Source organism: Bos mutus, chromosome 11 (genome assembly GCF_027580195.1).
Source record: "Bos mutus isolate GX-2022 chromosome 11, NWIPB_WYAK_1.1, whole genome shotgun sequence".
Taxonomy (NCBI): Eukaryota; Metazoa; Chordata; class Mammalia; order Artiodactyla; family Bovidae; genus Bos; species Bos mutus.
Genome location: NC_091627.1, coordinates 62,528,828 through 62,673,006, shown reverse-complemented (window position 1 = coordinate 62,673,006; position 144,179 = coordinate 62,528,828). Strand labels below are relative to the sequence as shown.

Sequence of the window (144,179 nt, the reverse complement as noted above, 5' to 3'; positions counted from 1 at the left end):
TAAGCAATCTGTTGCATGCAAGACAGAGTCAGACTCACAAAGACAGTCTCTGTCACAGCCCTGTGCACTCCACCCTGAGACGTATGTCTGCCAGTGTGAATGGGGATTGGGTGCTGGAACCTGGGGTTTGGAGAGCAAACCTGGGAAGGGCTGTGAGGAGACAGCCTGAGGAAGTGGGAGTGAGGAAGTTTGCAACTAGGAATGTTTCTGGAGAAAACTTGGACTGCCATAGAAGCAAAAAGTGAAGTGTTAGTAACTCAGTCATGTCTGACTCTGCGTCCTCATGGACTGTAGCCTGCCAGGCTCCTTTGTCCATAGAATTCTCCAGGCCTTTATCAGGACATCACAGGTCCACGCCCTGGGCCAGCATTTCAATGTCCCATGGCCAGAAGTGAATAGGCTCTGGGAGAACAGATCACATCAACCAAGTTCTCAAGAAAATACATCAACTAACACTCTTATTAATTGACAACTGCAGAGCCACTTGGCACAAGATCTAGATCAGATTATCTTCTAAATAAGTTGACCTGGGGATTATCTTGTCTAGGGTAGAATTATGACTGTGTGTGCTGTGTGCTATTGCTCAGTTGTATCCGTTTCTTTGCAACCCCATGGACTGTAGCCTGCCAGGCTCCTCTGTCCATAGAATTCTCCAGGCAAGAATACTGTGTGGATGGCCAGTACCACTGTTAAGAGATGCATGAGGGGCAGGGTCGCCATAGCAGCCTCTCTCCCCACATGGTAGCCCTGCCTCACGGGCACTGGCAGGGTCCCCTCCCAGGTCTCGTTCTCTCAGGCCCACAATCTCTGGCTCCCTCACATGACTTGTTGTCACTGGGGCCAGCCCTCTCAAGCCTGTGGCTCCTGGCTTCCCTGTACACCTCAAAACACCAGGGCCGGCTCTTTTGCACCAATGATTGGGCACTAGGAAAGACCCCTGCTGGGGCTGAATTTCTCTCAACCATAGCTGCTGACCTCCCTACAGGCCTTGTCAGCACTAGGGCCAGCTCTCTTGTGCCCATGGTCAAGCACTGGGAAGGACCCCACGGGGGCTGATCTTGCACCTGGGGCCACCAGCTCCCATATGTGCCTGTCATTGCCTGGGCTCTCATGACCCCATCCACAGAACCACCTCCACACTCCCTCCTTGAATGGGTGGACTTGTGTGCTCCAGGGAGACCACAGAAGCAGACCTGCTGTGGGTGGTCCACACACAGAGGTGGGGCTAAAACCACTGAACTCGAGACAGCCATGCAACTAAAGAAGGAAAGCTCAAATCTCTCTTTGCAACTGCATAAATGCTGAATTTACAGTCTTGTGACTGACTTTGTAAGCTCAGTACCTATAGATCATCTATATGGACAAGTGCTCCTATAGCCAAGATGAGTCTGGCTTTAGTAGCTGTATACTTTGTAGGTATATATACACATGGGGGGTTGGACCCGGGTAGAATCTAAGCTGCCTCAGTAGCACCCACAGTGGGTCTAAATCTGTTATTACTGCAATCCTGAGACCTGAATTCAGTGAATCTATGCTGGTGGCCTGGTGAAAACAATGTCTGAGACACTAGGGCCAGTGCTGTCATACCCACAGTTAAGTTGGTGCCAAGAGCAGTGCCAACAACAGTGTAATCTGAGAGCTCACACAGAGGGTGAAAGGTGACACAATAGAATACACCACATGTGAACAATTCCAGAGGAGGAATACTCAGTCACTTCCATCCCAGTGAGAGTGCTCCAATACCACCTATCTTGCATTACGGATCAGAAACACAGTGAAGAAACAGACCTGGGGGCCTCTACTCCAACAAATAGGGAGCAGACTCCACCTCTGACAAGACAGTGCCAAACACAGAGCAAAGGGGAGGCCCTGCTCAATATGTAAGGCAGCCTCTGGTTATGACACTAGTCAAACCCCCTATCAAGAGGATAATGGCACAAGCCTCTGGACCAATGTCATCCACCAGTGGGCAGACACCAGAAGCAAGAGGAACTACGATCCTGCAACCTGTAGAAAGCTGACCGCAAACACAGTAAGCTAGACAAAATGAAATAAAGAAATATATTGCAGATGAAGGAGCAAGAAAAAAACCTATAAGAGCACCTAAATGAAGAGGAGAAGATACACAACCTATCTAGAAAAGAATTCAGAGTAATGATGGTGAAGATGATCCAAGATTTTGGAAAAAGAATGGAGGCACACAATGAGAAGATACAAGAAATGTTTAACAAAGACCTAGAAGAAAAGCAATTATCCCCAACTAAAAATAAAATTTTAAAAAGACCTAGGAGAACTGAAGAACTAAAGAACAAACACATACAATAACTGAAATGAAAAATAAACTAAAAGGAATCAATAGCAGAATAACTGAGGCAGAAGAATGAATAAGTGAGCTAGAAGACAGAATGGTGGAATTTACTACCATGGAACAGAATAAGAAAAAAGAATGAAAATAAATTTCAGAGTATCTGGGAAAACATTAAACACACCAACATTGAATTATAGGGGTCTCAGAAGAGGTAGATAAAGAGAAAGAGTCTGAGAAAATATTTGAAGAAATTGTAGTTGAAAATGTCCCAAATATGGGAAAGGAATTAGCCACCCAAATCCAGAAAGTGTGGAGAGTCCTGTACAGGATAAACCTAAGGAGGATCATGCCCAGGCACATATTAATCAAACTGTTAAAACTGAATACAAAGAAAAATATTAAAAGCAAAAAGGGAAAAGCACCAAACAACATACAAGGGACTCCCCATTAGGTTGTCAGCTGAGTTTTCAGCAGGAAGTCTGTGGGTCAGAAGAGGGTGACATAATATGTTTAACTTGTCGAAAGGGATAAAATTACAGTCAATAATGCTCTATCAGCAAAGATTTGACAAAGAAATCAAAAGCTTTACAGAAAAGCAAAACCTAGAATTCAGCACCATCAAACCCACAAGAGAGGAGATGGTGGGTAAAGATGGTCATCAAACCACAGAAAGGAGAACAAAGAGGAAGGAAAGAAGAAAAGACCTACAAAAACAAACCAAAAATAATTAAGAAAATGGCAGTAGAGATACACATATCAAAAATTACTTTTAATGTAAATAGATTAACTGCTCTACCCAAAAGACATAGATTGGCTGAATGGATATAAAAACAGACTGAAAGTTGGAAAAGGATTACAAAAAATGCTACAGGAACTTCTCTAGGCAGAGGAAGAAAAATAGATCACAACTAGAAACAAGAAAATCATAAATGAGAAACCTCACTGGTAAAACAAAACCTAAAGTAAAAGCAGGAAATCATCCATACACAAACATGACATCAAAACTAGCAACCATAAGAAGAGGAAAGCACAAATGCAGGAAATGGGAAATAGAGAGGCCAGCAATTTAAACTTGCATATATAGTGGTTTCCCCGGTGGCTTAGTGGCAAAGAATCTGCCTACCAATGCAGAAGATGCAGCTTCAATCCCTGAGTCAGGAAGGTCCCCTGGAGAAGGAAATGGCAACCTCATCCAGTATTCTTGCCTGGGAAATCCTACGGAAAGAAGAGCCTGGTGGGCTATAGTCCATGGGTCACAAAGAATCGGACATGACTTAGTGACTAAACAACAACAATGACACCATATATGTGTGTGTGTGTGTGTGTGTGTATATATATATATATATATATAGAGAGAGAGAGAGAGAGAGAGAGAAAGAAAGAGAGACTGCTATATCAAAATCTCAGGGGAGATACAAATTAAAAGCTATGATAGATACACACAAAAATAAGAAAGCAACCCAACCACAACACTAAAGATGGTCATCAAACCACAAGAGAGGAGAACAAAAGAGGAAGGAAAGAAGAAAAGACCAACAAAAACAAACCAAAAATAATTAAGAAAATGGCAAAAGAAATACACATATCAAAAATTACTTTAAATGTAAACGGATTTAACTGCTCCACCCAAAAGACATAGATTGGCTGAATGGATACAAAAACAGACTGAAAGTTGGAAAAGGATATTTCATGCAAATGGAAATCAAAAGAAAACTGAAATAGCAATAGTCGTATCAGAAAATAGACTTTAAATCAAGACTGCTACAGGAGACAAGGAAAGACACTACCTAATAATCAAGGGTTCAATCCAAGAAGAAGACATACCTTTGTAAATATATATCCACCCAACAAAGGAGCACCTCAATATACAAGGCACATGCAAACAACCATATAAGGGGAAATCAATAGTAACACCCTAATAGTAGGTGGAAACAGTGTCAGACTTTATTTTTTGGGGCTCCAAAATCACTGCAGATGGTGATTGCAGCCATGAAATTAAAAGATGCTTGCTCCTTGGAAGGAAAGTTATGACCAACCTAGATAGCATATTCAAAAGCAGAGACATTACTTTGCCAACAAAGGTCCGTCTAGTCGAGGCTATGCTTTTTCCAGTGGTCATGTATGGATGTGAGAGTTGGACTGGAAGAAGGCTGAGTGCTGAAGAATTGATGCTTTTGAACTGTGGTGTTGGAGAAGACTCTTGAGAGTCCCTTGGACTGCAAGGAGATCCAACCAGTCCATTCTGAAGGAGATCAGCCCTGGGCTTTCTTTGGAAGGAATGATGCTAAAGCTGAAACTCTAGTACTTTGGCCACCTCATGGGAAGAGTTGACTCATTGGAAAAGACTCTGATGCTGGGAGGGATTGGGGGCAGGAGGAGAAGGGGACAACAGAGGATGAGATGGCTGGATGGCATCACCGACTTGATGGACGTGAGTCTGAGTGAATTCTGGGAGTTGGTGATGGACAGGGAGGCCTGGCGTGCTGCGATTCATGGGGTCGCAAAGAGTCGGACACAACTGAGTGACTGAACTGAACTGAATAGTAGGTGACTTTAACACCCCATTTAATCAATGGACACTTAATCCAGTCTGAAAATAAATAAGAAAACACTAGCCTTAAATGACACATTAAACCAGATAGACTTAATTGATGTTTATTGGAGCATTCCATCCAAAAGCAGCAGAATACACTGTCTTCCCAGATGTACATGAAACTATCTCCAAGACAGATCACATCTTGGGTCACAAATCAAGCCCTGGTAAACTTAGGAAAATTGAAAACACATCATGCATCTATTTCAACCACCATGATATGAAATTAGAAATCAATTAGAGGGGAAAACTGTTAAAAAAAAAACCACCACATTCACATGGAGGCTAAACAATATGTTCTAAATAACCAATGGGTCACTAAGGAAATCAAAGAGGAAATTTAAAAATACCTAGAGACAAATGACAATAGAAAATTACCCAAAACCTATGGGATAGAGCAAAAGCAGTTCTAAGAGGGAAGTTTATAGCAATACAATCTTACCTCAAGAAACAAGAAAAATCTCAAATAGACAACCTAACCTTATACCTAAAGCAACCAGAGAAAGAACAAACAAAACCCCAAGTTAATAGAGGGAAAGAAATCATAAAAATCAAGGCAGAAAAAAATGAAATATAGACAAAGAAAACAATAGTAAAGATCAATGAAAATAAAAGGTGGTTCTTTGAGAAAATAAACAAAAGTGATAAATCTTTATCAAGTCTCATCAAGGAAAAAAGGCAAAAGATGCAGATAAATAAAATTAGAAATAAAAAAGGAGAAATTGCAAAAGACACTACAGAAATACAAAGGATCATAAGAGATTATCTCAAGCAACTATATGCTAAAAATAGACAACCTAGGAGATTGAACACTTAGAAAAGTATGATTTTCTAAGACTGAACCAGGATTAAATACAAAATATGAGCAGACAACCACAAGTACTGAAATTGAAACTGTGATTAAAAAACAAAAACTCAGGGCCAGATGTCTTCAAAAACAAATTCTATCAAACATTTAGATAAGAGTTAACACCTATCTTTCTGAAAATATTCCAAAATATTGCAGATGAAGGAACACTTTGATGCTCATTCTATGAGATGACCATCACTTGGATACCAAAGCCAGAGAAAAATATCACAAAGAATAAAATTACAGGCCAATATCACTGATGAACATAGACACAAAAATCCTCAACAAATTATTAGCAAACTGAAACCAGCAACACATTAAAAGGATCATAGTCCATAGTGAAAGTGAAAGTCACTCAGTCGTGTCCGACTCTTTGTGACCCCATGAACTATACAGTCCATGGAATTCTCCAGGCCAGAATACTGGAGTGGGTAGCCTTTCCCTTCTCCAGGGGGTCCTCCCAAGCCAGGGATCGAACCCAGGTCTCCCACATTGCAGGCAGATTCTTTACCAGCTGAGCCACAAGGGAAGCCCATAGTCCTAGTCCATAGTCAAGTGTGATTTACCCCAGAGATGCAAGGATTCTTAAGTATGTGTAAATCAATCAATGTGATACACCACATTAACAACCTATAGGATAAATTCCACAAGATCATTTCAGTAAATGCAGAAAAAGCTTTTGACAAAATTCAACACTCATTTATGATATAAAAAAAAATTACTCTCCAGAAAGCGGGCACAGAGGGAACTTACCTCAATATAATAAAGGCAATATGAAAAACCCACAGCAAACATCATTCTCAATGGTGAAAAACAGAAAGCATCTCCTCTAAGACTAGACAAGGATGTCCACTCTCACCACTTTATTCAACATTGTTTTGGAAGTCCTAGCCATAGCAATCAGAGAAGAAAAAGAAATGAAAGTAATCTAAATTGGAAAAGAAGTAAAATTGTCACTGTTTGCAGATGACATGATACTATACAAAGAAAATCCTAAAAATGCTGTCAGAAAACTACTAGAGCTCATCAATGAATTTGGTAAAGTTGCCAGATGCAAAATCTATTCACAGAACTCTCTTGCACACCTATACACTAACAACAAAAGATCAAAAAGAGAAATTAAGAAAACAATCCCATTTACCATAACAGGAAAAACAATAAATTACCTAGGAATAAACCTACCTCAGGAGGCAAAAGACTTGTACTCAGAAAATTATCAGATACCAATGAAAGAAGGCAATGGCACCCCACTCCAGTACTTTTGCCTAGAAAATCCCATGGACGGAGGAGCCTGGTGGGCTGCAGTCCATGGAGTCGCTAAGAGTCGGACACAACTGAGCAACTTCACTTTCACTTTTCACTTTCATGCATTGGAGAAGGAAATGGCAACCCACTCCAGTGTTCTTGCCTGGAGAATCCCAGGGATGGGGAAGCCTGGTAGGCTGCCGTCTATGGGGTCGCACAGAGTCGGACACAACTGAAGCGACTTAGCAGCAGCAGCAGCAATGAAAGAAGTCAAAGATGATGTCCATCAATGGAGGAATGGATAAAGAAGATGCGGCACATGTATACCATGGAATATACTCAGCCACAAAAAAAAAAGAAGAAAATAATACCATTTTCAGAAACATGGATGGACATAGAGACTGCTATACTGAGTGAAGTAAGTCAGACAAAGACAAACATATGATATCAATTATATGTGGAATCTTAAAAATGGTACAAATGAACCTATTTACAAAACAGAAATTGAGTCATAGATGTAGAAAACAAACTTATGATTACCAAGGGGGTAAGGGGGGGTGGTGAAGGGATAAATTGGAATATAAGGATTGACATATACATACTACTCTACATAAAAGACAACTAATAATAACCTACTGTATAGCACAGGGAATTCTATCTGGTACTCTGTAAGATGATGCTGTGAAAGTGCTGCCCTCAATATGTTAGTAAATTTGGAAAACTCAACAGTGGCCACAGGACTGGAAAAGGTCAGTTTTCATTCCAATCCCAAAGAAGCAATGCCAAAGAATGCTCAAACTATCGCACAATTGCACTCATCTCACACGCTAGTAAAGTAATGCTCAAAATTCTCCAAGCCAGGCTTCAGCAATACATGAACCGTGAACTTCCAGATGTTCAAGCTGGTTTTAGAAAAGGCAGAAGAACCAGAGATCAAATTGCCAACATCCGCTGGCTCATGGAAAAAGCAAGAGAGTTCCAGAAAAACATCTATTTCTGCTTTATTGACCATGTTAAAGCCTTTGCCTATGTGGATCACAATAACCTGTGGAAAATTCTGAAAGAGATGGGAATACCAGACCACCTGACCTGCCTCTTGAGAAACCTATATGCAGGTCAGAAAGCAACAGTTAGAACTGGACATGGAACAACATACTGGTTCCAAATAGGAAAAGGAGTACATCAAGGCTGTATATTGTCACCCTGCTTATTTAACTTATATGCAGAGTACATCATGAGAAACACTGGGCTGGAAGAAGCACAAGCTGGAATCAAGATTGCTGGGAGAAATATCAATAACCTCAGATATGCAGCTGACATTACCCTTATGGCAGAAAGTGAAGAGGAACTAAAAAGCCTCTTGATGAAAGTGAAAGAGGAGAGTGAAAAAGTTGGCTTAAAGCTCAATTCAGGAAACTAAGATCATGGCATCTGGTCCCATCACTTCATGGGAAATAGATGGGGAAACAGTAGAAACAGTGTCAGAGTACATTTTTTTGGGCTCCAAAATCACTGCAGATGGTGATTGTAGCCATGAAATTAAAAGACGCTTACTCCTTGGAAGGAAAGTTATGACCAACCTAGATAGCCCAATAAAAAGCAGAGATATTACTTTGTCAACAAAGGTCCGTCTAGTCAAGGTTTATGGTTTTTCCAGTGGTCATGTATGGATGTGAGAGTTGGACTGTGAAGAAAGCCGAGTGCCGAAGAATTGATGCTTTTTTTGTTTGTTTGTTTATAGCAGCTTTATTCATAATTGCCAAAACTTGGAAGTAACCAAGGTGGCCTTCAAGATATGAATGGATATACTATGGTACATCCAGACAAAGGAGTATCCAGCATGAAGTCAAAAACTGCTGAAAAATGTATTAACTAAAACAAAACCAAATTACATTCTATCAATACATAGCTAGTAACAGTCACTTTCAGGTAAACCTTAAGTACAGAATACAGACATTCCCATCTGTACTTAAGGCATCAGGCCACACTGAGGATGGTGAGAACAGAGTATAGCAGTCATTGGGATGTGAATCACTTTAACTGTGGGCTCTCCACCATTTATCCTTTTTCCCCTGATTACTAGTAAGGAGATTGAATTAATAATCAAAAACTTCTCATCAAGCAAAAGTCCAAGACCAGATGACTTCAGTGGTGAATTCTAACTTTTTAAAAATTGAGGTAAAACCATATAAAACATTATGTTACAAATGTACAGGGCTTCCCAGATGGCACAGTGGTAAAGAATCCTCCTGACAATGCAGGAGATGCAGGTTTGATCCCTGGGTCAGGAAGTTTCCCCTGGAGAAGGAAATGGCAAGTCCTCCACCAGTATTCTTGCCTGGAAAATTCCATGGACAGCAAAGCCCGGCAGACTGAAGTCCATGAGTTCCCAAAGAATCGAGCACAACTGAATGGCTGAGTAATTGAGCACACCCACGCACATACCCACTACAGATATACAACATAGTTATTCGATATTTGATACTACAAAAATCTAGTTACCATGATTACCATAAAATTACCCTCTTCACCCATTTCTCCACCTCCCATTCCTTCCCTGCTGGTAATCACTTATTCTTTTTTAAAACGTGGTCCATTTGAAAGCAATGATGTTGATGTATCCAAACCAGGTTTCTTCCTCCTCCCCATTGTGATTAATCTTTTCATAATCTTCTTATTCCTCTTAGCGCATTCAGGGCATAACAGGTTGTCTTCCAGGTCTGGGGGTGCAAAAGTGCAGGCAGGTAACATGAAGAGGGAGGTCATCCTCCTGGGGGTGTCAGGCACCCAGGTCTGACCTGCTTGGAACTGCAGGCGAACCCAACCTTCTGTGTCTGCCAAGAGTGGTCTGCCATGGACCACACACCACCGAACACCTGAGGCTTGTGGCAGAAAGGATTCAGAGGCACGAAGGGCACGTGAATTCACAGCCTTTGGTTGAACAGCCCTTGACGCAATTCTTGACCATGCTGCCAGCATGGCTATCTGAGGTGAAGTTACCACCTCAACCATTTTAGTCCTTTCCTCACTCTCACTCATCTTCCTTTTCTGTACACTTCCCCTCTTGGTCACCATGCTGTGCTTCCTTGAACATGAGTGCATTCGGGCCTCCCGTGGTGATTTAGGAATATACTGACCTTTTTCAGGAAAAGCATGTTCTTGGAGTCTCCGATAAACTTCTATTTTCTGGCCATCAGTACTCAGCTTAAGTTGTTGACACCAGTTCCGCAAAGTGTCCCGACTCACATCGTTAATCGGAGGCAATGTGGTCAGCAAGGGACAAAATGATCTTCTAAAGCTAGAACTTGGACAATCTTCCTCAAGCTCATTTGTTTGAGGAAGAGGAACTTGATTATTTGTATTCAGTGTCTCCTCTTTGACTTCTGAAGTTGAGGAAACACCTGGTTCCACTTGATGGTCTTCAATAATTTCCTCATTAACTGGATACAATGTAAGAATCACATTTTCTTCATCTAAAGGCCCTTCAAAGAAATTCTTTCCATAATTTGAGTATGCCATTTCAAGGAATGCTCAGACAAAGGCAGAGCCACAATGCTCAATCTCTGCAGTTTAATCCTCTGAACCTGAGGGTTTCTAGTCCAGTTTCTCCTTCCTTTTGTAAGCAAATGTCCCCTACTTCCAGTATTGATGCTTTTGAACTGTGGTGTTGGAGAAGACTCTTGAGAGTCCCTTGGACTGCAAAGAGATCCAACCAGTCCATCCTAAAGGAGACCAGTCCTGGGTGTTCATTGGAAGGACTGATGCTGAGGCTGAAACTCCAGTACTTTGGCCACCTCATGTGAAGAGTTGACTCCTTGGAAAAGACCTTGGTGCTGGGAGGGATTGGGGGCAGGAGGAGAAGGTGACAACAGAGGATGAGATGGCTTAATGGCATCACCGACTCGATGGGCATGAGTTTGAGTGAACTTCAGGAGTTGGTGATGGACAGGGAGGCCTGGCATGCTGCAGTCCATGGGGTTGCAAAGAGTCAGACACGACTGAGTGACTGAACTGAACAGTCCCTTATAGAAAGAGTGGTGGAAGCCAAGGCCACAGAGTAAATGTGACCACTTCACTTCCTTGGTAGTGGGTGGGCTTCTTGTTAATTTGACATCCTCTTTCATGTCTCTGTAGTGTTACCTCTGCTGCTTCCCTCTTTGGAGTTACATTCAACCCCTACTCTGCTCCCCTTGGAGAAAGTCTGACCATCTCCTCTGCGCAAGAAGGCCTTTCCTGATGGGTCCTCTAATATGCAGGTGGAGTTAGGCACTCTCTCATCTGTGTCCCCATTGTTCTTGTGCAGGCCCTAGAACAGCATGCATTATTCAAAGCACAATCATTGTTTAGGCCTGAGGCTGAATGCGATGGCAGGGGAGTTATTTTTTACACAAGACAATAGCAGATGCCAGGAATGTTCAGAGCCCCAATCATTCAAGAACAGGGATCTGAAGGGAGTCTACATGGCCCAAAGGCAGTTATGTTAGGGGATGAAGCTGGAGCCATGAACCTGGAACCTGGAGAGGATTAGAGAAGCAAGCACTAGCAAGTCAAGCTGGAAGATGCAGTATCTAGTGAGGGCCCTGTCTGTAGATGGCTGGTCCTCAGTAAGCAGGTGGTAAATTGGAGAGGAACTAATAAAGTATGATGAACAGCCTTTCTTAAGTCAAACCTGAGGCTGTATTTGTCACAGGCAGCTGCTAAAGTGAAACTGGAGTCATAATTCTCCCAAGAACCCATCATATTCTTGAAACTTCCCCCTGTGTTTCCCGAATGACTTCCCCACAGGTTTGACCAAAGATCTGGACCATTTGAATTGATAAGTCCCACCAACCATCCTGGCCAGCCACACTCTGAGAAACACTTCCCTCTCTAGGTGCCTGCATGCACAGCTGGAAATAGCCGAACCAAAATGACAGTTCAGTATAACTTAGCTGCCTCATTTGGGAGCCAGCCCTTACTCCTGGTCATAAATCTAATTGTGCCCAACACCCCCTTTGTTTTTTTGGAAGTTGGGATTCCTTTGGTTAGGCCTCCAGGTCTTCCCTATTTCTGCATTTAATGAATTTATTTATTTTTCAGTTAGCAGGTTTTAGGGCTGGTTAATGAGTGGTAGAAGGCAATGGCAACCCACTCCAGTACTCTTGCCTGGCAAATCCCATGGACGGAGGAGGAGCCTGGTGGGCTGCAGTCCATGGGGTCGCTAGGAGTTGGACACGACTGAGCGACTTCACTTTTACTTTTCACTTTCATGCATTGGAGAAGGCAATGGCAACCCACTCCAGTGTTCTTGCCTGGAGAATCCCAGGGATGGGGGAGCCTGGTGGGCTGCTGTCTCTGGGGTTGCACAGAGTCGGACACGACTGAAGCGACTTAGCAATGAGTGGTAGGGTTCTCTTGAACTGTCCAAGTGGGCCAAACTCGGACACTTTTCTTGTTATTTCCAGCTTTCAAGTCCCCAGTGTCTCTTTCAGCCTCTCCTCAACTCTGGAAATTGCCTTCCTTAGTACAGTTCCAATCTGTGGAAATTTCTGCAGTACAATGACATATAGGCCTCAGGTTTGGTTTTGTTTATTCACCTACCTTTCCTTGGACAGTTGTTTCAAGATGAACTTATTCTTTTTAAAAGGAAATCTGTGTTGAAGTGTCAGGGAGAGAGATTTGCTTTTAAACATAGTTTCTTCTCTGGAATTTGTCTGAAACTTTTGGTAGATTTTCGGGTGGGGGTTGGTTATGGATCCCAGAGAGATTTATCAGAGGCTGTTTCAAAGTCCTTCGGGTGAAGCTGTTATAAAGAGCTGCCAGGAGGGAACACTAATGAAAGGGAACTTAGAAACCTCGCTTGGTGATTGGCACCTGGGAAATTTTCAGCCTAGAGTGAATGAGTGTAGGATCTGTGTGGCAAGAACAGGAATCTACAGTGACTCAATGGCTGACTCCGTTCCCAGTAGCTCCTAGTGGTAATGACATCCCAGCTGCTTTATGGAATCATGAACCACAGAAAGTTTAACCCAAAAGATCTCTGTATCGTTGATCCTGTTTGTGAAGCCAACTGTCTTGCTATTCACACTGTCTGCACTGTTTGCTGAACCCACGGTGGGCAAGGTGCGAGCTAAGAGGCTGGAAGGAGACTTGAGGAGCTGAACTGCAGACACATTTATTCTCTTCTGGCTGACACAGCAGCCATAGCAGTATTCACAATAGTCTCTCCTTTCATGGCTGACCACACAGACACAGCCCTGATGCAGCAGTAATGCCGACACTTTTTAGGTGGATCTCACATGTACATACAGCACACAACCCGTGACCAAGCCAGAACCTCATAACACGCATGTGCAGTGCTATAAGTGATCTCAGCTGTTACATAAACCTCATGATGTGCATGCACAGTGCTATACATGGGCTCAGCTGTTATATGGTCATTATTTACAAAACGTAGGGCGAGAGAGCCTGAACACACCATCTTGGCTAATTTGCTCTCTCTCCACAATCTCCTTATGTGTTTGCCCACCAACCTTTGATCTTCCATCCATTGATCTTCTAGCTATCCATCTATCTATCCATCCAATAAATGAAGGCTCACCACTTACTGTGAAGCAGACACTGGACTAGGTACTAGGGTTGCAGGAGGAACGATTAGACACAGCACCAGTGAATAACTACAGGTCATCTTTGCACATTTCACAGTAAGGATTCTTGTGTGGTAGAGGCCAAAAGACAGTGGGGAGGCGATAGAGAATAATTCACAGAAACCTCAGCATGCCATGCTTCAGTAGTTCACAGAGTGGTTGTTAACTGCCTTTCCCCTGCTGAATCTCTAAAGCCTAGGCACAACACTCTGCCTCCTCAACCTCTGCTCCCTCCTATGAAGTCACAGCTTTCAACCTGCTTCTGCATGGAGTCTAGGCAGTGGGTAGCATTAGGGAGTCTGAGGTGCTTCCATCCCAGGTGAGATTAGAGAGACAAGCTCAGGTGGGGAGGCAGTCTGCCTTCATCTGTGTGCCGTTGCTGGGCTTCCCAGGTGGCTCAGTGGTAAAGAATTCACCTGCCAAGGCAGGAGACCAGGGTTTGATCCCTGGGTCAGGAAGATCCCCTGGAGGAGGAAATGGCAACCCATTTCAGTATCATTGCCTGGAAAAATCCCATGGACAGAGGAGCCTGGCAGGCTATAATCCATGGGGTTGTAAAGAGCTTGACACACTGAGGACATTAGTTTGCTAGGGCTGCTGTAACAGAGCACCACAACCTGGATGGCTTAAACAGTACAAATGTATTGTCTCACAGTTCTGGAGGCTAGAAATCCAAGATGAAAGTGTCAGTAGAATTCGTTCCTTCTGAGGATTGTGAGAGAGAATCTGTTCCAGATTCATATGAAATCTGTTCCATTTTTCCTCTGGTTTCTGGTGGTTAGCTGATAATCTTTGGCTGCTCTTGGCTTTTAGACAGGCTTCCCTGGTGGCTCAGATGGTAAAAAATCTGCCTGCAATGCAGGAGACCCAGGTTCAATCTCTGGGTTGAGAAGATCCCCTGGAGAAGGGCATGGCAACCCACTCCAATATTCTTGCCTAGAGAATTCCATGGACAGAGGAACCTGGCAGGCTACAGTGTGTGGGGTTACAAAGAGTCAGACATGACTAAGCGAATTCATTTTCACATGACATTCTCCCTGTATGTGTGTGTCTCTGAGTCTAAATTTTCCCTTTTAATAAGGGTACCAGTCATATTGAATAGACTTTAATGACTTAACTAATTATATCTACAGTGACCCTATTTCCAAATAAGGTCACATTCTAAGGTACTGGGGTTAGACTTTAGTACATAAATTTTAGGGAGACACAGTTCTACACATAACACCTTGTTTCTGACTTTATCCTCTTCTTCTTGCCATCAGCAGTGCCTGTGAAAAGGAGGCCAGAGTGATTTGTGCTGGAGAGCAGTATGGCTTGTAGAAGTCTCATGGGCAGCTGCAGAAGCAAGAACAGCAGTTAGTGGGTGCCTGGGATTTGGTCCTCTATGCATTTGTGCTCAGAAATAGCAGGAACTGTAGGGAAAGAAAACCCAAGCACGCAGCCCTTTAGCCTGGGATAGAGTTACCAGAGGAACTCTGGGTGCAGGTTGCTCCTAGGAGTCAGATGAGGCAATCCCTGAGACCTGAGGGGAGAATAGGGATCAAGGCCCGGAGTTCTGTGAATGACTTGGTGTTCATGCATGCCACCATCCAGGATTTGCTGAGATTCTCTTAATCACCTCTTTGAAATATAGGTGCATTTAATTAAAAAGCATAATAATAGTGGAGTATCGCAACAGAGTACTTGTAGAGTTTGACAGATAATTTGTAAAAAGAAAAAAGGGGACATTTGCCTTACCAAATACTAGAATTTAAGATAAAATTGTCATCACAATAATATGTTTTGGCATATGAATGAATTTCTCAATGGAATAGACTTGATTTCAGGAATGGACACAGAATGTTTACATACTTAAAATTTGATAAAGGTGATATTTCAGTTCAGAGGGAAGATTATGATTCATTCAAGAAATTATGTTGACCTAATTGGTTCTCCATCTGAGGGGAAGAAGTGAGGGAGATACCATCTCATGCTGTATCCAGCAATAAATCCAGATGGGTTTGGGTTCAAGAGCTAACTGTAAGTAAACAGATAAACACATATATTAAATATTTTAAGAAAATTTAGTGGAAAATTCATTTTCCAAATTTGTATAACTTTGCAGTATTTTAAAAATATTTTAATTAATTTTAATAATAATTTTATTAATAAAATAAAGGGATTAAAAAAATAATTTTGAAATCTGAAAAACTATGAAGGGAGAAAGAAAAGGATACATGGTCTTACATTTTTTTTTGAAACTTTAAGGAAAAAGCCACCATAAAGTCAAAGGACAAACTGTAGGCTCAGATGAACATCTGCAGCACTTCTGAAAGATTATGACCCCTAATTCACCCAAAACTCATATAAATTGGTAATAAAATGTCAAAAGACAATAGGAATATGGGGAAAAATACGAACAGGCAGCTCACAGAAAAGGAAATAAAGTTTTAAATGGCACTAAGAAGTATTAACCAGAGACAGTCTAATTTAATTATTTAGAGAGTTCCTTGGTGGTCTAATGGTTAAGGTTTGGATCTTTCGCAGCTGTGGCTCAGGTTTGTTCCCTGGATGAGGAGCTAAGGTTCCACAAGCCACACAATGTGGCCAAAACAAAAAGAGTTAATCATTTATTCATCACACTGGCAACAATTAAAAAGACCAGTGCCATCTTGTGCTAGAGGGAATGCAGGGAAATGAGCACTTATTATACCTTGCTGGTAGGACTGTGAACTGTTGAAACCTCCAGGGAAAACTAATCTGGTAATGTTTATTAAAGTCCACAGAGTCAGCAACCCTGTTTTTTGCTTTAATCATTTAATACCATTAAATCCATTATGTAACTTTTATTTGTTTATTGAAGTATAGTTGATTTACAATGCTGTATTAGTTTCAGGTGTACAGGAAAGTGATTCAGTTTTGTACATATATACATATATATGTATTATTTTTCAGATTCTTTTCCCTTATGCTGCTGCTAAGTCACTTCAGTCGTGTCCGACTCTGTGTGACCCCATAGACAGCAGCCAACCAGGCTCCCCCGCCCCTGGGATTCTCCAGGCAAGAACACTGGAGTGGGTTGCCATTTCCTTCTTCAATGCATGAAAGTGAAAAAGTGAAAGTCAAGTCGCTCAGTCGTATCCGACTCTTCACGACCCCATGGACTGCAGCCTACCAGGTTCCTCCATCCATGGGACTTTCCAGGCAAGAGTACTGGAGTGGGGTGCCATTGCCTTCTCCATTTTCCCTTATAGGTTGTTGCAAAATATTGAACATAGTTCTCTATGCTATACAGTAAGCCTTGGTTGGTTATTTATTTTATACCTAGTAGTATGTTGGAGAAGGAAATGGCAACCCACTCTAACATTCTTGCCTGGGAAATCCCTTGGATAGAGGAGCCTGGTGGGCTACAGTCCTTGGGGTCGCAAAGAGTCGGACACAACCCAGTGACTAACACTGATGGAGAAGAAGGGGCTTCCCTGGTGGCCAAGATAGTAAAGAATCCACCAGCAATGTGGGTGACCTGGTTTCTATCCCTAGGTTGGGAAGACCCTCTGGAGGAGAGAATGACAACCCACTCCAGTATTCTTGCCTGGAGAATCCCCATAGACAGAGGAGCCTGGTAGGCTACAGTCCATGGGTTTGCAAAGAGTTGGACATGATTGAGCAACTAAACACACACACATAGGAGTGTGTATATGTTAATACTGAACTTCTAACTTATCCCTCCCCCTACTTTCCCCTTTGGTAACCATAAGTTTGTTTCCTATGTCTGTGAATCTATTTCTGTTCTGTTATATAAATTTATTTGCATAATTTTTCCACACACAAGTAATATCATACATTTGTCTTTCTCTGTTGGACTTACTTCACTTAGTATGATAATCTCTAGGTTGATCCATGTTGCTACAAATATCGTTATTTCATTTTTATGGCTGAATAATATTCCATTGTGTGTGTGTGTATGTGTGTGTGTGTGTATGATATCTTCTTTATCCACTCATCTGTCAATGGACTTTTAGGTTGCTTCCATGTCTTGGTCATTATAAATAGTACTTCAGTGAACATTGGGGTGCAATTTCAAATTATTATGGTTTCCTCTGGATACATGCCAAGGAGTGGGATTGCAGGATCACATGGTAGTCTGTTTTTAGATTTTTAAGGAACCTCCATACTGTTCTTCATAGTGACTGAACCAATTTACATTCCTACCAACAGTGTAAGAGGATTTCTTTTTCTTCACACCCTCTCTAGCATTTATTATTGTAGACTTTTTGATGATAGCTATTCTGACCTGTGTGAGGTGATAACTTATTGTAGTTTTGATTTGCACTTCTCTAGTAATTAGCAATGTTGAGCATCTTTTCATAACCTGCTATTTATCTGTAAGTCTTCTTTGAAGAAAGTCTGTTTAGATCTGCCCATTTTTTGATTGGGTTGTTGGTCTTTTTTATATTGAGCTGTATGAGCTGTTTATATTTTGAAAGTTAATCCCTTGTTGGTCACATGGTTTCAGCAACCCTACTTTAAGCTGTTCTTCCAGTGAGATATAAAAGTACTTAAGAATGTATGTCATACATACCTAAGAATGTATGACAGGGGTACTTATGGAAGCACTGTTTGCTGTGGCAAAATACTGGACAATGCACCAGAATCTGTCAATGATAAAATGGCCAAATAAACACCGTGCCTCCATGCTGTAGGATGTTATGTGACTATCACAAAGAAGTAAATTAGATTTACCAACATATTCACATGGAAAAATGTTACTGTATTAAGTGCAAAAGCAAGTTGTTTTCAAATGTACATACCATAATTGCATTTTTGTAGAAAAGTTGATAAGCAAATAAAACTCACGCCTATTCTGTGTTTATATTTACAACATCTTGGAGAAGCATGGCTTAACAGCATAAATTGCCTCAGGGAATAGGAATAATGGAGTGATTTTTAATTTATCGTTTCTGTACCTTGAGTTGTTTTGCTTTTTAGAAGAATCATGTTTTTGCTTTTTTAATTAAAAGCAATTGGTTAAAGGCAATTTTCAAGGGGAAAAAAAAGACAAAGTGCTTAAAACATTTTTGTGACTTACTGGGCTCTCAGGTTAAAGTCTTTTAATGGACTCACAAGGCCCGTGGGATCTGATGTCTGCATACAATAACAGCCTTTCCCCCCTTTATTTTGCTGTTTCTCCTCTGTTCCCCAACTGTGCAGGACCAGGAGCCTTCTTAGCAGTATTCTTCCCTCTCTGCATACATGGCTCTCACTTCCTATGGGAATCCCTGAGACTGGCTTAAGTACCCACCTAACTATTCCTATGGAGAAGGCAATGGCAACCCACTCCAGTACTCTTGCCTGGAAAATCCCATAGACGGAGGAGCCTGGTAGGCTGCAGTCCATGGGGTCTCAAAGAGTTGGACACAACTGAGCGACTTGACTTTCACTTTTCACTTTCATGCATTGGAGAAGGAAATGGCAACCCACTCCAGTATTCTTGCCTGGAGAATCCCAGGGTCTGGGGTTGCACAGAGTCGGACACGACTAAAGCGACTTAGCAGCAGCAGCAGCAGCAACTGTTCCTACAGCTCCTTGTGCCTATGTCCCTAATGGGATTGCTGTAATTGTCTGTTGGTTTAGTTTTATTCCCACTGGATGATAGGTACCATAAAGGGAGAAATAGCTTTTTTCACGGTGCCCTCTGTGCCTTGTCCAGCTCATTGTAGGTAATAAATACAACAAAAGTTTCCTGAATGAATAAAGGAAAGAAGAGCAAGATTAATGAATGAATGTCAAGCATTAGAGATGCTTGACAAAGAAGAAAACATAGTCTGTGCCCTCAAAATTGCATGGTGGAGAGATAGGTATGTAAACAGCACAGTTATAATAGAAAAGAATGATTATTGTTATAGGACAGAAGGACCATAAGTTACCTAAATTTGCCCAGAGAAAATCTGGAAGATTTCACCAGTGAGGAAACATTAAATTACAGATCTAAAGTGTAAATAGACATTTAGGAAAATAAGAGGATGGTGTGATTTTCCTGGCACAAGGACAAGCTCCGGCAAGGACATAAAAGAGCATAACATATTCTGAAAAACCTCAATAGGTTTAGCATTGCTTGAGTGTAAAGTTCAAGGTAGGGAAAAGAAGTATATGAAAGGTCATAAATGGAGGCAGTTTTATTGGAACCAAGTCATTAATGAAGGTCCCTGCTTGGCCATGACCATGACTTTAGAGATTACATGGGGAACTACTGAGGAAGACTTTAAGAAGGGGTATGATATGAGAGGAGAAGGCAATGGCACCCCACTTCAGTACTCTTGCCCGGAAAATCCCATGGATGGAGGAACCTGGTAGGCTGCAGTCCATGGGGTTGCTAAGAGTCAGACTCGACTGAGCGACTTCACTTTCACTTTTCACTTTCATGCATTGGAGGAGGAAATGGCAACCCATGCCAGTGTTCTTGCCTGGAGAATCCCAGGGACGGGGGAGCCTGGTGGGCTGCCGTGTATGGGGTTGCACAGAGTCGGACACGACTGAAGCAACTTAGCAGCAGCAGCATGATATGAGAAGTTTTAGATCATACTGATAAGATTTGAAGTTTGGAGCAGGAGATGATTATCAGATAAAGGGAGACTGGCCAAGAATGCAACAGAAAGGAGGTTATTACAACCTTCTGAAAGTGAAAGTCACTCAGTTATGTCCAACTCTTTGAGACCCCATGGACTATACCAGTCCATGGAATTCTCCAGGCCAGAATACTGGAGTGGATAGCCTTTCCCTTCCCCAGGGGATCTTCCCAACCCAGGGATCAAACCCAGGCCTCCCATATTGCAGGTGGATTCTTTACCAGCTGAACCACAAGGGAAGCCCAAGAATACTGGAGTGGGTAGCCTATCCCTTCTCCAGCGGATTTTTCAACCTAGGAATTGAACCGAGGCCTCCTGCATTGCAGGCAGATTCTTTACCAACTGAGCTATGAGAGAAGCCCACTACAACCTTCTACTAGAGAAGTAATCTGGGCTGAACCATAGCCAAGACTAGGCTTCAAATAGGGAGGATTGGTGAAGTACTCCCACTACAACCTTCTACTAGAGAAGTAATCTGGGCTGAACCATAGCCAAGACTAGGCTTCAAATAGGGAGGATTGGTGAAGTACTAAGGAGGTCAAGTGCTTGATGGGCTAGAGTAGCCAAAAGTCCAAATGATGCCTCAAATTTCTGATTTGGCAACTTCAGAAGTATTACAATAAGAAACATCAGAGTAGATGCAAATGTAAGAAAGGTAGAAAACAAATTCAGTCTGCCCCGCATGGAGAGTATTCATCTCCTAGGGCTTAAGTTCTAAAAACTGCATGGCTCAAATCAATAGGAATTTATTTTCTTACAGTTCTGGAGGCTGGAAGGCCAAAATCAAGATGTCAGCAAGGCCATGCTCCCTCTGAAGGCTGTAGCAGAGAATTTTTCTTTTCTTGCCTCTTCCTAGCTTCCTGGTGGTTTCTCTCAATCTTCACTGTTACTGGGCTTTGAGCTCCAGTCTCTGCCTCTGCCATCCATGAACTTCTCCCTGTGTGTCTCTATTTCCATACAGCACTTTCCTTTTATTGTAAAGATTGGCCATATTGATTAGGATCCACCCTGCCAGCCTTGTATTAACTTGATTATACCTGCAAAGACCCTATTTCCAAATAAGGTCACATAGAGATATGGGGAGTTAGGATTTCAATATATATTTGGGGGAGATGACATTCAACCCATTACACTGAGTTTAAAGGGTGGTGGGACTTTTGGTGGCAGTATCCAGAGGCCTCTAGATAGATGGTTTAGGGCAGAGGCCTGGGTTACATATCTTTAATTAGAATCTGGTGGTTCAGATGGTAAGGACTCTGCCCACAGTGTGGGAGACCTGAGTGCGATCCCTGGGTTGGGAAGACCCCTGGAGGAGGGCATGGCAACCCACTCCAGTATTCTTGCCTGGAGAATTACATGGACAGCGAAGCCTGGTGGGATACAGTCCATACAGTCACAAAGAGTTGGACATAACTGAGCAACTAAGCACACACACCAGCAAACTGACTACAGGAGTGATCACAGCAAATACATAAGTGGCCTGGGAAAGGGAATCCTGGGGAAGGTTATGGAGCTGCAAGGGCCAGAGGATCCCATGCAAGACATGAATGAGAGGGGCCACAGGATGGACATCTTCAGGGACTCCTGTGGATATGGCTGTGACAGGGCAGGCATGTGTCCATCCTTTGCTAATTGTCACCCACCAGAGCACTGGACTATTTCCTGTAGCCTGGCTCTTTCATGCTCGATCTCTTCCCCCTGCTTGACATAGCTTTTCTCTCTTATTTAGGAAGCATTTGAGCCCTGCAGCCACCTTCCAAAAGTGTCAGTGGTGATGTTTTCAGGTCAACTGCCTTGCTAAACTCAGCACCATAGTACAGCATTGGTAAAATAAACAAGGGCAGCTTGTTTGTGTTTTGCATTCCTTCAGAAATAAGCTGAACGTTTTATAATAAAACTGAGGAATTACACTTTACTGTATCACCAAAATATTCCCATATGGCCATAAAAGGATTGTCAGAGTGTATCTAGCCTTTCCCTTTCAAATCATGAGCCTCTATTCCTGCTGCTGCTACTGCTGCTAAGTCACTTGGCTGCAAAGCCAGATTTCAGTTATCAGAGAAAGTTGCCAATTCTAGAAAGTAGGACTGAAGGTCAGAGAGGACCAGAATAACTCAGCCAAAGGCATTTGAAAAGCATTCCTTTCAAATGTGGTAGTATGTGCTTTCTGTTAGGGCAGAGTCCTTGACTGTTCACTGCTATAGCTAGCACCTGGTAGGCTCATGGGAGATACTTGAGACACTCAAGAAATACCTCCAGGCTCTGGGCGGCCCAGGATGTGAGATGACTGTCAACACTGGGATCAGTAAATGGCGGCCCAGCAGTGTTCAGCTAAAGTGGAATTCCCACCTCCATACTGAGTGAGATGCTTGTAGCACTCTTCTTTTCCTTTCTGGGGAGGCCAGTTAACAGTGCTCAGGCTAACTGCGGGTTGGCAGTTCTTAGCCAAATCTTCCTTGCTCCAGCAAGATTCATTTTCTCTACTCTGAAAACCATTGCATTTTGACAATAAAAATAATGACTAGTATTTATTGAGTGCCTGCTATAGATCAGGCTCTGCACTATGTGCTTTATATGTATTGTCTCAAGTAACCCTTGCAACACTCTATGCGGTAGTGGAGTAGGTGCTTTTTTGTTTGTTTGTTTGAAGAAAAGTAAGCTTTTATTTTGTTGTTTCACAAATAAAGTGGGATGAGCTTGTTGCTTTCTTGGTGATCATTCAAAGAAACCAAGTGCAAGTGTTATTATATCACCATTTGAAAACAAAAATGAAATTTAAATTATGAAGTCACTTTATTCAAGTTCTCACACCTAGAATGTGGTGTTAGGCATGTCTGAATCCAGACTCTCTGGAAATATCATCCCATTCTTGAAGCCCTTCATCATACACATAAGTTTTATCAATCTCTTATTGATATTTCTTGTATACTCATAGCAAGTTTAGCCCAAGAGATGTGGCAAGAATGATGTGGACAGTTAGGAAGCCTTCAGGGAGGCTCCTGTCAAATTCTAGGAATTAGAATACAACTTTAGCTTTGGGGAGAAAAATAGCGGTGAATTTAATAAGAAATGCAAAGAACATAGAAAACCCTAAAGACTCCACCAGAAAATTACTAGAACTAATCAATGAATATAGTAAAGTTGCAGGATATAAAATCAACACACAGAAATCCCTTGCATTCCTATACACTAATAATGAGAAAACAGAAAGAGAAATTAAGGAAACAATTCCATTCACCATTGCAACAAAAAGAATAAAATACTTAGGAACATATCTACCTAAAGAAACTAAAGACCTATTTATAGAAAACTATAAAACACTGGTGAAAGAAATCAAAGAGGACACTAATAGATGGAGAAATATACCATGTTCATGGATTGGAAGAATCAATATAGTGAAAATGAGTATACTACCCAAAGCAATTTATAGATTCAATGCAATCCCTATCAAGCTACCAACGGTATTCTTCACAGAGCTACAACAAATAATTTCACAATTTGTATGGAAATACAAAAAAACCTTGAATAGCCAAAGCAATCTTGAGAAAGAAAAATGGAACTGGAGGAATCAACCTGCCTGACTTCAGGCTCTACTACAAAGCCACAGTCATCAAGACAATATGGTACGGGCACAAAGACAGAAATATAGATCAATGGAACAAAACAGAAAGCTCAGAGATAAATCCACGCACATATGGACACCTTATCTTTGACAAAGGAGGCAAGAATATACAATGGATTAAAGACAATCTCTTTAACAAGTGGTGCTGGGAAAACTGGTCAAACACTTGTAAAAGAATGAAACTAGAACATTTTCTAACACCATACACAAAAATAAACTCAAAATGTATTAAAGATCTAAACGTAAGACCAGAAACTATAAAACTCCTAGAGGAGAACATGGGCAAAACACTCTCCGACATACATCACAGCAGGATCCTCTATGACTCACCTCCAAGAATATTGGAAATAAAAACGAAAATAAATGGGACCTAATTAAAGTTAAAAGCTTCTGCACAACAAAGGAAACTATAAGCAAGGTGAAAAGACAGCCTTCAGAATGGGAGAAAATAATAGCAAATGAAGCAACTGACAAACAACTAATCTCAAAGATATACAAGCAACTCCTACAGCTCAATTCCAGAAAAATAAACGACCCAATCAAAAAATGGGTCAAAGAACTAAATAGACATTTCTCCAAAGAAGACATCCAGATGGCTAACAAACACATGAAAAGATGCTCAACATCACTCATCATCAGAGAAATGCAAATCAAAACCACTATGAGGTACCATTTCACGCCAGTCAGAATGGCTGCAATCCAAAAGTCTACAAGCAATAAATGCTGGAGAGGGTGTGGAGAAATGGGAACCCTCTTACACTGTTGGTGGGAATGCAAACTAGTACAGCTACTATGGAGAACAGTGTGGAGATTCCTTAAAAAACTGGAATAGAACCGCCATATGACCCAGCAATCCCACTGCTGGGCATACACACTGAGGAAACCAGAATTGAAAGAGACACGTGTACCCCAATGTTCATCGCAGCACTGTTTATAATAGCCAGGACATGGAAGCAACCTAGATGTCCATCAGCAAATGAATGGACAAGAAAGCAGTGGTACATATACACAATGGAGTATTACTCAGCCATTAAAAAGAATACAGTTGAATCAGTTCTAATGAGGTGGATGAAACTGGAGCCTATTATACAGGGTGAAGTAAGCCAGAAAGCAAAACACCAATACAGTATACTGATGCATATATATGGAATTTAGAAAGATGGTAACAATAACCCTGTATACGAGACAGCAAAAGAGACACAGATGTATAGAACAGTCTTTTGGACTCTGTGGGAGAGGGAGAGGGTGGATTAATTTGGGAGAATGGCATTGAAACATGTATAATATCATATATGAAACGAGTCGCCAGTCCAGGTTTGATGCACAATACTGGATTCTTGGGGCTGGTGCACTGGGACGACCCAGAGGGATGGTATGGGGAGGGAGGAGGGAGGAGGGTTCAGGATGGGGAACACATGTATACCTGTGGTGGATTCATTTTGGTATATGGCAAAACCAATACAATACTGTAAAGTTAAAAAAATAAAATAAAATAAGAAATGCAAAGGAGCCTAGGTGCCAAGAGTCATAACTGCCTTGTAAGTTCTACATGTCTTTTGGGCTGAGTTCAGCTGTACAGGCCTACAAAGGGCATGGACTCACAGTCTGAGCTCCTTTTGTCAATTAGTGAATTAAGCATTAGAAGCAGTGATTCATAGCCTCTGGGGATTGACAGGGCCCCCAAAGATAATCCAATTTGACTCTTCGATTTCACAGGTGAGAAACCTGAGGTTCAAAATGCAGAGCAAGGACTGTGGAAGTGACTTCTTTACCACTGGCACCACCGAGGAAGCCCCATGGCAGATTTAAGATGGCTACAAATTCTTTGACACTTTTCCTACTGTGAGTGAGAACTATGTTCCTCCCCATGAATCTAGAGAGTCTCTATGACTGCCTAGCTGATAGAAAGCTGCCTAAGTGACACTGTGCCAGTTTCTGGACCTAGGCCTTAAGAGACTAGCAGCTTCCACTTCCTGCTATGTGAACATGGATTCTTCAAATACAAATGCCATGCTGTAAAGAGGCCTAAATAGCCCCATAGAGAAACATATAAAGAGGAATTGAGGTCCCTGAAGTCAACAGTCCTTGATGACAGCGAGGATGTTGTGGCTAATTTGGAAATGTAGCCTCTAGCTCGAGTCAAGTGCCTCCTGCTGAAAACTCATGGAACAAGAACAGCCATTTCTGTGAAGCCCTTCCCCAAATGCCAATTTATAAGCAAATTAAGTGCTATTTAAGGCACTGAGTTTTGGAATGGTTTGCTGTGCAGCAATAGATAATCAGAATAAGGTGTTCTGACCCTCAATCAGTGTTTATTTCACTCTAGTGCACTAATGCTTTGGGTCTCCCTTTGGGTCATGCAGCCCACTCACCAGTCTCAGTGGTCTGTGAAGCTGGAAAAACTGGTTTATTACCCTGTATGAGGACTGCTGAATGAGTGCAGGTCTTCAGCAAAAGTCACCAAACCTAAGGATCATAAGAATCCCTGGGGTCTGGGGCTTAAGTATACAGATTATTGAGGCTCATCCCAGTCATATATTGAATCATAATCCTTAAATGTGTGACATTTCTATTTTTTAAAGCTTCCCCAAGTGATTCTGATGATCAGTCAGCTTTGGGAACCACCAATTAAGATTTGTTGTTGTTCAGTCACTAAGTCATGTCTGACTATTGGTGACCCCAAGGCATGCCAGGCACCTCTGTCCTCCACTATCACCCAGAGTTTGCTCAAATTCATGTCACTGAGTCGCTAATGCTATCTAACCATCACATCTTCTGCCACCCTCTTCTCTTTTTGCCTTCAAATTTCCCAGCATTGGGATCTTTTCCAATGAGTCAACTCTTTGCATCAGGTGGTCAGCATCAGTCCCTCCAATGAATTTTCAGGACTGATTTCCTTTAGGATTGACTGGTTTGATCTCCTTGCAGTCCAAGGGACTCAGAAGAATCTTCTCCAATACCAGAGTTCAAAAGCATCAATTCTTTAGTACTCAGCTTTCTTTATGGTCCAACTTTAACATCCATATATGACTACTGGAAAAACTGCAGTTTGACTATACGGATCCTGGTCAGCAAAGTGATGTCTCTGCTTATAATATGCTCTCTATGTTTGTTATCGCTTTCCTTCCAAGACGACTTACGTTGTGGCTCAGCTTGTAAAGAATCCACCTGCAATGCAGGAGACCTGTGTTCGATCCCTGGGTTGGGAAGATCCTTTGGAGAATGAAAAGGCTACCCTCTCCAGCATTCAGGTCTGGAGAACTCCATGGACTATATAGTCCATGGGGTCCCAAAGAGTCACATGACTGAGCGACTTTCACTTTACTTCACTTCCTTCCAAGGAGCAGACTTCTTTTAATTGCATGGCTACAGTCACCATCTGCAGTGATTTTGGAGCCCAAGATATAAAATTGTCACTGCTTCTACTTTTTCTCCATTTGCCATGAAGTGATGGGACCAGATGCCATGGTCTTAGTTTTATGAATGTTTTAAATTACCTTTTTCTCTCTCCACTTTCACCCTCATCAAGAGGCTCTTTAGTTCTTCTTCACTTTCTACCATTAGAGTGGTATCATCTGCATATCTGAGGCAGTTGATATTTCTTCTGCAGTCTTTATTCCAGTTTCATCCAGCCCAGAATTTCGCATGATGTACTCTGCATATAAGTTATATAAGCAGGGTGACAGTATACAGTCTTGACGTACTCTTTTCCCAGTTTTGAACCTGTCAGTTGTTCTATATATGGTTCTAACTGTTCTTTGACCCACATACAGGTTTCTCAGAAGACAGATAAGGTGGTCTGGTATTCTCATCTCTTTAAGAATTTTCCACACTTTGTTGTGATTCATAGAATTAAAGGCTTTCACGTAGTCAGTGATGCAGACATGGACATTTTTCTTGAATTCCCTTGCTTTCTCTATGAGGCAAGATGCTGGCAATTTGATCTCTGGTTCCTCTACCTTTTCAAAATCCATCTTGTACATCTGGAAATTCTGGATTCACATACTGTTGAAGTCTGGCTTGGAGAATTTTCAGCATAACCTTACTGGCATGAAAAATGAACACAATTGTACAATAGTTTGAAAATTCTTTGGCACTGCCCATATTTGAGATTGGAATGAAAACTGACCTTTTCCATTGCTGAGGCTGCTGCTGAGTTTTTCAAATTTGCTGGTATATTGAGTACAGTATTTTAACAGCATCATCTTTCAGGAGTTGAAATAGCTCATCTGGAATTCCATTACCTCCACTAGCTTTGTTTTGGTTATGCTTCTTATTGCCTGCTTGATTTCACACTCCACTCACTAAATGAATGACCACCCCATCATGGTTATCTGGGTCATTAAGACCTTTTCTGTATGGTTCTTCTGTGTATTCTTGCAACCTCTTCTTAATCTCTTCTGCTTCTGTTAGAGCCTTACCATTTCTAGCCTTTATTGTGTCCATCATTGCATGAAATGTTACCTTGATAGCTCTAATTTTCCTGAAGAGAGATCTCTGTCTTTCCCATTCTATTGTTTTCCTCTACTTCTTTGCATTGTTCATTGAAGAAGGCCTTATTTCTCCTTGCTGTTCTCTGGATCTCTGCATTCAGTTGGATATATCTTTCACTTTCTCCCTCGCATTTTACTTCTCTTCTTTCCTCAGCTTTTTGTAAATCCTCCTCAGACAACCACTTTACCTTCTTGCATTTCTTTTTCTTTGGGATGGTTTTAGTCTCTGCCTCCTGTGCAATGTTAGAACCTCTGTCTACAGTTCTTCAGGCACTCTGTCTATCAGATCTAATTCCTTGAATCTGTTTGTCACCTCCACTGTATAATCATAAGAGATTTGATTTAGGACAGACCTGAATGACCTAGTGGTCTTCCCTGCTTTCTTCGATTTAAGCCTGAATTTGGCAATAAGGAGCTGATGACATGAGCAATAGTCAGCTCCAAGTCTCACTTTTGCTGACTGTAGAGAGCTTCTCCATCTTTGTCTGCAAAGACTATAATCAGTCTGGTTTCTGTATTACCATATGATGATGATCATGTGTAGAATCATCTCTTGTGTTAGTGGAAAAGGGTGTTTGCTCTTGACAAAACTCTGTTAGCCTTTGCCCTGCTTCATTTTGTACTCAAGGCCAAACTTGCTTGTTACTCCAGGTATCTCTTGACTTCCTACTTTGGCATTCCAATCCCCTATGATGAAAAGGATATCTTTTTTTGTTGTTAGTTCTGGAGGGTCTTATAGGTCTTCATGGAACTGTTCAACTTTGGCTTCTTCAGCATCAGTGGTTGAGGCATAGACTTGGATTACTGTGGTATTGAATGGTTTGCCTTGGAAACGAACCAATGTTATTCAGTCGTTTTTGAGATTGCACCCAAGTACTGCATTTCAGACCCTTTTGTTGACTACAAGAGCTACTCCATTTCTTCTAAGGGATTCTTGCCATAGTAAATATAATGGTCACCTGAATTAAATTCTCCCATTCCCGTCCATTTTAGTTTACTGATTCCTAAGATGTTGATATTCACTCTTACCATCTCCTGGTTGACCAGGTCCAATTTATCCTGATTCATGGACCTAAGATGTCAGATTCCTATGCAATATTGTTCTTTAGCATTGGACTTCACTTTTATCACCAGACACATTCACAATTGTGTGTCATTTCCACTTTGGCCTAGTCACTTCATTCTTTGTGGAGCTATTAGTAACTGCCCTCCAGTCTTCCCCAGTGGCATATTGGACACCTTCCAACCTGAGGGGCTCATCTTCTGGTGTCATATCTTTTTGCCTTTTCATACTGTTCATGGGATTCTCGGGGCAAGAATACCGGAGTGGTTTGCCATTCCCTCCTTCAGTAGACCACATTTTGTCAGAACTCTCCGCTATGACCCATTGTTTTGGGTGGCCTTGCATGGCATGGCTCATAGCTTAATTGAGTTACACAAGTCCCTTTACATGACAATGCTGTGATCCATGAAGCAGAAAGTAAAAGTTACTTATTCTCTTAAAAGCTAGGCCCAGAACTGGCATGGCATTATTTCTGCTACGTTCTATTTGTTAATCAGGCACAGTACCAGTCCAGACTCAAAATTAGGAGTAGAAAAATCTACCTCTAGATAGGGTAATTGACAAAGAATTTGCCATCACTTTTAAGCCACCACTTTCCCCAATTTCCATTTCAAATATCTCCCAAATCACTCAAGAAGATCCTATGAAGCAAAATAAGTCTATTAGCATTTCCAAAATATGTCTGGTTCTTTCTCACCTCTCTGTCTAGAGCAAACCTATCCCTCTTTGTAAATTTTGCCGTCAGATACCTCTACCCTCTGGGGTATTCTAGACAGTCAGAATTGGCCATTGATCAGTGTCTCCTGTGAAGTTTCATGACAATACAGTCATCCATTGATATCTGCCAGTGATTGGTTTCAGGACACCTCACAGATATCAAAATATTCAGATATATGTCCCTTGTATAAAAAGGTGTAGTATTTGCATGTGATCATTGCATAGTCTCCTGTGTACTTTATCTCTGCTACTGCCAAGTCACTTCAGTCATGTCTGACTCTGTGCGACCCCATAGACGTCAGCCCACCAGGCTCCCCCACCCCTGGGATTCTCCAGGCAAGAACACTGGAGTGGGTTGCCATTTCCTTCTCCAATGCATGAAAGTGGAAAGTGAAAAATGAAAGTGAAGTCGCTCAGTCGTGTCCAACTCTTAGTGACCCCATGGACTGCAGCCTACCAGGCTCTTCCATCCATGGGATTTTCCAGGCAAGAGTACTGGAGTGGGGTGCCATCGCCTTCTCCGACTTTATCTCTAGATTGCCTATAATACCTAATACAATAAAAATGCTAAGTAAATGGTTGCTGGAATGTGCAGCAAATTCAAGTTTTGTTTTTTTGAACTTTCTGAATTTTTTTAATAGTATTTTCAACCTGTAGTTAGTTGAATCCACAGATGTAGAACCTGTGGATAGGGAATGCTGAGTGTACATTTACCTGTTACTTGATACTTTCCAGATCTGAATACTCATTTTATATGTAGTGTCTCATTGAATGGGCTTCCCCTGTGGCTCAGGTGGTAAAGAATCCACCTGCAATGTGGGAGACCTGGGTTCGATCCCTGGATTGGGAAGATCCTCTGGAGAAGGGAATGGCTACCCATTCCAGTGTTCTGGCCTGGAGAATTCCATGGACTCTATAGTCCATGGGGTCGCAAAAAGTCAGACATGATTGAACAACTTTCACTTACTTCTCATTGAATGGGATTTATATGTGATGGCTTTCAGCATTGATCAGTGTTTAGTAAGTATTTTCTAATTTGAGTGCTATATTGTGGGACCTTCTCTGGTGGCTCAGATGGTAAGAATTCACCTGCCAATGCAAGAAACCTGGGTTCATTCCCTTGGTTGGAAAGATCCCCTGCAGAATGGCATGGCAACCCACTCCAGTATCCATGGACAGAGGAGCCTGGTGGGCTACAGACTATGAGGTCACAAAGAGTTGGACACGACTGAGTGACTAACACACATTGTGGGGAGGCAATGGTGGGAGGGACTTGATGTTTGTTAAACACAGAGCCAAGCACAATGCTATGTTTATACATATCATTTCATATGTTCTTGATGGCCATTCTATAAAATGACCATTTTTATTCCCCTCTGACAAGGAAATCAGTACTTAATTCATTTTATTTCACAACTGGCAAGCGGGAAAAACAGAACTGAATGTAAATCTGTTTGAGGCCAAGGTCTTTATCTTTCACTGGTATCATCCTGCCTACAACTCCCTTGAAATAAAGGTGTATGGAAAAATAGGGGGAAATTACGTAACTAGGGACTGTGGTTTCTAGAGCATTTGAACCATGAACTTATGGTGAGGGCATACTCTAGTCAGCTTATCTGCCTGCAGACATTTACTAGTGCTAAAGCTAAACATTAACCCACTCGAGATCTGCTTTTTCTTTTTGTTTTCAAACTCCCATGACTCTCAGTGGACTTGGTCATAGACCCTTTCCATTATTGCTCCCTTTTAAACAGCTTCTGGGCCTCGTGACAGCACTTTTGGAAACACTGGGGCACATCTGTAGTGAAGTCACTAATATGTTTGACTCCTAGTCTTCCTCAGGCCTCATGACTCCAGCATTGCTGGGGAGCCCCTACTTATGTCTCCATTTGAAGAATCTCAAGAGAGTGCTTGTGGCTCCTTCTCTCCAGCCTCAGAGGGGAGAAAAATTGCTGGGTAGGCATTTCCAGAGGGCTTCAGGGGGATCAAAGAGAGAAAAGCAAACACTGAGGAAAAAAAATCAAGAAAAATAAACACTGTTTATTCTTGGAACACAGTTACATTGGCAGCTTTCTCCTCTCCAGTAATACTTGTTTTCCTGAAAGGATTATGCATGAATTTGCTTAGTCCCAGAGGACTGAGATACCACTCAGCTGTGACCTGCAACTTCTATCTCCCACACCCTCTCAATTATGCTTTCAGTTTTCTCACTGGCTGGGCAAAATTTAAAGAGATTAAAATCAACCAAGAGAGAAAGTGGGTTAACGCAGCTGCTGCAAATGCCAATGTCAGCAATCCAAGTCAGCAGCTTTAATTAACTCAACCATGGGGGCGGTATCCCTGTGCCGTAGATGAGAAGATCCCAGAGATTTTAGGGCTCCATCCTCAGGGAAGGAATGAGGAAGTTTAGGCTAAGTGAGGAGGGCTGCTAAGTGGAAATATCTTTCTTTGGGAGAGCAATTTTGGGTTTCTGAGCATACACATCCAGACTGGAGGTAAAGGAATTCCCCAAAAAGGAAAGAGAGAACAAGATTTCTGAGTGTGTTCATGAAATGTAAATGCCTGGATCCTGCTCTCCTACAGCACCCATCGCAAGGACTGCTGAAGGGCAGGAGGGGAAAGAGATAGAGTAACAATAAGCAAATATTACAGGCTGTGGCCTTGAGAACCACGGGCCTCAGAAGTTACATATAGATTTAGAAAATAAGCTTGGATATAGTAATGAATGTAGACAGGAGGGCCCTCCTTACATGCTCTGTATGGTACAAATCATCAGGGACCTACCCCTGACCTTGGGAAGAATCTAATAATGACTGAGATTAAATTCCCTCTGGAGGGAGTAAAGAGCTCAAAGTGAATTAAATTCACTTTAGAGAAATAAAAGAAGTGTGATGGCTCTTGCATCTCACTCATGTGGTAGCACCTACTAGGTGCTAGGCACTGTGCAAACTCTGGATACAAAGAGATGAACAAGCACTTATTGCCCTCACAGGTGAGGAAACAAATTGTAGAGTTCACAGTGAAGACATCACAGATGCCAGGGATCCAAGAGGGAGTGCTCCCTCTATTTGAGGGCAGGGAAGCCTTTCCAGAATTCCCCACCTTCTTCCTGAGTCTCAAAAGATGAGTTGGAATTCCTCAGTGGAGGATGGGGGTGGAATAAAGGACATTTTTTACAAAGGTATAGAAGTGTGAAATAGCATGACATATTTGGGAGATGAAAAGAGATTCACCTGGGTTCCCAGGTGGTACTAGTGGTAAAGAACATGCCTGCCAATGTAGGAGACTCAGGAGGCATGGGTTCAACCCCTGGGTTGGGAAGATGCCCTAGAGGAGGGCATGGTGAACCACTCCAGTATTCTTGCCTGGAGAATCCCCATGGACAGAGGAGCCTGGTAGGCTACAATCCATGGGGTCACAAAGAGTCAGACACACCTGAAGCGACCGAGCCCACATGCAGCACAAAGAGGTTCATATAGCTGAAGCATTGCAGGTTGTTACAGGCTGCGTAGGGGCTGACCCTGAAAAGCTTTGAATTCCATGCTAGGAAGTCCAGACCTTATTCTGTATGAGGTGGACAACCCCCAAAGGATTTTGGTAACATGAACAGATGTATTTATCATGAATCAAAGCCAGTTAAGGAAGGTCACAAAGGAGGTATGACCACAAAGGTAGGAAGGAATCTAAGAGATGGGAAAGTGCAGAAGTGAAGGAGTATAGTTTGGGAAGAAGAAAATGGCCAACTGTGGACAATACTGCAGAGAGGTACCAACATAAGCTCAGGGACAACCAATGGATTTTGAAATTTGGGGGCTATTATTGACTTTAATGAGGGCAATTCCAGTGGTATGTTGGGGCCAGAAAACAGGCAACAGTGAGCTGATGACTGAATGAAGTTTGAGAAAGTGATAGTAAATACACCCATTTGTCTGAGAAATTTGGAGAAGAAATAAAGATATGGAAAAATATACATAAGTGGGTAATTTATGTGTTTCAATTGATGAGGAGGACTCAGGCATGTTCAAGATTTAGGAAGGAGGCAATGAGAGGATCAAAGATAAGAAAAGGAAAAAAGTATTAGAAAGCAAGGTCTGGCAAGCATGGGCTTAAAGCATGAAGAAGATTCCGCTGACCAACCAAACTTCCCATATGCCCAAGAGGGTAGAGATTACACGCTAATTTAAAGGGTTCCAAGTATGGATCTTGTGTTGAGGCAAATGAATCTGTTTTTCATTTATTATCTCTTCTTCTGTTTGGACCATAATCTTAGACTCTTTTCAACCTAAAGTAGATCCCCAACTCCGTTAGCTCTGTTCACATGATAGGAGGCTGTTTGCTAGATGCAGACATCAATTTAGAAATGGAAATCACTCCAGTTTGGGCACTGGCGAAATGAACAGAGTGCTATCCATTTGGTTTGATTAGATTTGGCACACCTGTCCATAAGGACACCATGTTCCAGAACTTGCTACTATAAAATTTATGAATCAGAGAACTGATTAATGAATGCACTGTAGGGTTTTGAGAAGTTTAGGGTCACCTCAACCATCTGTTCTGGTTAGTGCACACTCTTCAAAGAAATGAATAATTTGGTATGTTCTGTCATATGTTCTGGGTTTGCCTATTTATCTTTCAGACCAAATCACTCAATTTCTCAATCTCACACCTCTCACAGAGCTGCAGGATGCAAGTCTTTGAGGAATTTGGAAGAGTTGCAGACTGTCTTGTAAAGCAGTACTGAAATAGAACTCAGAGTTTAGTTCAGTTATATTATTATGTTGAGCTACTGTAATTAAACTTTTATATTTTATTTTGAACTCTACTGTTTCTTAGTCCTCTAAAAGTGACTTTCAGTAGTTTGCTACATATGAAGTGCATTTTTTAAAACAGATTGTGGGACTAAAATTAAGTGTAGCAGAATGTCTCAAAATTGAAATGTCAATGACATTTTTAATATAAGAAAGACATTTATCTTATAGACAACATTTAGGGTCATATATGTTGTGGATAGAGGTATAACTCGCACTTTCTTAAAGCACAACTATTAGAAATTTTACTAGGCATGTTTCCTGTTTCCATTGTCTCATTCCTTATAATTAAAACCTCTCAGTTGCACAGTGACTTCCTGTTCATTAGAAAGAGAGTGTTTTGTATGAATGATTTATTAAAATTCTGTTCATGCTTATTTAGCCTGTTAGCTTCAATGGAAAAAGTAAAGGTCTCAGCCAAAGGATGAGAATCGCTCCATGGAAAATAGAATAAAAGAGAAGCAAAATTTATACTCAGCTATATTTATAGTTTCACTGGTGAATATGTTTTGATTTAAAACCTATCAGTAATCAGAAGTAATATTGTATTGGGCAGCATAAACTGGCTAGAGAAATATTTTGATTTCTACTCTGTTACCTCAAGCAAGATATGGTGGTTGAGCCAAGAGAACTTAGATTTCTACTCTTCTGACTGGGCCCATGGGGAAATAACTCAATGAGAGATAAGCTTCCACTTTGCAATAGAATAAAGACATCCTTAGTGGCTGCTTGTTCCTCATTATTTCATCTATTTTAAGTGCATAACATTTTAAGAAAGATAGAGGAAATAATTAGAACACTGAGAGGCCAGTTGCAGGGATTGGCGCTTAGCTGTGTGGCTTAAGTTCTCTCTGCTTTTCAGTTTTATGAAATTTTTTTGACTAGTGCATCCAGCATCCCCTTATATTTCTCGGTATAGGTAAAACTTCACTTTCTGAAAATGAAGAAAAGACCAGGGACCATTAATTTGGTTATCTGTCTCTGGAAACTAGGGAGGGCATAACTGTCAATATTGACTTATTTGGTGATCAAAGGTGAAAAAGTTGATGAAAGGTCTGGCTGTAAGTGTTTGGTGCTGCATTCTTCAACCTTTGGTGTCTAAGAGGTATTAGCAACAAATACTATTAAGGTTGGTGATAAAGTAATTGCTGTTTCAGACCATGAATTTTAAATCATTATAACTAGGCTCAAATACATCTTTATTATACAAAATAGGAACTATTACAATCACCACATTTTTGCCAATAAGAAATAAATTTGTTTATTCCTGTAGCATAAAAATCCATACCTTGGGATTTGATGAACTCTTGGAAAGCATTTTCTGCATGCTGTTGGTTGTGGAAGTGTTTTCTTTGCAAAAAGGTATCAAGATGTTGAAGAACTGGTAGTTGGTTGGTGAGAGGTCAGGTGAATATACCGGATGAGGCAAAACATTGTAGCCCAATTCATTCAACTTTTGAAGCGCTGGTTGTGTGCCATGCGGCCAGGCGTTGTCATGAGAAGAATCGGGCCCCTCTGTTGACCCATATTGGCTGCAGGCATTGCAGTTTTCAGTGCACCGCATCAATTTGCCGAGCAAACTTCTCAGATGTTATGGTTTTGCTGGGATTCAGAAATCTGTAGTGGATCAAATGGGCAGCAGACCACCAAACAGTGACCGTGGCCTTTTTTTTGGTGCAAGTTTGGCTTTGGGAAGTGCTTTGGAGCTTCTTCTCAGTCCAACTACTGAGCTGGTTGTCACCAGTTGTCATATAAAATCCCCTTTTCATCGCACGTCATAATCTTATGGAGAAATGATTCGTCCTCATTGCATAGAAAGAATAAGAGAAGATGACACTTCAAAATGATTTTTTAAAATTTTCAGTCAGCTCATAAAGTACCCACTGATTGAGATTTTTCACCTTTCCAATTTGCTTCAAACGCTGAACAACCACAGAAGTGCCAACATTGAGTTCTTTGGGAACTTCTCATAAGAGGATCAGCTTCAATAATCTTCATTGTCAACTTCCGATGGCCAGCCACTATGCTCCTTATCTTCAAGGCTCTTGTCTCCTTTGAAAACTTCTTGAACCACCGCTACAGTGTATGTTTGTTAGCAGTTCCTGGGCCAAATGTATCATTGATATTGCAAGTTGTCTCTGCTTCTTTAAGATCCATTTTGAACTCAAGTAAGAAAATCTCTCAAATTTGCTTTTTTGTCTAACATAATTTCCCTAATCTAAAATAAATGTAAAATAAACAGCAAGTAATAAGTAATAAGCAAGTAATAAGTCACTAGCAAAAAAACATAAAATGAGAAATGCACATTAAAATGATATATAACCACATTTATTTAAGAATGTAACCCAATATCAAACAGCAAATTTCAATAATGCAAAACCACAATTATTTTTGCACCAACCTAAATATCTATCACATGACTAGCATCGTTTCAGTGGGAAGTTATGAGCTGAATTTAAATGTCACCTAGTTAATGACTATCCATGGGCCTTAACAGAAATTTTATTAGTTTTCCAGGGAATGTAAAGGTAAAAGTGAAAAGGTGGATTTTTAAAAAAAGAAGAAAAAAAGGAAGCAAGAAACAAAGAGAAAGAAATTGTCTTGCATCCTGTAATATTTTAAATAATATTTTAAACACTGTTCAATATTAAACAAGATTATTTAAACAATCTTACTTTTGTTAAGATTAATAAATATGAAAAGACTATAGGGTAGAACATTTTAAAAAATTCTCAGCTTCCTGATTTTCCTAATGTGACATCATTAATGGTGACTGCTGTCGTATAAAATCCCCACTGACAGACATTGATGTCTGTCTGCACATCCATTAGCCTCTCATAAGCTCATGAGGATGACAGGGGACGAGATGGTTGGATGGCATCACTGATGCAATGGACATGAGTTTGACCAAGCTCTGGGAGATGGTGAAAAACAGGGAAGTCTGGTGTGTAGCAGTCCATGGGGTTGCAAAGAGTTGGACAGGATTGAGTGACTGAACAACAAAAGTCATGAACAACAAAAGTTTTGTCTTTCCTTTACATGTTTCTGTTACTGTCTTGCTCTGACTCTTAGAGATCATTTACTACTTCTGAAATTATAAGTGCTTGATGTATGAATGATTCTTGTAAATAGCAGTGTCATAAGAGAAAGGACAAGAATTCTGATTTCAATCATTTGTACTTTCTTAGGACAGAACAAGATTTCCTACTCTTCAGCATGTGTTGATGACCTCACATGCTCAAGACTGAGATAAGTCCAGGGATTTTTGTTAGTTTGGTGTTATCTTAATATGCTTCAGTCATGAGAGAGATTTTTATATTTTCCTTTTCTTGATGGCTTCTGGTGATCATCCATTACTAAACAGAGCACCTTACTGTTTGCCTCATCTGTTAGGATCTAGGCTTTGTCTCTGCCTTTCCTAAAGAAGGGCTTCTTAATCCTGACCGTACATTTTAATTACCTGCAGAGGTTAAAAAAATGGGCTCCACCCCTAGAGATTCTGATTCAACTGGTTTGGAGCCCAGCTTGAAATTTTAAAATATTCTCCAGCTCTCTGCTCCTGCCCATTCGACAGATAGCCACAACTTCCGTGCTGTGTCAGCCTCATCCCTGAGACAAGATGGTGAAGGTCAAAATGAATGGATTCGGCCGCATCGGGCGCCTGGTCACCAGGGCTGCTTTTAATTCTGGCAATGTGGACATCATCACCATCAATGACCCCTTCATTGACCTTCACTACATGGTCTACATGTTCCAGTACGATTCCACCCACGGCAAGTTCCACAGCACAGTCAAGGCGGAAAATGGGAAGCTCGTCATCAATAGAAAGGCCATCACCATCTTCCAGTAGTGAGATCCTGCCAACATCAAGTGGGGTGATGCTGGTGCTGAGTACATGGTGGAGTCCACTGGGGTCTTCACTACCATGGAGAAGGCGGGGGCTCACTTGAAGGGTGGCGCCAAGAGGGTCATCATCTCTGCACCTTCTGCCAATGCCCCCATGTTTGTGATGGGCGTGAACCACAAGAAGTATAATAACATCCTCAAGATTGTCAGCAATGCCTCCTGCACCATCAACTGCTTGGCCCGCTTGGCTAAGGTCATCCATAACCACTTCGGCATTGTGGAGGGACTCATGACCACTGTCCATGCCATCACTGGCACCCAGAAGACTGTGGATGCCCTCCCTGGGAAGCTGTGGCATGATGGCCGAGGGGCTGCCCAGAACATCATCCCTGCTTCTGCTGGCACTGGCAAGGTCATTGGCACGGTCATCCCTGAGCTCAATGGGAAGCTCACTGGCATGGCCTTCTGTGTCCCCACCCCCAACGTGTCAGTTGTGGATCTGACCTGCCGCCTGGAGAAACCTGCCAAGTATGATGAGATCAAGAAGGTGGTGAAGCAGGTGTCAGAGGGCCCCCCTCAAGGGCATTCTAGGCTACGCTGAGGACCAGGTTGTCACCTGCAACTTCAGCAGCGACACTCACTCTTCTACCTTCGATGCTAGGGCTGGCATTGTCCTCAACGACCACTTTGTCAAGCTCATTTCCTGGTACCACAATGAATTTGACTACAGCAACAGGATGGTGGACCTCATGGTCCACATGGCCTCCAAGGAGTAAGGTCCCCAGCCCCCCAGCCCCAGCAGGAGCACGAGAGGAAGAGAGAGCTCCTCAGCTGCTGGGGAGACCTTGCCCCACCTTGATCCTCCATCACACTAAGAATCTCCCGACCTCCACACGGTTTCCATCCCCAAGGCCCTGAGGAAGGGGAGGGGCTTAGGGAGACCTGCCTTGTCCTGTACCATCAATAAAAGTACCCTATACCCCCCAAAATAAATAAATAATAAAATATTCTCCAGGTTAATAGTTGAGTATAACATGCCTCTGATGTCTAGGAAAATTCTTTGTGAAGGCAGGTAGTGTCCAGGAAATGCCAGATAAATTGAACCACATTGGTAAATAGGCTACAGAGGCCAGATGATTTTGAGTGAGGACGTTTGGACCTATTTCACTGCAAGCATAGTGCAGTATCTTACCTACATCATTTGGGGGTAAAATCATAGGGGCCTGAAGGTCTCACCTTAGTTTCATTGTCCCCCTTTGGGTGCTGTGCCTTAATTTCCTCATCAGTAAAATGGAAATAACCAAAGTTTGAGGTCATATTTTTGTTTGAGGCAAAACCCAGAATCAGTAAAGGTTCACCACAATGAGCTTTGTGTAAAATCATCAAATTGCAGTCATGCAAACACAGATGAGAGTTTGGGAAGTGGAAGCAGCAAAAATGTGTCTGGGGTCCTTGTTTAAGTTGATTGACAGGGCTCCACAATGATGTGGACTTGGAATCTCCTACTAAATCCTAGCATCATGACATTAGTGGTGCTGAAGAAATGCTACAGCCTCCACTGACTGAGAGTTAAAACTACCATTTCTCTTTTGCGTTAAAAAAAGGGGGGCTCTGAGGACTGTGTTAAGTCACTTCAGTCATATCTGACTCTTTGCAACTCTATGGACTATAGCCTGCCAGGCTCCTCTATTCATGGGATTCTCTAGGCAAGAATACTGGAGTGCGTTGCCATTTCTTTCTCCTGAGGATCTTCCCAACTCAGGTATTGAACCCTCATTTCTTTTTTTTTTTAATTGGAGGCTAATTACTTTACAATATTGTATTGGTTTTGCCATACATTGACATGAATCCGCCATGGGTGTACATGTGTTCCCCATCCTGAACCCTCCTCCCTCCTCCCTCCCCATTCCATCCCTCTGGGTCATCCCAGGGCACCAGCCCCGGGCACCAGCCCCGGGCACCCTGTATCATGCATTGAACCTGGACTGGTGATTTATTTCACATATGATAATATACATGTTTCAATGCCATTCTCCCATATCATCCCACCCTCTCCCTCTCCCACAGAGTCCAAAAGACTGTTCTATACATCTGTGTCTCTTTTGCTGTCTCGCATACAGGGTTATGGTTACCATCTTTCTAAATTCTATATATATGCGTTATTATACTGTATTGGTGTTTTTCTTTCTGGCTTACTTCACTCTGTATAATAGGTTCCAGTTTCATCCACCTCATTAGAACTGATTCAAATGTATTCTGTTTAATGGCTGAGTAATACTCCATTGTGTATATGTACCACAGCTTTCTTATCCATTTATCTGCTGATGGACATCTAGGTTGCTTCCATGTCCTGGCTATTATAAGCAGTGCTGTGATGAACATTGGGGTACACGTGTCTCTTTCAGTTCTGGTTTCCTTGGTGTGTATGCCCAGCAGTGGGATTGCTGGGTCATATGGCAGTTCTATTTCCAGTTTTTTAAGGAATCTCCACACTGTTCTCCATAGTGGCTGTACTAGTTTGCATTCCCACCAACAGTGTAAGTGGGTTCCCTTTTCTCCATACCCTCTTCAGCATTTATTGCTTGTAGACTTTTGGAATGCAGCCATTCTGACTGGCGTGAGATGGTACCTCATTGTGGTTTTGATTTGCATTTCTCTGATAATGAGTGATGTTGAGCATCTTCCCATGTGTTTATTAGCCATCTGGATGTCTTCTTTGGAGAAATGTCTGTTTAGTTCTTTGGCCCATTTTTTTGCTTGGGTCGTTTATTTTTCTGGAATTGAGCTGTAGGAGTTGCTTGTATATTTTTGAGATTAATTATTTGTAAGTTGCTTCATTTGCTATTATTTTCTCCCATTCTGAAGGCTGTCTTTTCACCTTGCTTATAGTTTCCTTTGTTGTGTAGAAGCTTTTAAGTTTAATTAGGTCCCATTTGTTTATTTTTGCTTTTATTTCCAATATTTTGGGAGGTGGGTCATAGAGGATCCTGCTGTGATGTATGTCGGAGAGTGTTTTGCCTATGTTCTCCTCTAGGAGTTTTATAGTTTCTGGTCTCATGTTTAGATCTTTAATCCATTTTGAGTTTATCTTTGTGTATGGTGTTAGAAAGTGTTCTAGTTTCATTCTTACAAGTGGTTGACTAGTTTTCCCAGCACCACTTGTTAAAGAGATTGTCTTTGAACCATCATTTCTTATGTCTCCTGCATTGGCAGGCATGTTCTTTACCACTAGCACCACCGGGATGCCCATGGGACTGGACCTCTTCCATGAGCCAAGATGTCCTGCTGCTAACCAGGACACCAGTGTGCAGGATGGTGGAGCCCTGCTCTTACCAACAGCACCTTGGGAGCCTAGCATACTCTGCAGGGAGGCCCAAGCTTTTGACACTCACATCAGCAAGAGTGCTTACAATAAGAGTTTAGTTCACAGCTCTGGGCCTGGACCCATGCATGAAGTAATTACTTCAGATTCTGGTTTCCCAGGATGAACACTTTTCCTCTTCTACTTCCCCACCCCTGCCTATAACTGGAGCCACAGGCCATGTCTGTGCGTATGGACTCCCTCCTGCTTCTGCTCCTACCTGGCTCATCCTATGGCTCTCAACCCCAGATTGTGTTCCTGTTTAACTCAGCCTTAATGCCAGTCCAGCAGTCCTATAACCAGGGGAGTAGCTTCATAAGATAGCCACTGAGTATCCGCCATGGTCTAGGATAGGAACTTAATAGCCCCTCCTCACGTTCAGTCTAAAGTCTTAAATTGTACAGAATGCCAGATGGCACTAGTGGTAAAGAACCCACCTGCCATTGCAGGAGACATAAGAGACACAGGTTCGATCCCTGGATTGGGAAGATCCGCTGGAGGAGGGCATGACAACCCACTCCAGTATTCTTGCCTGGAGAATCCCATGGACAGAGGAGCCTGATCAGCTACAGTCCATGGGGTCACAAAGAGTTGGACACATCTGAAGTAACTAACCATGCATGCACAGACATGGAAAATAGAAGATTCCCTCTTTTATGATAGTTGTGCTATTAATGATGTACTGAACCCTCTCATCTTGGGATAAATCTCCCCAATATGTTTGGTTTCTCATCATAGTCTGTAGTTTCTCTCTCCTCATCTCAGGTTATGGAGGATCAAGCCATGCATTGCTTGCTTGCTTGCTAAGTCGCTTCAGCCATGTCTGACTCTTTGCGACCCTATGGACTGTAACCTACCAGGCTCCTCTGTCCATGGGATTCTCCAGGCAAGAATACTGGAGTGGGTTGCCATGCCCTCCTCTAGGAGATCTTCCTGACCCAAGGATTGAACCTGTACCTGTTATGTCTCCTGCATTGTAGGTGGATTCTTAACTGCTGAGCCACAGAGGAAGCCCCACGCCATGCATAGTGTCTTGGTAGACAGGCAATCAAGGACAACTTATTTTACTTATGGGAAAAAGGGGGACAGAGAGTTTTGATGAAGTATAACTGTGACAAGTGAATGGGATCTGAAATAAGAACTCTTGTTTCTATCAAAATGGTGGTGTGGGGGTAAAAGGGTGGTGATCAATGTGAACAATGATGGTGGTCAAGTGTACCACTTGAGAAACTTGGATTGCAGGGACAAACAAATCTTCATTTAATGACATCTCAGTTTTCTCACTTATAAAACATGAAAACAAGAGTACTTAACATGTCAGGATGCTGTAAGGGTTAGGAAAAATATATGTGAAAAGAACTGTGGCAGGGTTTGGCTTTGGTAAGTAAGCAAGACAGTAAGTTCAAACAGGTGCAAGCTTTGAAGAGTCCCTTTCCAAGGCTTAACCATACAGTCCAGAGATCTCTTGAGATAGCTGCTGGGAGCATCAGTTCCTATGGGGCCCTGGAGCAGTCACTCCAAACCCCTTCCCTCAGGTTGGTCTCTATGGAAGCATGCTCTTTGGAGAGTGACCCCTAAGACCCCCAAGAGGGCTCTCTGGCCATATATGCCCAGTTGCACAACCAGAGGCAGGGGCTGCCCTGGATGCTGCCCTAGGGGCTGCCCTCATCCCTTTATATCTATGATTCCTGAAACTAATTGTGCTGTAGAAGTTCAACAGTATCTTCTTCCTTATAACAAAATGAGGTTATCCTAAGCAGAGCATTTAGCTCAATGCCTGGTGTGTACTAAGCATTCAACAAAGGTTTTATTTTTGTTGTTTTTTAGTTGCTAAGTTGTGTCTGACTCTGCGACCCCATGGACTGTAGTTCACAAGGCTCCTCTTTCCATGGGACTTCCCAGGCAAGAATATTGGAGTGGGTTGCCTCTTCTTTCTCCAGGGGATCTTCCCCACCCAGGGACTGAATCCGCATCTCCTGCATTGGCCAGTGGATTCTTTACTGCTGAGCCACCAGGAAATAGTTTTAAATCCTAAGCTAGGTTTATGGGTCAAAGGGCTTCCAGATTCCAGAGTCCTTCCTCTAGATTAGGAAGCAAGTGAATATGCTCTGGGTTAGGGCCAATTCATGGAAAGTCTATGCCACCATTATGAATGATATTTATTTATTCATGTATTTATTTATACATTTAGTACACATTTACTGAGCATCACTTATGTGTGTTGCCCTTGCTCAGCACATAATTTTCTGATCTCTGGTGCTTATGAATGGCAGTTGCACACAGAGTGTTTTATCAGGAAAACCCACCTCTGAACATCACTTTCCCATTTGCCTGCTGATAAAGCTAGCAAGTTAGAAAGAGCTCTGATCACGGCACCTTTCAAGCCAAGGTATGAAATCTAGAGTTAGTCATCTGTGTGTTTTACAGATAAGAAACTGAAGCCTGAGAGGCCTGAGGCCCCAAGTTTGGAACAGTACTTCAGAGGCCATCTGAGGCTAGAATCTGATTCCCTGATTAGTTTAGGAAACAAGGGCGCTTTCCAGCAGACCGGTTGCCTCTGTACAAGGGTGAGATAATTGGTCTTTACATTGTCATTTACACATAGGTGTTCTTTTCTTTCTGAAGAGGTGCCCTTCAAGGTTAAATGAAGTAGCATTTGAATAAGTCTAGAACAGTGCTTTTTAACTCTGACTGTATTAGATCATCTGAAAAGCATTTTTAAAACACTGATTTTGGATCTCCAACACAGACCAACTAAATAAACATTTGTGGGAGCAGGGGTCTGGGGGCCTCATATTGGTTTTTAAAGCTCTCCAGGTGTTTCTAATTAAAAAGCTCCACAGTCTAATATCCAGTCACTCTTATACACAGTCAGTGGTCTAGAGATTAGTGCTTCTGAAATTCTAATGCACATTTGAATTATCTGGGATCTTGTTAAAACTCAGATTCTGATTCAGTAGGTCAAATGGGGCTGCAAAGTTCCCATTTGCAACAAACTCTCAGTTCATGTTAATAATGCCAGTCCCCAGATCACACTTGAAATCACATCCCCAGAAGGTGCTCTGGATTCTGGTCATCCACTGGTCACCAGTTTGTCCAGCCAGAAGCCTGGAAATTGCCTCTTTACTTCACACACTCATCTGTACCCTATCAGCTCTTGGTCACTAGTTCTTGTCAATGCCAGCCCACTGTTCTCTGTAGCTTGTCAACTTAAAGGCACAATGTGAGAGTTGCAAGTTTTATGTTCAGTAAAAGGAGGACTGCAGCCAGGAGACAGCAACACATAGCTCTGAGAAACTGCTCCAAAGAGGCAGAGGGGGAAAGGTCAGTATATACGATTTTTTTGTGAACAGGGAATATGTCAATCAAACACATTATTTTTCCAGAAGGTTTCTATTAGTCTTGTGAAGCCTTCTCTAGTCCTGAGGAACAGTGTCACCATGAAGGATTTTAGTGTTCTAGATAGGAGAAGATGCAAGAATTGGCTCATAAAAATCAGGTCCTGAGAATACCTAACTATCTGAAAACCTTTCCTGTCAGTTTTCCTGGGGCACAGATTGCCTCATTTCTGCTCCTCACCCTGAACTCCTTCAGGGGATGCTGAAAGTCAGCAGCAACAAATGACTTAATCCTTGTAGAGGCAAATGGCAAGCACCCATGTATGTGTGTTTGTGTGTGTGTGCTTAGTCAGTCATGTCTAACTCTTTGTGACCCCCAAAGACTGTAGTCCACCAGGCTCCTCTGTCCATGGGATTATCCAGGCAAAAATACTGGAGTAGGTTGCCATTTTCTTCTCCAGGGGATCTTCCCAACCCAGGAATTGAACCTGCATCTCTTGAGTCTTCTGCATTGGTAGGTGCATTCTTTAGCACTAGTGCCACCTGGGAAGCCCAAACACCCATGGCAAGTGCCAATCTGTAGTTGACAAGTTCTTAATTCTTTCTTGGTAGACTGGTCACCATTCTCTTTCACATTCATCTACCGTCACTCCCCATCCTGGCTGTGTTCTCTGATAAACCACCTCCTGATGGGGGTTTTCCATTCCTTCTTAGCTCTGTGTATGCCTTTTTTACTCTGTAGAAAGCTCTTCCAGGACTTGACCTATCTTGTAAGAGACCACAGAATCCCTGGGCCTCTATCTGCACTAGACACATATTACAATTGTCCAGGAACAACATGCCCTACTGGTTCTTTTCTAAGTTCCTAGAGCCCAGCTTAGCACTTATCAGGCTCTTAAATAAAACAGTCCTTGAATTTAAGAAAGAAAATCCCAAATTTGAATGAGCAAAACCAAACAAAGATATCAAATACTCTCCTCATCAAAATGAACATTCTTTCTAGATTATGCATTAGGGTTTAAACATCATCATTGGGGGTGAAAAAGTAGCTTAATAGGGGCTCAGGTATGTCCCTGGTGGTTCAGTGATTCAGATTCTGGGCTTCCACGGCCGGGGGCACAGGTTGGATATCAAAGGGAACTAAGATCAGAAAAAAGGACCCCCCCCACCTGCAAAAAAAAAAAAAAAAAAAGAGCTCAAAGCAAGCGAGAGGACAGAAAGGAGAGGATGGGATGCTGGAAGCAGCTTGGAGGTCAGCTTTTAAATCTGGGCTGGTCCCAGCAACGGCGAGCCTCATAGCTCAGTTGGTAAAGAATCTGCCTGCAATGCAGGAGACTCCGGTTGGATTCCTAGGTCAGGAAGATCCCCTGGGGAAGGGATAGGTTACCCACTCCAGGATTCTGGCCTGGAGAGTTCCATGGACTGTACAGTTCATGGGGTCGCAAAGAGTCGGACACGACTGAGTGACCTTCACATTCTTTTTCTTTCCTCCCAGCAGGGGAAAAGGGAAGAACTCTGGGGCAGGGTGGGGACAGCCCACGGAGAACCTTTCAGGGCCCTGGGGACTGTTAGAAGTGCGCGCAGTAGGCAAGAGTTTCGAAGCTTGAACTAACTTGCTGCGGAGGGAGGCGCCGCGAGCCGCAGCCATTCAGGTTTCAGGTCTTTCCAGCGCCCTTACGGGTAGCTGGTTTGGGGAAGGGGAGGGGAAGGGAGGGCAGGTCCAGAGCAAAGTGGGTGGAGTGGAGGGGGGCAGACTGAAGGAAATGAGACAACCTTTTCCTCCCACAGAATCGTGGTCCTGCTGCGTCTGCTGGGGTTACCACCGCCGCCCGTGATCGCCCAGGCCGGGACCCCGTGCCCACAGGTCTCCACTGGGGTTCCTTTCCGAATCGCCAGTGCCAGCCCAAACCTTGGCCACAGCTTTGTTGCGTCCTCCTCTTAGTGATCGGCTCCTGGTCCCCCGGCTCCGCCCCCAGCACCCGGAGCCAGGACCCCGGAAGTGCGCGTTGGCGGCTCGGGCGAAGGTAAGCGTTGCGGTTGAGCGCGCTCAGGGTGTAGGGGCGCCTGGCATCCCCAGGGGGGCCGTGGCCTGCCCTGAACACCCCTGCTTCGGAAACACGTAGAGCACTTCTGACCTGAGAGGGCTGCTTTGTTCCTGACCCCCTGCCCAGGTGTTGTAGCCTGGGTACCCCCAAGGAACTTTGCTTACGGGAGCTTGTTTTCTCTCTCTTCTCACTTTCCTGTTGCTTCCTACCCCGCATCCCTGCTTCTTTTTCTGGATCCAAGAACTCTCCGCTCCTTGCCTATGCAGCCTGGCTTCGGAGAGCGAGTTCTTGTCTAATCTCTGCGCCTCTCTCCTCCGCCTCCGGGACCAGGGGCTTAGTTCCCAGCCGGCGACAGTGACTGGCTTTGACCTCGGACTTGCCAGACGCAGCCCTGTCCGAAATTTCCTTGGCTCTAGTTGATCTCGTTTTGTTGTTCAGTGGCTCAGTCGTGTCCGACTCTTTGCGACCCCGGGGACTGCAGCACGCCAGGCTTCCCTGTCCCTGACCTTCACCATCTCCCAGAGCTTGCTCAAACTCATGTCCACTAAGTCAGTGATGCCATCCAACCATCTCGTTCTCTTTTGTCCCCTTCTCCTCCTTCCTTCAATGTTTCCCAGCATCAGGGTCTTTTCCAATGAGTTGGCTCTTCCCATTAGGTGGCCAAAGTATTGGAGCTTCAGCCTCAGTTCTTCCAATGAATATTCTGGGTTGATTTCCTTTAGGATTGACTGGTTTGATCTCCTTGCAGTCCAGAAGAGCCTTCTCCAACACCACAGTTCAAAAACATCATTTCTTCCTGCTCAGCCTTCTTTATGGTCCGACTCTCACATTCATACATGACTACTGGAAAAACCATAGCTTTGTTTTATGAATGTTTTAAGCCAGCTTTTTCACTCTCCTCTGTCACCCTCATCAAGAGGCTCTTTAGTTCCTCTTCGCTTTCTGCCATAAGGGAGGTGTCATCTGCATATCTGACATTTACCAGACTCCTTTCCAGGAACTCAGTCTGCTGCATGCTTTTGGTGGCCCCTGAAATCAAGGTGAAAAGGTAGTTGGTGGTCCCAAAATCCTTAGAGGGGATGTTCTGCTCACGGAGAGAAGTGTAGTCAGCTTCTTGCAGTTCTGACTGGGTTTCCCAAGGATTAGGGTGTGGGGGTGGGGATGAGCACTGAATATGGGATTCACTGAATATGTGAGGGTGGAGGTAAGGAGGCTGATTTGGAAGGAGAGGGGAGGAAACCATTTTGTGTTAGCTTGCCATTTGCTCTTATTAACTACCTGAGTTCTCACATCAAGCCTCTGAGTAGGGACTCCTATCCCTATTTTACAAAAGGGCAAAGTGAGATGCACAGAGGGTGAGTAATGCTGCCAAGGCTATGCAGATGGGAAGGGATCCAGTCAGGATTTGGGAATCAGCAGGTTTGTACCAAGCATCCCCACATCCTGCCCTAGAAATAGTTCCTCTATCCAGTTTGAGCAGAATACCAACACCTATCCCTGGGTCATACTACATGGGACCAGGCTTTTTACTTTTTGAGCAAATACATCTTGATTCTATTCAAATCCAAATGATTTATTTAGTACCTACTATCCTCACAATTCAGTGGAAAGCACTAAAGTTTCAACTTGAAACCTCACTCTTGTATCTTCTGCCTGTCATCCAGTCTGTCATCAAATATGTAATTCTTCCCCAGAAGAATGACTTGAGTCTCTCTCCCCAAAAGACTGTTCGGCTTGTTGCCTAACCTAAACCCTAGAGTGGGACCACTAGCATTTAAATCCTGCATGGGGCCTTTCTGCAGTTTTCTGTGTCTGAAAAGTAGGGATGGGAGGATTTAAAACAGAGACTGTCAACCAGGGTTTCGGTTTTGTCTCCCAAATGGTATCTGGCAATGTCTGGAAACATTTTTGGCTCTTAACATGGAAGTGTTAGTGTCCTTCCATCCCCAGATGACAGAAGAGATGAGAATCTGCACGTGTTTTACGAGTACCGAGGTAGATCCTGTGCATATTAAAATTTGAGATTCACTGTCTCACAGAATAAAATCTAACCTCAGACATTGGCCTACATGCCTGTTCACATTGGCCTCAATTTACCTTCCCAAATTCATCTCATGACACTTCCTGTATGCACTTTCTATTCCACCCAACTTCCTATTCTTTTGGTATTCTAGGTCTTGACTTTTTGGAACATCCATCTTTCTCCATGGCTGGCAAATTCCTCATTATTCTTTGGGACCAGATCTCAAGTCCTGTGGTGGGTGAAGCAAAATTCAGCCCCTACAGGTGGTTTGGTTTTATCCCTCCCTGCTACCCCATCCCCAGCCATCATCTCCCATTTTTTCTTTTAATGTATCTCTCTTGTAGAGTTTACTGTGCTTTATAGGGATCTCTTGTTCATCCCCTGACTGGTCTACCTGGAACCTAGCACAGTTCTGTCCTCATGCTGGTGGTTAAACTTGCAAGCTTTGGAATTAGGCTGCCTGCATTCAAATTCTAGTTCTGCCACTTTGTGACCTTCAGACATTGACTCAGTCTCTCAAAACCTTATTAACAAGAAGAAATAGTCTGCCTTCTCTGCAGATGAGTGTTATTAACTAGTGGGATAATAATTGTTCATATTAGCACTGAGTGCCAGGACAGGGTTCAATTTTAGCATTTTATATTTTTACTAATTTAATTTTTATGAGGACCCTATTAAGTTAGTACTGCTGCTGCTACTGCTGCTAAGTCGCTTTAGTCATGTCCAACTCTGTGCGATCCCATAGACGGCAGCCCACCAAGCTCCCCCGTCCCTGGGATTCTCCAGGCAAGAACACTGGAGTGGGTTGCCGTTTCCTTCTCCAACGCATGAAAGTGAAAAGTGAAAGTGAAGTCGCTCAGTCGTGTCTAACTAGTATTACCCTATTTTCCAGGCAAAGAAATGGTGTCCCGGGAAGCTAAGCAGTTTGCCCAAAGTCACACAGCTAATGTAGGCCAGGATTCACAAGACATCTGGATTGTAAAACACATTCTGGTAAAGGGCTTAAACCACATATAGTACGTGCTATATAAACATGAGCTGGATTTGTTGTGTACGTTGATAACAGCCAAAGTCTATTGGGTTTTTCAACTGCTCCACCTTGTGATCTAAGACTGTGCCTTTCTTCTTACAATTCCTGTTCCTTTCCTCTCCATCTTGCCCCTAACCCAGTCTCAGAGGGACAAGACATTGGGGTCAGTCTCCTGTCACAGTTCTAGGTCAGCACCAATGAACTTGCTAAATGGAGCCTTTTGTGAGCCAGGTCAGGGTCAGAACAGCATTCACTCTTTGAGTACGGCCCCATGGAATCAGCACACTTGCTGGAGGTGAGAGGTGCCGAGGACGAGTTAGGAGCTACCTGACTCCAGCTTCTAAGCATTTTGTGTTTTGCATTGTGTATAGCACATCAGTATTGTGTTAAATCAATCAGTGAATGTGGGATGAATGGATGAATGGCACTAGGTGGATCTCCTGCCTATACTTGTGATTCAGAGTATGCTTTTTCTCCAAGTGTTATATAGTAAAGATAAAACTTGTTAAGATAATTGAATGACTTGCACAGAGTTTTTGAGAACCACATTTGGAACCTGTCACTGACCACTTATATGAGTTATGTGTGACCCTGCATACTAGGTTACAGCTGATCACTTTGTTAACTTGAGATCCTTTTCCCTGAATGTAGCCCTGCCTTGAAAGCTGAAAGCTGTACCCCTTCCTTGCTGGTCCATTGGCCACCTGCTGTATAGGCCAGACTGTCTTACACAAATACCTGCACATTTGTGCACTCTGGCTTCTTTCACAGGTGACGCAGACAGTTGTGGTCTCCCTGAGTTTGCTTGTTTTGGCAGGTTGTCCCTCAGACTTTAGTGGAGTGAGGTTGCCTGGTATGTGCAAGGCTTTGAGGTTTTGTTAGGAGGTCACAGAAATACTCTAGTAAGGCTGCTTTTGAGGATGGAGCAGGGTGAGAACTTCCCTGTCCATCGATGTGTTACAGACCACTCAGATTCCTTGTAGCACTTCAGACCGGACTCTTACTGCCTTTGGTGGTAATGCCTCTGGCATTATCCCCTTTCCTGGGTCACCAGATGACTGATCTGAAAAATATTTCCCTCAAGGGCTAATGACTGGAGTAAAAGGCTCAAGATTTTGGGAGCATCACTTGTATTTTCACTGAGGCATTTATCTAGAAGATTAACTAGCCCAGGAGGGGAATGTCAGGCCCAGCACTATGTTTCCAGGCCTCTGATGTCAAGCTTGGCTGCCGTCTTAGGTAGTACCTCTTAACCTCTTCTACCTCTCAAGTAGGAGCTTGCTGGGTTTGTGGGGACTGGTAATCATGAGCGTGACAGGTAGAAAGCTGTATGTACCTGGTACATAGCTAAAGAAGGGCCTGACAGATGCAGAGGTATGTGGTGACTGGAGGACAAGAGATGGGTCTGGGAGATGGCTCTGACTTTCCAGCAGTCCAGGAATCTGTTTCTGTATGTTGGGAGATAGTGGAGTGGGCTCAGGTAAGCTGAGCTCTTTGAATGGTGGCTCTCCCTTCTGTTTATGGGAGTGGAACCAGAGTCCAGGGGGAGGGACAGTGTGTCCAGTAAGCAAAGAAACCAGAGTCACAAGGTTGTGCTCAGTGGTTGTAGGTTTGTTTCTTTGTTTGTTTGTTTTTTCCTTCAAAGCCCTGGCTAATAAACTGTGCAGATGCCTCTTCCTGAGTCTGGACTTTTGAACATTACCTTTAGAGAAGCCAAAAGTCTGTCTGAATTGAAAAGTAATTGCTAAGTTTCTCTGGACTTAGGGAGGAAGAAAGCAAGAGAGAGAGAGACAAGAGAAAGAGCTAGGGCACTCTCTATCAGGTCTGTTTTTTATAAAATCCAGCATGTGACCTAGCAGATCACTGTCATGGCTGATACATTTGCTGGGAATCATGTTCACAGTTGCAGTCCTTTTCTTTGATCCAAAAATGTTTTGTCAAAACACACCTCAGGGGCTAGGTGCATATGTTTGCTGATTGGACAACTGATATAAGTGCTTCTATAGGTCATTCCCAGATTTCACTAGTTTATTTACCACTTAGTGACACGCCTTTCCCCACAGCATGTAAGAGATACTTCAGATCAGATCAGTCGCTCAGTCATGTCCCACTCTTTGTGACCCCATGAATCCCAGCACGCCAGGCCTCCCTGTCCATCACCAACTCCCAGAGTTCACTGAGACTCATGTCCATCGAGTCAATGATGCCATCCAGCCATCTCATCCTCTGTCGTCCCCTTCTCCTCCTGCCCCCAATCCCTCCCAGCATCAGAGTCTTTTCCAATGAGTCAACTCTTCGCATGAGGTGGCCAAAGTACTGGAGCTTCAGCTTTAGCATCATTCCTTCCAAAGAAATCCCAGGGCTGATCTCCTTCAGAACAGACTGGTTGGATCTTCTCGCAGTCCAAGGGACTCTCAAGAGTCTTCTCCAACACCACAGTTCAAAAGCATCAATTCTTCGGCAATCAGCCTTCTTCACAGTCCAACTCTCACATCCATACATGACCACAGGAAAAACCATAGCCTTGACTAGACGAACCTTTGTTGGCAAAGTAATGTCTCTTCTTTTCAATATGCTATCTAGGTTGGTCATAACTTTCCTTCCAAGGAGTAAGCGTATTTTAATTTCATGGCTGCAGTCACCATCTGTAGTGATTTTGGAGCCCCCCAAAATAAAGTCTGACACTGTTTCCACTGTTTCCCCATCTATTTCCCATGAAGTGATGGGACCGGATGCCATGATCTTCGTTTTCTGAATGTTGAACTTTAAGCCAACTTTTTCATTCTCCACTTTCACTTTCATCAAGAGGCTTTTGAGTTCCTCTTCACTTTCTGCCATAAGGGTGGTGTCATCTGCATATCTGAAGTCATTGATATTTCTCCCAGCAATCTTGATTCCACCTTGTGCTTCTTCCAGCCCAGCATTTCCCATGATGTACTCTGCATATAAGTTAAACAAGCAGGGTGACAATATACTGCCTTGACGTACTCCTTTTCCTATTTGGAACCAGTCTGTTGTTCCATGTCCAGTTCTAACTGTTGCTTCCTGACCTGCATACAAATTTCTCAAGAGGCAGATCAGGTGGTCTGGTATTCCCATCTCTTTCAGAATTTTCCACAGTTTATTGTGATCCACACAGTCAAAGGCTTTGGCATAGTCAATAAAGCAGAAATAGATGTTTTTCTGGAACTCTCTTGCTTTTTCCATGAGCCAGCGGATGTTGGCAATTTGATCTCTGGTTCCTCTGCCTTTTCTAAAACCAGCTTGAACATCAGGAAGTTCACGGTTCACATATTGCTGAAACCTGGCTTGGAGAATTTTGAGCATTACTTTACTAGCGTGTGAGATGAGTGCAATTGTGTGGTAGTTTGAGCATTCTTTGGCATTGCCTTTCTTTGGGATTGGAATGAAAACTGATCTTTTCCAGTCCTGTGGCCACTGCTGAGTTTTCCAAATTTGCTGGCATATTGAGTGCAGCACTTTCACAGCATCATCTTTCAGGATTTGAAATAGTTCAACTGGAATTCCATCACCTCCACTAGCTTTACTCATAATGATTCTTTCTAAGGCCCACTTGACTTCACATTCCAGGATGTCTGGCTCTAGGTGAGTGATCACACCATTGTGATTATCTGGGTCATGAAGATCTTTTTTGTACAGTTCTTCTGTGTATTCTTGCCATCTCTTCTTAATATCTTCTGCTTCTGTTAGGTCCATACTATTTCTGTCCTTTATCGAGCCCATCTTTGCATGAAATGTTCCTTTGGTATCTCTAATTTTCTTGAAGATATCTCTAGTCTTTCCCATTCTATTGTTTTCCTCTGCATTGATCGCTGAAGAAGGCTTTCTTATCTCTTCTTGCTATTCTTTGGAACTCTGCATTCAGATGCTTGTATCTTTCCTTTTCTCCTTTGCTTTTCGCTTCTCTTCTTTTCACAGCTATTTGTAAGGCCTCCCCAGACAGCCATTTTGCTTTTTTGCATTTCTTTTCCATGGGAATGGTCTTGATCCCTGTCTCCTGTACAATGTCACGGACCTCATTCCATAGTTCATCAGGCACTCTATCTATCCGATCTAGGCCCTTACATCTATTTCTCACTTCCACTGTATAATCATAAGGGATTTGATTTAGGTCATACCTGAATGGTCTAGTGGTTTTCCCTACTTTCTTCAATTTAAGTCTGAATTTGGCAATAAGGAGTTCATGGTCTGAGCCACAGTCAGCTCCTGGTCTTGTTTTTGCTGACTGTATAGAGCTTCTCCATCTTTGGCTGCAAAGAATATAATCAATCTGATTTCGGTGTTGACCATCTGGTGATGTCCATGTATTGAGTCTTCTCTTGTGTTGCTGGAAAAGGGTGTTTGTTATGACCAGTGCATTTTCTTGGCAAAACTCTATTAGTCTTTGCCCTGCTTCATTCCGTATTCCAAGGCCAAATTTGCCTGTCACTCCAGGTGCCTCCCGACCTCCTACTTTTGCATTCCAGTCCCCTATAATGAAAAGGACATCTTTTTTGGGTGGTAGTTCTAAAAGGTCTTGTAGGTCTTCATAGAACCGTTCAACTTCAGCTTCTTCAGCGTTCCTGGTTGGGGCATAGACTTGGATTACTGTGATATTGAATGGTTTGCCCTGGAAATGAACAGAGATCATTCTGTCGTTTTTGAGATTGCATCCAAATACTGCATTTTGGACTCTTTTGTTGACCATGATGGCTACTCCATTTCTTCTGAGGGATTCCTGCCCGCAGTAGTAGATATAATGGTCATCTGAGTTAAATTCACCCATTCCAGTCCATTTCAGTTCTCTGATTCCTAGAATGTTGACATTTACTCTTGCCATCTCCTGTTTGACCACTTCCAATTTGCCTTGATTCATGGACCTGACATTCCAGGTTCCTATGCAATATTGCTCTTTACAGCATCAGACCTTGCTTCTATCACCAGTCACATCCACAGCTGGGTGTTGTTTTTGCTTTGGCTCCATCCCTTCATTCTTTCTGGAGTTATTTCTCCACTGATCTCCAGTAGCATATTGGGCACCTACTGACCTGGGGAGTTTCTCTTTCAGTATCCTATCATTTTGCCTTTTTGTACTGTTCATGGGGTTCTCAAGGCAAGAATCCTGAAGTGGTTTGCCATTCCCTTCTCCAGTGGACCACATTTTGTCAGATCTCTCCACCATGACCCGCCCATCTTGGGTTGCCCCACGGGCATGGCTTAGTTTCATTGAGTAAGACAAGGCTGTTGTCCTAGTGTGATTAGATTGACTAGTTTTCTGTGAGTATGGTTTCAGTGTGTTTGCTCTCTGATGCCCTCTTGCAACACCTACCGTCTTACTTGGGTTTCTCTTACCTTTGTGTGGGGTATCTCTTCACGGCTGCTCCAGCAAAGTGCAGCCGATGCTACCTACCTTGGACGAGGGGTATCTCCTAACCGCTGCCCCTTCTGACCTTGAACGTGAAATAGCTCCTCTAGGCCCTCCTGCGCCGGCGCAGCCACCGCTCCTGCCTCTTGAGAAATCGAGGGTTTTAATGTCCGCCGCTCCAAATCTTTGTTGTGATGAGACAGAACCAAGGAGCATACACTCGCCTGACAAACCCATGTGCTGGGGCTCAAACCCAGCCAAAACCCATAGTACCATCACAGAAAGAATTCAGTGAGAGACAAAGTGATAAGTAAGAAGTAGATTTATTCAGAATCAGAGAGAAGTACACTCCAAAGATAGAGTGTGGGCCATCGCAGAGGGCGAGTGATACTCAAGTGAGTGATAAACAATAAACAAATGCACTAGCATGAAAGTCACATCTTCAACCTCAGTATGTTCATGCCCTGAATGGGGAGATAGACAGGAAAACCAGCACAGCACATGGAGTAGTTCTGCGACAGAGAAAATACAGATGCAGAGGAAGACTCAGTCTAGCCAGGGGTCAGGGAATGGAGGCCAAGGGAAAGGAAGTCTCTTTGTGGAACATTCTTCCTCCATGGAAAGTGGTCCCATAGGCGGTTCCTAGTGGTCAGTTGCAATACGAGCACCTGGGAGTTGGTGCCAGAACCCGTGTTAAAGGGTTTATATCCCTTCATTGTGTTGATCCTTATAACTATCCTCTGAGGCCAATATTAGAGGAGGAATCAGAATCCCACCCTTAGCTAAAAGGCAGATCTGGCATTGGATCCAGGCCCCTGGACTCTGAGCCCTTCACCATTGCTCCAGACAGTGTCAGGATGGTCATATTATCATCAAAGCCAATTCGAAAACCTAATTTTCAAAAAAGAAAGTACAGGTGTGTGGGTTCTTGTTGTCTGGGTGGGAGTAGCCCTTTCCTCTACGTTCTTCCCCCTTTCCCTCTCCCTTGCCTGATATCTGAGGCCTTGACTTGTGAGAACTTAGAAGCAGTTAGACGCTCTTTGCTCTGGGGATCAGTGCCTCTTTTTTCTACCTCTTACCTCCACTTTCATCACCTAGGCATCTTGCACTTTTTTCTCCAAGGTGAGAGGAGGTGGAAATGCTGCTCTGTAGACAAGTAACCATAGAGTTTTGAATAAAAGAAAGCTTTCTTTAAAAAAAAAAAAAACACAAAATCCTGCTGTAGTTTAAGCCTTTCCACTTTGCCCTGTTCCCTCCTGCCTGTGTCACTTGGATGGTTAATAGTAGGAGGAAAATGACTTCAGGGGGCCTTGTTTCTACACAGGGACCCTTGATCAAAAGGGCTGCCAAAACTTGCCTTGCCCTAAGGACCTACACAAATCACAAATAAGGCTGACTTGTCTTTTTGCTTGCTCATATTGGCAAGACAGGCCACAGCAGCCCATGATAAAGGGCTATAAGGGCCTCTTATTGGAAGACACAGGCACTGTTTTCCTTAAGTGCCTATCCTGTGTTCCACTAGGCTGAGCAACCTTTGATGTTAGTTTCCTTCCCTGCTGGAGTACACTTTGAGGACCTCATGAAAATACGGAAAACAATGACTTGGACATATTAGAGTCTGGAAAAGACACTCATGAAAGTGAAGAGCGTGCCTGTAGATAGCCGTGTATGCTCACAGAGATAGCTTGGTGGCCTTGGTTTGTCTGCTTAGCTCAAACTGTCAGTGTTTGGGTTTCCCAGGTGGCTCAGTGGTAAAGAACCTGCCTGCCAACTCGAGTTCAGTCCCGTGGGTTGGGAAGATTCCCTGGAGAAGGAAGTGGCAACCTACTCCAGTATTCTTGCCTGAAGAATCCCATGGACAGAGGAGTCTGACAGGCTACAGTCCACAGGGTCACAAGAGTTGGACCCAACTGAGCACACATGCTGCACGCCAGCGTTTACAGACACCCTCACGTCCCAGACATCGTTCCAGGCCCTGGGGTTGTAGACATGGACAAGATGTTCTTCCTGCCCGCCAGGCTTCTTTGCCCATGGAATTTTCCAGGCAAGAATACTGGAGTGGAGTGCCATTTCTTACTCCAGGGGATTTTCTCAACCCAGGAATTGAAACTGTGTCTCTTGCATCTCCTGCACTGGCAGCTGGATTCTTTACCACTAGCCCAGTGTGGGAAGCCCCAATGTAGCGTTACATTATTACATTTCTATCCTGTATCGTAGTAGCATTGCTACATTACTGTCTTGTAGTATTACTATGCTATGCATCTCTCTCATTAAAGTAATCTCTGAAAGCAAGATATGTGTGCTTGTGCATGCTGACTTACTAAGTCATGTCTGACTCTTTACATCCCTATGGAATGCAGTCCACCAGGCTCCTCTGTCCATGGGATTTCCCAGTCAAGAATACTAGAGTGGGTTTCCATTTCCTTCTTCAGGGGATCTTCCCAACCCAGGGATCAGACCTGCATCTTCTGCGTTGGCAGGCAAATTCTTTACCACTGCACCACTGAGGAAGCCTGAAACATGTCTTACTGATTCCTAAATCACTAGAGCCCACCCTGAGTCCTTGCATTTTGGTAGGTGTTCAATCAATGACTGCTGCAACCACTCAAAAATTCAGTGCTAGAGGTAATCACTAGCACTTTGGGCATCCAGAGGAGGACCAGCTAAACTCAACTTGGACAGCAGCTGGGTCCAAGAGCATCTAAGAGGCTGAAGGGGAGGCGTCTAGGCTTACAGAAGGGCATCACTGGCAGAGGAATCAGAGCGAAATACAGCATGACTAAATGAGCAGGCATGGTGTGCTCTAGGAACAAAAGAGAGATAGGTGTGGCTGGAGGGAGGGAGGCAGGTCTCTAAATGGGCGAAGTGGCACACCAGGAAAGCCTTGTTACAGAATTGGAATTTTATTCTGAAGACACTGGGGAACTACTGTAGGATTTCACACAGGAGAGACTAGATCAGAGTTTCATTGTAAAAACAGACCCCTCAGTCAGTAGATATTGGAAAGGAATAAGACACGTGGCAGGAAGACCAGGTAGGGCACCACTGCAGTTTAGAGAGTAGAAAAGGCCCAGGGTTTGGAGTCAGACAGACCTCAGTCTACATACCAGTCTCAAATCTTTGTGTAACTTAGGCTATTATTAAGTGCCTCTGAGCTTCTGTTTTTCTCATCTGAAAACAGGGATGGATGATCCTCTCCATCAAGGATAGATGGCTCTCAAGACTATGGATGATGAAGTATGTAAAGTGTCTGCTACAGTAATCGATCAACATTTGGCATGTGAAAATGGTGGTGAATATTAGTTTTTAATATTATTGTTATTAATCCAGGTGGAAAATAAAATGAGTTTCTAAGACCCTAGTAATAGGAGCGGAGAATTGGGCTCAACTCAGGACGTATTTTGGCAATAAAGTTGACACAATTTGGTGACTCATCCATGCTGTGGAGTTTGAGGGTGGGGGCAAGCGTCTAGGATGACTGGGATTTTAACTTGAGCAGCAAGAGTAAGGACAGTGGGGCCATTCATTAGGAGAGTTACAGAGGAGGAGCATTTGCAGAAAAAGATGATGAGCTCAATTTCAGACAAACTGAACTTGAAGCATTTTAGGGAGAGTTAAGGACTTCCCAGGTGGCTCAGTGGCAAAGAATTCACCTATCAATGCAGGTCACAGAGTACTGGGCTGGGCTCCATCTGTTATACACCAGCTTCCTGGTAGTTGTGTTTTTTGCATGTGTTGTGCATAGTCGCTCAGTCGTGTCTGACTCTTTGTGATCCCAGAGACTTGGCTACCAGACGCCTCTTTCCATTGAATTTTCCAGGCAAAAACTGGAGTGGGTTGCCATTTCCTCCTCCAGGGGATCTTCCTGACTCAGAGATCGAACATGCATCTCTCATGACTTCTGTATTAGCCGGTGGATTCTTTACCACTGAGCCACCTGGCCAGCCTCTATTTTGCATATGATAGCTACTCTCTCAATTTGTCCTACGCTTTCCTTCCCCTACTGTGATCACCAGACCATTCTCTATGTCTGTGTCTCCATTCAGTTCAGTCCAGTCGCTCAGTCATGTCCGAATCTTCGGGACCCCCATAGACCACAGCACGCCAGCCCTCCCTGTCCATCACCAACTCCCAGAGTTTACTCAAACTCATCTCCATGGAGTCAGTGATGCCATCCAACCATCTCATCCTCTGTCATCCCCTTCTCCTCCTGCCTTCAATCTTTCCCAGCATCAGGGTCTTTCCTAATGAGTCAGCTCTTCACATCAGGTGGCCAAAGTATTGGAGTATCAGCTTCAATATCAATCCTTCCAATGAATACTCAGGACTCATATCCTTTAGGATGGATCTCCTTGCTGTCCAAGGGACTTTCAAGAGTCTTCTCCAACACCACAGTTCAAAAGCATCAATTCTTAAGTGTTCAGCTCTCTTTATAGTCCAACTCTCACATCCCTACATGACTACTGGAAAAACCAAAGCCTTGACTAGACGGACCTTTGTTGGCAGAGTAATGTCTCTGCTTTTTAATATACTGTCTAGGTTGGTCATAACTTTCCTTCCAAGGAGTAAGCGTCTTTTAATTTCATGGCTGCAGTCACCATCTGCAGTGATTTTGGAGCCCAGAAAAATAAAGTCTGACACTGTTTCTACTGTTTCCCCATCTATTTCCCATGAAGTGATGGAACCAGATGCCATGATCTTCATTTTCTGAATGTTGAGCTTTAAGCCAACTTTTTCACTCTTCTCTTTCACTTTCATCAAGATGCTCTTTAGTTCTTCTTCACTTTCTGCCATAAGATATGCATAAATCTGCATATCTGAGGTTATTGATACTTCTCCTGGCAATCTTGATTCCAGCTTGTGCTTCATCCAGCCCAGCGTTTCTCATGATGTACTCTGCATATAAATTAAATAAACAGGGTGACAATATACAGCCTTGACATACTCCTTTTCCTATTTGGAACTAGTCTGTTGTTCCATGTCCAATTCTAACTGTTGCTTCCTGACATGCATACAGATTTCTCAAGAGGCAGGTCAGGTGATCTAATATTCCCATCTCTTTCAGAATTTTCCACACTTTGTTGTGACCACACAGGCAAAGGCTTTGACATAGTCAATAAAGCAGAAATAGATGTTTTTCTGGAACTCTCTTGCTTTTTCCATGATCCAGCGGATGTTGGCAATTGATCTCTGGTTCCTCTGCCTTTTCTAAAACCAGCTAGAACATCTGGAATTTCACGGTTCATGTATTGCTGAAACCTGGCTTGGAGAATTTTGAGCATTACTTTACTAATGAGTGAGATGAGTGCAATTGTGTGGTAGTTTGAGCATTCTTTGGCATTGCCTTTCTTTGGGATTGGAATGAAAACTGACTTTTTCCAGTCCTTTGGCCACTGATGAGTTTTCCAAATTTGTTGGCATATTGAGTACAGCACTTTCACAGCATCATCTTTTAGGATTTGAAATAGCTCAACTGGAATTCCATCACCTTCACTAGCTTTGTTCATAGTGATGCTTTCTAAGGCCCACTTGACTTCACATTCCAGGATGTCTGGCTCTAGGTCAGTGATCACACCATCGTGATTATCTGGGTCATGAAGATCTTTTTTGTACAGTTCTTCTGTGTATTCTTGCCACCTCTTCTTAATATCTTCTGCTTCTGTTAGGTCATTACCATTTCTGTCCTTTATCGAGCCCATCTTTGCATGAAATGTTCCCTTAGTATCTCTAATTTTCTCAAAGAGATCATTAGTCTTTCCCATTCAGCAGTGGCCACAGGACTGGAAAAGGTCAGTTTTCATTCCAATTCCAAAGAAAGGCAATGCCAAAGAATGCTCAAACTACCGCACCATTGCACTCATCTCACACGCTAGTAAAGTAATGCTCAAAATTCTCCAAGCCAGGCTTCAGCAATACGTGAACCAGGAACTTCCAGATGTTCAAGCTGGTTTTAGAAAAGGCAGAGGAACCAGAGATCAAATTGCCAACATCTGCTGGATCATGGCAAAAGCAAGAGAGTTCCAGAAAAACATCTATTTCTGCTTTATTGACTATGCCAAAGCCTTTGACTGTGTGCATCACAATAAACTGTGGAAAATTCTGAAAGAGATGGGAATACCAGACCACCTGATCTGCCTCTTGAGAAATTTGTATGCAGGTCAGAAAGCAACAGTTAGAACTGGACATGGGACAACAGACTGATTCCAAATAGGAAAAGGAGTACATCAAGGCTGTATATTTTCACCCTGTTTATTTAACTTATATGCAGAGTACATCATGAGAAACGCTGGACTGGAAGAAACACAAGCTGGAATCAAGATTGCTGGGAGAAATATCAATAACCTCAGATATGCAGATAACACCACCCTTATGGCAGAAAGTAAAGAGGAACTCAAAAGCCTCTTGATGAAAGTGAAAGTGGAGAGTGAAAAAGTTGGCTTAAAGCTCAACATTCAGAAAACGAAGATCATGGCATCCGGTTCCATCACTTCATGGGAAATAGATGGGGAAACAGTATCAGACTTTATTTTTCTGGGCTCCAAAATCACTGCAGATGGTGACTGCAGCCATGAAATTAAAAGACACTTACTCCTTGGAAGGAAAGTTATGACCAACCTAGATAGCATATTGAAAAGCAGAGACATTACTTTGCCAACAAAGGTTCGTCTAGTCAAGGCTATGGTTTTTCCTGTGGTCATATATGGATGTGAGAGTTGGACTGTGAATAAGGCTGAGCACTGAAGAATTGATGCTTTTGAACTGTGGTGTTGGAGAAGACTCTTGAGAGTCTCTTGGACTGCAAGGAGATCCAGCCAGTCCATTCTGAAGGAGATCAGCCCTGGGATTTCTTTGGAAGGAATGATGCTAAAGCTGAAACTCCAGTACTTTGGCCACTTCATGCGAAGAGTTGACTCACTGGAAAAGACTCTGATGCTGGGAGGGATTGGGGGCAGGAGGAGAAGGGGACGACAGAGGATGAGATGGCTGGATGGCATCACTGACTCAATGGATGTGAGTCTCAGTGAACTCCGGGAGTTGGTGATGGACAGGGAGGCCTGGAGTGCTGTGATTCATGGGGCCGCAAAGAGTTGGATATGACTGAGCGACTGATCTGATTCTTTTGTTTTCCTGTATTTCTTTTCACTGATCACTGGGGAAGGCTTTCTTATTTCTCCTTGATATTCTTTGGAACTCTGCATTCAATGAGTGTATCTTTCCTTTTCTCCTTTGCTTTTCATTTGTCTTCTTTTCACAGCTATTTGTAAGGCCTCCTCAGACAGCCATTTTGCTTTTTTGCATTTCTTTTTCTTGGTGATGGTCTTGCTCCCTGTCTTCTGTACAATGTCATGAACCTCCATCCATAGTTCATCAGGCACTCTGTCTATCAGATCTAGTCCCTTAAATCTATTTCTCACTTCCACTGTATAATCATAAGGGGTTTGATTTACATCATACCTGAATGGTCTAGTGATTTTCCCTACTTTCTTCAATTTAAGTCTGAATTTTCCAATATGGAGTTCATGACCTGAGCCAGTCAGCTCCCAGTCTTGTTTTTGCTGACTGTATGGAGCTTCTCCATCTTTGGCTGCAAAGAATATAATCAATCTGAATTTTGTGTTGGCCATCTAGTGATGTCCATGTGTAGAGTCTTCTCATGCGTTGTTGGAAGAAGGTGTTTGCTAGGACCAGTGCATTCTCTTGGCATAACTCTATTAGCGTTTGCCCTGCTTCATTCTGTACGCCAAGGCCAAATTTACCTGTTACTCCAGGTGTTTCTTGATTTCCTACTTTTGCATTCCAGTCCCCTATAATGTAAAGGACATCTTTTTTGCGTGTTTGTTCTAAAAGGTCTTGTAGGTCTTCATAGAACCGTTCAATTTCAGCTTCTTCAGCATTACTGGTCGGGGCATAGGCTTGGATTATTGTGATATTGGATGGTTTGCCTTGGAAATGAACAGAGATCATTCTGTCGTTTTTGAGATTGCATCCAAGTACTGCATTTTGGACTCTTTTGTTGGCCATGATGGCTACTCCATTTCTTCTGAGGGATTCCTGCCCGTAGTAATAGATATAATTGTCATCTGAGTTAAATTCACCCATTCCAGTCCATTTTAGTTCACTGATTCCTAAAATGTTGACGTTCACTCTTGCCATCTCCTGTTTGACCACTTCCAGTTTGCCTTGATTCATGGACCTGACATTCCAGGTTCCTATGCAATATTGCTCTTTACAGCATCAGACCTTACTTCTATCACCAGTCACATCCACAACTGGGTGTTGTTTTTGCTTTGGCTCCATCTCTTCATTCTTTCTGGAGTTATTTCTCCACTGATCTCCAGTAGCATATTGGGCACCTACTGACCTGGGGAGTTCATCTTTCAGTGTCATATCTTTTTGCCTTTTCATACTGTTTATGGGTTTCTCAAGGCAAGAATACTGAAGTGGCTTGCCATTCCCTTCTCCAGTGGACCGCATTTTGTCAGAACTCTCCACCAAGACCTGTCCATCTTGGGTGGCCCTATAAGGCATGGCTTAGTTTCATTGAGTTAGACAAGGCTGTGGTCCATGTGATTAGATTGGTTAGTTTTCTGTGATTGTGTCTCCATTACTTGTCTGTAAATAGGTTCTTCAGTACTATTTTTCTAGATTTGTATATGTGTATATTCACAATCAATAGCTGGACAAAAAATAAGATAATTACAATTGCAAGCTGCAATGGAAACATGATTAACTTAACAATATTAAATAATTACATGCAATTTGAGGGGTCAATCAGAATGATGTGGGAAGTGGGTGTACATACATGCACATGTTTTCATTTGCCCAGCCAGTCTTTGTCTTTTGATTGGTGCATTTAATCCATTTACATTTAAGATAATTATCAATATGTGATCCTATTACCATTTTCTTAATTGTTTTGGGTTTTTCTATAGGTCTTTCCCTTCTCTTGTGTTTCCTGCCTAGAGAAGTTTCTTCAGCATTTGTTGTAAAGCTGGTTTGGTGGTGCTGAATTTGCTTAACTTTTGCTTGTCTGAAAAGCTTTTGATTTCTCCATCAAATCTGAATGAGAGTCTTGGGTAGAGTATTCTTGGTTGTAGGTTCTTACTTTTCATTACTTTAAATATATCATGCCATTCCCTTCTGGCTTGTGGAGTTTCTGTTGAGAAATCAGCTGATTATCTGATGGGAGTTCCCTTGTATGTCATTTGTCATTTTTCCCTTGTTGCTTTCAGTATTTTTTCTTTATCTTTAATTTTTGTCCGTTTGATTAATGTAAGTTTCAGTGTGTTCCTCCTATGGTTTATTCTGCCTGGGATTCTGTGCTTCCTGGACTTTGTTGACTATTTCCTTTCCCATGGTAGGGAATTTTTCAGCTATTATATCTTCAAATGTTTTCGCAGGTCCTATCTCTCTCTCTTCTCCTTCTGGGACCCCTATAGTGCGAATGTTGGCATACTTAATTTTGTCCCAGAGGTCTCTCAGGCTGTCTTCATTTCTTTTCATTCTTTTTTTTCTGTATTCTGTTCTGTGGCTGTGATTTGCACCATTCTGTCCTCCAGGTCACTTATGTGTTCTTCTGCATCAGTTATTCTACTATTGATTCCTTGTAGTATATTGTTCATCTCTGTTTGTTTGTTCTTTAGGTTTTCTAGGTGTTTGGTAAACATTTCTTGTATCTTCTCAATCTTTGCCTCCATTCTTTTTTCCAAGATCCTGAATCAATATCACTATCATTATTCTGAATTCTTTTTCTGGAATGTTGCCTGTTTCCAATTCATTTAGTTGCTTTTCTGGGGTTTTATCTTGTCCCTTTATCTGGGATATAACTTTCTCCTTTTTCATTGTGATTAACTTTCTATAATATGATTTTTGTTTTAGCTGCTGTGAGACTGTTTCTTTTTGCTTCCTATGTCTGCTCTCTGATGGAGGAGGCTAAGAGGCTTGTGTAAGCTTCCTGATGGGAGGAACTGGCGAAGGGAAAAACTGAGTCTTGCTCTGGTGGGCAGGGCCTTGCTCAGTAAAGTTTTAGTTCAATTATCTGTGATGGGTAGGGTGTTCACCCCCCCTGGTAGTTTTTTGGTCTGAGGTGACCCAGCCCTGGGGTCTATGGTAGGGTTAATGGTGATGTCCAAAAGGGTTTATGTCAAAGGGGACCTTCAAGTCTTGCTGTTTCCATGCCCCTATCCTGGTGGTGAGCCCCTGCCAACTCACACCTCCACAAGAGGCCCTCCAACACTAGCTTTGGTTCAGCAGACTGTGGGGGTCACTGCTCTTTTCCTCTGGGTCTTGGTGTGTGCAAGATTTGGTTGGTACCCTCCAAGACTGGAGTCTCTGTTTCCCCTATTCCTGTGAAAAGTGAAAGTGAAAGTTGCTCAGTTGTGTCCAACTTTTTGCAACCCCATGGGCTATACAGTCCATGGAATTCTCCAGGCCAGAATACTGGAGTGGGTAGCCTTTCCCTTCTCCAAGGGATCTTCCTGACCCAGGAATTGAACCAGGGTCTCCTGCGTTGCAGGCAGATTCTTTACCAACTGAGCTATTAGGGAAGCCCCAGTCCTGTGGAGTCCTGTAATCAAATCCCGCTAGTCTTCGAGGTCAGATTTCCTCGGGATTCCTAGTCCCTTTGTTGGATCCCCAGGCATGGGGTTTAGAACCTTCACAACAGTGGGGAAATTTCTTTGGTATTATTATTCTCCAGTTTGTGGTTCACCCACTGGCAGGTTTTGGATTTGATTTGATCGTGATTGTGCCCCCTCCTACTGTCATGCTGCAGCTTCTTCTTTCTCTTTGGATATGGAGTACATTTTTTTGGTGGGTTCCAGCCTCCTCCTGTCTATGGTTGTTCAACAGCTAGTTGTAATTTTGTTGGTGTCTCAGGAGGAGATGAGTACACATCCTTCTATTCCACCAGCTTGAACAGGAAGGCTTAATTTCTTTGAAATTAAAAATTTTTTTTCTTTTTTCTTGATGAATCTGGCTAATGGTTTGTCAATTTTGTTTATCTTCTGAAAGAACCAGCTTTTAGTTTTATTGATCTTTGCTATTGTCCTTTCTTTTTTTTTTTTTTTTCCATTTATTTCTGCTCTGATTTTATGAGTATTTCCTTGTACTAACCCTGGAGTTTTTTGTTTCATTTTTTTCTGGTTGCTATAGATGTAAGGTTAGGTTGATTATTTGATAGTTTCCTTGTTTCTTATTTTTTCTCTTTTTAAAAAAGTTTATTTTTAATTGGAAGAAAACTGCTTTACAATATTTTGTTGTTTTCTACCATACATCAACATGAATCAGCCATAGGTGTATATGTATCCCCTCCCTCTTGAACCTCCCTCCCACCTCACTCCATCTCTCTGCACTGTCATAGAGCACCAAGTTTGAGTTCCCTGAGTCATGCAGAAAATTCCCAGAACAAAGCCGGTGGAGGTGATAGAATTCAGCGGAGCTATTTCAAATTCTAAAAGATGATGCCATGAAAGTGCTGAACTCAATATGCCAGAGAATTTGGAAAACTCAGCAATGGCCACAATACTGGAAAAGGTAGGCTTTCATTCCAATACCAAAGAAAGGCAGTGCCAAAGAATGTTGTAATGTAACTACCTTACAATTGCTCTCATTTCACATGCTAGCAAAATTATGTTCAAAATCCTTCAAGCTAGGCTTCAGCAGTGTCTGAATCAAGATCTCAAAACACACAAGCTGGATTTAGAAAAGCAGAGGAGCCAGAGGTCAAATTGCTAACATCTGCAGAATCATAGGAAAAGCAAGGGAATTCCAAAAAAATCTACTTCTGCTTCATTGACTATAAGAATGCTTTTGACTGTGTGGATCACAACAAACTGTGGAAAATTGTTAAAGAGATGGGAATGCCAGACCACCTTAGCTGTTTCTTGAGAACCCTGTATGCAGGTCAAAAGCGACAGTTAGAACCGGACAGGTAACAATGGATTGGTTCTAAATTGGGAAAGGAGTATGTCAAGGCTGTAGATTGTCACCCTGCTTCTTTAACTTATATGCAGAGTACACCATGCGAAATGCTGGTCTGAATGAATCACAAGCTATCATCAAGATTGCCAGGAGAAATACCAACAGCCTCAGATATGAAGATGATACCACTCTAATGTCAGAAAGCCAAGGGGAACTAAAGAGCTCTTGATTAAGGTGAAAGAGGAGAGTGAAAAATGTGGCTTAAACCTCAACATTCAAAAAACCAAGATCATGACATATGGCCCCATCACTTCATGGCAAATAGATGGGAAACAAGTGGAAACAGTGACCTATTTTATTCTCTTGGGCTCCAAAATCACTGTAAATGGTGACTGCAGCCATGAAATTAAAAAGATGCTTGCTTCTTGGAAGAAAAGCTATGACAAACATAGACAACGTATTAAAAAGCAGAGACATCACAGTCAACAGAGGTCTATATAGTCAAAGCTATGGTTTTTCGCATGGTCATGTACAGATGTGAGAGTTGGACTGTAAAGTAGGCTGAGTGTCTAATAATTGATGCTTTTGAATTATGTGCTGGAGAGAACACTTGAGAGTCCCTTGAACAACAAGGAAATCAAACCAGATCAAACCAATGGAAATCAACCCTGAATATTCATTGGCAGGGATGATGCTGAATAAGAATGATGCATGATGCTTGAGCACCTGATGCAAAGAGCTGACTATTGCAGGGTACTCTGATATTGGGAAAGACTGAGGGCAGAAGGAGAAGGGTGGGACAGAGGATGAGATGGTTGGATGGCATCACTGACTAGATGGACATGAGTTTGAGCAAGGTCTGGGAGTTGGTGATGGACAGGGAAGCCTGATGTGCTGCAGTTCATAGGGTTGCAAAGAGTAGCACATGACTTAATGACTGAACAAGTCTATTTTACATATGTTAATGTTTATGCTCCAATGCTACTCTTGATTTGTTCCACTCTCTCCTTTCCCTACTGTGTCCACAAGTCTGTTCTTTATGTCTGCGTCTCTATTGCTGCCCTACAAATAAGTTCATCAGTACCATCTTTCTGGTTACATATATATGCATTAATGTACAATATTTATTTTTCTTTCTGACAACTCTATATAATAGGCTGTATGTTCATCCACCTGATTAGAATTGACTGAAATGCATTCTTTTTTATTGCTGAGTAATATTCCATTGTCTATATGTACCACAACTTCTTTATCCATTCATTTAATGAATGTCCATTCATATCCATGGACATCTAGGTTGCTTCCATATCTTCACTATTGTAAATAGTGCTGCAATGAACATTGAGGTATGTATGTCTTTTTCATTATGGTTTCCTCATGGTATTAACCCAAGTAGTGGGATTGTTGGATCATATGGTAGTTTTGTTCCTAGTTTTTAAAGGAATCTCCATACTGTTCTCCATAATTGCTGAATCACTTTACATTCCCACCAACAATGCAAGAGAATTCCATTTTATCCACACCCTTTCAAGTGTTTATTGTTTGTAGATTTTTTGATGATGACCATTCTGACTGACGGAGAAGGCAATGGCACCCCACTCCAGTACTCTTGCCTGGAAAATCCCATGGATGGAGGAGCCTGTTAGGCTGCAATCCATGGGGTCACGAAGAGTCAGACACGACTGAGTGACTTCACTTTCACTTTTCACTTTCATGCATTGGAGAAGGAAATGGCAACCCACTCCAGTGTTCTTGCCTGGAGAATCCCAGGGATGGGGGAGCCTGGTGGGCTGCCATCTATGGGGTCGCACAGAGTCGGACACGACTAAAGTGGCTTAGCATAGCATAGCATAGCATTCTGACTGATGTGAGATGACACCTTACTGTGTTTTTTATTTGCAATTCTTTGATCATGTGTGATATTGAGCATCTTTTCATGTGTTTATTAGCCATCTGTATGTCTTCTTTGGTGGAATGTCTGTATCAGTCTTCTGCTCACTCTTTGATTGAGTTGTTTGTTTTTCTGGTATTGAGCAGCATCAGCTTGTATTTTGGGGGAATTAATCCTTTGTCATTTTTTCCTTTGCTATTATTTTCTCCCAATCTGAGGGCTGTCTTTTCACCTTTTTTACAGTTTTCTTTTGCTATGCAAAAGCTTTTAAACTTAATTAGGTTCCACTTGTTTATTTTTATTTCTATTCTTGAAGGTGAGTCATAGAGGATCTTGCTGTGATTTATTCAAGGAGTGTGCTACTTATGTTTTCCTCTAAGAGCTTTATTGTTTCTGGCCTTATATTTAAGTCTTTAATCTATCTTGAATTAATTTTTGTGTATAGTGTTAGGGGGTGTTCTAGTCTCATTCTTTTACATGTCCAGTTTTCCCAACACCACTTATTGAAGAGGCTTTCTTTTCTCCGTTGTATATTTTTGCCTCCTTTGTCAAAGACAAGGTGTATGGGTTTATATCTGGGCTTTCTATCTTGTTCCTTTTGTCTACATTTCTGTTTTTGTGCCAGTACTGTGCTGTCTTGGTGACTGTAACTTTGTAGTATAGTCTGAAGTCAGGAAGGTTTATTCCTCCATCTCCATTTTTCTTTCTCAAGATTACTTTAGCTATTCAGTCTTTTGGTTTCCATATAGATTATGAAATTTTTTTGTTCTAGGGCTGTGAAGAATACCATTGGTAGTTTGAGAGGGATTGCACTGAATTTGTAGGTTGCTTTGGGTAGTGTAGTCATTTTCAAAATATTGATTCTTCTAATCCAAGAACATGGTATATCTCCTCATCTGTTTGTGTCGTCTTTGACACAAAGACGTGTCACTTTGACAGTGTCTGATAGTTTTGTGCATACAGGTCTTTTGTCCCTTTGCTGCTGCTGCTAAGTTGCTTCAGTCATGTCCGACTCCGTGCGACTCCAGAGACGGCAGCCCACTGGGCTTCCCCATCCCTGGGATTCTCCAGGCAAGAACACTGGAGTGGGTTGCCATTTCCTTCTCCAATGCATGAAAGTGAAAAGTGAAAGTGAAGTCGCTCAGTCGTGTCCAACTCCTAGCGACCCCATGGACTGTAGCCTACCAGGCTCCTCTGTCCATGGGATTTGCCAGGCAAGAGTACTGGAGTGGGGTGCCATTGCCTTCTCCGTTTGTCCCTTTAGGTAGGTTTATTCCTAAATATTTCATTCTTTTCGTTGCAATGGTCAATGCAATTGTTTGATTAATTTCTCTTTCTGATTTTTCATTGCTAGTATATAGAAATGCAAAGGATGTCTGTGTATTAACTTTATATCCTGCAACCTTACTATATTCATTGATTAGCTCTAATAATTTCTGGTGGCACCTTATGGTATCTATGTATAGTCTCATATCATCTGCAAAAAGTGAGAGTTTTACATCTTCCTTTCTAATCTAGATTCCTTTTATTTCTTTTTCTTCTCTGATTGCTGTGGCTAGGGCTTCCAAAACTATGTTGACTAATAGTGGCAAGTATGGGCACCTTTGTCTTGTTCCTGATCTTAGCAGAAATGCATTCAGTTTTTCACTATTGAGAATAATGTTTTCTGTGGATTGTATAGAGCCTTTATTATGTTGAGGTAGGGTCATTCTGTACCTACTTTCTGGAGAGGTTTTTTTTTTTAATCATAAATGGGTGTTGAATATTGTCAAAAACTTTCTCTGCATCTATTGAGTTGATCATATAGTTTTTATCTTCAATTTGTTAATACGATGTGTCACAGTGACTGATTTGTATATATTGAAGAAACCTTGCATCCCTGGGATAAACCCCACTTGATCATGGTGTGTGATCCTCTTAAAGTGTTGTTGGATTCTGTTTGCTGAATTTTGTTGAGGATTTTTTAATGCATCTGGGTTCATCCATGATTTTGGCCTGTGATTTTCTTTTTTTGTGTGATATTTTTGTCTGGTTTTGGTATTAGGGTGTTGGTGGCCCGATAGAATGAGTTCAGGAGCTTTCCTTCCTCTGTAATTTTCTGTAAGCATTTGAGCAGTATAGGTGTTAGCTCTAAACTTTTGGTAGAATTCACCTGTAAAGCCATCTGGCCCTCGGCTTTTGTTTGTTGAAAGATTTTTGATTGAAGTTTTGATATCTATGCTTGTGATTGTTCTATTCATATTTTTTATTTTTTAGCTTTTAGTTCAGCTTTGGAAGGTTATGCTTTTTCTAAGATTTTGCCCATTTCTTTGAAGTTGTCCATTTTGTTGGCATATAGTTTTTCACAATATCTGTTATAATCCATTATATTTCTGTGTTGTCTGTTGTAACTTCTCCTTTTTCATATTTAATTTTATTGATTTGAGTCTTCTCCCTTTTTTTCTTGATAAGTCTGGCTAATGTTTTGTCAATTTTGTTTATCATAGTTTTAGTTTTATTTAGCTTTTAGTTTTATTTATCTTTGCTATTGTCTTCATTTCTTTTTCATTTATTTCTGTTCTGATCTTTTTTTACTTCTTCTACTAACTTTTGGAGTTTTTTTGTTCTTCTTATTCTAGATGCTTTAGGTATAAGGTTAGGTTGTGTAATTGATGTTTCTCGACGTAGGCTTGTATTGCTGTAACCTTCCATCCTAGCACTTGTTTTACTGTATCTCTTAGGTTTTGAGTTGTCATGTTTTCATTGTCATTTATTTCTAGATATTTTTAAATTCCTTTTTGATTTCTTCAATGACTTCTTTGTTATTCAGAAGTGTATTTACCACCTTCTATATATTTTTTTAACATTTATTTCCCCTGTTTTAATATCTAATCCTGTAGCATTGTGGTCAGAAAAAATGTTTGATACAATTTCAAGTTTTAAAAATAATGAAGGCTTGATTTGTGACCAAGGATGTGATCTATTCTGATGAATTGTCCATGTGCACTTGACAAAATAGTGAAGTCTAGTCTTTTTGGATAAATGTCCTGTAGATACCAATTAGGTCATCTGGTCCAATATGTCATTTAAAGCTTGTGCTTCCTTATTAATTTTCTGTCTGGAAGATCTGTCCATTTGTGTTAGTTGGGTGGTAAAGTCCCCACTATTATTATGCTGCTGTCAATTTCCCCTTTAATAGCTGTTAACATTTGCCCTATGTCTTGAGGCGATCCTATGTTGTTTGCATATATATTTAAAATTGTTATGTCTTCTTCATGGAATGATCCCTTGATCATTATGTAGTGTCCTTCTTTGTCTCTTGAAATGGTCTTTATTTTACTTTTATTTTTTTATGATCAGTATTACTACTCTCACTTTCTTTTGATTTCCATTTGCATGGAATAATTTTTTCCAGCCCCTCACTTTCAGTCTGTATGTGTCCCTAGGTCTGAAGTGGATCTCTCATAATGAACAACATTGGGGTCTTGTTTTTTTAATCCATTCAGTTCTCTGTCTTTTGTTGGAGCATTTAATCCATTTCCATTTAAGGTAATTACTGATATGTATGATCCATTTACCATTTACTTTATTGGTGAGTGTGTTTTTGTAGGTCGTTTTTTTTTTCTTGTGTTTCCTGTCTAGAGAAATTCCTTTGGCATTTGTTGTAAAGTTGGCTTATTGGTGCTGAATTCTTTGAACTTTTACTTATCTGTAAAGTTTTTGATTTCTCCACCGAATCTGACAAAGCAAAGTCTTTGCTGAGTAGAGTAAAGACTTTTGGTTGTAGGTTTTTCCCTTTCATCACTTTAAGTATATCTTGCCACTCTCTTCTGGCCTGCAGAGTTTTTGTTGAAAGATCAACTGATAGCCTTATGGGGATTCCATTGTATGTTATTTTTAAAATTTTCCCTTGTTGCTTTTAATATTATTTCTTTGTATTTACTTTTGTTAGTTTGTATAATAAGTGTCTTGACATGTTTCTCCTTGGATTTATCCTGTTTGGGACTCTCTGGGCTTCCTGGACTTGGGTGGTTATTTCCTTCCCCATGTTACTACTACTACTAAGTCGCTTCAGTCATGTCCGACTCTGTGTGACCCCATAGACGGCAGCCCACCAGGCTCCCCCGTCCCTGGGATTCTCCAGGCAAGAACACTGGAGTGGGTTGCCATTTCCTTCTCCAGTGCGTGAAAATGAATAGTGAAAGTGAAGTCGCTCAGTCGTGTCGGACTCTTAGCGACCCCATGGACTGCAGCCTACCAGGCTCCTCTGTCCATGGGATTTTTCAGGCAAGAGTACTGGAGTGGGTTGCCATTGCCTTCTCCGTTCCCCATGTTAGGGAAGTTTTTTACTATAATCTTCTCAAATAGTTTATCGCACCCTTTATTTTTCTCTTCTTCTTTAGGGACACCTATAATTTGAATGTTTGTGTGCCTTATGTTTCCCTAGATGTCTCTGAAACTGTTCTCATCTTTTCTTATTCTTGGTTCTTTATTCTGCTGTTTCAGTTACTTCCACCATTCTATCTTCCAGCTTGCTTATTCATTCTTTTTGCCCCAGTTATTCTGTTATTGGTTGCCTCTAGTATATTTTTTGTTTCATTGTTCATTGCTGATTGTCTGTTCTCTAATTCTTCTAGGGCCTTGTTACACATTTCTTGTATCTTTTCAATCCATGCCTCCATTCTATTAATCTGTGCCTCCAGATTAATTATTAATTAATCTATTAATCTGTTTTTATTTCCGTGATTTTAGATTATCTTTACTATACTCTGAATTCTTTTTCATGCAGACTGCTTATTTCCTCTTCATTTGTTTGGTCTTTTAGGTTTTTACCATGTTCCTTCATCTGCTGCACATTTTTTGTGTTTTTCCATTGTTTTTAATTTGCTGTGCTTGGGATTTCCTTTCTACAGGATGATAGGTCATAGTTCCTCTTATTTATGGAGTCTGCCCACTGTGGGTGGGGCTGGACCTGTGCCTCATGATGGTTTTCTGGTTGGGGGGACTGGTGCTTTTGTTCTGGTGGACAGAACTGGATTTTGTCTCTCTGAATGGCAGTTCTGTATTATCCAGTGATGTGTTTTGGAGTGCCTATGCGCTAGTATAGCCATACCAGCCTGTCTGCTAGTGAGTAGTGTTGGTGTTCTTGTTTTGCTGATGTTTTGGCCTGACTCTTCCACACTGGAGCTTGCTGGCCTTAATGGCACACCACTCCAGGACTCTTGCCTGGAAAATCCCATGGGCGGAGGAGCCTGGTAGGCTGCAGTCCATGGGGTCGCGAAGAGTCAGACATGACTGAGCGACTTCACTTTCACTTTTCACTTTCACGCATTGGAGAAGGAAATGGCAACCCACTCAAGTTTTCTTGCCTGGAGAATCCCAGGGACAGGGGAGCCTGGTGGGCTGCCGTCTATGGGGTCGCACAGAGTCGGACACAACTGAAGCGACTTAGCAGCAGCAGCAGCAGTCTTAGTGTTGACTTGGAGGCCTTTTGGAGAACTCTCACCAGTTGATGGTCTATGGGCTCGGGAGTTCTCTGGTCCAGAGTCCTGAACTCAGTTCTCCTACTTCAGAACTGGGCCTTCAGTTGAGGCCCAGCTCTTTGCTGTAGCTCTGGACTCCACAAGGCATACAACACAGAAGAGAAGGAAGGAGAAAAAAAGCAAGTCAAACAAATGTACAAACAAAAAATGGATGGACAGATAAAATCCTAAGACAAATGGTAATAGCAATACTCCACAGACAAAAACGTCCGAAGAAGCTCACACACTCACAAAGGGAAGAGATAAAAAAAGAGAACAAAAAAAAAGAAAAATAAGAACTAAAAGAGAAGAGAGCAGTGAAGCCAATTAAAAAACCCATAATTAAAACAAATATCAGTTCAGTTCAGTCACTCAGTCGTGTCCGATTCTTTGCGACCCCATGAATCGCAGCATGCCAGGCCTCCCTATCCATCACCAACTCCCGGAGTTCACTCAGACTCACGTCCATCCAGTCAGTGATGCCATCCAGCCATCTCATCCTCTGTCATGCCCTTCTCCTCCTGCCCCCATAAAAACTAGCAAAAATACAAAATAGAAAACATGGGAAAAAATCCTATATATCTACAGAGTACTTAAAAATAGGAAAAAATGAACAAGAAAAAAAGATATATATGTATATATCGAGAGAGAGGAGGAGGAGGAAGAATAAGAATATCCTCCTGTGTACTCTGTTGTCCTCACCACACAGTGATCACCAGCCAATCTGCCTCCTCAGGAAGTCCTCCAATATTTCTAGGAAGGTGTCTGGACCTTCTGTGGGCATTCTGGGGTCAGCTCAGACCCAGATCTGTCCTCCAGCTTGTACTTGCTTCCAAAGTCCACAGTCGCCCCCAAAGCAGTCTCAAACCTATTGTGGGGATTTAACCTGGTGTCTGCGACCATGAAATTAAAAGATTCTTGCTCATTGGAAGAAAAGGTATGACAAATCTAGACAGCATATTAAAAGCAGAGACATTGGTTTGCTGACAAAGGTCCATATAGTCAAAGCTAAGGTTTTTCCAGTAGTCATGTATGGATGTGAGAGTTGGACCATAAAGAAGGCTGAAGAATTGATGCTTTTGAGCTATGGTGTTGGAGATGACTCTTGGGAGTCTATTAGACTGCAAGGAGATCCAACCAGTCCATCCTAAAGGAAATCAGTTCTGAATATTCATTGGAAGGACTGAGGCTGAAGCTGAAGCTCTAGTACTTTGGCTATCTGATGCAAAGAGTTGACTCTTAGAAAAAAATCTGACACTGGGAAAGATTGAAGGCAGGAGGAGAAGGGGACAACAGAGGACAAGATGATTGGATGGTATAACAAGCTCAATGAACATGAGTTTGAGCGAGCTCCAGGAGATGGTGAAAGACAGGGAAACCTGGCGTGCAGCAGTCCATGGGGTCGCAAAAAGTTGGACGCAACTGAGCAACTGAACAACAACAACCTGTTGCACCTGCAGCTGCAGTAATTCATTCCCTTCCTCTTCTCAGGTCACACAGTCCCTAGTGCTCAGCTTTGGTTTTGGCCCTGCCTCTGCTTGTAGGTCTCCCTCTGGTGTCTGTTCCACCCAGGCAGGAGGGGGCAAAAGTATCGGCTTATTAGGGCTCACTTGCTCAGTCAGGCTAAGGAGATGGAGGGGTATAGCAGATACAGTTGGGGTTTGTGAGGCGTGCCTTCTGCAGCTGAGGCCTGAGGAAAGTTGCTGTAGTCTGAGGTGGTTCATGTGCTCTCCTAAAGGAATTGGCCCTGGGTTGTGTGTCCCTTGGCAGAGTCCAGCTGCATAGGCTCCCAGGAAGGTGTGGGTAGTGACCGGTGCCTGTTCATAGTCTGGTGGCAGCTGCTGCCTCTGGGGTCGGGACAGCAGTGATGTTTTGTCCCTTGCCTTTGGCACTCATGCCAGCTTTGGTGGTGCTGGCCAGCGTATCTACCTCTGGAGTCACAGTCCACAGCTGCATCTTGTCCCACCTATGGCACTAGCAAAGGCAAAGTCCTGTGGTCTGTGAGTGTGTGGAGTTAGAGGGTCTCCACAGCAGTGATCTTTTGTGTCTCTGGCAGGCCCAGGCTTTTCCCTGGACTCCCTCAGCTGTGTCATACTAGCTCCCTCAGAGTATCTTCACAGCAGTCAACCCAAGTCCTTTACCTGGAGTCTGACCTCCAAAGCCTGAACCTTAGCACCCAGCCCCCGTTTGCCACAGCAAATGTGCAAACAGCTTCTCAGCCTACAAGTGCTGGTTGACAATGATCTCTGTAGTGAACTCTCTCCATTTTGCCTTCCAAGCACCTATTGCTGCCTCCGGCTTTGAGGTTCCGAAGCTCCCCACCCTGTCCCTGCCTGTGAAGGGGTTTCCGAGTGTGTGGAAACTTTTCCTCCTTCACAGCTCCCTCCTTGAGATGCAGGTCTCTGTCCTTTTATTTTTTTCCCCTTCTATCTTTTACCCTACCCCATTCTGTGGAGATAAGCTTGTGTTTTTGGAAGTCTTGGATCTTCTGCCAGCGTTCAAGTGTTTTGTTGGAGTTGTTCCACATGCAGATGTATTTTTGGTGGGTTTATCGGGAGAAAGGTGATCTCCTAGTCTTACTCCTTAGCCATCTTGAAAGCTACTCCCATTTAGCTTCTTAATAATGGGAAAGACTGATAGTTCCTTGTGAATGCTCTGTATCCAGGCTTAAAGGACAGTTCCAGCATACTCTAAGAAGTGTTTATCTAGATCCAAAGACAATCTCCATGTTTTAATACATAGAATTCTTTTATTGCTTGACCAGAGGTAGATGCCACAGAGGGCTGAAAGCTTGATTTAAACAAGAAATTCAGCTTTGCCTTCATTCATGGAACTGACATCCCTGAGGCTGCAGGCTAGAAATAGAGTTTGACTGCCAGTTTCATTAATTTGCCTTGGTTGAAAAGGTGTCTTTGCTCTTCTTGGAAACATCTCAGTGAAATGCACACACCTCCACAGAAAGCCTTTGTGGATGGGGCTGTCTCTCAAAGAGACACTGTCCAAAATCAAAAAGGCCACACAGAAAATGGCCTTGGGATATTTTTCTTTCCCCTACACTAAGCAGCAACTAAGCTGGATTATTTGCTTGATCTTGAGCTTCAGGTCTTAGGAAGAATGAACAATACAGCTTTCAAGAGTCACACTCTGAGCTTAAAGATTTCCTCTGTTGGAGTCAGGGAAGGATCTTTCCAGGCTGGCAGTCTCCCCAAACCCTTCCCACCCAGGCCTCTCATCTGTATGTGGGCATGGAGTGTGGTGCCTTTAGCTGGATGAGGGTGTGATGCACAGATAGGATACCCTCCTTAGGGACAGACAGAAGAAGTTGCAGTAGTCTTGCCCACCTTTCCTTAGTAGAAAAGAAGTAGAGGATGTCTTTTTCCAGGAAGTCATGGTTGGGATACTGTATGGTTCAGTGAAAATGTAGACTCAGTGACATAAAACTATACCTTTATTCCAGTTTCATGAGGTCTGAATTTGAACTCATAAAAAGGGCTATGTATTCCAAACACCCCCATCAAAGCGATACTTATGCCTATTCAAACTTTTGGACTATCTGAATGCCAGAAGAATCTGAGGGGCAGTATCTGGTGTACTCAGAAAGTAACAGTTTTGATTCTTTAGATTATTTCATTGGTATTTGTTTCATTAGTAAAATCTCCATTTTCTTTTATCATTCATTCAGTCATTCATTCATTCAACAAATTGTACAACTATTATTTGGCTGGCTACAGGATATGTGATGGTAACGTGATGGTGAATCCAGCAGTCTTAGTTCCTGTCTTCTTGGAGCTCATTGTGATTAGGGGACAGACATTAATGAAATAAATACACAAAGAAATTCATGATTATATATTATAGTAAGTTCTATGTTAGAAAAGAAGAGGGTGTTCCAGGAGGGAAAGAGAAAAAACAGTTTAGCTTGGGGATGTCTAGTGAGGAAGACAGCTATGTAGACTCATATCTACTGTATTTGTTGGTGTTCAGTCGGTAAGGTGGGTCTGTCTCTGCGACCCCATGGACTGCAGCATGCCAGGATCCCCTGTCCTTTACTATCTCCCAGAGTTTGCCCACATTCATGTTCGTTGAGTCAATGATGCTATCTAACCATTTCATCCTCTGCCCTCCTCTTCTCCGTTTGCCTTCAATCTTTCCTAGCATCATGGTCTTTTCCAATGAGTTGGCTCTTTGCATCGTGGCCAAAGTATTGGAGCTTCACTTTAGTCCTTCCATGAATATTCAGGGTTGATTTCCTTTAGAACTGACCAGTTTGATCTCCATGCAGTCCAAGGGACTCTCAAGAGTTTTCTCCAGCAACACAATTTGAAAGCATCAATTCTTTGGCACTCAGCCTTCTTATTGGTACAAAGCTCATATCTGTACATGACTACTGAAAAAACACCCATAGCTTTGACTATACAGACCTTTGTTGGCAAAGTGATAACTCTGCTTTTTAATATGCTAAGTTTGTCATAGCTTTTCTTCCAAGGAGCAAGTGTCGGTTAATTTCATGGTTGCAGTCACCATCCACAGTGATTTTGGAGCCCAAGAAAATAAAATCTGTCACTCCTTCTACTTTTTCCCCTTCTATTTGCCATGAAGTGATGAGACCCGATGAAGATGATCTTAGTTTTTTTCATGTTGAGTTTCAAGCCAGCTTCTCAGTCTCCTCTTTGCTGCTAAGTCGCTTCAGTTGTGTCCAACTCTGTGCGACCCCATAGACGGCAGCCCACCAGGCTCTGCCGTCCCTGGGATTCTCCAGGCAAGAACACTGGAGTGGGTTGCCATTTCCTTCTCCAATGCATGAAAGTGAAAAGTGAAAGTGAAGTCTCTCAATCGTGTCCAACTCTTAGCGACCCCATGGACTGCAGCCCACCAGGCTCCTCTGTCCATGGGATTTTCCAGGCAAGAGTACTGGAGTGGGGTGCCATTCAAATTCTGCCATTAAAGTGGTATCATCTGCATATCTGAGGTTGTTGATATTTCTCCCGGCAGTCTTGATTCCAGCTTGTGATACATCCAGCCTGACATTTTGCATGATGTACTCTGCATCTAAGTTAAATAAGCAGGGTGACAATATACAGCCTTGTCTTGCTCCTTTCCCAATTTTGAACCAGTCCATTGTTTCATATCCAGTCCTAACTGTTGCTTCTTGACCCACATACAGGTTTCTCAGGAGATAGGTAAGGTGGTCTGGTATTTCCATCTCTTTAAGAATTTTCCAGTTTGTTGTGATCCACACAGTCAAAGGCTTTAGCAAAATCAATGAGCAGAAGTAGATGTTTTTCTGGAACTCCCTTGCTTTTTCTATGATCAAAAGAAGACTGGCAATTTGATCTCTGGTTCCTCTGCCTTTTCTAAAGCCATCTTATCTATCTGGAAGTTCTTGATTCACATACTGGTGAAGCCTAGCTTGACAGATATTGAGCATAACCTTACTAGCATGTAAAATGAGAACACGTGTACAGTAATTTGAACATTTTTTGGCATTGCTCTTCTTTGGGATTAGAATAAAAACTGACCTTTTCCAGTCCTGTGACCACTGCTGAATTTTCCAATTTTGCTAACATGTTGAGTACAGGACTTTAACAGCATCATCTTTTAAAATTTGAAATAGCTCAGCTGGAATTCCATCACCTCCACTAGCTTTGTCTGTAGTAACACTTCCTGGGCCCACTTGACTTCCACTCCAGGATGTTTGGCTCTAGGTGAATGACCTTACCATCGCGGTTATCTGGGTTATTAAGACTTTTTTGTATAGTTCTTCTGTGTATTCTTGCCACCTCTTAATCTCTTCTGCTTCTGTTAGGTCCTTACTGTTTCTATCCTTTGTCATGTCCATTGTGCATGAAATTTTCCTTTGATAGCTCCATTTTCTTTAAGAGATTTCTAGTCTTTCCCATTCTATTGTTTTCCTCTACTTCTTTGCATTGTTCTTTAAAGAAGGCCTTCTTGTCTTTCCCTGTTCTCTGAAATTCTGTGTTCAGTTGAGTGTATCTTTTCCTTTCTCCCTTGCTTTTTACTTCTCTTCTTTCTTCAGCTATTTGTAAAGCCTCCTCAGACGACAAATTTACCTTCCTGCATTTCTTTGTCTTTGGGATAGTTTTGATCACTGCCTCCTGTACAGTGTTATGAACCTCTGTCTATAGTTCTTCAAGCACTCTGTCTACCAGATCTAATCCTTTGAATCTATTTGTCACCTATGTGTAATCATAAGAGATTTATGCTGTAAATCAGACTTGAATGGCCTAGTGGTTTTCCCTACTTTCTTCAATTTAAGCCTGAATTTAGCAATAAGGAGCTGATAATCTGAGCCACAGTCAGCTCCAGGTCTTGTTTTTGCTGACTGTATAGTGCTTCTTCATTTTCAGCTGCAAAAAATATAATCAGTCTGTTTTCAGTATTGATCATTTGGTAATGTCAATATATAGAGTCATCTCTTGTGCTGTTTGAAAAGGGTGCTTACTGTGACCAGTGTGTTCTCTTGACAAAACTCTGTTAGCCTTTCCCCTTCATTTTGTATTCCAAGGCCAAAATTGCCTGTTATTCCAGGTATCTCTTGACTTCCTTACTTTTGCATCCCAGTCCCCTACGATGAAAAGGATATCATTTTTTGGTGTTAGTTCTAGTAGGTCTTGTAGGTCTTCACAGAACTATTCAACTTCAACTTCTTCAGCATTAGCAGTTGGGGCATAGACTTGGATTACCATGATGTTGAATGGTTTGCCTTGGAAATGAACAGAAATCATTCTGTTGTTTTTGAGATTGCACCCAAGTACTGCATTTCAGACCCTTTTGTTGACTATGAGGGCTACTCCATTTCTTCTGAGGGATTCTTCCCCACAGTAGTAGACAATAATGGTCATCTGAATTAAATTTGCCCATTCCCATCCATTATAGTTTACTGATTCTTAAGATGTTGATGTTCACTCTTACCATCTCCTGTATGACCACATCCAATTTATCTTGATTCATGGGCCTAACATTCCAGATTCCTATGCAATGTTGTTCTTTACAGTGTCAGACTTTACTTTCACTACCAGACATATCCACAGCTGAGCATCATTTCCACTTTGGCCCAGTCACTTCATTTTTTCTGGAACTATTAGTAATTGCCCTTTAGTCATCCCCATTAGCATACTGGACACCTTCAGTATGGGGGCTCATCTTCTGGTGTCATATCTTTTTGTCTTTTCATACTGTTCATGGCTTCTCACTGCAATAATACTGAAGTCGTTTGCCATTTCCTCCTCCAGTGGACTGCATTTTGTCCCAACTCTCCACTATGACCAGTCCATCTTGGGCGGCCCTGCATGGCATGGCTCATAGCTTCATTGAGTTATGCAAGCGCCTTCTCCATGACAAGGCTGTGATCCATGAAGCGATATATACTGAATATGACATGTCAGTTATTGGTGGGATATTATTTCCAAGGAAGGAGTGCCTGCCCCTTGGATAGGGCTGAGGCAGCAATTCTAGAAGGCTTCATAAAAGAAAGGATATTCAAGAAGTATATTGAAGTACAAATAGAAGTGTTTGTTGTTGTTGTTGTTGTTTATGTGGAAAGGGTGTAGTGTTGTTCTAGGGGAAGAGATTCTGGTGTGTTTTGGGGAGCCTTATTCTGCAAGAAGTTTAGGCTGCAAGTAGGGGAATGGTGAGAGATGAGACAGGATAGACTGGTTAGAGCCAACTAACACAGCTTAGACTTTATCTTATAGACAAGTCACTGCAGGGAATGATGAGTTACCAAGGGGGAGTGTTTTAGAACAAATCACCAAGGGTACTGCAAGCTTTCTTAAAGAACCAGATAGTAAATATTTTAAGCTTTGCAAGCCACACTGTTTCTGTTGCAGCTACTCAGCTCTGCCACTACAGTGTGGAAGTTGTAATAGATGATACATAAGCAAATGAGCATGACTCTGTTCGAATAAAACTTTATTGATACAAACAGCCAGTGGGCTTGACTTACCTGTGAACTTACCAATCGCTATTCTACAATGACAATTCTAGGGGCTCACTCAAGATTGGATTGGACCATGGGGAGAGAATGGAGGCAGTGAGGCCACTTAGGCTCCACTGCTTTAATTCAGGGGAACTAAGAAGGAGGGACCTTGAAGAGAAATGGCTTGTGACGTGCTCAAAAGTCAAAATGACAGGACTACATCACCAACTTGATGGAAAAAATGTCTAGCTCTTTCTTTAATGCTCAGTGGACCGATTCTTCCAGTACAGAAAAAACAAAACTGTAGACATTCTGTATTTGTGACTCAGAATCATGTGTACATCCTGGGGAAGTCACCTCTTGATCACAAGATACTCTGCTGGGTGTATTATATAGATTATTATGCAGAATTCTTTAAAATATTGTTTTATTTCCTGTTTTTCAAACTGAGGTTTGGAAATGCTAAACCATTTGCCCAAAGTCAAGTAGCTGGTAAATGGTGGAGCTGAGATTGGACCAGATCTGGTATCAAAGCCTGTGACATTCTTAAAATGTAGAGTCTTCTCCCCACCTCTCATAGTGTGGCATGGAGCCCTGTTCCATAAACCTATGCAACTGTCCCCTCTCTGTCCCTGCTAAGACCCATCTAGCCCTTCAGGGTTCTCAGTTAGCCTCTGTCATAGCAAGGACTGTGTTTTAGCTGAAAAAACAGTTAGGTGTGAAATTATTCTTATGTGTTTGACAAAGGACATGCAGCAAAACTCAGACCTCAACTTGAGGTTCTAACCTGATGATTTTCACATGTTACAATTTGGAAAAAGTGTGGTATTAGGTTGTGGATTAGGGAATTCCTGAATTTAAGTGTCTAGATTAGAACACTGTCTTATCCATTGCTTGTTAAATTCGGGTAATAATATCTGATAAGAGAAAACTTGTTAACTTAACACCCTGGAGGTCCAGATTAGCTTCTGACAGGACAAACGACCATTATGGTCAAGGAAATCAATTCAGTTACCCTTCTCCCTCAGGTTATCTAGTAACCCCACTGATTATTACTTTAGTGCCTTGTCCAGGGTCAGTAAGAGACAGTCTCTGCACTGAATATTTCAAACAGGCCTTCAGAGACAGAGAAATATCCAAAACCAATTGAATTATATCATGGGTGCTGTGCTGTGCTGCTGTGCTAAGTCGCTTCACTTGTGTCTGACTCTGTGAGACCCCATGGACTGTAGCCCACCAGGCTGCTCTATCCATGGGATTCTCCAGGCAAGAATACTGGAGTGGGTTGCCATTTCCTTCTCCAGGGGATCTTCCCTGCATCTCATAAGTCTCCTGCATTGGCAGGTGGGTTCTTTACCACTAGCGCCACCTGGGATACAGCAGTCCTTTTAGTGAGGCCTCTTGGACAGGTTGGGTCACATGGTACGTGGAATGGCAAAGAGATCTCTGTGATTGAAGTGAATCAATTCCATGTCCCATACCTTGGGCCAGGGAGGACAGACAAACAGAGTAGAGGTCTTCCAGTAAGGGGAAAGGAGGACTGCTTCTTGAAGATGGACACCAGTGCCTGCCACAGGTTTTGATCTGCTTTGACTTCCAGCCTGTGTTAGTTTCATAGGGCTGCCATAACAAAGCACTACAGACTAGATGGCCTGAAACAACAGAAATGTATTGTCTTACAGGTGGGGAGGCCAGAAAAAATATTTGCAGGGCCATGCTCCCTCTGAAGGTCCTAGGGAAGTATCTGTGCCAGGTTTCTACCTGGCTTCTGGTAGCCTTGGGCACATTTGTTCCCTCCCTGTGTCTCTTCACATTGTCCTTTGTCTGCATCCAAACTTCCCCTTTATATAAGGACACCAGTCATATGGAAGGACCCACTCGAAAGACCTCGTTTTAACTTGCTTAAATCTGTAAAGATCCTGTTTCCAAATAAGGTTACCTTTTGAGACTTCATATCTTTTTTGAGGGACACAATTCAACCTATAACACAACCTTCTCTCAAGGAGAGTTCAGAACTCCTTCCTCATACCAAGGTGATTGAGTAGCTCTACCCTAAGGTATCTTCATCTGTGTTCTTTAGGCCACACTCACTGCCTTTGTCCTTCCAGCCTCTCCTTACTTTAAACTTTGCTCATTCATTTAACAGTAAGTGTTCATGTAACAGTAAGCACTGAGTTCCTGTTGCATTTCAGGTACTATGCTAAGTGCCCCTCTACCATGCTGTCTTCACTTCCTTTGGAAACAATACTCCTTTCCTCCAAAGAGACACTGACCAAAATTTGTTTCTCTTCATAACTCAAGTACAAGTATCATGCCCGTGTTAATAGGTGATTTATCAGTAAATGAATGAATGAATGATTCCTAGACTATGCCACACTTCTGCTTTCTAGGCTGCATTCTGCTCTTGGCCTCCTTCCCTCAAAATCATGTCTAGTCACCACTTTTTTTCTACATGCCCAGAGCAAGTAGCACATGGCATTCTTTCCGTTAGGCTGATCCCTCAGCTATGCTGGTCCTAATCACCCGTGGATACATTTGGCTACCCATTGATCACCATCTCTCTGTCCTGCTTCACACAAAGGAAAGTCCAACTTCAGTTCAGTTCAGTCATTCAGTCATGTCCAACTGTTAGCGACCCCATGGACTGCAGTACGCTAGGCCTCCCTGTCCATCACCAACGCTGGGAGTTTATTCAAACTCATGTCCATTGAGTCGGTGATGCCATCCAACCATCTCATCCTTTGTCGTCCCCTTCTCTTCCCACCTTCAATCTTTCCCAACATCAGGGTCTTTTCTAATGAGTCAGTTCTTCGCATCAAGTGGCCAAAGTATTGGAGTTTCAGCTTCAACATCAGTCCTTCCAGTGAATATTCAGGACTGATATCCTTTAGGATGGACTGGTTGTATCTCCTTGCAGTCCAAGAGTCTTCTCAAGACAACACCACAGTTCAAAAGCATCAATTCTTCAGCGCTCAGCTTTCTTTATAGTCCTGCTCACATCCATACATGACTACTGGAAAAACCATAGCCTTGACTAGATGGACCTTTGTTGGCAAAGTAACATCTCTGCTTTTTAATATGCTGTCTAGGTTGGTCATAACTTTTCTTCCAAAGAGTAAGCGTCTGAATTTCTTGGCAGCAGTCACCATCTGCAGTGATTTTGGACCCCACCCCCCCTAAAATAAAGTCTCTCACTGTTTCCCCATCTATTTGCCATGAAGTGATGAGACCAGATGCCATGATCTTAGTTTTCTGATTGTTGAGCTTTAAGCCAACTTTTTCACTCTCCTCTTTAACTTTCATCAAAAGGCTCTTTAGTTCTTCTTCACTTTCTGCCATAAAGGTGGTGTTATCTGCATATCTGAGGTTATTGAAATTTTTCCTGGCAATCTTAATTCCAGCTTGTGCTTCACCCAGCCTAGCATTTCTCGTGATATACTCTGCATATAAGTTAAATAAGCAGGGTGACAATATACAGCCTTGACGTAGTCTTTTCCTTATTTGGAACCAGTCTGTTGTTCCATGTCCAGTTCTAACTGTTGCTTCCTGACCTACATACAGATTTCTCAAGAGGCAGGTCAGGTGGTCTGGTATTCCCATCTCTTTAAGAATTTTCCAAAGTTTGTGGTTATCTATATGGTCAAAGGCTTTGGCATAGTCAATAAAGCAGAAATAGATGTTTTTCTGGAACTCTCTTGTTTTTTCAGTGTTCCAATGGATGTTGGCAATTGGATCTCTGGTTCCTCTGCCTTTTTTAAAACCAGTTTGAACATCTGAAAGTTCGTGGTTCACGTGCTGTTGAAACCTGGATTGGAGAATATTGAGCATTACTTTACTAGGGTGTGAGATGAGTGCAATTGTGAGGTAGTTTGAACATTCTTTGAAATTGGAATGAAAACCAACCTTTTCCAGTCCTGTGACCACTGCTGAGTTTTCCAAATTTGCTGGCATATTGAGTGCAGAACTTGCACAGCATCATCTTTTAAGATTTGAAAAAGCTCAGCTGGAATTCCATCACCTATGAACAATGTTCAACTTACTTGCCCGCAGAAAGATGGCTCTCATAGGAAAAGCAAAACTTCTTCCATAGGCATCTTGGTTTCTCCATTTCTAAAGTTTCCCTCTCTTGCAATTCCGGAAGGAAGGGACATACCATTTCTGCTACTTTGATTATTTCAACAAGTATTTTTTTTGAGTCCCATGTTTATAGGTGGGGCTATGTTTGAAGCACATTAACTCTTATCTAGTTTCTACCTTTCTAATAAAAAGGCCTGCTTCTTTAACTTCTTCCTGTTTAATATATTGGATTTCTCCTATGTATTTCCTGATTTTTAAATTTTTTTAATATATTGAAATCTTAAATTTCTGAGTTAAAGAGAAGAAACAAAAATTGTGTGGTGTATTTGAAAACAATGAGACAGTGATTTTTAAATTTTTTAGCATTAATACTCAAATTTATTACTCAGACATTAAAAATGAAATCTTTTAAATGATTAAAATGATCCAGAAACTTGAAGAATATAGGAAAATGTGGTTTTAGTTAACAACTGTTTGCAAAGTAAGAAACAGATTCTTCAACCAATTTTTAATTGTGTGCCATTATGTGTATTTGATTTAGTAATCACAATGGCTCAGGAGGAATCCACCTACAATGCGGAAGACCTGGGTTCCATCCCTGGGTTGCAAAGATCCCCTGGAGGACGGCATGGCAACCCACTCCAGTATTCTTGCCTGGAGAATCCCCATGGACAGAGGAGACTGATTGACTGCAGTCCATGGGGTTGTAAAGAATCGGACACAACTGAGTGACTAAGCACAGCACAGCACAAAGCCTTAAACACAGCAAAAAATATTTAATTCGCATGTTGAGTCCAAACTTCAGTTGTCATTTTCATCACTGACATTTTGGCCTGCATTGCTGAGTTGGTCTTATTTGGATTTATAAAAGCCTTCCAAGCACTTTAAGAATAAAACAAACATTAAAGGTACCAATAATACCACAGTGCAATAGGCGTTGTGGTCACTTATTACCATACAGTTTACTGTTACCTCTTTATGTGAGCATGCACTCAATGGATATCCCAGAGTCTTGTCTGGCATGTAACCGAGCCATGGCATACTTGAGCCAAAGTGGTGGTGGTGGGCTTACTTATCCAGTTTTACAAAGAGAAGACTTACATGGATCTGAATCACTAAAGACATTTTCAGAACTATAGCTTTCCTAATTAATGACGTTTCTAATACATTACCTGATGGCTCAGTGGTAAAGAATCTACCTGCCAAGCAGGAGATTCAGGAGACACGGGTTCAATCCCTGGGTCAGGAAGATCCCCTGGAGGAAGAAATGGCAACCCACTCCAGTATTCTTACCTGTAAAAAATCCCATGGACAGAGTAGTCTGGCAGGCTACAGTCTTTGGGGTGGCAAAGAGTTGAACATGACTGAGCACAAGCTACCCTTAATATGTTCAAACATACTCATGATTTTCCTTTATTCTGTGCTTGTTCACATTTGGCATATCACACACACTGAATATATATGTTTATGGTTTAAAAAATATTTTAAAACACATAATTTGAGTCAAACATTTGTAGGACCCTGAAGCAAATAGGTTGAACTCCAGTGTATTGGAGTATGATGTAAGACAATGGTGGCTTCTAGGAAGCTGTAGAACTGACTTGTTGGCATCAGATAAATGTCTGCCCAGCTCATGGCTTTTCACCTTCTGGGTGTTCAGCAGTTTGTCTGCATTGCATTGAATTGAATTGGCCCAGAGCAGGTCCTGTGTATCTGTGGACTAGTTCCCCCTGGAAGGTCTCAGGTGGAAGCTGTCTACCTTCTCAAGAATCCACACAGCTCTTGCCAAGGAAGGCTGGCACACCCCTACCTAGAATTTCCCTTTTCTCCAGCTCCCTGGAGGGCTACCGTGGGTTTCCAGACTCCACCTTGTTTTTGCTCCACTCTTCTGACTTCTTGTCTTCTCTGCGCTTCCCTTGTGGCTCAGCTGGTAAAGAATCTGCCTGCAATGTGGGAGACCCTGGTTCAATCCTTGGGTTTGGAAGATCTCCTGGAGAAGGGGAAGGCTACCCACTCCAGTATTCTGGCCTGGAGAATTCCATGGACTGTATAGTCCATGGGGTTGCAAGGAGTTGGACATGACTGAGCAACTTTCACTTTCTTTCTGACTTCCTCAGTGTCCCTGTGCTTATGCTCTGGTTTTAATAATTATCATGGACTTAGAAGTCAGCTTGGGACTTGGGAAGCCAAAATGGAAAAGAATCATGACCGGTAATGTTTCTTGTTCCCATTTGTGTGTTCCTTGTTCCCATTTGTGTGTTCCTTGGTGGGGCATTATATTTGTGAGTTCTCTACATCTACAGATGCTCCAGGTATACAGGACTTGGGAAGCCCTACTGGTGGCAGATGAAGCCTTTGCTTGAGGAATACAGGTTAAGAATAAAGTGGCAAGTGGATTGCCTTTTTTAATGGCCTGGATTAAAGATCCACAAGTCTGTCATCATGTTCTGCCTTGCTTGCAACCATAAAGAGAAAATCACACAGGATTTAGTCAGAATTATTCAAGCACATGTTGGTTGGCTGACCATCAGGACTGAAATTCTTTTCATGCCCAGTGTGGTGCAAATGTTGTAATTCTGTTTGACTACTTCCTGCCATCTCCATGAAGTTTCTTCTTTCTCTATCTGACACTTGGCAGGCTAGTTTTCACTAGGCTTCAGCCATGAGCTCTTTCCTTTACCTTTGGTATTCTTTGTCAGGGTTACCTCATCTGTTTTCATACTTCAGCTGATGACCCTCAAATGCTTTTAATTATCACTTCATTATCACAGTATGACTCCAGAATTCCTTTACGTTATTATTCCTCCAAACCTCTTTACATGTCTTACAAGCTGACCAAATTCAATGTTCTTGGGTTTCCCTACGTTTCCTTCATGAAGGAGAATCTGGTGTAAGACCCCTAATTTCAAAGAACTTATATAGCCTAATGCAAAAATATAGGAAACACATACTTTTACCACATGCAAAACATTGTCACAGAGGGCTACAGGGCTGCAAGAGAGGGAGCCATTATGTATGATGAGGAGAATCAAAGAACGTTCTTACAGGAGATGATGTGACATGGATCTTGAAGGGTGGATAGGACTCAGAAGTGCATTAACATAGAGAAGAGCATTCAGCAGAGCAAAGCCCAGAGGTAGAACTGAGTGGGAAGTATATGAAGAAGAACATGATTCCATTTGCTGGGACTTTGGCTGTGTTGGAAAGCTAGGTTGGGAAGAACCTATGAAGGGCCTTGATTTACAGGCTAACACTTGAATTTTACTCTGTAGGTGGTGATTTTAGAACAGAGGAGTGGCATTATTAGAACACTGTTTCTGAATGCTCAGTCTGACACCAATATATGATCTTGAGGTAGGAGAAGAAGAAAAGGGAGCTCCTAAGTTAGGTGATTGGCAATGGGGACCAAAGAGGGGATATGAGGTAGAATTTTCAGGGCAAGGGAGAGGAAGGGCCCAAGATGACTTCCAAGTGTGAGTATGAGTGATTGGGAGGGTCAGGATATTGTGAAAACTGTAGAGAAAATAGGAAGTAGTTTAGTGAGAGAGTGAACTGAGGACACACTGGGCTGGGGAGATCTCGAGGAATCCAAGTGGAGACTCCCATCCCACCTCATCCATCCTCAGTCCTTTAGACTCCCCTTTCAAGTTAAGGTGGTCTGGCTCCCTGCCTGGCTCTCCAAGCTAGAATCAACCCCAACTTGTATGCCCAGGCCTGTCTTACTTGGGGCAGTAAATATTTAAGAGGATGCCCTGAACTCCTGGGCACATATATTTGGACATCAGTCAAAGAGTCAGACACAACTGAAGGGACTTAGCACGAACCTAACAGGCCAGCCTAGGGCTGATCCTAAGAACCTTGCAGGTTAGACCACCTCTAACCCACGTGCTTCATAGGACTGGTTTTTGTTTGTTTGCCTTTCAAATTCTTGTCCCTTTTCTTGTGTTCTCACTCCTATACGCCCTCCTGGGACAGACACCCCTGCTCCCAGACTAGTGCTAAGGTCCTAATACACATGGACAGAATCCAGAGGCTGAAAGCTAGTCTTTAAAGACAGCTTCCTGGATTCTGACCATTTTTAAGGCCCTTAGAGTTGACTCGGGCTTCCCAGGTGGCGCTAGTGGTAAAGAACTCACCTGGCAATGCAGGAGACATAAGAGACGCAGGTTCAATCCCTGGGTCAGGAAGATCCCCTGGAGGAGGGCATGGGAACCCACTGTAGTATCATGCCTGGAGAATCCCATGGACAGAGGAGTCTGGTGGCCTACAGTCCATGGGGCTGCAAAGAGTCGGACAAGACTAAAAGTGACTTAGCTCTGGCACTAGAGATGACTCCACTCTTCTGTCTACAAGATCAAATCCTCAGTGCCTGCATCATCCTTAGGGATGGGCCCTGGTTCTCTTCCCACTTCCAGGTGCTCCTTCAAGCCCAGTACCACAGCTCACCAGTGACTTCCAGGAAATGTGAGGTGTCCAACATGTGCATGGCACACTCTGCATCTTGTACCTATCTGGGCCCTTATGAAAGCATCTTGCATCCTGCCTCCCAAGTTTTGAACATTCCTTTAGATCCTCACTCTTCCCTCTGTTGTACTCTGGTTGACCTCCCACACGACTGGACACCTGACCTTCATGCCATAGTGGAGGTATTTGGATTGCTGGTGCTTGATATTTCCCATATTGGTTGTTTTTGCTGCTGGTTGCCCCTTGGTTCGGACAGCGTCATCATTCAATTCCATGGATACTTCCTTTATGGTTTGGGGACTTCAGAAATAAACTGAAACTGGGGAGGAATCCGGGAGTATCCAGAGCCTTTGTGATTGACTTAGTTAAACATCTTCAATCACTTTCTTCTCCTAGTGAAGACTTCACATAATTAAAACCATTCCTGGCCAACACCAAATAAATTTTGCACATGCTGCTTGAGTTACTATGCAATTTTACCCTAGTGTGGCTTTTTCTGAAATTAGTATTTCACTGAAACTCTTCCTCTGGATAGGCTGAAACCAGAAACAGTGGAAATTCAACATTTGCTTTGTACAATGAAGCTTTAGGATAGGACTCCCCCCCCGACCCCGCCCACCTCAACATTTCTTAGATATGTAGCTCATTTGGGGGAAAAAAAAAAAAGCGTTCTTGGCAGAATCCATGTAGCATGAGCCAAATATCCTAACTTGTGTTTCTATATACTCAGATATAAAGTGATGGAGAAAATGCGATTCTAAATGCCCATCATATAGCATTGGTGTATAAAAGTTAGAATTACCATTTGTTGAGTATCTACTATGTGCCAGGCATCTTACCATGCTTTGCATCCTCAAAAACGCCCTGTGAGTATGAATGTGCCAAACCTGGGCCTTCTGGCTTTCTGATCCATACTCTGCCCTACATAGGATGGACTAAACTGGAGGCTGCCTTTCTCAGGCTTAAGGGTGCTCTGATTTCCTGCTAGGTTTGGTCAGTAGAGTCACCAGTGAATGAATGGTTGGAGGGTGAGGAAAGGAGGGAGCTGGAGCATTCCCTTCCTTCCTCTTTTCCTCGGTGTCTCCTCCAGTAGTGGCTGCATCTCCATGGTTCCATCTTCCACTATTTCAGTGCTCCATGGTTCCAGATTCTTCCTGGTGACCCTGGCTCCTGGAAAACACAGCCTCCTCCCAGTGTCCCTTCAGTTGGCTCCTGCGTATTGTTGCTAATCTCTGGTTTATCTCTGGCCCACTTTGTACAGTCTTACTCCAACTATTTTCCTCTTTTTAGTTCAAACCAATCTGAAAAGATTGTTAAATTCTTGACTTTTTCATCTATTATAGCAGTCTTCAAATCTCAGCTTCTCTGACACCTTCAACCTGTATTTATATCTTTATCAAATGCAACCAGTTCTCTGAAATAAATTTCTTTTGTTGTAAATACTTGAAGCAGTTTCTCTGGTTAGAAGGGGATTGACGGATTGAAGCCGGAATCATTAGCCTCATTTTAAGGATCAGGAAACAGAGGATCACAGAGGTTAACTGATTTGCTCAGTCTTAAATATAGGAAACAGAACTCTGGTTTAAACTCATGCTTGATCAGTCCTGAAGCTTGTGCCCTTTCCCCTATGTACATCTGTGTTCTGCTTACTGCTGCCTCACAAATGGAATCTAACTTTTTTCTGAATAAATCCCTTCATCTTCTGGAAAAAGAAAACTCTCATAACCTCCTTCTCCAAGATTTCCCCAGATGAAATGTTCTATATCTCTTCAACTGTTCCTTATGAAAAAGAATTTTGAATTTCCCAAGAATCCCTCTGTGGCCCTTTTATTGCCATACTCGCTTCCCTTCTGACCCTAACCCCTCCTTAATCCCTAAGACCACTAATTTACTCACCATTTCTATAGTTTTGGCATTAAAAAAAAAAGACTATTACATAAAGTCATACAATATGCAACCTTTTTGAACACTTTTTTTTAGATTCACTTTTTAAAAATATTTATTTACTTACTTTTGGCTGCTGTGGGTCTTCGTTGCTGTGTGCAGCTTTTCTCTAGTTGCGGCGAGCGAGGGCTGTGCTTTGATGTGATGTGCGGGCTTCTCACTGCGCCGGCTTCCTGCTGAGAAACACAGGCTCTGGGGTGCGTGCGCTTCAGGAGCTGCAGCCCGTGGGCTCAGTGGTTGCGGTGCACAGGCTTAGTTGCCCCACAGCGTGTGGAATCTTTCTGGACCAGGGATTGAACTTGTGTCCCCTGCATTGGCAAGTGGATTCTTAACCACTGGACCACTAGGGAAGTCCTGAAATCTTCTTGGATTGAGTTTTTAACTCAACATAATTTTTTAGAGATTTATCCAGGTTGTTGCATTTATTGAAAGTCTGTTCCTTTTTTCTTACGAGGTAGTATTCCATGGCATGAATATACCACAGAACAGTTACCCCTTGAAGACAATTTGAGTTGTTTTCAGTTTTTGGATATTACAAATAAAACTGCTTTAAATATCTGTGTGGGTTTTTGTGTGAATGTAAGTCTTCCCTTACTTGGAATAAATGCCCAGGAATAGTGCAATTGCTTGGTTATGTGATAGTTTTTTGAGGAACTATGGAACTGTTTTCTAGAGTGGCTGTCTAATTTTACATCCTCACTAGCAATGTATCACTGATCTAATTTCTCCATATCTTTGTCAGCAATTGGTTTTGTCTCTATTTTTTAGTTTTGCTGTTTGATAGATATGTAGTGGTATCTCATTGCTTTAATTTCATTTTCCTAGTGACTAATGATGTTGCATATCTTCTCATGTGCTTATTTGCTATTTCAGTATCTTCTTTGGTGAAATGTCTCTTCATGACTTTATCCCTGTTCTAAATGGATTGTTTGCTGTTTTTAATTGTTGCATTTTGAAGGTTCTTTATATAGTCTAGACAGTAGTCCCTTTGACAGATATATGACTTGCACACTTCCCCCACTCTCTAGTTGTCTCTTCATCCTCTTAACAGAGAGAATGTTTTTAATTTTGATGAAATCCAGATTATCAATTTTCCCTGTTATGCATTGTGGTTTTGGTGTCAAGTCTGAGAATTCTTTACCTAATGCTAGATTCTGAAGATTTTCTATTTTTTTTTCTAAAAGTTTTGTAGTTTTATGGTTTGTATTTGGTCTGTGATTCACTCTGAGTAAACTTTTATGTAATATATGAGGCTTGGGTCAGGGTTCACTTTTTTGCCTTAGGCTGTCCAGTTTCTCCAGCACCATTTGTTGTAAAAGCTCTTTCCTCCATTGAACTGCAAAGCACCTTTGTCAAAAATCAGTTGGGCGTATTTACGTGGGTCTATTTCTGGGTTATTTATTCTGCTCCACTGCTTCATGTTTCTGTCTTTCATAAGTAACACACAGTCTTGATTAATGTAGCTGTATACTAGTAAGTTTTGATATAGGTAGACTTATTCCTCCCACTTAATTCTTTTTCAAACGTGTTTTAACCATTCTAGTTCCATTGCATTTTTATATAAATTTCAGCAAAATCTTATTTATATCTACCAAAAGTCTTGCTGGTTTTCTTGTTTGTCTGTTTGTTTTTGGCTGGGGTTTTAATAAGAATTCATTATACTTATATCTTTTTGGCCTTTTATGCAGCTCTCACAGCAAGTATACTGGGGTGGTTTGCCATTCCCTCCTCCAGTGGGTCATGTTTTGTCAGAATTCTCTGCTGTGACCTGTCTTGGGTGGCCCTGCATGGCATGGCTCATAGCTTCATTGAGTTGTGTAAGCCCCTTCACCATGACAAGGCAGTGATCCTTGAAGGGGACTATATACATAGAAGAACTGTATAGAAAAAATCTTAATGAACTGGATTACTATGACAGTGTGGTTAGTCACCCAGAGCCAGACATTCTGAAGTGCAAAGTCAAGTGGGCCTTAAGAAGCACTGCTGTTAATAAAGCTAGTGGATGTGATGAAAGTCCAGCAGAACTATTCAAATCCCTAAAGGATGATGCCATCAAGGTTTTGCATTCAGTATGTCAGCAAATCTGGAAGACCCAGCAGTGGCCACAGGACTGGAAAAGGTTGATCCTCATCCCAGTTCCAAGGAGGGTAGTACCAAAGAGTGTGCTAACCATTGGAAATTGCACTCATCTTCCATGCTAGTAAGGTTGTGCTTAAAATCTTGCATGCTAGGCTTCAGCGTTATGTGAACCAAGAAATTCCAGATGTCCAAGCTGGGTTTAGAAAAGGAAGAGGAACTAGAGATGAAATTGCCAATATTCACCGGATTATAGAGAAAGCAGGGGAATTTCAGAAAAACATCTCTGACTGCATGGATCATGACAAACTGTGGAAAGCTCTTTGAGAGACAACTCATTGGACAAGCCCCTGATGCTGGGAAAGATTGAGGGCAGAAGGAGAAAAGGGTGTCAGAGAATGAGAGGGCTGGACAGCATCACCGATACAATGAACATGAACTTGGGCAAACTTCAGGAGATGGTGAAGGACAGAGAGGCCTGGCGTGCTGCAGTCCATGGGGTCACAAAGAGTCGGACACAACTAGCGATTGAACTGAACTGACAGGGCGACTGCCCAACAACAACAACAATACTTGTATATCACTTTGGGGAGACTTAGTATCTTTACTATATTGAATCTTTCAGTCCACAACCATGATCTCCTTTCATTTTTTAGATCTCTGATTTCTCTCCGCAGCATTGTGTAGTTTTCAGCTTTAGAGTTCTATACATGTTATGTTACATTTACATCTAAGCGTTTAATTTTTTGAGCAATTGTAACTGGTATTGTATTTTTAATTTCAGTGTCCACATGCTCATTACTAGCATTTAGAAATAATCTTGATTTTTGTATGTTTTATCTGTTTATCTTCCCTGTGATATTGCTGAACTCACTTATTAGTTTTAAGGGTTTGTTGTGGTTGTTGTTGACTTTTTTGTTTTGTGTTTTTAGATTCCTTGGTATGCTGTATGTAGACCATCAGTTCAGTTCAGTTCACTCGCTCAGTCGTGTCCGACTCTTTGCGACCCCATGAACCACAGCACGCCAGGCCTCCCTGTCCATCACCAACTCCCGGAGTCCACCCAAACCCATGCCTATTGAGTTGGTGATGTCATCCAACCATCTCATCCTCTGTTATCCCCTTCTCCTCCTGCCCTCAATCTTTCCCAGCATCAGGGTCTTTTCAAATGAGTCCATCATCTCTTCTGCAAATAGAGACAGTTCTGTTTCTTCTTTCTAATTTGTATCTGATCTATAGCTAAGGACAGATCAGTTCAGTACAGTCGCTCAATTATGTCCGACTCTTTATGACCCCATGGACTGCAGCACGCCAGGCCACCCTGTCCATCACCAACTCCTGAAGCTTACTCAAACTCATGTCCATCGAGTCGGTGATGCCACCCAACCATCTCATCCTCTGTCATCCGCTTCTCCTCCTGCCTTCAATCTTTCCCAGCATCAGGGTCTTTTCCAATGAGTCAGTTCTTTCCATAAGGTGGCCAAAGTATTGGAGTTTCAGCTTCAGCATCAGTCCTTCCAATGAATATTCAGGACTGATTTCCTTTAGGTTGGACTGGTTGGATCTCCTTGCAGTCCAAGGGACTCTCAAGAGTCTTCTCCAGTACCACAGTTCAAAAGCATCAATTCTTCGGCATTCAGCTTTCTTTATAGTCCAACTCTCACATCCATACATGACCACTGGAAAAACCAAAGCCTTGACTAGATGGACCTTTGTTGGCAAAGTAATGTCTCTGCTTTTTAATATGCTGTGTAGGCTGGTCATAGCTTTTCTCCCAAGGAAGAAACATCTTTTAATTTCGTGGCTGCAGTCACCATCTGCAGTGATTTTGGAGCCCCCCAAAATAAAGTCAGCCACTGTTTCTACTATTTCCCCATCTATTTGCCATGAAGTGATGGGACCGGATGCCATGATCTTAGTTTTCCAAAAGCTGAGTTTTAAGCCAACTTTTTCACTCTCTTCTTTCACTTTCATCAAGAAGCTCTTTAGTTCTTCTTCTCTTTCCGCCATAAGGGTGGTGTCATATGCGTATCTGAGGTTATTGATATTTCTCCAGGCAATCTTGATTCCATATTGTGCTTCATCAGATAGCTATAACTTAATTTGCTTTTGAGATTTCTTTCTTTGTTTTAGTTTTCAGAAATTTAATTAAAATGTGTTCTGGGGACTTCCATCTGCCTGCCAGTGCAGGGGACATGGGTTTGATCCCTGGTCCAGGAAGATGCCCAGGGCAACTAAGCCCATGTGCTGCACCTCCTGAAGTCTGTGTGCTCTAGGGCCCATTTTCTGCAACAAGAGAAGACATGGCAGTGAGAAGCCTGCACACTTCTCTAGTTGTGGCGAGCAGGACAGAGAGTAGCCCCCACTCACCACAATTAAAGAAAGCCCACATGCAGCTATGAAGACCCAGTGTAGCCAAAAATAATACATAAAAAAAAAAATTTAATGTGTTTTAGCATGGATTTCTTTTTTGATAATAGCTATTTTTATTTATTTAAGATTAAATTTTTATTGGGAAATAGTTGGTTTACAATGCTGTGTTAGTTTCAAAGTAAATCATTTATGCATATATCCACTCTTTTTTAGATTCTTTTCCCATATAGACCATTACAGAATACTGAGTAGAGTTCCCTGTACTATACCATAGGTCCTTACAAGTTATTTATTTTATAATATAGTAGTGTGCATCAGAGAAGGAAATGGCAGCCCACTCCAGTGTTCTTGCCTGGAGAATCCCAGGGACGGTGGAGCCTGGTGGGCTGCCGTCTATGGGGTCGCACGGAGTTTGACACGACTGAAGCGACTTAGCAGCAGCAGCAGTGTGCATACGTCGATCCCAGTCTCCCAATTTATCTCTCCTACCCCTTTCCCACCTGGTAACCATAGGTGTGTTTTCTACCTCTGTGACTCTATCTCTGTTTTATAAATATTTCATTTGTGCCATCTTCTTTAATATTCCACATATAAGTTTTATCATATGATATACCTTTCTCTGACTTACTTTACTCAGTATGACAATCTCTAGTCCATCCATGTTGCTGCAAATGGCACTATTTTGTCCTTTTTTATGGCAGAGTACTATTCCATTGTATATATGTACTCCATCTTCTTTATCCATTCCTCTGTTGAATGACTTTTAGGTTGCTTCCATGTCCTGGCCGTTATAAACAATACTGCAATAAACCTTGGGGTGCATGTATCTTTTCAAATTATGATTTACTCCAGATATATGCTTAAGGGTGGCATTGCTGGATCATATGGTAACTCTATTGTTCATTACTATTCTTCATAGTGCCTGTACCAATTTACATGCCTTCCAATGGTGTGGGAAGTTTACCTTTTCTCCACACTCTCTCCAGATTGATTGTTTTTAGATTTTTTGAAGATGGTCATTCTGATAATGGTATGAGCTGATGTCTCATTGTAGTCTTGACTTGCATTTCTCTAACAATTAGCATGTTTTGTCAGAACTCTCCATTATGACCTGACTATCTTGGGTGGCCCTGAACAACATGGCTCATAGCTGAGAAGAGAAATAAAAGGCAAAGGGAAAAAGGAAAGATATACCCATCAGAATGCAGGGTTCCAGAGAATAGCCAGGAGAGATTAGAAAGCATTCCTAAGTAAACAATTCAAAGAAATAGAGGAAAACAATAGAATGGGAAAGAGTAGAGATCTTCTCAAGAAAATTAGAGATACCAAGGGAATGTTTCATGCAAGAAACTGTGTGGAACTAACAGAAGCAGAAGATATTAAGAGGAGGTGGCTAGAATACACAGAAGAACTGTACAAAAAAGATCTTCATGACCCAGATAATCACGATGGTGTGATCACTCACCTAGAGCCAGACATCCTTGAGTGTGAAGTCATGTGGGCTTTAGGAAGCACACTACAAACAAAACCAGTGAAGGTGATAGAGTTCAAGCTAGCTATTTCAAATCCTAAAGGATGATGCTGTTAATGTGCTGCACTCAATATGTCAGCAAATTTGGAATATTCAGCAGTAGTCACTGGAAAAGTTCAGTTTTCATTCCAGTCCCAAATAGGGCAGTGCCAAAGAATATTCAAACTACTGCACAGTTCACTCGTCTCACACAGTAGCAAAGTAATGCTGAAAATTCTCCAAGCCAGGCTTCAGCAGTGTGTGAGCCGAGAACTTCCAGATGTTCAAGCTGGATTTAGAAAAGACAGAGGAACCAGAGATCAAATTGCCAACATCCATTGTATCATAGATAAAGCTAGAGAATTCCAGAAAAGCATGTACTTCTGCTTCATTGACTATGCTAAAGCCTTTGATTATGTGGATCACAACAAATTGTGGAAAATTCTGAAACAGATGGGAATACCAGACCACCTTACCTGCCTCCTGAGAAATCTGTTTGCAGGTCAAAAAGCAATAGTTAGAACCCGACATGGAACAACAGACTGGTTCCAAATAGGGAAAGGAGTACATCAAGACTGTATATTGTCACCCTGCTTATTTGACTTATATGCAGAGTATATCATGCAAAATGCCAGGCTGCTTGAAGCACAAGCTGAAATCAAGATTGCTGGATAAATATTAATAATCAGATATGCAGATGGCTCCACTCTTATGGCAGAAAGTGAAGAGGAACTAAAGAGTCTCTTGATGAAGGTGAAATAGGAGAGTGAAGAAGCTGGCTTAAAACTCAACATTCAAAAAACTAAGATCGTGATATCTGGTCCTATTACTTCATGGCAAATAGATGGGGAAACAATGGAAACAATGAGACTCTTGGGCCCCAGAATCACTGCAGATGGTGATTGTAGCCATGAAGTTAAAACACACTTGCTCTTTGGAAGAACAGCTATGATAAACCTCAGTTCAGTTCAATCACTCATTCGTGTCCCACTCTTCGCGACCCCATGGACTGCAGCACGCCAGGCCTCCCTGTCCATCACCAACTCCGGGAGTTTACTCAAACTCATGTCCATTGAGTCGGTGATGCCATCCAACTATCTCATCCTCTGTCATCCCCCTCTCCAACCACCTTCAATCTTTCCCAGCATCAGGGTCTTTTCCAATGAGTCAGTTCTTCGCATCAAGTGGCCAAAGTATTAGAGTTTGAGTTTCAGCTTCAGCATCAGTCCTTCCAAAGAATATTCAGGACTGATTTCCTTTAGGTTGGACTGGTTGTATCTCCTTGCAGTCCAAGGGATTCTCAAGAGTCTTTTCCAATACCACAGTTCAAAAGCATCAATTTTTCAGCGCTCAGCTTTCTTTATAGTCCAAATCTCACATCCATACATGACTACTGAAAAAACCATAGCTTTGACTATACATACCTTTGTTAGTAAAGTGATATCTCTGCTTTTTAACATGCTGTCTAGGTTGGTCATGCATTATCTTTTAGAATTTGAAATAGCTCAAAAGATCAACATTCAGAAAACTAAGATCATGGCATCTGGTCCCATCACTTCATGGCAAATAGATGGGGAAACAGTGGCTGACTTTATTTTTTGGGGGCTCCAAAATCACTGCAGATGGTGATTGCAGCCATGAAACTAAAAGACGCTTACTCCTTGGAAGGAAAGTTACGAAGAACCTAGACAGCATATTAAAAAGCAGAGACATTACTTTACCAACAAAGGTCTGTCTAGTCAAGGCTATGGTTTTTCCAGTAGTCATGTATGGATGTGAGAGTTGGACTATAAAGAAATCTGAGCACCAAAGAATTGATGCTTTTGAACTGTGGAGCAAGCGTCTTTTAATTTCCTGGCTGCAGTCACCATCTACAGTGATTTTGGAGCCCCCCAAAATAAAATCTGTCACCGTTCCCACTGTTTCCCCATCTATTTGCCATGAAATGATGGGACCAGATGCCATGATCTTAGTTTTCTGAATGTTGAGTTTTAAGCCAACTTTTTCACTCTCCTCTTTCACTTTCATCAAGAGGCTCTTTAGTTCTTTTTCACTTTCTGCCATAAGAGTGGTGTTATCTGCATATCTGAGGTTATTGATATTTCTCCTGGCAGTCTTGATTCCAGCTTGTGCTTCTTCCAGCCCAGCATTTCTCATGATGTACTCTGCATATAAGTTAAATAAACAGGGTGACAATATACAGCCTTGACATACTCCTTTCCCAATTTGGAACCAGTCTGTTGTTCCATGTCTGGTTCTAACTGTTGCTTCCTGACCTGCATACAGATTTCTCAACAGGCAGGCCAGGTGGTCTGGTATTCCCATCTCTTTAAGAATTTTCCACAGTTTGTGGTTATCTATATGGTCAAAGTCTTTGGCATAGTCTATAAAGCAGAAGTAGATGTTTTTCTGGAACTCTCTCACTTTTTCAGTGATCCAGAGGATGTTGGCAACTTGATCTCTGGTTCCTCTGTGTTTTCTAAATCCAGCTTGAATTTCTGGAAGTTCATAATTCATGTACTGTTGAAGCCTGGATTGGAGAATTTTGAGCATTATGTTGCTAGCGTGTGAGATGAGTGCAATTGTGCGGTAGTTTGAACATTCTTTGGCATTGCCTTTCTTTGGGATTGGAATGAAAACTGACCTTTTCCAGTCCTGTGGCCACTGCTGAGTTTTCCAAATTTGCTGGTATATTGAGTGCAGCACTTTTACAGCATCATCTTCCAGGATTTGAAGTAGCTCAACTGGAATTCCATCACCTTCACTAGCTTTGTTCACAGTGGTGCTTCCTAAGGCCACTTGACTTTGCGTTCCAGGATGTCTGGCTCTAGGTGAGTGATCACACCATTGTGATTATCTGGGTCGTGAAGATCTTTTTTGTATAGCTCTTGTATTCTTGTCACCTCTTCTTAATATCTTCTGCTTCTGTTATGTCCATACCATTTTTGTCCTTTATTTTGCCCATCTTTGCATGAAATGTTCCCTTGGTATCTCTAGTTCTCTTGAAGAGATCTCCAGTCTTTCCCATTCTATCGTTTCCCTCTATTTCTTTGCACTGATCACTGAGGAAGGCTTTCTTCTCTCTCCTTGCTGTTCTTTGGAACTTCTAGCAGATGGAGCAAATCAGGCTTATTTGGCTAGAGGGCCAATATTTACTGAAATGACACTTAGGATTTTAACTTATCCTTAACAACTGTAGTTCTCAATTTCTTTACCCTTATTTCTAAAATTTGCATTTTAAAAAGATGGCAGAGATAAAGTGTTCCCCTGAATACCAGATATGAACATTTACATTTTGAAGGTATAGGCAGATTTCTCCTAGGATGACTTTGTTTCCCCTCTGTTTAATACTTACAAGCCTTTTGAGAAAAATAAGGTTTTGGGAGTGATAAAAAAGGATTGATGGGCTTCGGATTACTTTTGGAGCCACACTTCTGGTCCTGTAAAGGCTAAATTTGTAAAACAAGGATGGTTTGTTTTTATTTCTTTCTCCCTCTCTCTCTCTCTCTTTTTTTGTTTTTCTCAAAGTTTGGGTGGCTACCCCAGTGATATGGAAGGACTGACATACTCATTTGCCTGTGCTGCAATGTTTTTGTTTTACCATTTAGCTTAAGGGAGAAGGCCTTCCCCTAAAATTCCTCCAAATGTTAGCTATGGTTAGTGTGAAAGTGAAAGTGTTAGTCACTCAGTCATGTCTGACTCTTTGTGACCCCATGGACCGTAGCCCACCAGGCTCCTCTGTTCATGGAATTCTCCAGGCAAGAATACTGGAATGGGTTGCCATTTCCTTCTCCAGGGGATCTTCCCCAGTCAGGGATTGAACCTGTATCTCCTGCATTGCAGGCAGACTGTTTACCTTCTGAGCCACCAGGGAAGTCCATGATTAGTGTAGTGACCTCCCATTTTGGTAGTCTATTTACAAACACTTTTGAGGATCTTCCCTAGGCTTAAGGAATTTGTACCTTACATTTAGACACTCTTAAACCATTTTTACTTAATAATCATTGGCTGGATATCTTCAGCCAATCCCAGAACCTTGATAGTCCACATTATAGGGTCTACTAAGGCTTCTCTTTTAGTTTCAGCTTTTATCTGTTACTTTCTACTTTCTGTTAGAACCACTTGGTGATAAGGGTGGTTACATTGGCCCTCAAGAAACAGAGAAGCCCCTAACTTGGTTAATAAATCTCTTCCCATTAAAGGGATGGGACAATCAGGCACAAACAGAAAGGCATGTAAAAACAGCTGGCCATTGATTTTGCACAAAAGAGGTTTCTAGGAAAGTGTGCCCCTTCCTTTTCCCTGACACCCCCATTACATACTCTTTATGGTTGCTAAGGTTTCCAATACTTTGGGTTAAGACTGAGAAGGTTGTACCATATTTAACATATTTCTCTGGGTATGTTAAGACTTTCTGGCCATATCCCTATTACTGAAAACCAAATAAGCCCATTGGAACAAATCATTCATCAGTGTCTGAGGACCAGCAATTATTTTCTGAATTTTGTTCCTGAGGCAGACTGGGGTATGAAATGCATAAAAAAAAAAAAGGCTCCGTCCCTCGGGGGAGGAGGTATCCGTGTTCATGTACCTCCTTATAGGCTCTACTACCTTGGAAGACTGCGAGACTTTTCTCCTGTCCCTGTTGGAACTCTTGCCTCAAGCTTCCATCTTGTATGCGTCCTCTCCTAGTCCTGAGGAAGTACCCTGCTTGCCACCCGACTGAACCAGTCAGCCTGTTGTCCTTTTAGTCTTCAAAGTGGCTCACTCTAAAATCTACTCAGAAATACTCTCTGAGACTTACGCATGCACGCAGAATGTTGTTAGTCACTCAGTCATTTCCAACTCTTCACAACCCCATGGACTGTAGCCCGCCATACTCTTCTGTCCATGGAATTTTCCAGGCAAGAATACTGGAGTGGCTAACCATTCCCTTCTCCAGGGGATCTTCCCGACCCAATATCAAACCCAAGTCTTCTGCATTGCAGGTAGATTGTTTACTGTTTGAGCCACTAGGGAAGCTCTTATGCATACAAAGCTCATGCCTAATTGCTCTTTTTGTTTTTCAACCAGCTAGAATTTATTGAGAACCTCCTTTCATCAGGTACCAGGATAATAAGGATTTGTAAGATGCCTCTCCAGTAAACTGATAATTCCAATTACAATAGCATAGGTGCAATGTTAGAAAAATATTTGGATACTTTGATAGAGAAGAAAAGAGTCTGGAGCATTTGAAGCTTTGCTTCATTAAACTATTCTTTTTTAAAAAGAATCATGAATTTTTATTAATTTTTACACAAACACATTTTTACATTCAGTGACATATGTTTTTCCTCTTAATCTATAAATGTGATAGAATATAGTTATTTACATTAAATTTTTTATAAGTGAGATAATAAAAGCTTTTATATAAAGTTAAGCCAGATTAGAATTGTATTGACTTCAACTTTTTACATCAAAGTGTTGTTTATGTATAATATTCCATAAATTACAAGTGTACAATATAGTGATTCACAATTTTTAAACATTATACTGCATTTTTCGTTATTATAAAATATTGGTTATATTCTCTGCATTGTATAGTGTATCTTTGCAGCTTATTTTACACATAATACTTTGTACTTCTGAATCCCCTACTCCTTATTCCTCCTCCCCCCTTCCCTCTCCTCACTGGTAAACACTAGTTCTCTGTATCTGTGAGCCTGCTTCTTTTTTGTTGTACTCACTAGTTTCTTGTATTTTTTTAGATTCCACATATAAGTTATATCATGTAGTATTTTGACTTCAATTTTACTATCACTATAATTCTATTACCATTCCTGTTAACTGAAAATCAATATTTGATTACAGAATTCTCTAAAGAATCTTTAAAATTTAACCTTTAAAATTTATTGTGTACCTCATCAATAGCTTATATTATTATTAATTTAAAAATTGTGAAAATTTCCTATTTTAGTCATTTTTAAATGCACAACTCAATGGCATCAAGTACATTTGCTTTGTTGTGCAACCATTATCACTATCTATGTCCAGAACCCTTTTCATTTTGCAAGATTGAATCTTTGTACTCTGCACCCATTAAACAGTAATTTCCCATTCCTGCCTTCTCCCCACCCCTAACAGTCACCATTCTTCCTTCTGTCTCTATGAATTCAACTACTCTAAATACTTCATATAAGTGGGATCATACCTTATTTGTTCTTTTGTGACTGGATTATTTCATTTAACACAATGTCCTCAAGATTCATCCATGTTGTTGCATGTGTCAGAATTTCATTCCTTTTGAAGACTGTGAGTAATATTCTTTGTATGCATATACCACATTTTACTTATCCATTTGTCTGAGGATAGACACTTTGATTTATCTTTAGGCTGCTGTAATAGTGTTTCATAATTGATAAACAAATATCTGAGTCCCTGTTTTCAATTCTTTTGGTTGTAGACCCAGAGATGAATTGCTGAATCATATTTTTAATTTTTTTTTTTGAGACACTGCCATACTATCTCCCATAGTGCCTCCACAATTTTACCTTCCCACCAAGAGTACAAGTGTTCCTCTCAAGTCCCCTCAAATACTTGATCCTTTCTGTTCTTTTTTAATGGTAGCCATCCTAATGAATGTGGGGAGGTATTTCCCTGTGTTTTGATTTGCATTTCCTTAGTAATGTTGAGCATCTTTTCATGGATTATTGGTCATTCATAAATCTTCTTTAGAGAAAGGGGTATTCAAGCTCTTAGCACATTTAAAAATCAGATTGTTTGTTGTTATTGAGTTGTAGGAGTTCTGTATATAATCTAGATATTAACCCCTTATCAGATGTATGATTTGCAAATATTTTCTCCCATTCCATGGATTCCCTTTCACTATGTTGAATGTATCCTTTGATGCACAGAAGTTTTAAGTTTTGATGTAGTCTGGCTTATCTACTTTTATTTTGTTGCCTGTGCTTTTGATATAAAGTTCAAGAAATCATTGCTGAATCCTGTGTCATGGAACTTTTCCTCTGTGTTTTCTTCTAGGAGCTTTATAATTTTAACTCTTCCATTTAGGTCTTTTATCCATTTTTAGTTAAATTCTTTTAGTATGGTGTAAGGTAAGGGTTCAACTTCATTCTTTCACAGGTGGATATCCAGTTTTCTCAACAAGACTATTCTTTCCAAGTTGTATGGTCTTGGCTCCTTTGTTGAAAATAATCGAACCATATATATAAGGTTTTATTTCTTGGCTCTCTATTTTATTCCATTTATCTATATGTCTGTCTTCATGCAAGTACTATATTGTTTGGGTTACTGTAGCTTTTAATATGTTTTGAAATCAGGAAGGGTGAGGCTTCCAGCTTTTTTTGTTTATTTAAGACTGCTTTGGTTATTTGGATTGCTTGATATTCCATATGAATTTTAGTATGGATTTTTCTATTTCTTAAAAAGGGAAGTCTTCATGATTTTGAGACTATCATAGAACTTTTGAATTATTTCTTAAAGGAAACATTAGCCAGACAGATAAAAGGAGGAGGGGCTTTTAGGCAAAAGGAAGGGTATAACAAAAAGCATGAAAAGGTAAAAGACCTTAGTATATTTGGGGAACTGAAAGTAATTGGGTATTTTTGAAGTATTAGGCATATTTCTATCTCTATGTATATGTGTAAGAGTGTAGACTTGATTAGGAGATGAATTAGGAGCTAAAATAGAGGTCATATATTGTGAAAGTAGATATGTGTTGTTAAGTTTAATGAGGATTAGTTGAAGGGTTGGACCATGGAGTGAAATGATCAGATTTGTACTTTATATATAATCTAGTTGGTGAGAGTGGGTGCTAGGTTGAATAGGAAGAGTTATTGGCAGAAGCATCAGTTAGGAGACTATTAGAAAACTCACAGAAATGAAATGAGATTTGCACTATAGAAAATTTTAGATGGGGATAGAAATGAGGGAATGGACCTGAAATAGCTTTGTCCCACTACATACTCCATTTTTCATTGACTTCACTTTCTTCCTAGGTCCTGAAGTCCTTAGACCTTCAGTTCAGAGTTCAGTCTCTGAACTCGGTATGGTGGTTCCAAGTCTTCACGTATATCATCTAGTTGTCACCATTTAGGAACTCAAATGGCATTGAGGGCTCAGAGATACAGGGGCCCCTAAGCAGCACCTAGTCCCCTCTCAGAGCCCCCTAGCTCCCACTCCTCATCCTGCTTCTCCCTAGGCCTCTGGCTGCTCCAAGGACCTTATGTTGGTTTCTATCTTACCTGTGGGTTGGTCTGTCTTTCCTTGCTTTAGTCTTCCATAAGCCCATTGGAATTCATCAAAGTGAGAGTTGCCTTACCTGTTGTTACCCATTCCACCCACCTATGGAACTGTGGTTCTCCAAGCCCTCTATATGTGATCCATGGTAACCAATGTCTGTGACCCATCTGAGAACCTGTTTATTCTGCAAGGACTGGAGCGTTCTGCTTCTCTTACTTTCCTCAGGGCTTTCCTTGTGGCTCAGCTGGTAAAGAATCTGCCTGCAATGCAGGAGACCTGGGTTCAATCCCTGGGTTGGGAAGATCCCCTGGAGAAGGGAAAGGTTACCCACTCCAGTATTCTGGCCTGGAGAATTCCATGGACTGTATAGTCTATGGGGTCGCAAAGAGTCAGACACGACTGAGTGACTTTCACTTCACTTCACTACTTACCCCAACCTGACATCCCTCCATACCCTGTGACTCAGTTTCCTGTTTTCAGCTGGAGAGTGGCACTGAATAGGAATCATTAAAATCTTTGCCACTTGAAAGCCTCAGCTGTCTGCCAGGGCTTCACTGAATCAACTGGTAATGAAGATGCTGGGCCTGAGCAACGGTAGCAGCTGGGGAAAGAATGTGCCCCCCAGCCAGAGGCTGAGCCACTGAATACTGAGATCCCAAGTTCCTCTTTGGAACCCCAGTGATACAGTTCCTTTGACAGGTAGCTCATAGCACTGCATATGTGTTTGGTTAGCCCACCACTATCACAGTGGAGTCATGGAGCTAGGGGCAGGGAACATGCTTGAGCTCCCAACTTCTTGGGGGCATTTTAGAACTGGAACCACTTTAGCAGTTCTAAAAGAGCCAGCTCTGATCCATTTCCAAGAATCCACATCTGGTGTTTATGGGGTGAGGCAAACTGATCAAAGTACCCGAGTGCCAACAGTACAGGGAAAAGCAGAGCCAAGTGAAGAGCAGGCTGTGGCTTGGGGGTAAAATGCAGTGACTAAAATGACAATGGACTGCACCTCATAGACAAACCAGCGAGAATGAAATGAAACATATCACAGAAAGATGAGGGAGAAATGTTTAAATGGGAAATGGGAAAGAGATGGGGAAGAGAAGGGCTTCTCAGGTAGTGCTAGCAGAAGAGAACCCACCTGCCAATGCAGGAAACGTGGGTTCGATCCCCGGGTCAGGAAGATCCCCTGGAGGAGGGCATGGCAATCCACTCCAGTACTCTTGCCTGGAGGATCCCATGAATAGAGGAGCCTGGTAGGCTATAGTCCATAGGGTCACAAGGAGTCGGACATGACTGAAGCAATTTAGCACACATGCATGCAGGGAAAAGAAAGGAGAAAGGCCAGGAAGAAACGACCTAAGCAGTTACTGCTTCTTTGAAAGCCAAGAAGCTGTTATAGCAAAGGGAATAAAACCTCAGGTCTTTGCAGCCCCCTGGCTGGGAAATTAAACTGACTTTTGTTCTTGAGCCCAGGCTACCTGGAACACAGCTTCAGGAAATCAGAATGTGTTCTCATCACTCACTTTGTGTTCCCAAACAGAAGAGAAGAGAGGGAGGGTGGCCACCTTGATCCAGCTAAAGCATCTCCAGGAGGCCTTCTCTGGATGTCACATCGAGGCTGCCCTTCTGCCACAACACGGAACTGGTGATCCCCGAGTGCATGGACATGGCTTTGCTCAGCAATATCCTAGCGGCCTATTCCTTTGTCTCAGGTAGTTGTCCAGTCTCAGCTGGGCCAGGTCTGAGGCCTTGGGCTGGGCAGAGTCATTTCCTGAGTGGCCATCTCTGGCCTTTTACTCAGGAGAAAAATGGTATGCAGACTTATCAGAGGGGCTCTGTGTTACTGAGTTTTGAATGGAAAATCTGGTTTGAAAGTTAAGATTTTCTCTAATTTGGCAAATGGGAGGAGTTCTAAGAGCTTTATATAATGTTTGGTTTCCTTTTGGGCTCAAGTGAGTGAATGAAGTAGCCTGGGGCTGCTGTTGGCTTCTGTCATTAAGCATTTAACTCTGATATGAAAGGCCAGAATGGAGTATCCTCAGCCTGATTTTTTCTCAGCAGTGGTTCTCAACCCTGCGTAGGGTGTGTGTATGTGTGTGTGTGTGTGTGGTCTGTGTTTCGGGGGCTATGGGGAGAAGTTTGATAACTCTCTGGGAGACATGGAAACAAAAAGTATGAGTCTGAGAGAGTCTAGTATTTGCCTTTTCCTTGATTCCAGGTTGTTTTCTTTTAGGAAGCTGGCTGACTTTCTCAAGATCATTTCTTGAGAACAGGTGCTGTACATATAAAAGGAGTCATTTAAAAATACATGAAAATATACCTCAATAAAGCTGGAAAATTTTTAAAATGCATGAAAATGCTCAGTGGTTTCAAAGACCAAACTGATTTTCTGCTGCTGGAGTGAGTTTTTTAAGCTTTGGTAGTTGACTTTTCTTTATTTTAATATCTCTATTGTATAAAAAGGAAGGGACTGAGGTTCTGAATAGATGTCCTTTGAGAGCCTGGTTTTACTTTCTAGTTCTCTAGTCAGGGTTGACATGTGATAACCTCAGAGTTCAGATACAAAACCTGACTCTTCTATTTACAATGTCAAATCTGAGCCAGGATTGAGGATAAAGGAAGTTCATGGCTTCTTGCTGAGAGAGCATCTTGGATGACGTGCAATCTGATTTTAGAATGGAAGACTTCTCAGGAGCTTGGCTGGCTCCTTAGTGGTTGGCAAGATGCCGCATGTCATCTTCACATGTATCGAGTCCATGGTTCTCCCTTCTCAGATCAGCAAAGGCTCAGGTCATCAGTCAGCTCCTCACTTCCCAAAGTGATGCCAAAAGCTCAGCTTCTCTACAAACTGGTGCCAAATTGAATCTCAGAGACAGTTTTAGGTGAAGTAGAAATGGATAGCTTTATTACTTTGCCAGGCAAAGAGGGACACAGTGGATTCCTGCCTCAAAAAACTATGTGTTCCCACTTGGAGAAGATTGAAAGTTCATAGTAATTGTTCAAAGAGGGCATGATCAGCTCATGGGCATTCTTCTTATAGGTTGATGGTAAGTAGGATGCAGCATCATAAACGTTCAGGTTCCAACTAGTCTGGGTCTACATACTTGTGGTCAGCAATACTATCATTAACTGATAATTTCTCCCACTTGGAAGGGGGTTTCAGTATCTGAAAAACAGCTCAAAGATATTGTGTGTATCTGTTGATGGGGAACCAGGACTGTGCCCCAAGGCTGAATAACTTGTTTCTCTTGAATGTTTCTCCCCAGTCTTGCATTCTCTCCCTTCCCTAATTAACAACTGCTAGAATCTACCCGTTGGAACTCAGCAAAGGTCATGGAGGCTGAATGAAGGCTATTTTCTGTAATCAAAGAAATGGGGGACATAGAAAGGCTTTGTGCCCAGGAGACCCACATGACCCTGCTCAGTATCAAAAGGAAGTTCTAGTTCCAGGAGCCTCCTTACCTGGGTACCCACACATCAAAGGAATCCCAGTTCTGCCCTTTCTTCTAGGCTATTCTGGGGAGAAAGGACACTGGAACTGGAAAAGAGATCTTTGAAACTATGGTATCATGTTTTCACAAGCAATTGAATGATGGTCTCCTCAAGTCTATAGTCAAAACACCCCAAAATGAAGTGGGGTATGACAGGGAGGGTCTGCAGTTTCCAAGGTCTCAGATGACACTTGCAAATAAGCTGTTGTAAGAAAATACCTCTGGTGAGAATAAACAGGTTATTGGACTTTGAAACTGTTCTCAGCACAGGAAGTACCTGGCAGATTTCCATTTTGGCCAGCATAACCCTGAGTTGTGATCATTGAACGTGGTAACTCATTGAATGCCCTGGTTTACCATGTGTCTTATGATCTTATGGTGAAAGGGTACGTGGCCCTGTTTTTCTTCCTCCTTCAAACTTTTTCCTTCCCACTCCATATTCTGGAATTAAATATTGCTTAGGATACAGGAAAATAATTTTTCTTTTAAGTATGGGCTGGGATAAAAAGAGAATGCAAGGAAATGGAAAGTAGAGTAGCTAAAATAAAATGCATTAGAACTAGTAAGTAGATTTGGTGGCTAAAAATTAATTCCAAGCGTGATCTAGAAGACTGCCTGACTATAAAGGAAATGAATTAAAACATTTAAAATATTAAAGTGTTGACTTAAAAAATATTCACAACCTATTAATAAAAATTGAGAGTAATATTTTATTCAGTGGAAATTTGGGGGGTTGCAAGCCTGGAAGACAGCATTTCAAGTGACCCTGAGAGAACTGCTCCCAGGAAGCAAGGGAGGAGCCAAGTTATATAGAAGTTTTGCAACAAGGGGCAGGTAGTCTTAACATCAGAAGGTGATTGTTAATTAAAGAAAACCAGATACTCCAAGTTAAAGAATTTAGTGCTTTATGGCAGGAAATATTTCATTTCTCAAAGGTGAATATAGCATCCCCTAACCTCTCCTAGTTTCTCCCAGCTTATCAATTGCCTCATTCATATGATCCATCATTTTAGCAACACTCGTGCTAATACACATAATTCCCTTATTCCTGTGTCTCATTTCTGACTAAACCAACAGACAAAATTCCAACTCTTAAGTGAATCCTTTCTCCCCTTTCTTTCTCTGCACTCAAGAAACCACTCTTAAAACTTTGAAGATTGAAACAATTAGAAATTCATGGAATCCAGCCTTTGCTGAGCCTAATATTGCATCATTCTTTCTATTTGCTTTTGGATACATCTTGTTCCCATTCACATTCTTCCCATTCTTCACCATTTCAAACCTTGACCATTCCAGTAATTTAAAATATCTGTTTATCAAAATGTACCCTTAGTTGGCAAATGCAACTAAGAATAAAATGTTGCATTAATGAAGAAAGGTTAAAGTTAATATGTAAAGAACTCTTACAAATCAATAAATGTTTTAAAAGAAAAGGGGCAAAGGATAAGAATCAGCAGTTTGCCAAAGAAAAAATACAAATTGCTGAAAAACATAAGCAGCTCAGGTTTTAGAAATTAAATGCAAAATGAAAGCAACAGGTTGACATTTTTATTTTATAAAATTGTCAAATATTTGAGTGATTATGTTTATAATTTCAGTTTTGGAGAAAGTGTAGGGAGATGAGTGTTTGTACATAAGCTAATGAGGTTACGAATTGCCACAGCCTCTCCAGAAAATGATTTGGGAACACCTGTCAAAAGCCTTAAAACAACATTTATCCAGCAATTCCACAAGTAGGAATTTATCCTAGTGAAATAATTACGGTTATGGGCCAAAATTTTACTGTGAAGACAGTTTGTCTCAGAACTATTTATAACAGTAAAAAAAAATCATAAAAGTAGGCGAATATTAATTTAAATAGAAAGATGTTTATGATGTGTTACTAAGTGAACAAAGTCTGTTACCACACAGCATATGCAGTATAATCCTGTTAAGTGTGTATATTCATACGTATATGAATTGTATACATATGTATTTTTTTACTACAAACTGTATCTGGATGCTGGGATTGTATGAATATGTCTGTGTATTTTTAATTCTTTTTGCTTAGCTGTATTATTAAGTATTCTATACTTCATTGATATTACTTTTGCAGTAAGTAATGTTATTTTATTGGAATTTAAAAATTTGACATATATATATATATATATATATATACCACTGCTTTACTCTTTTTCTGACTTCTCTATCTAAGTATCTAAATGTCATGAACATTACCACTTAGATGTGCCATAAGCATTTCAAATTCAACTTGGCCTGGAATGGAATATTATCCTCTTTAAATATATGTATATAATATATATAAAATCTTCTTCAGATCCTTTTCCATTATAGCTTATCACCAGATATTGAGAATAGTTTCCTGTGCTATACAGTGGGACCTCGTTGTTTACCTATTTTATATATAGTAGTATTAGTATGTATATGTTAATTCCAAACTTCTATTTTATCCTTCTCTTGCCTCTCCCTTTTGGTAACTGTGTTTGTTTTTTAAAGTATCTATTTTTATTTCCTTATTTGGTTGTGCCAAGCCTTAGTTGTGGTGTGTGGGCTCTTCAATTTTTATTGTGCCGTGTGAGATCTGTAGTTGTAGCATGTGGAATCTAATCCCCCGACCAGGGATCAAACCTGGGCCCCCTGCATTGGGGACGTGGAGTCTTAGCCACTGGAACACCAGGGAGGTCCCTCCAAGTTTGTTTTCTGTGTCTGTGAGTCTATTTATGTTTTGTAATTAAGTTCGTTATTTATCATTTTTTAGATTCCACATATAAGTGATATAATGATATTTATCTTTCTCTAATTTGCCTCACTTAGTGTGATAATCTCTAGATCCATCTATGTTGCTGTAAATGGCATCATTTCATTTTTTTTTTATGGCTAAGTAACAATCCATTGTGGTGTGTGTGTGTATACACACCATATTTTTATCCATTCACCTGTTGATGGACATTTAGGTTGCTTTCATGTCTTGGCTATTGTAAATAGTGCTGCTTTGAACATTGGGGTGCATGTGTCTTTTCAAATTAGAGTTTTCTCCAGATATATACCCAAGAGTGGGCTTGCAGGATCATATGGTAACTCTATTTTTAGTGTTTTAAAGAACCTCTATACTGTTCCCATAGTGGCTGCACCAGATAACATTCTCATCAACAGTGTTAAGACAGTTCCTTTTTCTCCACACCCTCTCCAGCATTAATTATTTGCAGGCTTTTTAACGATGGCCATTCTGACTGGTTTTGATTAGAGTTTTGATTTGCCTTTCTCTAATAATTAGTACTGTGGAGCACTTTTCATGTATTTGTTGGCCATCTGTAGGTCTTCTTTGGAAAAATGTTTATTTAGGTCTTCTGCCCATTTTTTATTTTTTTAATATTAAGCTTTATGAGCTGTTTGTATATTTTGGAAATTAATCTCTTGTCAGTAACATCATTTACAAATTAAATATGCTCCTTATATTTTGTGTTCCATCTAGGACATCACCTACACCAGAAGTATGAGTTTTAGCCTTTGATGTATCTTCTTCACTGCCCATATCCAATTATTTACAATTTCATTTATAAGATCCATTTCACCTTTCAATGTCCCTGAAATGCATCCTTTCTACTTTATTCCCACTATCACTGAGTTGACTTAAGCTCATTCATGTTTTTGCCTGATTTGCCATAATGGTATTTTCCATGGTCTACCAACCTCTATTGCCTGTGTTTTGTAGTGAAATGTAAAATGTAGATATGATGATGAAAGTCTTTTTAATTTTTAGAATCTAGGAAATAATCCAAACACTTTTGTATGCTTTAACAGTTAGGATTGTTTTCAGCTACAAAAATAGAAACCTTCAATTTGGTAGCCTAAATGCATAGGAGTTATCAAACCCACTCCTATGGGAAAAGTCTGGAGGTAGGTGATTGCTAGCATTAGCTCACAAATGTAGGGGCCAGCTTCTCTGACTCTCATGGTTTTTCTTTTATGCTTATCATCTCATGGCTGCATAATTGCTGCTGTTGCTTTTACCTTTGAAGTAAGGATTGAAAGGATGAAAAAGGAAGGAAGTTCCAGTAGACCACCTCTCATCTTTCATTGGCTAGACCTGTGTCACGTAGTGATTTCTAGCTGCAAGGGAGGCTGGAAAAGTGAGAATTCTAGCTTTTTCAACTTCCAGACCAGTGGTTCATAATCAGGGGTGATTTTGCCCTATAAGGGGATTTCTGACAATGTCTGGAGATATTTTTGGTTGTAATAACAGGTAAGAGGGACTGTTACTGGCATCTAGTGGGTAGAGAAGCATACTGCAATGCATAAGACAACCCCAATGACAAAGAGATAACCATCTCAAGATGTCAGTCATGCTGGGATTTAGAAAACATGCTAGGAGAGAGACAAGCAAGGGAGAAGGGATTTAGGGATAGTTTGAGGTACTCCAATCTGCAGTTTTTTATATGGCTTACCAGGGCTTTTAATGCTTACCTTGACATCTCCATAGTTTTATTTAGTTATAGTCCTCCCTGACCAAGACCTCGCTTGGGTTATTCTGAACCATCTGCCTGGCCTTTGCTCATCTCTTTGCTTTTGCACAGTCATTTCCTTTTCCAAGAATTCTTTCATTCAGTCTTGGATTGGCTAACTCCTTCCTAGTCTTTAGAACTCACTCAGCCATCTTCTCCCCTCACTCCCCATTCTGACCTAGGTGCCCATCCACCTAAGGATCATCCATGTGTTCTCCCTACACATTTACTTTCCTCTATCTCAGCACTTGAGTTGGAGCAGTAAAAGCTTCTTGTTTTAACTACTTGAAAGCAACCCTTTGAGATCATAATACAGTAAATTAAAATAAGGATATAATCTCATCAATAATAATCTTATTAATAATTAATATTAATAACTTCTAAGAGCATTGTTTAAAAAATTAAACTGAATGGTTGCTCTTTTTTAATTCAGTGTTTTTAATTGATAATACATTCTCCAGCCTCACTGTTCCATTTTTAGATTTTTTTTTTCCTTAAAAATCTTAGAATCTCACTACTTCTTAGTGAGATTCTGGTCACTCTGTTAACTTCCTTGCCTCCAGCATACATTCAATACATCATATCTTCTTTCTTATGTTTTTCTGTTTTCTCCTTATCACCAAAATAGGTGGTTAGAACATACCACCTATTTTATTTATCTTGTTTATTACCTATCTCCTTACTAGCTTACTAGAATGTAAGTTCCCAGGAGCACAGAGATTTGTGTTTCTTTTATTGACTGCCATATCCTTAGCACAAGAATAGGGCCTGGTACCTATTAGGTATTCAACAAGTTAGTGAATGAATATTGTTCAATGATCAAATAATATAAAAGGGCATATAGTAAGAGGTCTTACTCCAGAGCTGCCCCTCCTTCCAGTCCCAAAGTTTGATGTATTACCAGTCTTCTCTGCACCTTTCCAGTGCTCATTGTGCAGATGTAAGAAACTCTGAGCTCAACAGTCTCATCCTCCCCACTTTTATAGACTGTTAGCATATCCTATGTACTGTATTGTACTTAACTTTTTTTCACTGAACATATATTATAAAAGTATTTAATATCAGTATATAGAGAGCTTCCTCATTCTTTCAGATAACTACATACTGTTTTCATTATATAGATGAATCGGTTTAACCAGTCCTCCAGTGGGAATGATTTGAATCTTTTTGAATGGGATAAATAACCTGCAATAAATAACCATGGCATACATACATGATCAAGTGGATTTGTAGAATAAATTCTCAAAAGTAGAATTGCTTGACCAAGTATAAATAAATTACTGCTTAAGATAAGTATTACCAAATTGCCATTTAAAAAGTTTCACAAATTTACTGTTCATAAGATGTGTGAGAAGACCCTGTTATAGTATTTTCAAGCTGTTGGATTTTTGACAGTCTGCTACATTAAAAATAGTATCTAAATGTCATTTAATTTTTTTTATCCAGGTCACAGGTCAGTAAACTTTTCTTTAAAAAACCAGGTAGTAAATATTTTTAGGTTTGTAGGCCATATGCAGTCTCTATTCTAACTCTCAAGTCTGTTGTAGCATGCCAGCAGACATAGACAAAACATCAACGAATGGGCATAGCTGTGAGCAAGTAACAAAACAGCTAGCTAGCCAGATTTGGCTTGTGAACCATAGTGTGCCAACCCCTGCTTTCAGTGAGCATCTTTTCACATGTTTTAAAGAACTATTTGTATTTACTTTTCTGTGAGCTATTAATATTTTTTGTTCATTTCCTTCATTGATTGTCTTTTTCTTAATGCTTTTTCTAGGTACTCTTTATATATTAGCTCTTCATCTCTGTTACATATTTCAAATAATGTCCCCAGTTTAGCATTTGTCATTTAACTTTGCTTATGGTAATTTTTTCAATGAATAAGTTTTGGGGAATTATTTTTCTCCATGTAATATTTAACCAGAATTTGAATCACTTGTTCCTATGAGATTGGCCTGAGGGAGATGATCTCAGCAATGAGGGAGTGTAGCCCACCATTGCTCAATTGATAGTCACAAATTTGGGGATTTAAGAAAGTATTGTAATTTCTATTTTCTAGTATTCCCCTTTATATGGAAATCTGGTGAGGGCTAACAACCTTTATGTCTCTAAGTCAAAGGCATTGTAGACTCACAATAAATTTTTGTGAAATAAAGTGACCGTTCACTGACAAAAAATTAAAAAAATTTTTCAACAGTTGGAATATATCTTCTTGGAGAGTTTGGTGAAAGTGGTAATTTCATACATAGCTGTTGGCAAAACAAATTAATGTACCATTTTTGAACATTCACTTAGCAATGTATTTTAAGAGGTATAAAATTATATACCCTTTTGACATGAAGATTTCTATTCTGAGAATCCATTATAAAAGCTGTAAGTGAAACAAGCAAAAAAAAGAGTAGTGTTAAGCACAAAAATGCTCCTTCCATCATTTTTAACATAAAAAGAAATTGGCAACAACCTAAATATTCAAAGGTAGGAAACTGTTTTTGTAATGTGTGGTGAATTCACTGGGTAGAATACTATGTAGCCATTATTAGGTATGATTGACTAGAAGACTATGGAGCAATACAGAGACATTTACATTATATAAACTGTATATCCTTGGAGAGAAGGGTGAGTAGGTGGAGCACAGGATTTTTAGGATAGTAAAAATGCTCTGTAGGATGGATACATGTCATTATATGTTTTTTGAAACTGATAGTTCACCACCAAGAGCAAGCCCTGGTATAACCACTGGCCTTTGGGTTATTATGTGTCTATGTAGTTTCATGTAATAAACATAGTAATTGTACCAAATGTAGCAAATGTACCACTCTGCTGGGACATGTTGATAATGGGGGAAGCTATTGCATGTGTAAGGTTGGGAGGTATATGGGATATCTCTGTACCTTCCTCTTAATTTTCCTCTGAGTATAAAACTACTCTAAAAAAAAAATCATTGTAAAAGCAACCAAAAAGTATATCCAGAGTAAAATATATAAGTTGTATATAAACTGACAATAACCAAGTAAATATATATAGGAGAAAGAAGGGAGAAAATTCACTTCACTGTATTTCATAGTGTGTAGTTATATTCAGGTTGTGAGATTATGATGATTTGATGGATTTTTTTCTGTTGCCATCACTTCATGGCAAATAGAAGGAGAAAAGTGGAAGCAGTGACAATTTTATCTTCTTGGGCTCCAAAATCACTGTGGATGGTGCCACAGCCATGAAATTAAAAGACTTGCTCCTTGGAAGAAAACTATGACAAACCTAGACAGTGTATTAAAAAACAGAGACATCATTTTGCTGACAAAGTCTGTATAGTCAAAGCTATGGTTTTTCCACTAGTCATGTATGGATATGAGAGTTAGACCATAAAGAAGATTGAGTGCTGAACTGTGGTGGAGAAGACTCTTGAGAGGAGATCAAACCATTCAATCCTAAAGGAAATTAACCCTGAATATTCATTGGAAAGACTGATGCTGAAACTGAAGCTCCAATTCTTTGGGCACCTGATGTGAAGAGCTGTCTCATTGGAAAAGACTCGGATGCTGGGAAAGATTGAGGGCAAAAGGAGAAGTGGGTGGCAGAGGATGACATGGTTATAGATTATCACTGACTCATTGGACATGATTTGAGCAAACTCCGGGAGATAGTGGAGGACAGAGGTTCCTGGTGTACTGCAGTCCATGGGGTTGCAAAGAGTCTTAGCGACTTAGCAACTGAACAGTACTCTTAATATTTCAGCCTCCTCCTCTCTTCTTTCCTTTCTTTCTTTTCTCCCTCCCTCCCTCCCTTCCATCCTTCCCTTCCTTCTACCTTCCTTTCATTCCTTCCTTCCTTTATTTCTTTAATTGAGATATAATTTGACATATAATATTGTATAGATTTAAGGTTTATAAGTGTATAAAGTTATACATTTCTGTGTTGCTGCATGATCACTCTTGTAGCATTAGCTAACACCTATTTCATGTCATATAATTATTATCTTTCTTTTTTGTGATGAGAACAATTAAGATCGTGTCTCTCAGAAATTTTGAAGTCTATAATAAATATTGTTGTGTATAATGACTATGCCTTACATTAGGTCTCCAGAACTAATTTATCTACTAGTTGCTAATGGGTACATTTGAACATATACATAGTTCTCCCACCCCTCAGCCCCTGGTAACCAGCATTCTACTCTGCTTTTATGAGTTCAACTTTTTAAGATTCCACGTGTTACTGATATCATACATTATTTGTCTTTCTCTGTCTGATTTATTTAATTTAGCATAATGCATTTGAAGTCCATCCATGTTATAAATGGCAGAATCTCCTGTTTTTAATGGCTGAATAATATTGTAATACATTTCACATTTTTTTAATCTATTCGTCTGTTGATAGGTTGTTTCCGTATCTTGGTTGTTGTAAATAATGCTGCCATAAACATGGGACTGCAGGTATCTCTGTAAGATGATGATTTCATCTCCTTTTCTTTCCTTGATTATCTCAATAGATACAGAAAAAGCATTTTACAAAATTCAATTTTCCTTAATGATAAACCCTAAACAAGTTGAGTATATAAGGAACATATCTCAGTATGGGCTTCCTGGGTGGCTCTAGTGTTAAAAGAACCTGCCTGCCAATGCAGGCGATGCCTGAGACAAGGGTTTGATCCCTGGGTCAGGAAGATCACCTGGAGGAGGTCATGGCAACCCTTTCCAGTATTCTTGCCTGAAGAATCCCATGGACAGAGGAACCTGGCAGAGTACAGTCCATAGGTTCACAAAAAGTCGGACATGACTGAAGCGACTTAGCACACATGCATGCATCTCAGTATAATAAAGCCAATATATGACAGGCCCAAAGCTAACATACTAATTGGTGAAAGACTGAAAGCTTTTTGTTCACATATGAAATGTCCACCATTTTACTCCCCTCTTTACATTTTGATGTAACAGTTTACCTCTTTTTAATATTGTGTATTCTTGAACAGACTCATTGGAAAGGACTGTGATGCTGGGAGGGATTGAGGGCAAGAGGAGAAGGGGACGACAGAGGATGAGATGGCTGGATGGCATCACTGACTCGATGGACGTGAGTCTCAGTGAACTCCGGGAGTTGGTGATGGACAGGGAGGCCTGGCGTGCTGCGATTCATGGGGTCGCAAGGAGTCGGACACGACTGAGTGACTGATCTGATCTGATTCTTTAAAAGATTATAGTGTTATAGTTATTAATACTCTTTAGTCTTTAAACTGTAGTTAAGTGGTTAACACACCATGCTATTACAGAATTAGTTTTCAAAAATCTGAAACTGCATTTACAGTATATTTACCTTTACCAGTGTGTTTTATACTTTAATATATTTTCATGTCACCAATGGCTTCCCTCGTGGCTCAGATGGTAAAGAATCCGCCTGCCATGTGGGAGATCTGGGTTTGATGCCTGGGTTGGGAAGATCCCGTGGAAGAGGGCATGGCAACCCACTCCAGTATTCTTGCCTGGAGAATCCTCATGGACAGAGGAGCCTGGCAGGCTATAGTGCACGGGGTCACAAAGAGTCAGACACAACTGAGTGACTAAGCATAGCACAGCACATCACCAATTAGCATATTTTCTCCTTGATATCTGAAGGATAACTTTGCCAGATAAACTATTCTTGGCTGGCTTTCTTTCTTTCAAAAATTTGAATATATCATTCTATGCTCTCCTGACCTATATAGCATTTCTGCCAATGAATCTTCTGATAGCCTAATGAGGGTTCGTTTGCAAGTTTACTATCTTTTTTCCTCTAGCTTTTTAAGGATTCTCTCTTTTTCTTTGATTTTTGACAATTTCATGATAATGAGTTCTTGGTAATCTTTTGCATTGAGATAGTAGGATGACTTATTAATTTCGTAAACTTGGATTATCTATGTCTCTCCTTAGGTTTGTGAAGTACTTAGCTAGTGTTTCTTTAAGTAAACTTAATGCCCCTCATTTCTCCTTTTGGAACTCCAATTATGCTAAATATTTGTACATTTGATTGAATCCCATAGATTACACACACTTTTCTTCCCACTTTTTCATTCTTTTTTCTCTGTTCGCCTCTGATTGGGTTATTTCAAAATCACTATCTTCTTGGTTGCTAGTCTTTGATCTATCCTGCTGCAGATTCTCTCTATTGCATTTTTATTTTAATCATCAAATTCTCCAGTTCTGGAATTTCTGTTTGGTTCTTTTTTATGGTTTTTAACTTTTTGCTGAATTTCTCATTTTGTGCATGCATTTTCCCCTTGGTTTCATTGAATTGTCTTCTGTGTTTCTTGTAGTCTATAGTTTCCTCAAAACAGCTATGTTTAATTCCTTATTGGATCAATTATAATTTTGTTTCTGCTTTTGAGCTCAGTTATCGATGGATTATCTTTTGGTGATGTGTTTTCTTGATTCTTCCTTTCTTGTATCAGACACTTCCTCAAATCTTCGCTAGTTGCCTTCAGATAGGGTATATACTGTTTGTTAATCCTGTTCTCTCTGGGGTTCTCTGTGACCTCGTATTTATACACCTGCTTTGCACTTCTTGCTCCCTCATGTGGCAGAATTCATAAGCTTTTATGTCTTCTGTGGTTTTTACAACTCACGTGGCTAGCTGCTAGACACCTCTCTTGTTTTTCCAGAAAGTAGAGCTATAGCTCAAGTTTGGTTTTCTCTTTTGCCAACAGATCCTGGTCTGTTTTTGTCATAGCACCCTTTTACTGTACTTGCTCCTGCTACCAGTCTCTGCCCACAGAAGCCACCCTAGAGTGAGGGGAGGTATGGTTTTAGTTCTTGGGACATTGAGGGTGACCACCCGCTAGTGGGGAGATCCTTGGCTGAGCCTCCCAGGGGCTCTTAAGTGGACTTCCTGCTGAAGCTCTGAGCACAGACAGTAGGACCCATGACCTTTTGGTGTTCTTATTTAGCCTTTCCTGATCTCTCCCCTGCTTCCCAGTAATGGAGGTCCCCGCTTCCAGTACTCTTACTGTTTCTGGAGAAAAGTGGATTTCTTGTGTGCAGCATCTAGTACAGCTGGGGTAGCCGTGCACTCACTACATCTCCTTTTCACCTGTGGAGAAGTCATCATGAGATAGTTCAGTCTCTTATTGTGTCAGCTTGTGGGGAGGGGCAGAGCTGATCAAGTTCCTTTTTCCCTCTCTGCTACATTCAGAGTCATGTGTGTGTGTGTGTGTGTGTGTGTTCCCTCCAGTGGTGTGCTCTGATCACCTCCATAGGACTGGACGTTTACAAATTCTCCCTCATCTGCGAGTATTTTCCTAAATCAGAAATCTCCAGGTTTTCCCCAGTTATGGCTGGGAGTTGTTGGGGCAGGTTTGCTCACTCTGCTGATTCTGCAAACCAAACCAAGGATTTATCTGTTACCAGATGAACAGGTAGGCGAGATTTCTCCCCGGTCCTTTGGTTTATGTTGATAGATCACACTGTGCCCACAGAGGTGCTCTTGTTTGTGTTTATTTAAAAAGAAGGGACAAAAAGTAGACTCACACTACCATGATGTTGACGTCACTCCTTTTTCATTATATTACACTGTTGGCTACTCTTACGTTGATTCTTCATGTCTTCTATTTTCTTCTCTATTCTTTTCTTCATAAAAATACCTATAATTTGAATCTATTTTATATGTGTCACTGTCATTTCAGTGGGTATTTCAGAGAGAAGGAGGGATTATAAACACATGGGTTCAATATGCTGTGTTCAAACTAATAGAACCATTTTTAGGTAGAATTTGAAATGTATAAAACCTCAGAATGCCTAAGCCCTTTGATGCAAAGTTCTGTTTCTAAATTAATTAACCTGTAGAAATAATTCTACATGTACATAAAGAGATGTGTACAAGGACACAAAGATATGACTCTAGCATTGATTGTAACAATGAAAAACTGAAAACAGTTTATATGCTATCAACAAGCAAAAGGTTAAATAAACTTTGATGTCTATACTACAGAAAAATATGCAACAGTCAAAAAGAATGCTATTGGCATATGTTGAAACCTTTCTAATAAATATTTTTAAGTTTAAAAAGCAAATATAAATAATATATAATCCCACTTATATTCTTTAAAAACACACAAATACAGGGTTTTGAGCACATCATACAGGGATCATCACTGGACCCACCAATTATATTGCTCATCAGCAGAATGTTTATTTTTCTCTCTCACCAAGGAAGAGCTTAAATTACTTCCCCACAAATTAACCTGATGAGGTCATTCAAAAATGCCCACACTGGCTTTCAATCTATGATTGTATAAGTTATCTATTGTTGCATAGTAAATTACAGATCTTCCTTAACTTACCCACTGTAAGTTGAAAATATTATAAGTCAAGATGCATTTACTTTAAAAAAAATTATTTTATATTGGACTATATTTACAATGTTGTGTTAGTTCCAGGTGTACAGCAAAATGATTCAGCTGAAAATATACATATATCTGTTCTTTTTGAAATTCCTTTCCCATTTAGGTTATTATAGAATATTGACCAGATTTCCCTATGCTATACAGTTGGTCCTTGTTGGTTATCTATTTAAAATATAGTATTTTGTGTATCTCAGTCCCACAGTCTAAGTTTATCCCTCTCCTCTACCTTTCCCCTTTGATAACCATAAGTTTTTTCCAATTCTGTGAGTCAGTTTCTGTTTGGTAAATTTTTAGGTAGGAAGTTAGGCATGAGCAACTGAGGGGGGCCCAGCTGAAAAAGATTCAAGCTGATATCTAAACCCCACCCCAGTTGCTTTACAGACAAGCAAGAGATAAGAGAATTCAGAACCACTTAACCAGTTTTACAAATGTTAAAAGAACTTCTCTAGGCAGGAAACACAGAGAAGGAAAAGACCTACCTATAGAAAATAAACCCAAAGCAATTAAGAAAATAGGAATAGGATCATACATATTAATAATTACCTTAAATGTAAATGGATTAAATGCACCAACCAAAAGACATAGACTTGCTGAGGTGGATACAGAAACAAGACCCATATATATGTCATCCAGAAGAGCCCACCTCAGACCTAGGGACATCTACAGACTGAAAGTAAGGGGGTGGGAGAAGGTATTCCATGCAAATGGAATTCATAAGAAAGCTGAAGTAGCAATACCATATCACACAAAATAGACTTTAAGACAAAGACTATTGTAAGAGACAAAGAAGGACACTACATAATGATCAAGGGTCTAATCCAAGAAGAAGATATAACAATTATATATGCACCCAACATAGAAGTGCCTCAATATGTAAGGCAAATACTAATAAACATAAAGGGAGAAATTGACAGTAACACAATAATAGTGTGGACTTGAGTACCCTATTTTCATCAATGGACAGATCATCTGGACAGAAAATTAATAAGGAAACACAGACCTTAAATGACACTTTAAGGAGGTTGGACTTTATTGATATTTATAGAGCATTCTACCCAAAAGCAGAAGACTACTCAGGTGCACACAGAACATTGTCCATGATTGACTACGTGCTGTGCTGCGAGGCAAGCCATCGTAAATTTAAGAAAATCGAAGTTATATCAAGCATCTTTTCTGATCCCAACACTATGTGATTAGAAATAAAGTATGACTGGTGCACTGGGGTGACCCAGATGGATGGTATGGGGAGGGAGGAGGGAAGGGGTTCAGGATGGGGAAAACATGTATACCTGTGGCGGATTCATGTTGATGTATGGCAAAACCAATACAATATTGTAAAGTAATTAACCTCCAATTAAAATAAATAAATTTATATTTTTTAAAAAAAACCCTCTAAAAAACCCCAACACGTGGCAGCTAAATAATTACTACTCAATAACCTTTGGATCACTGAAGAAATCAAAGAAGAAATAAAAAATACTTGAGACAAATGAAAACACAATGGTCCAAAACTTATGGAATTCAGCAGAAAGCAGTTCTAAATGGGAAGTTTATAGCAATACAATTTTACCTCAAGAAACGAGAAATCTTGAATAAAAACTTGTCAGTCCACGCATGCCTAAATGAGTATGTAAAAGCCCTCTCTTTAAAATCCCTGTACCTCCTCATTCTGGCACCAGTGCCTCTCTTGGCTTGGCCCACCTCTCCCTTGAGGTGTTCTTATAAGACCTCAGATTCTTCTTAGTGTTCTTAAGAAGAACTGAGGCCCCACAAGGGACGGTCCTCTTCAATTGTCCCTGTATCTGCTAATAAAAATAGGCTCATTTGCATCATTTTGGGAGGTTCTGTATATAAACAATACCGTGATACTTGCCTGTCTCTGTATGACTTACTTCACTTAGTATGATAATCTCCAGGTGCATCCATGTTGTTGCAAATGTCATTTCATTCTTTTTAATGACTGAATAATATTCCATTGTGTGTGTGTGTGTGTGTGTATCTATATGTATACCCATTCGTCTGTCAATGGAGATTAAGTTGCTTCTATGTTTTGGCTATTGTAAACAGTGCTGCAATGAACATTGGGTTGCATATATCCTTTCAAACCATGATTTTCTTCGATATATGCTCAGGAGTGGGATAGCTAGTTCATATGGTAGCTCTCGGAGAAGGCAATGGCACCCCACTCCAGTACTCTTGCCTGGAAAATCCCATGGACTGAGGAGCCTGGTAGGCTGCAGTCCATGGGGTCGTTAAGAGTCGGACACGACTGAGCAACTTCGATTTCACTTTTCACTTTCGTGCACTGGAGAAGGAAATGGTAACCCACTCCAGTGTTCTTGCCTGGAGAATCCCAGGGACGGGGGAGCCTGGTGGCTGCCATCTATGGGGTCACACAGAGTCGGACACGACTGAAGTGACTTAGCATAGCATAGCATAGCATATGGTAGCTCTGTTTTTAGTTTTTAAAAGAACCTCTGTACTGTTCTCTATAGTAGCTGTACCAATTTACAGTCCCACCAACAGCATGAGAGGTTTCCCTTTTTTCCACACCCTTTCCACCAATTATTGTTTATAGACTTTATGATGGCCAGTAGTCAAAGCCACCTCTTTAGGTGGCTCAGAGGTTAAAGCATCTGCCTGCAATGTGGGAGACCTGGGTTTGATCCCTGGGTTGGGAAGATCCCCTGGAGAAGGAAATGGCAACCCACTCCAGTATTCTTGCCTGGAGAATCCCATGGATGGAGGAACCTGGTGGGCTATAGTCCATGGGGTCGCAGAGTCAGACACGACTGAGCGACTTCACTTCACTTCAGTCAAAGCTATAATTTTTCCAGTAGTCATGTACGGATGTGAGAATTGGACCATAAAGAAGGCTGTTGTTCAGTCGCTCAGTCTTGTCTGACTGTTTACAAACCCACGGACCTCACCATGACGCTAGGTTTCCCTGTCCTTCACCATCTCCTGGAACTTGCTCAGACTTATGTCCATTGAGTCATAATGGGTGCATTATGATGCAATCATAATGTCAATGATGCCATTCAACCATGTCATCCTCTGTCGCCTCCTTCTCCTACCCTCAATCTTTCCCAGGATCAGGGTCATTTCCAATGAGACAGCTCTTCATATCAGATGGCCAAAGTATGGGAGCTTTAGCTTCAGCTTCGCCATCAGTCCTTCCAATGAATATTCGGGGTTGATATCCTTTAGGATTGACTGGTTTGATCACCTTGCTGTCCAAGGGACTCTCAAGAGTCTTCTCCAGCACTGCAATTTAAAACCACCAATTCTTCAGACTCGGTCATCTTTATGACGTACATGACTACTGTACATATCACATCTGTACATGACTACTGGAAAACCATAGCTTTGATTATTCGGACCTTTGTCGGCAAAGTGATGTCTATTTTTTAACACGCTGTCTAGATCTGTCAGAACTTTTCTTCCAAGGAGCAAGTGTCTTAATTTCATGGATGCAATCACCATCATCAGTGATTTTGGAGCCCAAGAAAATAAAGTCTCTTACTATTTCCATTATTTCCCCATCTATTTGCCATGAAGTGATGGGACCGGATGCAATGATCTTCATTTTTTGAATGTTGAATTTTAAGCCAGCTTTTTCACTCTCTTTGTTCACCTTAGTTAAAAGGCTCTTGAGTTCTTTGCTTTCTGCCATTAGTGTGGTGTCATCTGCATATCTGAGGTTATGGATATTACTCCTGGCAATCTCAATTCCAGCCTGTGATTTATCAAGCCCAGCATGTCACATGATGTAGTCTGCACATAAGTTAAATAAGTAGGGTGATACACAGCCTTGACATACTCCTTTCCCAATTTGGAACCAGTCCATTGTTCCATGTCCGGTTCTAACTGTTGCTTCTTGATCTGCATACAGATTTCTCAGGAGGCAGGTAAGGTAGTCTGGTATTCCCATCTCTTTCAGAATTTTCCACAGTGTGTTGTGATCCACACAGCCAAAGGCTTTAGCATAGTCAATGAAGCAAAAGTAGGTGTTTTCTGGAATTCTCTTGCTTTTTCTATGATGCAACAGATGTTGGCAATTTGATCTCTGGTTTCTCGGCCTTTTCTAAATCCAGCTTGTACATCTGGAAACTCTCAGTTCAAGTACTGTTGAAGCCTAGCAGGAAGGATTTTGAGGATTACCTTGCTAGCATGTGAAATGAACACAGTTGTGCCCTTTTTTGGGATTGGGATGAAAACTCACCTTTTCCAGTCCTGTGGTCACTGCTGAGTTTTCCAAATTTGCTGGCTTATTGAGTGCAGCACTTTCACAGCATCATCTTTTTTTTTTTTTTAACAAAACACTGAATGTTTACTCATGCTATGAATTTGTTACATTCCTTTTCCTGCTGTACAGATATGTTCCATTGTTCTATACGGTTGTTGAAGATGGTAGTAAATTACTATTTATCTGTTTTGCTAAACAGAAAAATTACTATTTACTATCTATTGCCTAGGACATTTTTACATTAGCCTAATGAACAGTAATGTTTAGAAATATTTAATATTAATACTAAATAGAAGTCCAGTTTTCCAAAGCATATTAAAATGATGTAACATTATAGAACTAATAAATATGTTCCATAGTTCATTGTCAGCTGTAGTAGAATTTCCTTTTTCTTGATTTTTTTCTTTTTTTTAAATTTTATTTTATTTTTAAACTTTACATAATTGTATTAGTTTTGCCAAATATCAAAATGAATCCACCACAGGTATACATGTGTTCCCCATCCTGAACCCTCCTCCCTCCTCCCTCCCCATACCATCCCTCTGGGTCATCCCAGTGCTGTAGCCCCAAGAATCCAGTATCGTGCAATGAACCTGGACTGGCATCTCGTTTCATACATGATATTTTACATGTTTCAATGCCATTCTCCCAAATCTTCCCACCCTCTCCCTCTCCCACAGAGTCCATAAGACTGTTCTATACATCAGTGTCTCTTTTGCTGTCTCATACACAGGGTTATTGTTACCATCTTTCTAAATTCCATATATATGCGTTAGTATACTGTATTGGTGTTTTTCCTGCTGGCTTACTTCACTCTGTATAGTAGGCTCCAGTTTCATCCACCTCATTAGAACTGATTCAAATGTATTCTTTTTAATGGCTGAGTAATACTCCATTGTGTATATGTACCACCGCTTTCTTATCCATTCATCTGCTGATGGGCATCTAGGTTGCTTCCATGTCCTGGCTATTATAAACAGTGCTGCGATGAACATTGGGGTACACGTGTCTCTTTCCCTTCTGGTTTCCTCAGTGTGTATGCCCAGCAGTGGGATTGCTGGATCATAAGGCTGTTCTATTTCCAGTTTTTAAGGAATCTCCACACTGTTCTCCATAGTGGCTGTACTAGTTTGCATTCCCACCAACAGTGTAAGAGGGTTCCCTTTTCTCCACACCCTCTCCAGCATTTATTATTTGCAGACTTTTGGATCGCAGCCATTCTGACTGGTGTGAAATGGTACCTCATAGTGGTTTTGATTTGCATTTCTCTGATAATGAGTGATGTTGAGCATCTTTTCATGTGTTTGTTAGCCATCTGGATGTCTTCTTTGGAGAAATGTCTATTTAGTTCTTTGGCCCATTTTTTGATTGGGTCATTTATTTTTCTGGAGTTGAGCTGTAGGAGTTGCTTGTATATTTTTGAGATTAGTTGTTTGTCAGTTGCTTCATTTGCTATTATTTTCTCCCATTCTGAAGGCTGTCTTTTCACCTTGCTAATAGTTTCCTTTGATGTGCAGAAGCTTTTAAGTTTAATTAGGTCCCATTTGTTTATTTTTTGCTTTTATTTCCAATATTCTGGGAGGTGGGTCATAGAGGATCCTGCTGTGATGTATGTCAGAGAGTGTTTTGCCTATGTTCTCCTCTAGGAGTTTTATAGTTTCTGGTCTTACGTTGAGATCTTTAATCCACTTTGAGTTTATTTTTGTGTATGGTGTTAGAAAGTGTTCTAGTTTCATTCTTTTACAAGTGGTTGACCAGATTTCCCAGCACCACTTGTTAAAGAGATTGTCTTTAATCCATTGTATATTCTTGCCTCCTTTGTCAAAGATAAGGTGTCCATATGTGTGTGGATTTATCTCTGGGCTTTCTATTTTGTTCCATTGATCAATATTTCTGTCTTTGTGCCAATACCATACTGTCTTGATAACTGTGGCTTTGTAGTAGAGCCTGAAGTCAGGTAGGTTGATTCCTCCAGTTCCATTCTTCTTTCTCAAGATCGCTTTGGCTATTCGAGGTTTTTTGTATTTCCATACAAATTGTGAAATTATTTGTTCTAGCTCTGTGAAGAATACTGTTGGTAGCTTGATAGGGATTGCATTGAATCTATAAATTGCTTTGGGTAGTATACTCATTTTCACTATATTGATTCTTCCAATCCATGAACATGGTATATTTCTCCATCTAAAGCTCAGCTGGAATTCCATCACCTCCACTAGCTTTGTTCATAGTAATGCTTCCTAAGGTCCACTTGACTTCACAGTCCAAGATGTCTGGCTCTAGGTGAGTGACCACACCATCATGGTTGTCTATGTTATTAAGATCTTTCTTGTACAGTTCTTCTATATATTCTTGCCACTTCTTAATTTCTTTTGCTAGGTCTTTACTGTTTCTGCCCTTATTGTGCCGATCTTTGCATGAAATGTTCCCTCGGTATCTCTAATTTTCTTGAAGAGATCTCTAGTCTTTCCCATTCTATTGTTTTCCTCTATTTTTTGTGCATTGTTTACTTAAGAAGGCTCTTATCTCTCCTTGCTATTATTTGTAACTTCTTTCAGATGGGTATATCTTTCCCTTTCTTTGCTTTTCACTTCTTTTCTTTTCTCAGACAAACATTTTGCCTTCTTGCATTTCTTTTTCTTTGGGATGATTTTGGTCACCGCCTCCTATACAATGTTATGAACTTCTGTCCATAGTTCTTCAGGCCCTCTATCATATCCAATTCCTTTAATCTATTTGTCACTTTCACTGTATAATCATAGGGAGTTTGATTTAGGTCATACTTGGATGGCCTATTCGTTTTCCCTGCTGTCTTCAATTTAAGCCTGAATTTAGCAATAAGGAGTTTATGATCTGAGCCACAGTCAGCTCCTGATCTTGTTTTTGCTGGCTGTATAAAGCTTCTCCATCTTCTGCTGTAAGGAATATAATCAATGTGATTTTGGTATTGACCATCTAGTGATGTTCAGAGTGTTCAGATGTGCAGAGTCATCTCTTGTGTTATTGGAAGAGGGTGTCTGCTATGACCAGTACATTCTCTTGGCAAAATTCTGTTAGACTTTGCCTGGCTTCATTTTGTATACCAAGGCCAAACTTGTCTTGGAGTAACAACTCCAGGTATCTCTTGACTTCCTACTTTTGCATTCCAATCCCTTATGATGAAAAGCACATCTTATTTTGGTGTTAGTTCTAGAAAGTCTTGTAGGTCTTCATAGACCCATCCAACTTCAGCTTCTTCAGCATCAGTGGTTGGGGCATAACTTGAATTACTATGATGTAATTCAGGGACACTCTGTATCTCAAAACAAGTGTTTATTTTCTCAGTTTCTGTAAGTCAGGAATCTGGGATTTGCTTAGCTGGGTTCTCTGTTGAAGGGGTTCCACAAGATTGCTGCAAGACCAGGGCTGTGGCCACCTCAAGGATCCACCAGGACATGATTCACTTTAAAATTTTATGTTCCAGTAAAATAACATTACTTATTACAAGTGTGACATTAATAAGTATAGAATACTTAAAAAATACAGCTAAGCAAAAGAAAATTTAGAAGACATATACACATATTGATACACCTCCAACCTCACATACGTGGCTATTGGTGCAGTCCAGTTCTTTGAAGGTTGTTAGTCAGAGGCCACCCTTAGTTCCTCACTATGTGGGCCTCTCTGTAGTACAGCTCACAGCATGGGAACTGACTGCTTCAGAGCAAATGGGTGAGAAAGAGAGAGCATGAGTGAGTTGGAAGTCAGTCTTAGGTTACCTAATCTCAAGTCATCCATCACTTCTGTTAGAAGTAAGTCACTAGGTCCAGCCCTGGGGGGGAAGGTCTTATGTAAGAGTATGATTACTGAGAGGTAAGGATCATGTCTGAAGTTGCCTACAACTACAGTTAAAAGATAATTCAAGGAGTGTCAGGAGAAAATTCAGAAGCAAAGATTTGTGTAATATAAGCAAATGGCATCTAAGCACAATTACTTGCTTATAGTAGATGCTAAATAATATTTTTTCATTTTTTAACTTTTCATTTTCAAATAATTTCAAAGTTAAAGTTGCAAGAATAGTGAAAGAAGCCCATACAGTCTTTATCCACACTATTTGTTGAAAACTGTATTTGAATACATTATGCAATTTGTCACATGAGAAGGCATTGTTTGCAGCCATCAAAGCTTTGGGGCCTGGTGAGAGGGGTCCATCCTGTGCTGAAGTCATATTTGCTCTCTGAATATATAGTTGTCATCTTTCAAATGTTCTCTTCTTCCTCCTTCGCCAACAGAAAATCCCGAGGGAGCAGCTCTGTACTTTGTCTCTGGTGTGTGTATTGGACTGGTCCTCACCCTAGCTGCCTTGGTGATGAGGATCTCTTGCCACACAGACTGCTGTCAGCATTCCCAGAAGTTTCTGAAGGACCAAGAAAGCAGCAGCAACAGCAGCGACAGTGAGGATGGCAGCTTGGATGCAGCATCTGACATCTCAGTCAGGAGACATCGGCGCTTTGAAAGGACTTTGAACAAGAATGTCTTCACCTCAGTGGAGGAGCTGGAGCGAGCCCAGCGGCTGGAGGAGCGGGAACGTATCATCAGGGAGATTTGGATGAATGGCCAGCCTGAGGTTCCCGGCACCAGGAGCCTGAACCGCTACTACTAGGGGCAGGAGCAGGAACCCACGCCCTGGGAGAGAAAGGGCCCCGCAGAGACAGTGGGCACTAAGAGTGGAATGCAGTTCTGCTAATGTTACGGTGGCAGAGACAAGCAGGACACTGTCATTTTCAAGACCGTATGACAGATTTGTCCCTTTTGGCTACATGGAGAAGTAGAAAAACCAAGTCGTTTCATCAACCTTTCTAGATCTTGGAATGGTGCTGAAAACCCTCTCCAGCAATGTGGATGGAGATTAGAGGAATGGGACTTGTGGTTTCTCTTGATTTCTGAGGATCTCAGAAGTTTCTGCAGACTTCCTTGCTATGTTTTATTTCTATAGAAAAGGAAATATTATTATAGCAAGAGGGCTAGGAAGAGCAGGGTTACCTTAACTTAGTAAATGCAACTTAAATGACTGCCATGGAGGTGATTTTGATCCAGATAGCATGATCCATATTTAAGGCCTATTTTCAAATCTTGTATTGTAATCGCAACTTCTTCCATTTAAACTGGCACCTCAGGGATTAAAATCCTGTTTTTTATTACAGTTACCACTTCACTCATGAAAATGAATAATGTATTATAGATATGTCAGTGAACTATAAAGATGTCAATAACCTCAAAGGATGAAGGGTTGTATTTTAAATAGCTTCTAAGGAATATATTAATGTGCACTTAATGCTGTATGCATTTGAAAATGCAGCACCAGAACAAAAGCTGTTTCTCCCCCCTTTAGGAGAAAAGAAAATGGTATGACTCTAGATAATCATGACTTTAAACATTTTGTTAAAAAAATAAAAACCATGTTTGGATTTATAGTAAGAGAATGGGAATGGGAGGTGAGGAATAAAGCCAAAATTAGGTTGGAATAAAAAATATAAGTTACATAAAATCTTTTTTGTTTCATATTTTGTTTCTGTGTTTACACTTACTTTAAACAGCAGCCCTTTTATAGGTGGGTATGGTCTTTTGCCAGGTCCTTCAAATAACTGGAGAATTGTGAGAAACAGAGAAACCAGAGAATGGAGAAATGACACCCAGGGGCTTGTTATTTTATGTCTGTTTCTATTATGATTACAGTATAGTTGAGTGGTAAGTTGATATAGGACTAGAAGACTTACCAAAGGCTAGAAATAATAGGGTGGCCTCGTATGGAGAGGGGAAGTTGGTAAGGAAGGGAGGCAAGGCTGAACCACCTTTAGAAATGGGTTACGGAGGAGGATGCAGCATCCTCCAACCTGAATCACAGGAATAATGTTAGTTCTGTGTGACTGTCAGATCCCTTTTCTTGCCATGCAGTAGACTCCTTAGTCTGTCTGGATACTCCAGAGCCTTCCTACTAGATTTCTCTTGTTCACTGGCTTTGTCATCATACCTGAGAGGCTGGTTGGGAGACGTTCTCTGCTGGACTCTCTATTAATGATACTTTGGCAACCCACTCTCTGTGATACGGGCTTGGAAGTCCGCCTTAAGAACTGAGAAGTTACAAATACATGTTTCCCAAGGGAGCAATAGTTTGCTTGAAACCCTCAGTGGCTGGCTTGAGGATACCTTTTTGAGTGACCTCACTGGCAACTGCCCAAAATCTTGTTAAACCAAGCATCTCTGAATCTGGTTTCAGTCCCTTGCCAACAAGTACAGGAATCATATCATTTCCCCCGAGCATTATATTAATATCATCTATATTGGTCTCTGCCTCTTTTTTCATTTTAAAATTTATTTTATAAATTAATTTTTATTGGAATATAGTTGCTTTACAATGTTGTGTTAGTATCTGGCTGTACTGAAACATGAATCAGTCATACATATGTCTACTCTTTTTCAATTTCCTTCCCATTTAGGTTACCACAGGAACACTAAGAGTTCCCTGTGCTATACAGTAAGTTCTAATTAGTAATGTATATATTTCAGTCCCAATCTCCCAATTTATCCCACCCCATCCCTTCCCCTCTTGATAACCATAAGTTTGTTCTCTACATTTGTGACTCTATTTCTACTTTGCAAATAAGTTCATCTCTACCATTTTCACATGTAAGTGATACTGTACAACATTTGTCTCTTTCTGATTTCACTCTGTATGACAGAGTTCATCAGGTTCATCTAGGTTCATCCACATCTCCACAAATGGTACTGTTTTGTTCGTTTTTATGGCTGAGTAATATTCCATTGTATATTTGTACTACATCTTCTTTCTCCATTCCTTTTTCAGTGGACTTTGAGGTTGCTTCCATGTCCTGGCTATTGTAAATCATTCTGCAGTGAACATAAGGATGCATGCATCCTTTTGAATTATGGTTTTCTTTGGATATATGCCTAGAAATGGGATTGCTAGGTCATATGGTAGCTCTATGTTTTATTTTTTGAGAAACCTCCATACTGTTCTCCACAGTGGCTGTGTCAATTTACATTTTTATCAATAGCTGTGGGACGGTTCCCTTTCCTCCATACCCTTTCCAGCATTTATTGTTTGTAGAATTTTTGATGATGGCCATTCTAGCTGGTGTGAGGTGATACCTCATTGCAGTTTTGATTTGCATTAGCCAATAATTTAGTGATGTTGAGTCTGTTTTCATGTGTTTGTTGACCATCTGTATTTTTTCCTTTGGAGAAATATTTTGGTCTTGTCCATGTAGGTCCTGTGACCATTTTTTGGTTGGGTGGTTTGTTGTTTTGATATTGAGCTGAATGAGCTGTTTGTATATTTTGGAGATTAATCCCTAGAAGATGGCTGTGTCATTTGCAAATATTTTCTCCCATTCTGAGGGTTATTATCTTGTGATTTCCTTTGCTGTGAAAAAGCTTTTAAGTTTAATTAGGTCCCATTTACTTATCTTTCTTTTTATTTTATTTTCATTACAGTAGGTGATGGGTCAGAAAAGATCCCATTATCACTTATGTCAGAGAGAGTTCTGTCCATATATTCCTCTAAGAGCTTTGTAGTATCTGGTCTAACATTTAGGTCTTCAATTTGTTTTGAGTTTATTTTTGTGTGTGGTGTTAAAGAGTGTTCTAATTTCATTTTTTAACATGTATCTGCCCAGTTTTACCAGCATCATTTATTGATGAAACTGTTTTTCCTCTATTATATAGTCTTGACTCCTGTGTTATAGATTAATGGATCATAGGTGCATGGCTTCCTTTCTGGCCTTTCAATCCTGTTCCATTGAGTTATATTTCTATTTTTGTACAAGTATTATATTGCTTTGATGGACTGTAGCTTTGTCACATAGGCTAAATTCAGGAAGCCTGATTCTTCAAACTCCATTTATCTTTCTCAAGATTGCTTTGACTATTCAGAATCTTTTGTGCTTCCATACTATTTGTAAAAATTTTTGTTCTAATTCTGTGAATATTGCCATTGGTAATTTGATAAAAATTGCATTGAACCTGTAGATTACTTTGGGTAGTATAGTCATTTTGACAATATTGAGTCTTCCACTTCAAGAATATGGTACCTCTCTCCATCTGTTTGTGTCTTCTTTGATTTCTTTCATTAGTATCCTATAGTTTTCCGATCACAGGTCTTTTGCCTCCTGAGGTAGGTTTATTCTTAGGATTTTTATTCTTTTTGTTGCAATGGTAAATAAGATTGTTTCCTTAATCTCTCTTTCTGATCTTTCATTGTTAGTGTGTACGAATGCAAGAGACTTCTGTATGTTAATTTTATAGCCTGCAACGTTACCAAATTTATTGAGGAGCCCTAGTAGTTTTCTGATAGCATCTTTAGGGTTTTCTATGTATAGTACTGGGCTTCCCTGGTGGATCAGTGGTAAAGAATTTGGACTCTGTGGGAGAAGGTGAGGGTGGGATGATTTGAGATTAGCATTGAAACATGTATATTACCATATGTAAAACAGATGACCATAGCATGTTCGATGCATGAGCAGGGCATTCAAAGCTGGTGATATGGGACAACCCAGAGGGATGGGGTGGGAAGGGATGTGGGAGGGGGGTTCATGATGGCAGACACATGTGTACCCAAGGCTGATTCATGTTGATTTATGGCAAAAATCATCAAAATATTATAAAGTAATTATTCTCCAATTAAAATAAATTAATTTAAAAATTAAATTAAATATAACTTAAAAGGCAAAAAAAGAAACTCACTGCCAAGCAGAAGTCACAGACTTGACTCCTGGGTCAGGGAGATCTCCTGGCAAAGGAAACAGCAAAATACTCCTGTATTCTTGCCTAGGAATTCCCATGGGCAGGGGAGCCTGGACAGTCCAAGAGGTCACAAAATAGCTGGACTTGACTTAGCAGCTAAACAACAACATGTATAGTATGTCATCTGCAAATAGTGGCAGTTTTAGTTCTTTGTTTCCAATTTGAATTCCTTAATTTTTTTCTTATCTGATTGCCATTCTAGGACTTTAAAGCTATGTTGAATAAAAGTGGCAAGACTGAACATCCCTTGTCCTGTTTCTGATTTTAACGGGATTGTTTTTCAGCTTTTCACCTATGATATTAGCTGTAGGTTTGTCATATATGGCCTTTATTACATTGAAGTAGGTTTCCTCTAAGCTTACTTTCTGGAGAGTTTTTACATATGGGTGTTGAATTTGTCAAAAGATTTCTCTGCCTCTATTAAGATGGTCTTATGGTTTTTAATCTTCAATTTTTTAGTATGATATATCACATTGATTTGTATATATTGAAGAATCCTTGCATTTCTGGGATAAAGCCTATTTGGTCATTGTGTACAATCCTTTTAATGTGTTGTTGAATTCTGTAGGCTAGTATTTTGTTGAGGATTTCTGTGTCTATGTTCATCAGTGATATTGGTCTATAATTTTCTTCTTTTGTGATATCTTTGTCTGGTTTGGGTTTCAGGGTGATGGTGGCCTGGTAGAATGAGCTTGGGAATATTCCTTTCTCTGCAATTTTTTGAAGCGTTTGAGAAGGACAGGTATTAGGTGTTCTCTAAATGTTGGAAAGAATTTCACATATGAAGCCATTTGGCCCCTGGCTTTTGTTTGTTGGAAGATTTTTTTAATACGAGTTTCAATTTCACTACTTGTTATTGGTCTGTTCATATTTTCTATTTCTTCCTAGTTCAGTTTCTGTAGGCTATATTCTTCTAAAAATCTTTCCATTCCTTCTAGGTTGTCCATTTTATTGGCATATAGTTGCTTGTAGTAATCTCTTATGATCCTTTGTATTTCTGTGGTAGCCATCATAACTTCTCCATTTTCATTTCTAGTTATATTGATTTTTAAAAACTTTTTATTTGTACTGGGGTTTATAGCCAATTAACAAACAATGTTTAATTTAATTGATATATTTTTTAAAATATTTATGTATTTGGCTCCACCAAGTCTTAGTTCTGGCACACAGGATCTTAGATCTTCATTGCAGCATGTAGGATCTTTAGTTGCATCATGCGAGATCTAGTTCCCTGACCAAGGAGCAAACCTAGGCTCCCTGCAATGCGGCCATGGAGTCCTAGCCACTGGACCTCCAGGCAAGCCCCTAACTGTATTGATTTGAGTCTTCTTTCTTTTTTCTTGATGAGTCTGGCTAAATACATAAGAATTTTGTATATATTCCAAAAGAACCAGCTTATATTGTTTTTTATTTTTTGCTTTTTAAATCATGAAAACATGGTAACACATTTACAGGAGACTTGGAAAACATGGAAGGTTACATATATTTCTACTATATATTACAATTACTTTTTAAATATATAAATTAAGATTTTTAGTTGGAGTTTCAATATCAAACACTCAAAAATGAATGGAATGAATAGAGAAATAGAAAGATATAGTAGACCTAAAAAGCACTATGAGCAAATTCACCGTAATTAAGATTTATGCAATTTTCACACAGCAGTAGGATACAAATTCTGTTCAAGTTCCCATAGACTATGAACTAGGAGACACTAGAATGTATCCAGAGACATAAGACCAGGTTCAAAAATTTCATAGTCTAAAGCTCTTAAAATTATAGAGTCTGTTCTCTTTCTTTTAATATAAATTTATTTATTTTAATTGGAGTTTAATTACTTTACAATATTGTATTGGTTTTGCCATACATCCACATGAATCTGCCACAGGTATATACGTGTTCCCCATCCTGAACCCCCCTCCCACCTCCCTCCCCATACCATCCCTCTGGGTCATCCCAGTGCACCAGCCCCAAGGATCCTGTATCCTGCATCGAACCTGGACTGGTGATTCGTTTCATATATGATATTATACAAGTTTCAATGCCATTCTCCCAAATCATCCCACCCTCTCCCTCTCCTGCAGAGTCCAAAAGACTGTTCTAAACATCTGTGTCTCTTTTGCTGTCTCGCATACGGGGTTATCACTGCCATCTTTCTAAATTCTATATATATATATGTTAGTATACTGTATTGGTGTTTTTCTTTCTGGCTTACTTCACTCTGTATAATAGGCTCCAGTTTCATCCACCTCATTAGAACTGATTCAACTGTATTCTTTTTAATGGCTGCGTAATACTCCATTGTGTATATGTCTTATCCATTCATCTGCTGATGGACATCTAGGTTGCTTCCATGTCCTGGCTATTATAAACAGTGCTGCAATGAACATTGGGGTACACATGTCTCTTTCAATTCTGGTTTCCTCATTGTGTATGCCCAGCAGTGGGATTGCTGGGTCGTATGGCAGTTCTATTTCCAGTTTTTTAAGGAATCTCCACACTGTTCTCCATAGTGGCTGTACTAGTTTGCATTCCCACCAACAGTGTAAGAGGGTTCCCTTTTCTCCACACCCTCTCCAGCATTTATTACTTGTAGACTTTTGGATCGCAGCCATTCTGACTGGCATGAAATGATATCACTGTGGAATTATGTTAGAGATCAATATCAAAACCTTTTGAAAATAAACCTACATATTTTCAAGTACAATGTGACATTTACCAAGAGAGACCTTTGACTCACCCATTGAAAGCCTCAATAAAGTTAGTAGACTGAAAAACCACAGAGGGTGATTGCAGAGAAGAAAGCTTTCAAATGAGAAATTAATATCAAAGATACTAAAAAAACCCCATGTGTTTAGAAATTAAACATTTCATTTTAAATGATGGGCATATCTAAGAAGTCATAACAAGGAAATAGAAGCTGTTTGAGAACCAGCTTTTAGTTTCATCGATATTGACTGTTTTATCTCCATTTCATTTTTCTGCTCTGATCTTTATGATTTCTTTCCTTCTACTAACTTTGGGTTTTCACTTGTTGTTGTTCTGTTGTTGTTCTCCTTTCTCTAGTTGCTTTAGGTTTAAGGATAGGGTGTTTATTTGAGATTTTTCTTGTTTCTTGAGGTAGGATTGTTTTGCTATAAAATTCCCTCTTAGAACTACATTTGCTACATCCCATACATTTTGGATTGTCATATTTTCATTGTCATTTGTCTCTAAGTATTTCTTCATTTTCTCTTTGATTTCTTCAATGATCCATTGGTTGTTTAATAAGATATTGTTTAACCTCCATATGTTTGTGGTTTTTACAGGGTTTTTTTTTTTCTGTAATTGATTTCTAATCTCATAGCATTGTGGTCAGAAAAGATGCTTGATATGATTTCAATTTTCTTAAACCTACTGAGGCTTGATCTGTGACCCAAAATGTGATCTATCCTGCAGGATGTTTTGTGTGCATTTGAGAAGGTGTATTCTGCTACTTTCAGATGAAATGTCCTATAAATATAAAATAAGTCTATCTGTTATGTACCATTTATGACTCACGTATCCTTATTAATTTTCTGGCAAGATGATTTGTCCATTAGTACAAGTGGAGCGTTAAAGTCCCCCACTATTGTGTTACTGTTGATCTCCCTTTTTTTTTCAATTAATGAATTACTGTGTTGTTCAGTTGCTCAGTCATGTCCGACTCTGTGTGACCCTTTGGACTGCAGGACGCCAAGTTTCCCTGTCCTTCACCGTCTCCTGGAGCTTGCTCAAACTCATGTCCATTGAATCAGTGATGCCATCCAACTACCTCATCCTTTGTCCTCCCCTTCTCCTCCTGCCTTCAATCTTTCCTAGCATAGGGTCTTCTTCTAATTTATTTTAATTGGAGGATAATCACTTTACAATATTGTGATGGTATTTGCATATATCAACATGAATCAGCCACAGGTATACATGTGTCCGCCCCATTCTGAACTCCCCTCCCTCCCCTCCCTATCCCTCTGGGTTGTCCTAGAGCACCAGTTTTGGGTGCCCTGCTTCATGAATTGAACTTGCACTGGTCATCTATTTTACATATGTGTAAAGTACATGTTTGAATGCTATTCTCTCAAATCATGCCACCCTCACCTTCCTCCACGGAGTCCAAAAGTCTGTTTTTTACAACTGTGTCTCCTTTGCTGCTCTGCATGTAGGATCATCAGTATCATTTTTCTAATTTCCATATATAAGAGTTAATATACATTATTTGTCTTTCTCTTTCTGACTTCCTTCATTCTGCTCTGCATGATAGGCTTCAGGTTCATCCACCTCAATAGAACTGACTCAAATGTGTTCCTTTTTATAGCTGGGTAATATTCCATTGTGTATATTTACCACAACTTCTTATCCATTTATCTGCCAATGGACATCTAAGTTGCTTCCAGGTCCTATCTATTGTAAACAGTGCTGCAGTGAACATTGGGATACATGTATCTCTTTCAATTCTGGTTTCCTGGTGGTGTATGCCCAGCAATGGGATTGCTGGGCCATATCACAGTTCTATTCCCAGTTTTTTAAGGAATCTCCACACTGTTCTTCATAGTGGCTGTACCAGTTTGCATTCCCACCAACAGTGTAAGAGGGTTCCCTTTTCTCCATACCCTCTCCAACATTTATTGTTTGTGGACTTTTTGATTATGGCCATTCTGACTGGTGTAAGATGATAACTCATTGTAATTTTGATTTACATTTCTCTAATAAGGAATGAGCTCTTCAATTTAAGAGCTCCAGGCTGTGTGGTGCTAGAGCCATGAGCAGCTGAGAGGAGATACCCCATATCCAAGGTCAGGAGTGGTGGCTGCTCTTCACTGGACTGGCCATGTGCAGATACCCCACGTTCGAGATCAGAGAAACTCTAGTAAGAGGGTAGGCACTGAAGCAGCTGTGAGGAGATATCCCACATCCAAGGGCAAAGGAGAAGCCCCAGCAAGACTTTAGGAGGGGTGAATTCACGTGATCACAGACAGAACTGTGTTTGAGCATCTCCTGTGGAGGTACAGGATGGCAGTGGTCTGCCACAGGGAGAGGGAATCTGGGTGTGGGTATGGCATAAGTCCTCTTGGAGGAGGTCATCATAACCCCATCATAGAGCTGCCAGAACTTACACAAACTAGGAAATATACTCTTGGAGGGCACAACAGAACCTTGTGCACCAGGACCCAGGAGAAGGGAACAGTGACCCTACAGGAGACTGTCCTGGACTTGCCTGTGGGTGTCCGGGAATCTCCAGTGAAGGCATGGGTCAGGGGTGGCCTGCTGCAGGGTTGGGGCACAGACTGTAGCAGTACATGCACGGGATCTTTTCAGGGAGGTCAACATTATCTTCATTACCTCCACCATAGTTTGGGCCCAGGTAAATAGCAGGGACCGATGCTGTAAAGAGCAATATTGCATAGGAACCTGGAATGTTAGGTCCATGAATCAAGGCAAATTTGAAGTGGTCAAACAGGAGACGGAAAGAGTGAACATCAACATTTTAGGCATCAGTGACTAAAATGGACTAAAATGGGTGAATTTAACTCAGATGACCATTATATCTACTACTGTGGGCAAGAATCTCTTAGAAGAAATAGAGTAGCCATCACAGTCAACAAAAGAGACTGAAATGCAGTACTTGGATGCAATCTCAAAAATAACAGAATGACCTCTATTCATTTCCAAGGCAAACGATCCAATATCATGATAATCCAAGTCTATGCCCCAACCAGTAATGCTGAAGAAGCTGAAGTTGAATGGTTCTATGAAGACCTACAAGACCTTCTAGAACTAACACCCCAAAAAGATGTCCTTTTCATTATAGGGGACTAGAATGCAAAAGTAGGAAGTCAAGAAACACCTGGAGTAACAGGCAAATTTGGCCTTGGGACAGAATGAAGCAGGGCAAAAGCTAATAGAGTTATGCCAAGAGAATGCACTGGTCATAGCAAACACCCTCTTCCAACAACACAAGAGAAGACTCTACACATGGACATCACCAGGTGGTCAACACCGAAATCAGATTGATTATATTCTTTGCAGCCAAAACGGAGAAGCTGCATACAGTCAGCAAAAACAAGACCAGGAGCTGACTGTATCTCAGATCGTGAACTCCTTATTGCCAAATTCTAATTTAAATTGAAGAAAGAAGGGAAAACCACTAGACCATTCAGGTATGACCTAAATCAAATCCCTAACAATTACACAGTGGAAGTGAGAAATAGATTTAAGGGACTAGATCTGATAAACAAAGTGTTTGATGAACTATGGACGGAGGTTCATGACATTGTACAGGAGACAGGGAGCAAGACCATCCCTAAGGAAAAGAAATGCAAAAAAGCAAAATGGCTGTCTGAGGAGGCCTTACAAATAGCTGTGAAAAGAGCAGCAAATAGCAAAGGAGAAAAGGAAAGATATATCCATTTGAATGCAGAGTTCAAAGAATAGCGAAGAGAGATAAGAAAGCCTTCCTCAGTGATCAGTGCAAAGAAATAGAGGAAAACAATAGAATGGGAAAGACTAGAGATCTCTTCAAGAAAATTAGAGATACCAAGGGAACATTTCATGCAAAGACGGGCTCAATAAGGGCCAGAAATGGTATGGACCTAACAGAAGCAGAAGATATTAAGAAGAGGTGGCAAGAATACACAGAACTGTACAAAAAAGATCTTCACGACCCAGGTAATCATGATGGTGTGATCACTCACCTAGAGCCAGACATCCTGGAATATGAAGTCAAGTGGGCCTTAGGAAGCATCACTATGAACAAAGCTGGTGGAGGTGATGGAATTCCAGTTGAGCTATTTCAAATCCTGAAAGATGATGCTGTGAAAGTGCTGCACTCAATATAAGCAAATTTGGAAAAATCATCAGTGGCCAAAGGACTGGAAAAGG

The 144,179-nt window shown here is 41.1% G+C and overlaps 2 protein-coding genes and 1 pseudogene across 3 annotated transcripts; 2 read left to right on the top strand and 1 right to left on the bottom strand.

Moving 5' to 3' along the window:
- Nucleotides 1-9,567: 9,567 nt before the first annotated feature.
- Nucleotides 9,568-10,515, bottom strand: LOC102283732 (developmental pluripotency-associated protein 2). Its single transcript, XM_005889039.3, has one exon. It carries the CDS (start codon nucleotides 10,513-10,515, stop codon nucleotides 9,568-9,570), a length of 948 nt encoding a protein of 315 aa, XP_005889101.2.
- Nucleotides 10,516-38,536: 28,021 nt separating this feature from the next.
- On the top strand, nucleotides 38,537-39,588 carry LOC102284007 (glyceraldehyde-3-phosphate dehydrogenase pseudogene; annotated as a pseudogene).
- A 7,632-nt stretch (nucleotides 39,589-47,220) lies between these two features.
- Nucleotides 47,221-133,995, top strand: EVA1A (eva-1 homolog A, regulator of programmed cell death). Of its 2 annotated transcripts, XM_070380159.1 has the most exons (4): nucleotides 47,221-47,499; nucleotides 59,120-59,175; nucleotides 109,417-109,588; nucleotides 132,755-133,995. In XM_070380159.1, the coding sequence occupies exons 3-4, from the start codon at nucleotides 109,537-109,539 to the stop codon at nucleotides 133,123-133,125; spliced, it is 423 nt and encodes a 140-aa protein (XP_070236260.1). In that variant the 5' UTR covers nucleotides 47,221-47,499; nucleotides 59,120-59,175; nucleotides 109,417-109,536; the 3' UTR covers nucleotides 133,126-133,995. The 2 variants fall into 2 exon arrangements, with proteins under 2 accessions (XP_070236260.1, XP_070236259.1); XM_070380158.1 differs by lacking the exon at nucleotides 59,120-59,175.
- The last annotated feature ends 10,184 nt before the right edge of the window (nucleotides 133,996-144,179 follow it).

What these genes read in the sequence shown, in the direction of transcription:
- LOC102283732 (XM_005889039.3), bottom strand. Translation starts at nt 10,515, where the DNA reads ATGGCATACTCAAATTATGGAAAGAATTTCTTTGAAGGGCCTTTAGAT.
- EVA1A (XM_070380158.1), top strand. Translation starts at nt 109,537, where the DNA reads ATGGACATGGCTTTGCTCAGCAATATCCTAGCGGCCTATTCCTTTGTC. An exon ending in GGCCTATTCCTTTGTCTCAG is followed by an intron (nt 109,589 to 132,754) that starts GTAGTTGTCCAG and finishes CTTCGCCAACAG; the next exon opens with AAAATCCCGAGGGAGCAGCT.